This window comes from Pseudophryne corroboree, chromosome 4 (genome assembly GCF_028390025.1).
Source record: "Pseudophryne corroboree isolate aPseCor3 chromosome 4, aPseCor3.hap2, whole genome shotgun sequence".
NCBI lineage: Eukaryota > Metazoa > Chordata > Amphibia > Anura > Myobatrachidae > Pseudophryne > Pseudophryne corroboree.
Genome location: NC_086447.1, coordinates 253,267,418 through 253,411,596, shown reverse-complemented (window position 1 = coordinate 253,411,596; position 144,179 = coordinate 253,267,418). Strand labels below are relative to the sequence as shown.

At 45.8% G+C, this 144,179-nt stretch overlaps 1 protein-coding gene across 6 annotated transcripts; it reads right to left on the bottom strand.

Moving 5' to 3' along the window:
• Positions 1-23,514: 23,514 nt before the first annotated feature.
• On the bottom strand, positions 23,515-128,053 carry TSC22D2 (TSC22 domain family member 2). Of its 6 annotated transcripts, none has more exons than XM_063916032.1 (4): positions 125,689-128,047; positions 89,395-89,454; positions 33,108-33,159; positions 23,515-25,344 (listed from the first exon to the last, which is right to left on the bottom strand). In XM_063916032.1, exons 1-4 carry the CDS (start codon positions 127,392-127,394, stop codon positions 25,081-25,083), a joined length of 2,082 nt encoding a protein of 693 aa, XP_063772102.1. In that variant the 5' UTR covers positions 127,395-128,047; the 3' UTR covers positions 23,515-25,080. The 6 variants fall into 6 exon arrangements, 3 of the variants coding, with proteins under 3 accessions (XP_063772102.1, XP_063772103.1, XP_063772104.1); XR_010175883.1 differs by lacking the exon at positions 23,515-25,344 and adding an exon at positions 87,631-87,806 and having other exon boundaries at positions 33,107-33,159; positions 125,689-128,053; XR_010175884.1 differs by lacking the exons at positions 23,515-25,344; positions 33,108-33,159 and adding exons at positions 44,628-44,725; positions 87,631-87,806 and having other exon boundaries at positions 125,689-128,053.
• Positions 128,054-144,179: the final 16,126 nt, after the last annotated feature.

Sequence of the window (144,179 nt, the reverse complement as noted above, 5' to 3'; positions counted from 1 at the left end):
CGGGCTCTTAGTCCAGTCCTGGTTCCAAAAATACGGGGGACAAAAGATGTAGGGGTCCCCCCGTATTTTTAAAACCAGCACCGGGCTCCACTAGCCAGGGACATAATGCCACAGCCAGGGGACACATTTATGTAGGTCCCTGCGGCCGTGGCATTACCCCCCCAACTAGTCACCACTGGCCGGGGTTCCCTGGAGGAGTGGGGACCCCTTAAATCAAGGGGTCACCCCCCCTCCAGGCACCCAAGGGCCAGGGGTGAAGCCCGAGGCTGTCCCCCCCATCCGTGGGCTGTGGATGGGAGGCTGATAGTCATGTAAGTAAAAAAAGAATATTGTTTTTTGTTGTGGAACTACAAGGCTCAGAAAGCCTCCCCGCTTGCTGGTACTTGGAGAACCTCAAGTACCAACATGCAGGGAAATAACGGGCCCGCCGGTACCTGTAGTTCTACAACAGAAAAAATACCCAAATAAAAACACAACTCACACACCGTGACAGTAAAAATTTATTAAAGCACACTGACACACTCACACATACTTACCTATATCCCACGCCGGTCACGTCCACTTGTCCAGTAGAATCCAGTAGGGGTACCTGTAAAAATGAGAGACAGATTACTTACCTACATCCCACGCTGGTCACGTCCACTTGTCCAGTAGAATTTAATAGGGGTACCTGTAAAAATGAGAGACAGATTACTTACCTACATCCCACGCCGGTCACGTCCACTTGTCCAGTAGAATCCAATAGGGGTACCTGTGAAAATGAGAGAGAGATTACTTACCTACATCCCACGCCGATCACGTCCACTTGTCCAGTAGAATCCAATAGGGGTACCTGTAAAAATGAGAGACAGATTACTTACCTATATCCCACGCTGGTCACGTCCACTTGTCCAGTAGAATCCAGTAGGGGAATCTGTAAAAATGAGAGACAGATTACTTACCTACATCCCACGCCGGTCACGTCCACTTGTCCAGTAGAATCCAATAGGGGTACCTGTGAAAATGAGAGAGAGAGATTACTTACCTACATCCCACGCCGATCACGTCCACTTGTCCAGTAGAATCCAATAGGGGTACCTGTAAAAATTAAAATGATACTTACAAACTGCAATCCACAGGAGGAGAGAGAGAGAGAGAGAGAGAGAGAGAGAGAGAGAGAGAGAGAGAGAGAGAGAGGGGGGGGGGGGAGAGACTAACCTGCTGCTGCTGCTGGGGAGACCGGCACACACTGCAGGGCCACGACGGGAGGACGGAGCCGGCGGAGGAGGGGGAGAGCCGCACACCGCCGCTCCTGTCAGCGGCAGCGGAGGAGGATGGGGCGCACACTACAGACGCCAATAACCGCCGGGACAATTAACACACACACACACAATTAACACACGCACACTGTCCCACACACAATTAACACGCACGCACGCACACTGTCCCACACACACAAATAACACACACGCACACTGTCCCACACACAATTAACAAACACGCACTTTCCCACACACACACAATTAACACACTCACACTGTCCCACACACACACACAATTAACACACACACACTGTCACACACACACACACACAATTAACAAACACGCACTGTCCCACACACACAATTAACACACTCACACTGTCACACACACACACACAATTAACACACGCACTGTCCCACACACACACACACACACACACGCAGTCACACACACACACAATTTACACACACTCAAACTGTCCCACACACACAATTAACACTCACACTGTCCCACACACACACAATGTCCCACACACAACACACACGCACACTGTCCGACACACACACACTTAACACACACACAAAAAAAATGTCCCGCACCCCCTTCCCGCTCACCTGCACGCCACTCACTGCTGTCAGGGCTGAGGGCAGGGGCCGCACGCCCCCCCCCCCCCCCCCGAGGTCGCGCACGCGCATGCGCGCACCTCCGCGGTACACACACAGTCACTTTGCAGAGGGGAGTAGGGGGAGGCTCCTGGCTGCCGCTGCCTGTCTATTGTGACAGGCACAGCAGCCGGGGAGACAGGGAAAGCGCCGCGGGTAGCGCCGGCGGAATCCCTGAAGCATGGGGCGAGTGGGCCGTGCAGGTGCCGGTGGCGCCCCCCTCTGTTGGGGCTGCCATGGCGCCCAGGGCACGTGCCCTGCTCGCCCCGTGCTAGATACGCCTCTGTCCCTGATTGGCTGAAGAAACCCACTTAGACATCAGTCAGAGTGGGTTTCTGGCAGTCGGGAAAAGGGGATCCATGTGCAAACATGGGTCCCCTTTTAGTGCGTGGCTCGGGTGTCCGTTTTGTTATTTTTTTCAAGTACGTGGATTACACCTGGATTCCCCGAGGACCCTGGACCCCTGGATCTCGTGAGTATAATTTCTTCAACAGGTACCCCTTGGATTCTACTGGAGAAGAGGACCGACCTGCGTGGGAACATAAGGTAAGTATGTATGTATGTATGTGTGTATGTATGTAATAAAATTATACTTTCACGGTGTGTGTGTCTTGTGTTTTTTTGGGTATTTTTTTAGTAGTAGTACTACAGGTACCAGCGGGCCCGTTTTTCCGCCGCATGCTGGTACTTGTGGTTCTCCAAGTACCAGCATGCGGGGGAGGCTTGCTGGGACTTGTAGTACTGCTACTAAAAACAATATCTTTTCTTTTACAACAAAGGCTATCAGCCCCCCCATCCGCAGCCCATTGGATGGGGGGGGACAGCCTCGGGCTTCACCCCTGGCCCTTGGGTGGCTGGGGGGGGGGACCCCTTGATTGAAGGGGTCCCCACTCCCCCAGGGTACCCCGGCCAGGGGTGACTAGTTGGATTTTTGATGCCACGGCCGCAGGGCACTATATAAAAGTGACCCCCGGCTGTGGCATTATCTGTCCAGCTAGTGGAGCCCGGTGCTGGTTTTAAAAATACGGGGGACCCCTACTCTTTTTGTCCCCCGTATTTTTGGAACCAGGACCAGGCGCAGAGCCCGATGCTGGTTGCTTAAATATGGGGGAACCCCTGTCAATTTTTTCACCATATTTCTGCAACCAGGATCGGCTCAAAGAGCCCGAGGCTGGTTATGCTTAGGAGGGGGGACCCCACGCAATTTTTTTTGAAAAAATAAGCACTTTCCCACCCCTTCCCACTGATATACATGCACGGATCTCATGGATCCGTGCATGCCTATCCAATCACGAATAAAAAAAAAAGGTCTGGTTTTTTTTAGCACTTTTTTACGAGTTGTAATTTTTCACGGCAGTGTTTGTTTTTTTTTTTGCTTTGCACTTCTTAGTAAATGACCGAGATTCATACTTAAACAGCCGCGTTTTGACCGATGGTGTATTCATTCGTGATTTTTTTCCTAGGACTTCAAAATATTACGAATGCCCTCATCACTGCCGTGATTATTGCTTAGTAAATTACCGAGATGACACTTTGATGAAAAAACGGCATCTCGGTCAAAATCGGGAGCTTAGTAAATTTACCCCAATGTGTTTGAGTAGGACAGCATGGTCAGGTTTTCTGTGTAGGATTTCACAACTTTCACTGAGCAATGCAACAGGCCACCAATAACTCCCACAATTTTGCTCTGCTGTGGAACAGGAGCTCCATGCTCTTTCTATGTTGATAGTAGGTGTTTGGCCATGACCCTCCTCACCAACTTGACCAACACCCTCAGCCTCGCCAACACTCACCCGATTATGGTACCCCCAGCCATTTTTTTATGGATCCACCACTGTGAATGTACACTTACCAAGATATTTTCATTCTTCTCTCTCTTCTTCGTTCTCTTATTTCCTCTGTCACTGTTCTCTTCTCCTGCTTCTCTCCAGTTTTTCTCTGTGTCCTTTTCTTCTTTCCACTAGCTAATATGGGAGCCTCCTATTAAGAATGTAATGATTTAAATGAAGAGTGCACTGACAGGGCGGGGGAATAGAGAGTGGTTGTCATTCCACAAGTATTGCCTGATGTGGCCTTGTTAAAAAAAAATAGTTCTACAGGACTATACTGCTAAATAACCAGGGAGGTCAGTCCTAAACATTACATAGCGGTCCAGGTCGGGGGCATGCCCCTGGCCCAACCTGGCCTTGGTTATTAGTATTATTTGGGAGCTGGTCTGTCATGTGTAGTATTAATGTTATTTTTCTGTGGGGGATGGGGAGGAGCTTGTGTATATGATGTATTAATGTTACACTAAATTGCTAAAATTATATATGTATGGACAAGGAAACATCACAGCCTTATGGGCTTCTTGAACAAGGACATTAATATGGAGTAGTTACCACCATTGCTTATATAACAGCCTCCATTCTTCTGGAAATGCTAGCCACTAAATGTTGTACCACGGCTGCGGTGGGGTTGATAAGATTCGACAAACCATTTTTTGATAGACCTCACTTTGTATATGGGGCATTATCACACTGAGGGGAATATGTACTAAGCCTTGGAGAGAGATAAAGTAGAGAGAATTATCTCCTGTCATTTCTCAAACACAGCTTGTAACATGGTAGCTAGAAGCTGATTGGCTGGTACTTTATCTCTCTCCAGTTTATCACTCTCCAAGGCTTAGTACATCCCCTCCCTTAGACAGGAAAGATATTTCCCAAACCTGCCATTGTATGCTACTGCATTAAGATTGCAATGATACAACAGAGGACAGATAATCTTTTTACCAGCTATACTCAGAAGTCTCATTCTCTGAGCTTGTGTGGTCTCGTGAGGTGTCACTGCTCTTAGAAACTTCCATGTAAGAATGACAATACGTGCAGTTGATCAGGGAAGCTCTAGCAGGGTAGAAATAACCTAGTGACTTGTAGGAAAGATAGCATCCTGTGGCCCATTTTTCTGCTAATATGTGACTATGGAATTTACAAGGTTATATGCTTATTTTAGTTAGAGAAGAGCGGGTGCAGATCTCGGAGAACCGAACTTCACCATTCAAGTCCGATTCCGAGCCCTGCTCGGGTTTTCCCGCCTGACTCGGAAACCAGAATGAGGCATAACGTCATCATCCCGCTGTCAGATTCTCACGGGGTTTGGATTCCATATAAGGAGCCGCGCGTCCCCACCATTTTCACTCTGCCATTGGAGAGTGTAAAGAGAGGACGTGTCTCCGTCCTCAGTGGTAGTGTCTTGTGCTGTATTTGTCCAGTCACAGTGTTTGTGTCCTCTTGCTGCCATATGTCCATTGCTTTGCTGCTGTGTTGTGCTGCATCAGTTCCGTGGTGGTGTATTGTGCTGCATCAGTCCAGTGGTAGTGTCCCGTACATCAGCCATTGCAGTGACTAGGCAGTCACAGTGTTGGTGTCCTCTTGCTGCCATATGTCCATTGCTGCTGTGTTGTGCTGCATCAGTTCCGTGGTGGTGTATTGTGCTGCATCAGTCCAGTGGTAGTGTCCCGTACATCAGCCATTGCAGTGACTAGGCAGTCACAGTGTTGGTGTCCTCTTGCTGCCATATGTCCATTGCTGCTGTGTTGTGCTGCATCAGTTCCGTGGTGGTGTATTGTGCTGCATCAGTCCAGTGGTAGTGTCCCGTACATCAGCCATTGCAGTGACTAGGCAGTCACAGTGTTTGTGTCCTCTTGCTGCCATATGTCCATTGCTGCTGTGTTGTGCTGCATCAGTTCAGTGATGCTGTGTTGTGCTACATCAGACCAGTGGTATTGTCCTGGCCATTAGTCATTCCAGCGAACAGGCAGTCACAGTGGTATACGCTGCTGCTATATGTCCACTGCTGCGGTATAACAACAACAAGTACCTTACAGTGTTGCTGTGTTGTGCTGCATCAGACAAGTGGTAGTGTCCTGGCCATCAGTCATTCCTGTGCCGCATATTGTGTTATATAACGCCAAAATAATAATGGAGAACAAAAATTTGGAGGATAAAATAGGGAAAGATCAAGTACCCCTGCCTCCTAGTGCTGAAGCTACTGCCACTAGCCATGACATAGACGATGAAATGCCATCAACGTCGTCTGCCAAGGCCGATGCCCAATGTGATAGTAGAGGGAATGTAAAAATAAGAATTTACTCACCGGTAATTCTATTTCTCGTAGTCCGTAGTGGATGCTGGGAACTCCGTAAGGACCATGGGGAATAGACGGCTCCGCAGGAGACTGGGCACATCTAAAGAAAGATTTAGGACTATCTGGTGTGCACTGGCTCCTCCCCCTATGACCCTCCTCCAAGCCTCAGTTAGGACACTGTGCCCGGAAGAGCTGACACAATAAGGAAGGATTTTGAATCCCAGGTAAGACTCATACCAGCCACACCGTATAACTCGTGATAGGAACCCCGGTTAACAGTATGATAACAAAAGGAGCCTCTGAACAGATGGCTCGCAATAACAACCCGATTTGTGTAACAATAACTATTTACAAGTATTGCAGACAATCCGCACTTGGGATGGGCGCCCAGCATCCACTACGGACTACGAGAAATAGAATTACCGGTGAGTAAATTCTTATTTTCTCTGACGTCCTAGTTGATGCTGGGAACTCCGTAAGGACCATGGGGATTATACCAAAGCTCCCAAACAGGCGGGAGAGTGCGGATGACTCTGCAGCACCGAATGAGAGAACTCCAGGTCCTCCTCAGCCAGGGTATCAAATTTATAGAATTTTGCAAACGTGTTTGCCCCTGACCAAGTAGCAGCTCGGCAAAGTTGTAAAGCCGAGACCCCTCGGGCAGCCGCCCAAGATGAGCCCACCTTCCTTGTGGAATGGGCCTTTACAGATTTAGGCTGCGGTAGTCCCACCGCAGAATGCGCCAGCTGAATAGTGCTACAAATCCAGCGCGTGATAGTCTGCTTAGAAGCAGGAGCACCCAGTTTGTTGGGTGCATACAGGATAAACAGCGAGTCAGTTTTCCTGACTCCAGCCGTCCTGGAAACATAAATTTTCAGGGCCCTGACTACGTCCAGTAACTTGGAATCCTCCAAGTCCCTAGTACCCGCAGGCACCACAATAGGCTGGTTCAAGTGAAACGCTGATACCACCTTCGGGAGAAACTGAGGACGAGTCCTCAACTCTGCCCTATCCATATGGAAAATCAGATAAGGGCTTTTATAGGACAAAGCCGCCAATTCTGACACATGCCTGGCCAAAGCCAGGGCCAACAGCATGACCACTTTCCACGTGAGATATTTCAAATCCACAGTCTTAAGTGGTTCAAACCAATGTGATTTCAGGAACTCCAAAACCACATTGAGATCCCAAGGTGCCACTGGGGGCACAAAAGGAGGCTGAATATGCAGAACTCCTTTGTCAAAAGTCTGAACTTCAGGCAGTGAAGCCAGTTCTTTCTGGAAGAAAATCGACAGGGCCGAAATCTGGACCTTAATGGACCCCAATTTGAGGCCCAACGTCAGCCCTGCTTGCAGGAAATGCAGGAACCGACCCAGTTGAAATTCCTCCGTTGGGGCCTTCCTGGCCTCACACCAAGCAACATATTTTCGCCAAATGCGGTGATAATGTTTTGCGGTGACATCCTTCCTGGCTTTGATCAGGGTAGGGATGACTTCCTCCGGAATGCCCCTTTCCTTCAGGATCCGGTGTTCAACCGCCATGCCGTCAAACGTAGCCGCGGTAAGTCCTGGAACAGACAGGGACCCTGCTGCAGCAGGTCCTGTCTGACCGGCAGAGGCCAAGGGTCCTCTGAAAGCATCTCTTGAAGTTCCGGGTACCAAGCTCTTCTTGGCCAATCCGGAACCACGAGTATAGTTTTCACTCCTCGCCTTCGTATTATTCTCAGTACCTTGGGAATGAGAGGCAGAGGAGGAAACACATAAACCGACTGGTACACCCACGGTGTTACTAGAGCGTCCACAGCGATCGCCTGAGGGTCCCTTGACCTGGCGCAATATCTTTTTAGCTTTTTGTTGAGGCGGGACGCCATCATGTCCACCTGTGGTCTTTCCCAACGGTTTACCAGGATTTGGAAGACTTCTGGATGAAGTCCCCATTCTCCCGGGTGGAGGTCGTGCCTGCTGAGGAAGTCTGCTTCCCAGTTGTCCACTCCCGGAATGAACACTGCTGTCAGTGCTAACACATGATTTTCCGCCCATCGGAGAATCCTTGTGGCTTCTGCCAATGCCCTCCTGCTTCTTGTGCCGCCCTGTCTGTTTACATGGGCGACCGCCGTGATGTTGTCTGATTGGATCAGTACCGGCTGGTTCTGAAGCAGGGGCATTGCTTGGCTTAGGGCATTGTAAATGGCCCTTAGCTCCAGAATATTTATGTGAAGCGAAATCTCCTGATTTGACCACAGTCCTTGGAAATTTCTTCCCTGTGTGACTGCACCCCAGCCCCGAAGGCTGGCATCCGTGGTCACCAGGACCCAGTCCTGTATTCCGAATCTGCGGCCCTCTAGTAGATGAGCCCTCCGCAGCCACCACAGCAGCGACACCCTGGTCCCTGCCGACAGGGTTATCCGCTGTTGCATCTGGAGATGGGACCCCGGACCATTTGTCCAACAGGTCCCACTGGAAAGTCCTTGCGTGGAACCTTCCGAATGGAATTGCTTCGTACGAAGCTACCATTTTTCCCAGGACTCGTGTGCATTGATGTACCGACACCTGTCCCGGTTTTAGGAGGTCTCTGACTAGAGGACAACTCCTCGGCTTTTTCCACTGGAAGAAACACTTTTTTCTGGTCTGTGTCCAGAATCATTCCCAGGAACAGAAGACGTGTCGTCGGGACCAGCTGTGACTTTGGAATATTGAGAATCCAGCCGTGCTGTTGCAGCACTTCCCGAGAAAGTGCTACCCCCACTACCAACTGTTCCTTGGACCTCGCCTTTATCAGGAGATCGTCCAAGTACGGGATAATTAAAAACTCCCTTCTTGCGAAGGAGTATCATCATGTCGGCCATTACCTTGGTAAAGACCCTCGGTGCCGTGGATAACCCAAACGGCAGCGTCTGGAACTGATAGTGACAGTCCTGTACCACAAACCTGAGGTACTCCTGGTGAGGAGGGTAAATGGGGACATGCAGATAAGCATCCTTGATGTCCAGGTTCGCAATAACCGCCCTGAGCGATTCCATCTTGAACTTGAATATTTTGATATATGTGTTCAAGGATTTTAAATTTAATATGGGTCTCACCGAACCTTCCGGTTTCGGTACCACAAACATTGTGGAATAGTAACCCTTTCCTTGTTGAAGGAGGGGTACCTTGACAATCACTTGCAGTGAATACAGTTTTTAGATAACCACCACACTGCCTCCCTGGCAGAGGGAGTTGCCGGTAAGGCAGATTTTAGGAAACGGCGGGGGGGAGACGTCTCGAATTCCAGCCTGTACCCCTGAGATACTGTTTGAAGAACCCCGGGATCCGCCTGTGAGAGCTCACTGTGCGCTGAAATTTTTGAGACGGGCCCCCACCGTACCCGGGTCCGCCTGAGCAGTCCCAGCGTCATGCTGTGGACTTACCGGACGCAGGGGAGGACTTCTACTCTTGGGAACTAGCTGTGTGCTGCAGCTTTTTCCCTCTACCTTTTCCTCTTGGCAGAAAAGATGAGCCTCCAGCCCTCTTGCTTTTCTGGGGCCGAAAGGACTGTACCTGATAATACAGTGCTTTCTTTTGCTGTGGGGTAGCTTGTGGCAACCAGTTTTATTTCCCAGCAGTAGCTGTGGAAATGAGGTCTGAAAGACCATCCCCAAACAGTTCCACCCCCTTATAGGGCAAAACTTCCATGTGCCGTTTTGAATCGGCATCGCTTTTACATATCGCTTATTTGTGATGCCAGCCGGCAAATATCCCTCTGTGCATCACGCATGTATAAGACAGCGTCTTTTATATGCTCTATTGTCAGCAAAATATTGTCCCTATCCATAGTATTATCCGACAGGGAATCTGACCACGCAGCTGCCGCACTGCACCTCCATGCCGAGGCAATAGCTGGTCTCAATATAATGCCCGTGTGTGTGTGTATATAGCTTTAAGGGTAGTTTCCTGCTTTCTATCAGCAGGTTCCTTTAGGGCGGCCGTATCCGGAGACGGTAGTGCCACCTTTTTTAATAAGCGTGTCAGCGCTTTATCTACCCTAGGGGGTATTTCCCAACGTGACCTATCCTCTGACGGAAAAGGGTACGCTGCTTAGAAATTATCAATTTCTTATCGGGGGAAGTCCACGCTTCCTCACACACCTCATATTAATTTCTCAGATGTAGAAAAAACTACAGGTAGTTTTTTCTCACCAAACATAATACCCTTTTTTGTGGTACCTGGGGTATTATCAGAAATGTGTAATACATTTTTCATTGCCTCAATCATGTAACGGGTTGACCTATTGGAGGGTACACTAGTCTCATCGTCGTCGACACTGGAGTCGGTATCCGTGTCGACATCCGTGTCTGTCACCTGAGGTAGCGGGCGTTTTAAAGCCCCTGATGACATTTGAGACGCTGGAACAGGCACAAGCTGAGTAGCCGGCTGTCCTATGTCGTCAAACCTTTTGTGTAAGGAGTTGACACCTTCCATAAGTCCATCCACACAGGTGTCGACCCCGCAGGGGGTGACATCACATTCACAGGCATTTGCTCCGCCTCCACATCATTTTCCTCATCATACATGTCGACACAGCAGTACCGACACACAGCACACACACAGGGAATGTTCTGACAGAGAACAGGACCCCACAAAGCCATTTGGGGAGACAGAGGGAGAGTATGCCAGCACACACCAGAGCGCTATATATCACAGGGATATCACCTATAGAGAGTGTTTTCCCTTATAGCTGCATTATTATAATATACTGCGCCTAATTTTTGTGCCCCCCTCTCTTTTTAACCCTTTCTGTAGTGCAGGACTGCAGGGGAGAGCCAGGGAGCGATCCTTCCAGCTGAGCTGTGAGGGAAAATGGCGCCAGTGTGCTGAGGGAGATGGCTCCGCCCCTTTTTCGGCGGGCTTTCTCCCGCTATTTTAATAATTCTGGCAGGGGTTAATATACACCTATATAGCCCCTGGGGCTATATATGGTGTCAGTTTGCCAGCCAAGGTGCTATTTATTGCTGCTCAGGGCGCCCCCCCCCAGCGCCCTGCACCCATCAGTGACCGCAGTGTGTGGTGTGCATGAGGAGCAATGGCGCACAGCTGCAGTGCTGTGCGCTACCTTGGAGAAGACAGAAGTCTTCAGCAGCCGATTTTCCGGACCTTCTTGCTTCTGGCTCTGTAAGGGGGACGGCGGCGCGGCTCCGGGAACGGACGACGAGGTCGGGTCCTGTGTTCGATCCCTCTGGAGCTAATGGTGTCCAGTAGCCTAAGAAGCCCAAGCTACCACCACTTAGGCAGGTTCGCTTATTCTCCCCTTAGTCCCTCGGTGCAGTGAGCCTGTTGCCAGCAGGTCTCACTGTAAAATAAAAAACCTAAACTATACTTTCTTTCTAGGAGCTCAGGAGAGCCCCTAGTGTGCATCCAGCTCGGCCGGGCACAGAAATCTAACTGAGGCTTGGAGGAGGGTCATAGGGGGAGGAGCCAGTGCACACCAGATAGTCCTAAATCTTTCTTTAGATGTGCCCAGTCTCCTGCAGAGCAGTCTATTCCCCATGGTCCTTACGGAGTTCCCAGCATCCACTAGGACGTCAGAGAAATCCAAAGTTCAGTAAAATGACCCAAAAATCTAAATTAAAAGCGTCTGAGGAGAAGCGTAAACTTGCCAATATGCCATTTACGACACGGAGTAGCAAGGAACGGTTGAGGCCCTGGCGTATGTTCATGACTAGTGGTTCAGCTTCACATGACGATGGAAGCCCTCATAACTGAGGCCTGGACACTTATGTTGGCGTTAGACGTGCGTCAGATATCCGCCATTAGTGCAGTGGGATTTATGGAGGTATTGTGTCCCCTGTACCAAATCCCATCTAGATTCCACATCACTAGGCAGGCGGTTGAGGTACGCTACTGCCGTTGCATTGTCCGAGCGGATCTGGACTGGTTTTACTTGCAGAGTGTCCTTTGCCTGAATCAGTGCCATGTATATGGCCCGAAGTGCCAACAGATTTATTGGCAGGCAACTTTCGTCTTTGGTCCATTGTCCCTGGAACCATAATTTTCCAGACACTGCTCCCCAGCTCTGAAGACTGGCATCTGTTGTCAGGACCTCCCAATCTGATATCCAAAAGGGTCTCCCCTTGTCTAGATGGGATGTCTGTAGCCACTAGGCTAATGACCTTTTTACCTTTTCTGAAAGTATTATGGTCTGTTTCTTTATTGTCTGATGTACTCCATTCCATCTGGCCAGAATCAGACGCTGCAGAGGACTTGAGTGGAATTGTGCATACTCCACCAGGTCGAATGTTGACACCATCAAAGCCATCATTCGCATTGCTACATGAATTGATATTGTTTGACTGTGTAAACAACTCCTGAGTCCTTAACTGCACCTTGGATATCTTGTTCCGCGGTAAAAATATTCTCTGCAGACTTCAATCCAATACAGCCCCCAAGTGAATCATCCGTTGTGACGGAATCAGAGATGACTTTGCCCAATTTATGAGCCATCCGTGCTCCTGTAGACAAGCTATTGTCTGTTGGAGATGGCCCAGGAGCAATTCCTGGGATTGTGCCAGGATTAAAAGGTTGTCGAGGTATGGAAAAAATCTTATCCCCTGTTTACGGAGATAAGCTGCCATAACCACCATCATTTTGGTAAATACTCTGGGGACTGTGGCTAACCCAAAGGGTAAAGCCTGGAACTGAAAATGCTGCTGGAGGTAGGCGAACCTGAGATAACACTGATGAGACAGTGCTATAGGAACATGTAGGTAAGTATCCAGTATATCCAGGGATACCATATAATCCGCTGGTTCCATGGCCAAAACTATAGAGCGTAATGTCTCATGTGGAACCACGGTACCCAAATGTATTTGTTTAGCATTTTGAGATTGAGAATGGGCCGAACGACCCATTTGGCTTCTGAACCAAAAACAGGTTGGAGTAAAAACTCTGTCCCCGTTGTGTAGGGGGTACTGGAATAATTACTCCTGACTGAAGCAATTTCTGAACTGTTTAGCATTTTGAGATTGAGAATGGGCCGAACGACCCATTTGGCTTCTGAACCAAATACAGGTTGGAGTAAAAACTCTGTCCCCGTTGTGTAGTGGGTACTGGAATAATTACTCCTGACTGAAGCAATTTCTGAACTGCTTCTTGCAGGGCTCTGGCCTTCGCCTCTACCCGAGATGGGCTGGTGCAGAAGAACCTTCGAGGAGGCTGCTTCTTGAAAGGGAAAATATACCCCAGATACCGCTTCTTGCACCCAGGCATCTGTTGTAGACTGCTGCCATATCTGTGCAAAATGAAAAAGTCGGACCCCTACCCTGCGGTTCCCCAGGTGGAGGCCCGCACCATCAGGCTGATGGCTTATCTTCTGGTTTGGAAGCTGGCCCTCTCGTGGCCCAATGCTTCTTTGGCTTACCAAACTTATTGTATTGGGGCTGCTTACGTTCACTTTTTCCTTGCGAACGAAATGGCCGAAAAACCGGACCCTTAGGCCTGGGGTTGGCAGGAAACCTGACTTTCTAGGATTCTGCTTCTGATTCCAGAATATCCTTACCAAACAGACTATTCCCAGCAAAAGGTAAAGATTCCAGAACCTTTTTTGATTCTGAATCAGCTTTCCATGTACATAACCAAACTGCTCAACGAGCAGCTGCTGTTATGGGTACTATTGCTTCTAAAGCATCAGCCTTATCTATTGCCGCTTCGTCCAAGAATACTGCAGCCTGTTTCATGTGAGCTACAGATGTATCCACATTTATCTCGACGGTTAATAGGATTAACTGTGACTGGCCAGTCAGACATAATCCCCTGCTGTAATGACTTAATCCCCTGCTGTATTGTTCTCTGTATTGTATTGCAGTTGAGAACAATAGATGAAGGGTTTATGCTAATAAATCATGTTGTGACTAGGCGCAGCAAACTACTCAAGATAACGGTGGATACATCTGTATATGGGATTCTTGCTCCCTAGAAGGTGCTGAAAGCCCGTCTTCCAGTACCTCAGCCCATTCAGCTACTGCTTTTGCCATCCAAGCTGAAGTCATAGCCTTATGACTGCCCCCGACAGAGAAAATATGGTTTTCAAAAACCCATCCACTCTCCTGTCTGTGACATCATCTAATGACGTTGACAGCAAAGGCAATATATATTTTCGCACTAATCAAATGACATGCATATCTACTTTAGGAGGCACTTCCCTTTTTAAACAGTCCCCAGTTGGAAAAGGATAATTGGAATCCCATTTTCTGGGAATTCTGTATTTCTCTAACGTCCTAGTGGATGCTGGGGACTCCGTAAGGACCATGGGGAATAGACGGGCTCCGCAGGAGACATGGGCACTTTAAGAAAGAATTTAGATTCTGGTGTGCTCTGGCTCCTCCCTCTATGTCCCTCCTCCAGACCTCAGTTTGAATCTGTGCCCGGACGAGCTGGGTGCTTTTCAGTGAGCTCTCCTGAGCTTGCTGTAAGAAAGTATTTTGTTGTTAGGTTTTTTATTTTCAGGGAGCTCTGCTGGCAACAGACTCCCTGCATCGTGGGACAGAGGGGAGAGAAGCAGCCCTACTCTCTGAAGATAGGTCCTGCTTCTTAGGTTACTGGACACCATTAGCTCCAGAGGGATCGTACACAGGATCTCACCCTCGTCGTCCGATCCCAGAGCCGCGCCGCCGTCCCCCTCGCAGAGCCGGAAGACAGAAGCCGGGTGAGCATGAGAAGCAAGAAGACTTCGAAATCGGCGGCAGAAGACTCCGGTCTTCACTGAGGTAGCGCACAGCACTGCAGCTGTGCGCCATTGCTCCCACACACACCTCACATACTCCGGTCACTGTAGGGGCGCAGGGGGGGGGGGGCACCCTGGGCAGCAATTGGGACCTCTTTGGCAAAAGTTTAGCATATATACAGTCGGGCACTGTATATATGTATGAGCCCGCGCCAGGAAAATGTATATTTAAGCGGGACAGAAGCCCACCATCAAGGGGGCAGGGCTTCTTCCTCAGCACTCACCAGCGCCATGTTTTTTCTCCACAGCACCGCTGAGAGGAAGCTCAACAGCCTCTCCCCTGTAGAAGAGGGTAAAAAGAGAGGAGGGGGGGGGGGGGCACATAATTAGGCGCAAAAATCAATATAAACAGCAGCTACTGGGTTAACATTAAGTTACTGTGTTATTCCTGGGTTAATAGCGCTGGGGTGTGCGCTGGCACTCTCTCTCTCTGTCTCTCCAAAGGGCCTTGTGGGGGAATTGTCTTCAGACGAGCATTCCCTGAGTGTGTGGTGTGTCGGTACGTGTGTCTCGACATGTCTGAGGTAAAAGGCTCCCCTAAGGAGAAGATGGAGCAAGTGTGTGTGTGAGGGGTGTCTCCGTCGACAACGCCGACACCTGTTTGGATATGTGTAATTAAGTGCTAAGGTGAGATTATTGCACAAAAGATTAGAGAACAGACGGGAATCTACCCATATCTATCTCTATGTCACAGAGACCTTCAGAGTCTCTCAATGCTCACTATCCAAAATAATAGACACTGATATCGACACGGAGTCTGACTCCAGAGTCGACTACGATAATGCAAAGTTACAGCCAAAATGGCAGGAAAGTATTCAATATATGATTATTGTAATAAAAGATGATTTGCATATCACTGATGACTCATCTGTCCCTGACACAAGGGTACACATGTTTAAGAGGAAGAAAGCTGAGGTAAATTTCCCTCCTCTCATGATGAAAAAGAGCGCGAATCTCCAGACAAGAGACTGCAGTTTCCCACAAAGAATTCTCAGGGAGTATCCTTTCCCTACTAGGGTCAGGAGACGATGGGAATCTTCCCCTAGGGTGTCACGTTTGCCCAAAAGGTAGCCCTGACTTAACAGCTATCCTCAGGGATCCTGCAGATAGCGTGCACATTCTGGTACACTACTCAGACCGGCGATTGTGTCGGCATGGGTTTATAGCGCAGTAGCAGCGTGGACAGGTACCTTATCAGCAGAGATTGAGACCCTAGTGTACACACACACACATACATACATATACATACATACATACATACATACACATGCCCAAAGAGACATTGGGCTACTGGGTTCTAGAGTCAACGCTATGTTGATTCCTACAGCTCAGCTGCCTTTCCTAGGCATGATTCTAGACACAGACCAGAAAAGGGTTTATCTCCTGCTAGAGAGAGCTCAGGAGCTCATGACACTGGTCAGGAACCTATTAAAACCAAAACAGGTGTCAGTGCATCACTGCACTCGAGTCCTGGGAAGGATGGTGGCATCATAAGAGGCCATTCCCTTCGGCAGGTTCCATGCGAGGACCTTTTCAATGGGACTTACTGGACAAGTGGTCCGGATCACATCTTCAGATGCATCGGTTAATCACCCTATCCCCCAGGGCCAGGGTGTCTCTCCTGTGGTGGCTGCAGAGTGCTCACCTTCTCGAGGGCCGCAGATTCGGCATTCAGGACTGGGTCCTGGTGACCACGGATGCAAGCCTCCGAGGGTGGGGGGCAGTCACACAGGGAAGAAATTTCCAAGGTCTGTGGTCAAGTCAGGAGACTTGCCTTCACATCACCATCCTGGAATTAAGAGCCGTATACAACGCCCTACGTCAAGCGGAGACCCTGCTTCGCGACAAACCGGTTCTGATTCAGTCAGAAGCCACCAGAATTCTTCGCTGGGCGGAGAATCACGTAAGCGCACTGTCAGCAGTGTTCATCCCGGGAGTGAACAACTGGGAAGCAGACTTCCTCAGCAGGCACGACCTCCACCCAGGAGAGTGGGGACTTCATCAAGAAGTCATCACGCAGATTGCAAGTCGGTGGGAACTGCCACAGGTGGACGTGATGGCATCCCACCTCAACAAAAAGCTACAGCGGTATTGCGCCAGGTCATGAGACCCTCAGGCGATAGCTGTGGACGCACTGGTGTCACCGTGGGTTTTCCAGTCGGTCTATGTATTTCCTCCTCTTCCTCTCATACCCAAGGTGCTGAGAATCATAAGAAAAAGAGGAGTGAGAACAATACTCATTGTTCCAGATTGGCCAAGAAGGGCTTGGTATCCAGATCTGCAAGAAATGCTCACAGAGGACTTGTTGCAACAGGGGCCCTGTCTGTTCCAAGACTTACCGCGGCTGCGTTTGACGGCATGGCGGTTGAGCGACGGATCCTAGCAGAAAAAGGCATTCCGGATGAGGTCATGCTTACGCTGATAAAGGCTAGGAAGGACGTGACGGCTCAACATCATCAACTTATATGGCGGAAATATGTTGCTTGGTGTGAGGCCAGGAATGCCCCTACGGAGGAATTCTAGCTGGGCCGTTTCCTTCACTTCCTACAGTCGGGAGTGAATTTGGGCCTAAAGTTGGGTTCCATTAAGGTCCAGATTTCGGCCCTATCCATTTTCTTTCAAAAAGAACTGGCTTCTCTACCTGAAGTTCAGACGTTTGTAAATGGAGTTCAGCCCCTTTATGTGCCTCCAGTGGCACCTTGGGATCTTAACGTGGTGTTGAGTTTCCTGAAATCACACTGGTTTGAACCACTCAAAACGGTGGAATTTAAATATCTCACGTGGAAGGTGGTCATGCTACTAGCCTTGGCTTCGGCTAGGCGTGTGTCGGAATTGGCGGCTTTGTCACATAAAAGCCCCTATCTGGTTTTCCATGCGGATAGAGCAGAATTGCGGACCCGCCAACAGTTTCTGCCGAAAGTGGTTTCATCCTTTCATATAAACCAACCTATTGTGGTGCCTGTGCTACTACTGACTTGGAGGATTCCGAGTTACTTGATGTGGTCAGGGCTTTGAAGGTTTATGTAGCCAGAACGGCTAGGGTCAGGAAAACAGAATCTTTGTTTATCCTGTATGCTTCCAACAAGCTTGGGGCGCCTGCTTCAAAGCAAACTAATGCTCGCTGGATCTGTAACACGATTCAGCAGGCTCGTTCTGCGGCTGGATTGCCGCTGCCAAAATCAGTTAAGGCCCATTCCACTAGGAAGGTGGACTCTTCTTGGGTGGCTGCCTGAGGGGTCTCGGCATTACAGCTGTGCTGAGCGGCTACTTGGTCAGGTTCAAACACTTTTGCAAAGTTCTATAAGTTTGATACCCTGGCTGAGGAGGACCTTGTGTTTGCTCAATTGGTGCTGCAGAGTCATCCGCACTCTCCCACCCGTTTGGGAGCTTTGGTATAATCGCCATGGTCCTTACGGAGTCTAGGACGTTAGAGAAAATAAGATTTTACTTACCGGTAAATCTATTTCTCGTAGTCCGTAGTGGATGCTGGGCGCCCGTCCCAAGTGCGGACTTCTTCTGCAATACTTGTATATGGTTATTGCTGCAATAAGGGTTATGTTATAGTTGCATCAGGGTTGTACTGATGCTCTGTTGTTGTTCATACTGTTGACTGGGTAAGTTTATCACAAGTTATACGGTGTGATTGGTGTGGCTGGTATGCATCTTGCCCTGGATTACCAAAATCCTTTCCTTGTACTGTCAGCTCTTCCGGGCACAGTTTCTCTAACTGAGGTCTGGAGAAGGGACATAGAGGGTGGAGCCAGAGCACACCAGAATCTAAATTCTTTCTTAAAGTGCCCATGTCTCCTGCGGAACCAGTCTATTCCCCATGGTCCTTACGGAGTCCCCAGCATCCACTACGGACTACGAGAAATAGATTTACCGGTAAGTAAAATCTTATTTTTTTTTTTTATTGGGTGTAGCCCAAGCTTCTTCCATAATTTCCGTCAGCTGATCTGATCCTGGAAACTCTATCCTGACTGTTTTAGGACGTTTAAACACAAGTGCCTTCATTTTTAACACCGGCGCTGCTGAATCCTCTAAGGACAGAATAGCCTTCAGGGCTAATTAATTCAGCTACATCCACTGAGCTGATGCCTTCTACCTGTTCTTCGTATGCTGAAGCAGAGTAGAGCTATCATCATCTGATGTATCATCGCGTGTAGCCTGGGAATTTGATGATTTATTTACACTCGGTTTATCAGCTTGTTTCATTGGAGAAGCTGTTGGGGATATACCGTAGGACGAGAGCTGCATGTATGGGTTAATAGTGTACCCTGGCATTGAAGCTGTAGGAATTACCCATTCAGCTATACTGGACAAGATCTGTGCAAACATTGCCCAAGGTGGATCTACCTGACACTGAACAGGGATCTGCCTTGTAATCTGCTGAAAAACAAAAAATTTGCACATAAACCATCCTGTACCAGATCCTGAGAGGATAATACCGTTTTGTAGGACAAACATGATGATATGAGTGTTGGTGTTACGGTCAGTGTTACCTCATCACTTTTGCCACTCTTAGACATGATAAACCATCAGCACTTCCAGTGTGTACTACACACTTTGTGACTGTAATCACTTTACCATTTAAAGTGATATCAATCTGACCTACCCATGCCCCAGCATTAAGGCTCAGAAGAAACCACTGACAAACATATATAAAGTCAGCAATCGCACTAGCAGTCACGTTATATATTAGTCATACGAGTATATTATCAACTACAAACACATTTCAAAGTATGTAGGAGTACATACTACTGCATTCTGTTCTATACAAATCTTCACGTATTCAGACGGAATGCAAAGAAAACCACAGTAATGTGCACAGACTCATATGCAATGGGCACTAAACTTAACTATTCATACTAACCACAGTAGATAGAAATTTAGTGCTGTATAACCCATACTCAGAGTGGGATACAGGGAGACTCACCTCACTGCCAAGATCAAACAACACGTTAGCGAACGCTGAGTGGATCCAGACGCTACTAGTGTACATTGTCTGAGAAGGAAGTGAGGCAACAGTTCATGGCGGGAGACCAACAGAAACTGGTCATGAACTTGGGGGGGGGAAGCGACTAGGAAAGCGTCTGACGCCCCACAGCTATCAACCCTAAGGATCGCACTCATACTATTCCTGGTGCCTTATGATCCCTAAGGCCTAGCGCTGGAGCACCCGCGGTGGCGGCATGCCAGCCACTGTTTGGTAGTCATCTCCCAAACCAGTGCGGCTGTGTCTGTATTCCCCTTCTAAGCGGAAGCAGGACCAATGCCTTACCTTCTCCCCGTGCTCCAGCCACAGCTTGGTAACATCTGCTGGACCTGCTAGTATATCAGACACAGACACCCACCGAGACAGCACTTTACCGTAGGTAAGCATTGAAGCGACTTTTTCCAATATGGTTTAAGACGCTGTTAGGAAAGATCACTCAAAAACGTAGTAAGACTATAAAAAAATAAAATAAGAACGTTTAGGGCTGCCAAAAACAGCAGCCCTCTGACCATGGTCCGGCTCCTACCGCATAAAAAAAACAAACTGATTTGCCTGAGCCAGCGGGTGGAGATATATGGATGGGCCCGTTGCATCCTGGGAGGACTGAAAGCTTGTGATCGTTTGGTGCCAATCCGCTATCGCTCCATCATATCCCATTGTTATCCTGTGGACCCAGCCGGAGAAAGTGGATTTATATTTTTTATGTTAGTGTTTTTAAACATTTCACCCAAATCTGTGAAATGCGTTCACTTACCATACTTCCAGCTCACCCCAAGGTTACTAAGGTAATAGTTTGTGACAGGGATAGTAACTGCAGCAAAAGTTGTAAAAACATGAACAAACCTAAAAAGCATGTGTCGACCTTGTAACTGTCTATCAATCACCACCCGTCTCTCTCCAGCCCTTACCAAGCTGTTTCCCTATGCAATGTCTTGCTTACCTCTGCTGTTGACTCTATTGCTCAGCATTCACTACTCACCTGTGCAGACCCAGGACTCAACCTTGGCATTTCAAATGCACCAGATACCTATAGAAGTGTTCACGAACTGCCAAGCAACAGTGCAGGAAATTGTCCTGCAACGTGGACTTCCTCCATTTCAAATGTATGCTCTCAAACGGTAGTGCTGCCTCTATAAATACTCATTTCAAGACCATTCTCTTCTCCCAGTGCTCCAATCCACATCATCTTAGCCACTTTCAATCCCTCCATTGCCTTTAGCACCCACTTCACGTCTAACATTGAATCCATAATTCAGGACACCCCACCTGTCCCTATCCTTTATACCATGTGTCTTCAACCTGTGGCCCTCCAGCTGCTGTGAAACTACACATCCCAGCATGCCCTGCCACAGTTGTGCTAGTAAGGTATGCTAAAACTGAGGCAGGGCATGCTGGGATGTATAATTCCACAGCAGCTAGAGTACCGCAGGTTGAAGACCCATGCTTTATACCAACCCTGACTGGAGAGAAAGTCATGGCCCTAATCCAGTACCCCACCTTGATTATTTCCCCCCTGCCTCCTCCACTCCCTCCTGTTGCCCGTTCCCATCTTGCCCATATTCTCAATCAATCCCTCTCATCAGGCATTGTGCATTCAAGCGTGCCTTTGTCTTTATTTTTAAAAAAAAAGCTAAATCCCACCCTTGAACCAGGCATTAACTACTGCCCCACCTTCTTCCTGCCAAATACAAGTGCCACTACTCTGTTCACTCTCAGCCGGCTTTAGACACTGTACTCCTACCTCTGACTGTTCTTTAGCTGTGTTTTCTTTCATACTGCACTTCCAATGATTCTCCTCCCAGCTAATTACTTCCTCCCACACCCACCTCAAATTTGAGACGTGTTGCTCCCTACATTTGAAACTCTCCCTGACTATTTACAAACCCATTTCTTTATCCAAGCCTACCAGCTCTCATTCTAACCCCCTCTTCCATGCCCCTTGCTTGCCATCTATCTCTGTGACACTTGTCTGCCCCTCCCCTTTAGACTATAACTCTCACGAGCAGGGCCCGCATGGTTTTCCTTCCCTCAATTATACCATCATTTTCTCCCCTCTGCCTACAATGGCACCTCTATCCCTTGGGTTCTGCAAACCTGCTTGTTTTGAGTATTAAGACTGCTGACCCAACAATATTTATAAACCAGGGACCCCAAATATAGACGCCTTGATGCGGCTTTGGGGCTTATTCACACATTTGCGCAAATATGTGTAACCAAGATCTCTGAATTCAAATATTATGTGGGATTTATATCTGGTTACGGTTATCATTCAGGGTGCTGGGGGGAAACGGTCTCTTTTTTTCTTGCTTAGAAATACCTCTCTTTCGAGCACCTGAATGATATCATTAAGCTGATTGAGCATCTACCATTACATATGTCTAAACCATGTCTAGCAATGCCCGCCCCCTATTTTTCACAGACCTCCCTTTACCTATATTTTCTTCTTACCCTTTATATTTTTCCACCATATGTTCCTCGCTCTCCTCCTACCAATTTTTACAATTCTCTGCCTTTTTCTCCTAACTTTACTAAATTCTCCCTTTTTCACCCTCATATAGTGAAAGCTATGCTCTGTCAGTTAAACCTCAACCTTGGTTTACAGGCTGTTTTGAGTTGCATCATATTTGTTTTTTCCTTGTTAAATTGCAGGGGCAGATTTATGAAAGTAAAGTGATAGTTGGGAGCTGATTGGTTGGTACTTTAGTTCTCTCCATTTATCTCCAAGCTTTGATAAATCTGACCTTTAATTTGTGACCCTACTTTACATTTTTACTGAAATTCTCAATTTAAGTGAAGGGTATAGAAAGTAAAAATTAAACAAAAAACAATGTAGTTAAAACGATTTTCTCTATTTACTTAAAAACATATCCCAGTTATTTGTGTATTAGAACCCCTTTCTAATGCGACAATAACTGGGATTATGAATGGTCAAAGGAAGAGAAAAAAAAAAAAAAAAAAAAGACACCAAGCAATTGACTGCTTTATCCTCACAAAGATGAAGTAGAGATTGGAACATATTCTGAAACCACAATTTGAACAAAACTGCAATTTAATAATTTCAGAAAAGTGTGTTAAAATAGATATCTTTACAATAATTGGACAAATGTGTTATACACAAAAAGATGCTTTCGCAAATGTATTTATGAAATGTACATTCGTATCCTGTTTAAATTTAAATACTCCTTATACACTGCACTTAATCTGCATGTTGAATTTATTAAATACATTAAAATCTGCAATGTAACAAAACTGTTTTCTGCATTCGGAATTTTTAACACCATTTTAAAATGAACAAAAGATGGCTCACTTCAGTTTTTTTCTGTATTACAGCTAGTGTATGTTACACTACTGCGTCTCAATCCACACCAGCTGTTTGCTCTGTTTATTGGACGCAGATCACAGATTACATATTACAATAAGAGTGCTGGACAAAAACATGAGGTACGAAAGTGGTTCAGAGATTATAGGTCATGCAGATCATGCTTAAAACAAAAAAAGGGAAATAATGTGAATGAGAGAACACTGAATAAAAATACAGAAAATGTGCATAACAAAATAATAAAAAAAAAAAAAATACACAGCTTTGCTTCTTTGGTTACAAAGTAGGTTGAACAATTTCACAGTTTTTTTTTATCCCACCCTAAAAAAAAAAAAAAAATTATAATAATTCACATAAATTGTCTAAAGCATCGGAATCATGGCATTTTTCTCACAAAGAAGAGAAAAGGAACAAAGTTTTCTTCATCAAAATAGCTAATCTATCATTTATTTTAGTATCACAACTGTTGCTCTCTTGTACAGGTGCATTGTTTCCATACTTACACGCTTTACAAAATGTACATTCAAACTGGATCTTTTCTTGATTGAAAAATAAATACCAACGGTAAAATTGTTGTTAGTGTTCGATATACATATATGTCTGGGTACATATGTGCGGTTATTGCAGAAACATCTACTTAATGCAATCCTGCCTCTCTAGTTATGATACGATTTACGTTTATTCTCTAATTAAGAAAAAAAAAAAAAAGTGTCTGTGACATTGTTCATACATATTAAGAAAATAGCAGCCCTGTAATAAATAAAATACAAACATTAAATGAAACTAAGAGAGGCAAAATGTTACTTATATGTAACGTGTGGTGGCTCTCACTATGCATACAATGATTAGTTTTGCATACAAAGGACTGACAAAACATGGCTCAGAGTACAATCGAATGGTGACACTCCTGGGAGAGCCACCACGCCTCCATTAGACCCTTTGCTGAATATCAGACATCAACTATTGATTGAGGCAGCCTTTTATGTTGTAGAAAACCAAATTTGCTTTATTGGATTAAATAAAATATTTTAGGTAACTGCTGGATCAATTTAGATCGAAACAGACGAGATTGATCACTATCCGCTAAAACAAGCCGCAAAATATTGTCTGTCCCCTTGACAGCAACAAGCACTTCAGTATGACAGATGTGTGCCGTGTAGATGGGCATTGCAGTTCTGCATCTTGGGTACATGTATAATGTATTTTCATATATAGACTGGTGCAGTAGAAAGCTGTAAAACTAAACCTCAATATATAGATTTTTTTTTTCCAGCACTGAATCTGTAGATAGGGAGGGTAGCTTAGCATGGTGCTGTGATAGATACTGGGCATGTGCAGAGACTCTAGCTGAATGTATACATGCCTTAGTTTTGGCCATCACTTAACAGTCCATGGTTAACATATACAAATAGAATGCATCTTCTAAGCCTATCGTGAGAAGCATAAAAAAAAAAAAAAAAGTTACATGTGGACTTGATCCAAATGGCCAATGCTTGGTCTTGCATGCACTTCATCTCGTTTGTGAACACAATACTATATATTTATCAGTATGGTCATTAAACCGCTCTTGTAACAATATAGGCAAACTTCCTTTGTAATTTATACATGCAGGTTTTCTAGAACATAAACTGCTGCTTTTACCCCTTCCAGTGTAAGAAGGGCTAGTGACCTGCACACATTCATTGCCAGTATTCAAGGAACAAGTGTGTGTAAATATTACATACACACATACATTTTCACAATCCAATTCTGATAAAACCTGATACACAATGTAATAAGTATCACCTCTCACTCAACGAGAGATCAGGGAGTACGATTGTCTAATACTGAAAAGGCCAAACACAAATAAAGCACGGCTACTTGCTCTTTTTTTTCTCTCTCCATATTTTATCCCGTTTTTAAATGTGGAGAGAACAGCAGTGGCACACAAGGACAGACAGCTCTCAGATTGCTGAACGATGCGAGGAAGCAGTTTGTACAGTTTACGCATATGATCCATTGGGTTGCTGTGGTGGGTGTGCGGTCTGCGTAGCAGTGAGAGGAGCTGTAGTCACTGGAGGCTGTTGACAGGTGCCGGTACCTCCCTGGCCCGAGAGTTGAGACAACTGATCGCTGTTGGAAAGTGACTTTAACAGTGCATTCTCACGTTCAAGTGTAGAGTTTTTCTCTATTAATTCCTTTATTTGTTCCTTTAGGACTTCCACCTCTTCTCTTACTGCATACATCAGATGGCTTTTCACCAGGTCCTAAGAGAAAGAAAATTATTTAATTTTTTTTCAATAAACAAAATATAATAGCTTTTCTAATGTGTACCATGTTGGAAGTAATAGGATACAATGCAGTCTGAGATTTTTTCCTTTACTTTAATTACCGAATATACAATCTAAATGAAAATTTACAAATGGTTTTATGGTAAAACCAACCTAATGGCCGGATACCATCCAGCCCCTGAAGCTTTGGGGAATTTAAACACTGGTTAGTAAAATACAAAGACAAAGTGATACGTATTTGCTCTGTGGCCACTTCCATGTTTGAGCACATACACTGGTCCACACAAATACACATCCAGAGCATACAGATTAACAGGCTCTATTGACTCAAGTACCCGCCTGTTGCATATTAGCAGAACTCCTGGTTTGCCCAGTCGGGTGTGGTATAGAAGTTAGACCGTTAAACAAAACGTAACAAAACAAAAAAACAAAAACAAAGTGATTAGGTCAACCCCATACTGTCTACAGCGTCAAAAGGTTGACAATATTTTGGTGTGTGTTCTTGAGTTTTTAAAAATTTTTTACCCAAATTTGTTGAGATGCATCCCCTCACGGGCTCGCTCGATGGCTCGCCAAAAGGTCACTAGAGGTAATAGTTTGTGACATGGACAGTAAATGAGGCAATAGTTGTAAAGGTATGAAAAAAAAAAACCCCACACCTAAAAAAAAAAAAAAACCACATGTCGACCTAATTACTATTGGTTAGCTGTCTATCTATACATTGGAACCCTGCCCAGTCTACTGAAGGAAGTTCATAGATAAAGTTGGCAGCACATCATTCAGGAAAAACTATTTCCTTAAACAGTGGGTCTGTATTATGAAGGGAGTTATAGAAGTAGTAGCTTAAGTAACTAGTTTAAGCACTTTGACTTCTTCATGTTAGACAAGGAGCAAGAATGACCCATTCTTATAGACCAGCCAGCTTCAAACGCTGAGCAAAATGAAACCATTTCTGCTCTTTTCGTAGCGCAAAAGACCATGCCGAACAAATATTTTATTTAGTAGGATAAAGACAGATTAGTATCTTATTACTTTGCATAACATCAGCTCACAGGTCTGTTGTTTCAAAGTCAAATACTTGAATTCTGGGCCAGTAAGTTGGAAAAACTGCAACATTAATTCGTAATAAATGCAAATATGCAGATAAAGTAAAATCCTGTCATTGGTGCAGTTATGACCATGTTATAATGGACATTTACATAAAAACAAATACAAATGTAAAACCTATCCACTTAAAAACATGAACTGAAGAGTACAATGATGCATACATAAGAAAATCAATAAAACCCATTTTACTAACATGATTTCAATTCTCTGCATAAAGATTTTTATCTATTCAAATCGACTGGCATTCATACAGTATGTAATGGGCACCCTACAATTGTTTTGTGTATGGGGATGAGCGACCATTATTCCTGCTGGCCTGATCCAGGGGGAGTGTTTGCAGAGGGAGCAGAAATCAGGACGTCGTCAGGTTTTTGGGTGCCCAAATGCAAAGCGCCCAGTAATGTCCACATGTGTAGCAGCTTTAGGGCTATTTCACACTAGCTGGTTTTGACCGGCACGGCAAACTCCCGGACGGCCTTTAGCCGTGCCGGGATTGTAGTGAATATTTAAGCCAGATTAGTCCTTTCACACGGCACGGACACAGCCCGGTCGCCATGTAGCAGCCGGATCTATCCACTAAAGGACAGCTGCCGCGCCATCCCTGAAGCCAGTGGAGTGTATGTGTATCAATGTGCTCTTTCACACACACACAGCGTGTTTTTGTGCCGCTGCTACTGCCCATGCGCAGGTGCATTAAACACAGCTCAAAGCTGTTGTGTGTGAAAAGCACTGCCAGCTGGCAAAGAGACTTTTGCCAGCTGGTCAAAACAAGTGTGTGTGAAATTAGCCTCAAGCTTCTAAACCTAGCACGATAAGTAGGGGGCACCCGCAGCACACATGCCCAGAGGCAAAACAATTTAATATCGCAGTCGGCCGCTGCAAAAACAACTGAATTCCTCCCAATCTAGTTAGTTCAGATAACATATCAAGCTTCAAAGAAAGATCACTGTACAGGAAACAAAAAGGACAGAAAATGGGAAGGGAAAAAAAAAAAGTAAAAATAATAAAATTGTGAGGCCACACAATAAAGAGAATTCGTATGTTGCTGCAAAAATTTGGAAATACAGTAGGCCAGAACTCTGACCCATTTACAGGCACATTCTTTTGGAATGGCTTACAACAGTGGTTTTCAACTCCTATTGTCAAGTGTGCGCGATAGGTTATGTTTTCAGAGTTTGTCGCTGTAAAAAATAGGTGGGATAATTACTGACCAAACAAAACAGTTGAATTCACTTGTGCATGAACAAAAAAAAGATCCAGAAAACATGATCTGTTGGCGGTATTGGAGTTGAAAACCTTAGGTGAAGGTCCAGCTGGATAACTGGATGAAGGAAGGTCACCTAACTCGTCTTCATCTTCATTCTTGTCCATCACATAAGCAAACCACCATTTCTTGTTATAGACAACGGATACATAACTTTATCTACAGTATTCGTTCCAAAATCTCTAGACAAAATCCAGTTGACACAACTAAACTGCTAATATATATATATATATATATATATATATATATATATATATATAATATATATTTCTGCTGTGTATAACAAGAAATGGTGGCTTGCTTATGTGATGGACAAGAATGAAGACTAATGTGAAGTGACCTTCCTTCATCCAGCTGGACCTTCACCATCACTCTTCTATCCAAGGAAGCCTGATGTACTATGGATACCTCTAATAGATGTCCTATGCTATAACAACTCTATAATTTCAACTGAAAGAATTTATGTCCCGCCTCCTGATGACACTTTAAAAACCACTGAGGCATTGTCAAACGGTCTTCAGATAACATTGTTGATGACGAATACAATGTCAAGTGTTTCTGCTCAACTTGACTTATATAATTAAACTGATGAAGCCATCAAAAATCTGTTACCTATTACTACTTGTAATACATCCTGCTTTTTTGAATAAACTACCTTGCTTTAAAATAATTTTATAACTCTGAATTCATTATCCTCCCACTTTAAAATTTTGACAAACATTAACATTAGTACAGACTATTTCCTGAACTTGTGTCGACATACTTTGAGATAAAAAAGCAGGGAATGGTATTGATGAGCCTATGTGAATGCAGGCATCTCAGATTTCTCCAAACCCCCCCCCCCCCCCCCCCCCCACCCCCCCTCCCCTCCCCTCCCAGAATGTAATAGCTGCATAATGGGGAGATTGCTGCTCTTTCAGACGGGTATATGAAACTGCGGTCGAATTCCCAAAAATGTCGAAAAACGGGACATTTTTGCCCAAATTTTTTTTTCCGACAATGCAATACAGTACTTTTCGCCAAAAAAATGGCCATTCCAAATTCGACTTTTTGAAATTCGACATTTCTGCAATGGTACAAATGCGGCAATTCGACAAAAGTATATTCAATTGAAGATTGTAAATTCGACAACAGTGCTTTTAGACAGTAAATTCGTCATTTTCAATCCGCCACACTTTGCTGGCGGAATCTAATAAAAAAAATTTAAAAACATGTTTTTTTGTGTTTTTTTTATTGGTAATAGCATATCTATTTATATTAGAAGGGATTAGGTACTTGGTTTGTCTATTTAGGAGGCACAAGTATTATTTATATATTTTTAAAAATAATTTTTATTTTATTTATTTTTTATGTAATGAGGTAAAATTCAGAAAAAAAAATGCGTGGGGTCCCCCCTCCTAAGCATAACCAGCCTCGGGCTCTTTGAGCCGGTCCTGGTTGCCAAAATACGGGGGAAAAAATGACAGGGGATCCCCCGTATTTTAACAACCAGCACCGGGCTCTGCGCCTGGTCCTGGTGCAAAAAATATGGGGGACAAAAAGAGTAGGGGTCCCCCGTATTTTTTGTACCAGCACCAGGCTCCACTAGATAGACAGATAATGCCACAGCCGGGGGTCACTTTTATACAGCGCCCTGCGGCCGTGGCATTAAATATACAACTAGTCACCCCTGGCCGGGGTACCCTGGAGAAGTGGGGACCCCTTAAATCAAGGGGTCCCCCCCCCAGCCACCCAAGAGCCAGGGGTTAAGCCCGAGGCTGTCCCCCCCATCCAAGGGCTGCGGATGGGGGATGATAGCCTTGAGTAAAATGTAAGAATATTGTTTTTTGCAGAAGAACTACAAGTTCCAGCAAGCCTCCCCCGCAAGCCGGTACTTTGAGAACCACAAGTACCAGCATGCGGGGGGGAAACGGGCCCGCTGGTACCTGTAGTTCGACTGCAAAAAAAAATACCAAAATAAAAACAGGACACGCACACCTTGAAAGTATAACTATTACATACATGCAGACACACATACTTACCTATGTTGACACGCCGACTCTGGCCTCGTCTCCAATGTTGACGTCCGGGGTACCTGAAAATAAAATTATACTCACCTGATCCAGTGTCTTGGTCTTTTATTATAATCCACGTACTTTGCAAAAAAACAAACCGCATTAACCCGAACCAGACGGACTGAAAGGGGTCCCATGTTTACACATGAGACCCCTTTCCCCGAATGCAGAGACCCCCCGTGACTCCTGTCACAGAAAGGTCCCTTCAGCCAATCAGGTAGCGCCACGTCGTGGCACTCTCCCGATTGGCTGTATGCGCGTCGGAGCTGTCAGACAGCGCATCGCACAGCTCCCTCCATTAGTTTCAATGGTGAGAACTTTGCGGTCAGCGGTGGGGTCACCCGCGGTCAGCCGCTGACCGCGGGTAACCCCACCGCTGACCGCAAAGTTCCCACCATTGAAACTAATGGAGGGAGCTGCGACAGCTCCGACGTGCATACAGCCAATCAGGAGAGTGCCACGATGTGGCGCTACCTGATTGGCTGAAGAGACTCTGTGTGACAGGAGTTACGGGGGGTCTCTGCATTCGGGGAAAGGGGTCTCATGTGTAAACTAGAGATGAGCGGATTCGGTTTTACTCGGTTCTAAAAACCGAATCTTATTGGCTGTCCAAAACACGTGACATCCGTGAGCCAATAAGATTCGGTTTTGAGAACCGAGTAAAACAGAGTAAAACCGAATCCGCTCATCTCTAGTGTAAACATGGGACCCCTTTCAGTCCGTCTGGTTCGGGTTAATGCGGTTTGTTTTTTTGCCAAGTACGTGGATTATAATAAAAGACCAGGACACTGGATCAGGTGAGTATTAAGTTTATTTTCAGGTACCCCGGACGTCGACATTGGAGACGAGGCCAGAGTCGGCATGTCAACATAGGCAAGTATGTGTGTCTGCATGTATGCAATAAAGTTATACTTTCACGGTGTCTGTGTCCTGTTTTTATTTGGGTATTTTTTTTGCAGTAGAACTACAGGTACCAGCAGGCACGGTTTCCCCCCGCATGCTGGTACTTGTGGTTCTCCAAGTACCGGCTTGCGGGGACTTGTAGTTCTTCTGCAAAAAACAATATTCTTACATTTTACTCAAGGCTATCAGCCCCCCATCCGCAGCCCTTGGATGGGGGGGGGGGGGGCAGCCTCGGGCTTCACCCCTGGCCCTTGGGTGGCTGGGGGGGACGACCCCTTGATTGAAGGGGTCCCCACTCCTCCAGGGTACCCCGACCATGGGTGACTAGTTGGATATTTAATGCCACGGCCGCAGGGCGCTGTATAAAAGTGACCCCCGGCTGTGGCATTATCTGTCCAGCTAGTGGAGCCCGGTGCTGGTACAAAAAATACGGGGGACCCCTACTCTTTGTCCCCCGTATTTTTTGCACCAGGACCAGGCGCAGAGCCCGGTGCTGGTTGTTAAAATACGGGGGATCCCCTGTCATTCCCCCCCCCCGTATTTTGGCAACCAGGACCGGCTCAAAGAGCCCGAGGCTGGTTATGCTTAGGAGGGGGGACCCCACGCAATTTTTTTTTCGTTTTTTTTACCGTTTTTTGACCATTTTTAAAAATCGGATCAAAATCCGTCAAATCGGCCGTTTTTCGACAGCGGGACTGTCGAATCCGTTTTTTATTGAATATGTCGAATTCCGGCACCCACCTGCCGGAATTCGACGGTCGAATTGTGTCGAATTAAAAAACAGGTGAAAAATTGCTACAATTCGCCCGCAATTGCATATACCACTGAGAGTCTCCAGCAGAATGAGAGAGTGTAGACAACTATGAAGTAATGGTCATGAACTTTAGCATTACATGCTTTGTGCAGTTCTCTCCCTTACACAGACTGCAGAAATGGGATGATCGCTATGGGCATGCACTTGTAGAGCAGAAATTCCATCCGTCCATCCCAGAGGCACATCCATTTTGTATCCTGATTATCATTATTTATGGCTGTGCCCAATGGCTAAGTGCACCCTCTGGTAATTAATCAGTGACGTGTGGTGGGGTGAGGCAGAGCCTTTCCTGTCATACTTACGTTTGAGCCAGAGTTTTTACTGTATAAAGTATTTACAAAATACAAAGAATATATGTTAAAAATATCTTGTGTTATAATCATTTTTATAGTCAAAACACTGGAGTAAAGACTAGTGCCTCACCTGCTAATCTTTTCTACCCATCTCTGGTCAAAACCCAGCAAATTTCCTGGAGTTTATACTGCAGCACCTGTGTATAATGCCTACATGAATCATTCGGCTCATATATTGTGTGTAAATCTGGCTCTTTCACTAACCAGTGCCTCCTGAGAAATTTACCTCACGTCTCTGTAATTAATGTGCAGGGTTTCGGCAGTTCATTCAATTGGTTAGCGCAGACAAGTATAAATGGGGTTTATGGATATGCCCCCAACAGTACCACCACAGCTGACTTACATGAAAGCAGTTATTTCCTCAATGAGCTAATGTAGCAAATATACATGTAAAATGCTATGGGAACTTTCCGGCAAAACGGTTTTGAAACAGTTTTGCGGGGAAAGCAGCAAAACCGTGATTTGCACTCTAGTAACATGAGAATGTATTTATCAAAACCTTACTGTACCCCTCACCTACACACACCAGTCACAACTATTTTGGAGGCCATGTTCACATGCAAATGCAGCTTCTAAACAGACTATAAATGACCGTGATTGTGCCTTTTCCTTGTTGCCTCAAGAGGGGATGTAGTTGTGTCCGCCAGTCACTAAACAGACGCTGGGATGCCGGCCACTTCAGAACCTGACAGTCAGCATGCCGACTAACAGGGCCTATCCCACTTGTGGGTGTCAGAGTGGGAATAGAACCTGTGGTGAGCCACCGAGCCCGCATGGGGCTTCGTTGCGCTCACCTCCCCTGCAGCCGGCAATATACAGATCGGGATCCCGGTGTCGGTATAGTGAACAGCGGGATCCCAAAAGCTGGTCACACGAACCCAACCCCTTAAGAGCCGTGAGGAAAATGCTGCTGTAAAATGCACCATTGAGATTGAATGCGTGGGGAAATCAACAGATGAGGAAAACGCAAAATAACAAAATAAATTCAGCGTGAAACCCAGAGATTAACCGCACACCTAACTGAATATGCCCCTTAGATAGGGTCTCCACCTGATGGCGGTACATGGTGAAATGGCAGGACTTTCTCTGCAGAATTCAAGCTGACACTCTTAATGGACAATCCTCTCAGCTTAGCTTGAATTGCACAGTAAGCAGCAATATAAACTGCAGTTCATGAGATCATACTCGCATGAAAAACAACGGAATTACTGCAGAAATCTACAGTATTTCAGATCTCTACTCACCATTGCCTGCTCTATTTTGTTGTCGATGGCCACAACATTCGCACCAGATGTACTAGGAAAAGAAAATACAAAATATTAAAAATTACAAAATTGCTAAGAAATTGCTAAAAAAACACAAAAAAAACCCCACACTATTTCTTACTAACACAGCAGCAGAGATCAATAAAATATTTAGATGGATAGCAGTCAGAAAATTAGCCAAAAAAGCAAATTCTGCACAAAAAGTGACTTCTACAGCCACGCAGATAAAGAAATACATAAATATACACATCTAAGATGTAGCATCTTATTATACTCCTTTATATACACATGCATTGCTGTGTTTTGTAGGGGTTTTTCATTTCCCCGCAACCAGTTTTTTCCCCACATGATTTCTGTATGTAGCCATAATACAGTTCAAATGGGGAAGGATTTCATTTAGGACTTTAAAAATTGTGAAGTGAGAAACAGCAGTCTTGTAAAAAGTGTTAGATGCTGAATTAAAGTTGCAATGGGGCACTGGAAGCAGCATAAGACATCCCCCATGTTACACAAATAAATAGGTTTTCCTTCTCGGCCTAGCATCTATACGGAGCGAGATGCCTGCATGGACTGAGCCGCTCAGAGACGCAGCGAAAAGCTGCTCACAGGGGTGTAGTATGGTATGCCGGCGACTAGCATACCGGCGCCGAGAGCCCGGCCGCCGGCATACCGACAGTGTGGCGAGCGCAAAGGAGCCCCTTGCGGGCTCGCTGCGCTCGCCACGCTGCAGGCACGATGGCACGCGCCACGCTATTTATTCTCCCTCCAGGGGGGTCGTGGACCCCCACGAGGGAGAATATCTGTCGGTATGCAGAGTGTCGGGATCCCGGCGCCGGTATACTGTGCGCCGGGACCCCGACATTCAGCATACTGAAGACCACCTGCTCACAGTATACTAGAGACGCTAGGCTGCGACTTAATCAGCACAGGAAATTCGTTTTACACACGTACAAAGTCACATATGTGAAGCACAATGGAACTTGGAGTAAGAAAAAGCAGTGGCAGTGCAGCAGCACTTCAGACTCATTAGCACACAGATGTTCCAATGCCAAAATGATTAGTAATCTAGCAGATAAGTGTGGTCAACTACAGATATTTTACAGATGCAAATAAGATGCACATTTTGAGCAAATGACACTCAGAGCAGCAGAGTCACCCAAGAGGGGCAGTTTGGTGCGAATTAATCCACAGGTGTTTGAGGACACACCTATGTGCCTAAACCACCTCTTTAAAAAGAAGCAGACTCCAACACACACAAAGTTGTATGGACAGCCACCCCAGGGAAATAATTCACTTTACATTTTGCTCTTTATTGTAATGCAGCATTAACATTGGCTGTTTGTCGTCCATTATAATATGGAAGGCTAAGTCGATTGTCAAACAAAACATTTTCAATTATGGTTTCAATCCCCCACCCACACATTTTTAATAGATCCAGCTTGGTCAACTTTAGACATTACAGACATTTTCATAACGTCTTACTGTACTGCAAGTCAGTAGTATACACAAAGCACATATTAGCCTTTAGGAGGAGGCGGAATGCAGCAAGTGTGATTTCTGTGCTTGATTTCTAAGGACTACATGTTATCTTATTTATTCATGTGGATTTTATTATGCTCAAAGAAAAAGTTATACTGGTACGAGAAAGTTCCACATGTCTTACAGAACACGTGTTAGCCAACCAGTACTAGGGTCTAGGAGTTACATTAAAAGACAGAAAATAAATTTAAATGGTCTGTGTCTACAACCATATCTGTAACAGCACAGTAGTGGACAGTTAGCGCCGTAGTATATCTACAAGTTGACATACTAAAATAATTATATTATATTATATTATATGCACAAATAGACAATAAGAGGCGGCACTCAGCAGACTTGTGATGCAAAATCAAAAAAGTGTAATAGGTACGGTCAACGTTTCGGGGACCACCTCCCTGAAGACGGGGAGGTGGTCCCCGAAACGTTGACCGTACCTATTACACTTTTTTGATTTTGCATCACAAGTCTGCTGAGTGCCGCCTCGTATTGTCTATTTGTGCATGTACAAGGGTCGCTTACCCTGAGGAGGGCACCGGAGCAAGGTACACCCTATGGGGGAGGCCGAGAGTGCCGGAGCGCAGAGTATTTAGTATATTATATTATATTATATATTATATTAATATATATATATATATATATAATTACATTTTATTTATAGGACGACACAAGTGTTATTCAGCGATAGATATATAGATAGATAGATAGATAGATAGATAGATAGATAGATATATACACACACACGTATACGATATATCCGTGTGGTAATTACCATGACCCGGTGCCCTTACTTTGTGGATGAATGTAAACGAGCAGAGGTACGGCACTCAGGGCTCCGGATGAGACAAATGAAGCAACCACCATGTCAGCAAACGAGATAGAGATATAATATATACACACACATACATATATATACACACACACACACACACACACACACACACACACACACACACACACACACACACACACACAGCTCAAAAAAATAAAGGGAACACTAGTATAACACATCCTAGATCTGAATGAATGAAATAATAAGATTTTACTCACCGGTAAATCTATTTCAGTAGTCCGTAGTGGATGCTGGGGACTCCGTAAGGACCATGGGGAATAGACAGGCTCCGCAGGAGACTGGGCACTCTAAAGAAAAATTTAGGACTATCTGGTGTGCACTGGCTCCTCCCCCTAGGACCCTCCTCCAAGCCTCAGTTAGGAACTGTGCCCGGAAGAGCTGACACAATAAGGAAGGATTTTGAATCCCGGGTAAGACTCATATCAGCCACACCAATCACACCATATAACACGTGATAGGAACCCGGTTAACAGTATGATAACAATTGGAGCCTCTGAAGAGATGGCTCACAACAAAACCCGATTTTTGTAACAATAACTATGTACAAGTATTGCAGACAATCCGCACTTGAGATGGGCGCCCAGCATCCACTACGGACTACGAGAAATAGATTTACCGGTGAGTAAAATCTTATTTACTCCGACGTCCTAGTGGATGCTGGGGACTCCGTAAGGACCATGGGGATTATACCAAAGCTCCCAAACGGGCGGGAGAGTGCGGATGACTCTGCAGCACCGAATGAGAGAACTCCAGGTCCTCCTCAGCCAGGGAATCAAATTAGTAGAATTTAGCAAACGTGTTTGCCCCTGACCAAGTAGCTGCTCAGCAAAGTTGTAAAGCCGAGACCCCTCGGGCAGCCGCCCAAGATGAGCCCACCTTCCTTGTGGAATGGGCTTTTATTGAGTTAGGCTGCGGTAATCCTACCGCAGAATGCGCCGGCTGAATAGTGCTACAAATCCAGCGCGCAATAGACTGCCTAGAAGCAGGAGCACCCAGCTTGTTGGGTGCATACAGGATAAACAGCGAGTCAGTTTTTCTGACTCCAGCCGTCCTGGACACATAAATTTTCAGGGCCCGGACTACGTCCAGCAACTTGGAATCCTCCAAGTCCCTAGTAGCCGCAGGCACCACAATAGGTTGGTTCAAGTGAAAAGCCGAGACCACCTTCGGGAGAAACTGAGGACGAGTCCTCAATTCTGCCCTATCCATCTGGAAAATCAGATAAGGGCTTTTACAAGACAAAGCCGCCAATTCTGAAACCCGCCTGGCCGAAGCCAGGGCCAACAGTATGACCACTTTCCACGTGAGATATTTTAATTCCACAGTCTTAAGTGGTTCGAACCAATGTGATTTCAGGAATGCCAAAACCACATTGAGATCCCAAGGTGCCACTGGGGGCACAAAAGGAGGCTGAATATGCAGAACTCCTTTGACAAAAGTCTGAACTTCAGGCAGTGAAGCCAGTTCTTTCTGGAAGAAAATCGACAGAGCTGAAATCTGGGCCTTGATGGACCCCAATTTGAGGCCCAACGTCACCCCTGCTTGCAGGAAGTGTAGGAATCGACCCAGTTGAAATTCCTCCTTCGGGGCCTTCATGGCCTCACACCAAGCAACATATTTCCGCCAAATGCGGTAATAATGTCTTGCGGTGACATCCTTCCTGGCTTTGATCAGGGTAGGGATGACTTCCTCCGGAATACCCTTTTCCTTTAGGATCCGGTGTTCAACCGCCCTGCCGTCAAACGCAGCCGCGGTAAGTCTTGGAACAGACAGGGTCCCTGCTGCAGCAGGTCTTGTCTGAGCGGCAGAGGCCAAGGGTCCTCTGCCAGCATCTCTTGAAGTTCCGGGTACCAAGCTCTTCTTGGCCAATCCGGAACCACGAGTATGGTTCTCACTCCTCGCATTCTTATTATTCTCAGTACCTTGGGTATGAGAGGTAGAGGAGGAAACACATAAACCGACTGGTACACCCACGGTGTCACTAGAGCGTCCACAGCGATCGCCTGAGGGTCCCTTGACCTGGCGCAATATCTTTTCAACTTTTTGTTGAGGCGGGACGCCATCATGTCCACCCGTGGTCATTCCCAACGGTTTACCCGCATTTGGAACACTTCTGGAAGAAGTCCCCATTCTCCCGGGTGTAGGTCGCCCATCGGAGAATCCTTGTGGCTTCTGCCATCGCCATCCTGCTTCTTGTGCCGCCCTGTCTGTTTACATGGCGACCGCTGTGATGTTGTCTGATTGGATCAGTACCGGCTGGTTCTGAAGCAGGGGCCTTGCTTGGCTTAGGGCATTGTAAATGGCCCTTAGCTCCAGAATATTTATGTGAAGCGAAATCTCCTTGGAAATTTCTTCCCTGTGTGACTGCACCCCAGCCCCGAAGGCTGGCCTCCGTGGTCACCAGGACCCAGTCCTGTATTCCCGAATCTGCGGCCCTCTAGTAGATGAGCCCTCTGCAGCCACCACAGCAGCAAAACCCTGTTTCTTGCCGACAGGGTTATCCGCTGTTGTATCTGTAGATGGGACCCGGACCATTTGTAAAAAACAGGTCCCACTGGAACGTCCTTGCGTGGAACCTTCCGAATGGAATTATGCTTCGTACGAAGCTACCATTTTTTCCAGGACTCGTGTGCTTCCACTGGAAGAAACACTCTTTTCTGGTCTGTGTCCAGAATCATTCCCAGGAACAGAAGACGTGTCGTCGGGACCAGCTGTGACTTTGGAATATTGAGAATCCAGTCGTGCTGTTGTAGCACTTCCCAAGAGAGTGCTACCCCCACTACCAACTGTTCTTTGGACCTCGCCTTTATCAGGAGATCGTCCAAGTACGGGATAATAAAAACTTCCTTCTTGCGAAGGAGTATCATCATTTCGGCCATTACCTTGGTAAAGACCTTCGGTGCCGTGGACAACTCCAACGGCAGCGTCTGGAACCGATAGTGACAGTCCTGTACCACACATCTGAGGTACTCCTGGTGAGGAGGGTAAATGGGGACATGCAGGTACGCATCCTTGATGTCCAGGGAGACCCTGTAATCCCCCTCGTCCAGGCTCGTAATAACCGCCCTGAGCGATTCCATCTTGAACTTGAATCTTCTGATATAAAAGTTCAAGTATTTTAATTTTAAGATGGGTCTCACCGAACCGTTCTGTTTCGGTACCACAACCATTGTGGAATAGTAACCCCTTCCTTGCTGAAGGAGGGGCACCTTGACAATCACTTGTTGTGATTATAGTGTTGAATAGCCACCAACACCGCCTCCCTGGCAGAGGGAGGTGCCGGTAAGGCAGATTTTAGGAAACGGCGGGGGGAAGAACGTCTCGAACTCCAGCCTGTACCCCTGAGATACTACTTGAAGGACCCAGGGATCCATGTGAGAGCCCACTGGGCGCTGAAATTTCTGAGACGGGCCCCCACCGTACCCGGGTCCGCCTGAGCAGCCCCAGCGTCATGCTGTGGACTTACCGGACGCAGGGAGGACTTCTGCTCTTGGGAACTAGCTGTGTGCTGCAGCTTTTTCCTCTACCTTTGCCTCTCGGCAGAAAGGATGAGCCTCTAGCCCTCTTGCTTTTCTGGGGCCGAAAGGACTGTACTTTATGATACGGTGCTTTCTTTTGTTGTGGGGTAGCCTGTGGCAAAAAAGTCGATTTCCCAGCAGTAGCTGTGGAAACGAGGTCTGAAAGACCATCCCCAAACAGTTTTACCCCCTTATAGGGCAAAACTTCCATGTGCCGATTCGAGTCGGCATCGCCTGACCATTGCAGAGTCCATAACCCCCGTCTGGCGGCAATGGACCTAGCGCTTATTTTTGATGCCAGCCGGCAAATATCCCTCTGTGCATCACGCATGTATAAGACCACGTCTTTTATATGCTCTATTGTCAGCAAAATATTGTCCCTATCCATAGTTATTTTCCGACAGGGAATCTGACCACGCAGCGGGAGCACTGCACATCCATGCCGAAGCAATGGCTGGTCGCAATATAATGCCCGAGTGTGTGACTATATCTTTCAGGGTAACCCCCTGTTTTTTATCAGCAGGTTCCTTCAGGGCGGCCGTATCCGGAGACGGTAGTGCCACCTTTTCTGATAAGCGTGTAAGCGCTGTATCTACCCTATGGGGTGCTTCCCAACGTGACCTATCCTCTGGCGGGAAAGGGTACGCTGCCAATAACCGTTTAGAAATTATCAATTTCTTACCGGGGGGAAGACCACGCTTCCTCACACACGTCATTCAATTTCTCAGATACAGGAAAAACTACTGGTAGTTTTCTCTCACCAAACATAATACCCTTTTATGTGGTACCTGGGGTATTATCATAAATGTGTAATACATTATTCTTGCCTCAATCATGTAACGGGTGGACCTATTTGGAGGGTACACTAGTCTCATCGTCGTCGACACTGGAGTCGGTATCCGTGTCGACATCTGTTTCTGCCATCTGAGGTAGCGGGCGTTTTTAGAGCCCCCCATGACATTTGAGACGCTGGAACAGGCACAAGCTGAGTAGCCGGCTGTTCTGTGTCGTCGACCTTTTGTGTAAGGAGTTGACACTTTCACGTAATCCTTCCATAAGTCCAACCACACCGGTGTCGATCCCGCAGGGGGTGACATCACATTTACAGGCATTCGCTCCGCCTCCACATCATTATCCTCCTCATACATGTCGACACAGCCGTACCGACACACAGTACACACACAGGGAATGCTCTGACAGAGGACAGGACCCCACAAAGCCCTTTGGGGAGACAGAGGGAGAGTATGTCAGCACACACCAGGGCGCTATATATCACAGGGATATCACATATAAAGAGTGTTTTCCCTTATAGCTGCCTATATATATATATATTGTATACTGCGCCTAAATTGTGCCCCCCCTCTCTTTTTAACCCTTTCTGTAGTGTATTGACTGCAGGGGAGAGCCAGGGAGCTTCCCTCCAACGGAGCTGTGAGGGAAAAATGGCGCCAGTGTGCTGAAGGAGATAGCCCCGCCCCTTTTTCGCAGACTTTCTCCCGCATTTTTATGGATTCTGGCAGGGGTTAAAAAGCACCTATATAGCCTCTGGGGCTATATATGGTGCCAGTTTGCCAGCCAAGGTGTCAGTATTGCTGCTCAGGGCGCCCCCCCCCCAGCGCCCTGCACCCATCAGTGACCGGAGTGCGAGGTGTGCATGAGGCGCAATGGCGCACAGCTGCAGTGCTGTGCGCTACCTTGGAGAAGACAGAAGTCTTCATCCGCCGATTTTCCGGACCACCTTCTTGCTTCTGGCTCTGTAAGGGGGACGGCGGCGCGGCTCCGGGAACGGACGACGAGGTCGGGTCCTGTGTTTGATCCCTCTGGAGCTAATGGTGTCCAGTAGCCTAAGAAGCCCAAGCTACCACCACTTAGGTAGGTTCGCTTCTTCTCCCCTTAGTCCCTCGATGCAGTGAGCCTGTTGCCAGCAGGTCTCACTGAAAATAAACACGTTCTTCCTAGGAGCTCAGGAGAGCCCCTAGTGTGCATCCAGCTCAGCCGGGCACAGAAATCTAACTGAGGCTTGGAGGAGGGTCATAGGGGGAGGAGCCAGTGCACACCAGATAGTCCTAAATCTTTCTTTAGAGTGCCCAGTCTCCTGCGGAGCCCGTCTATTCCCCATGGTCCTTACGGAGTCCCCAGCATCCACTAGGACGTCAGAGAAATTCTTATTAAATACTTTGTTCTTTACATAGTTGAATGTGCTGACAACAAAATCACACAAAAATGATCAATGGAAATCAAATTTATTAACCCATGGAGGTCTGGATTTGGAGTCACCCTCAAAATTAAAGTGGAAAAACACACTACAGGCTGATCCAACTTTGATGTAATGTCCTTAAAACAAGTCAAAATGAGGCTCAGTAGTGTGTGTGGCCTCCGTGTGTCTGTATGACCTCCCAACAACGCCTGGGCATGCTCCTGTTGTGGTGGTGGATGGTCTCCTGAGGGATCTCCTCCCAGACCTGGACGAAAGCATCCGCCAACTCCTGGACAGTCTGTGGTGCAACGTGGCGTTGGTGGATGGAGCTAGACATGATGTCCCAGATGTGCTCAATTGGATTCAGGTCTGGGGAACGGGCGGGCCAGTCCATAGCATCAATGTCTTCGTCTTGCAGGAACTGTTGACACACTCCAGCCACATGAGGTCTAGCATTGTCTTGCATTAGGAGGAACCCAGGGCCAACCGCACCAGCATATGGTCTCACAAGGGGTCTGAGGATCTCATCTCGGTACCTAATGGCAGTCAGGCTACCTCTGGTGAGCACATGGAGGGCTGTGCAGCCCCCCAAAGAAATGCCACCCCACACCATTATTGACCCACTGCCAAACCGGTCATGCTGGAGGATGTTGCAGGCAGCAGAACGTTCTCCTTGGCGTCGCCAGACTCTCATGTCTGTCACATGTGCTCAGTGAGAACCTGCTTTCATCTGTGAAGAGCACAGTGCGCCAGTGGCGAATTTGTCAATCTTGGTGTTCTCTGGCAAATGCCAAATGTCCTGCATGGTGTTGGGCTGTAAGCACAACCCCCACCTGTGGGCGTCAGGCCCTAATACCACCCTCATGGAGTCTGTTTCTGATCGTTTGAGTAGACACATGCACATTTGTGGCTTGCTGGAGGTCATTTTGCAGGGCTCTGGCAGTGCTCCTCCTGTTCCTCCTTGCACAAAGGCAGAGGTAGCGGTCCTGCTGCTGGGTTGTTGCCCTCCTACTGCCTCTTCCACGTCTCAAGATGTACTGGCCTGTCTCCTGGTAGCGCTTCCATGCTCTGGACACTAAGCTGACAGACCCAGCAAACCTTCTTGCCACAGCTCGCATTGATGTGCCATCCTGGATGAGCTGCACTACCTGAGCCACTTGTGTGGGTTGTAGGGAGGTTATACAGGCACGTGGAGGTCACACACACTACTGAGCCTCATTTTGACTTGTTTTAAGGACATTACATCAAAGTTGGATGAGCCTGTAGTGTGTTTTTCCACTTTAATTTTGAGGGTGACTCCAAATCCAGACCTCCATGGGTTAATACATTTGATTTCCATTGATCATTTTTGTGTGAGTTTGTTGCCAGCACATTCAACTATGTAAAGAACGAAGTATTTAATAAGAATATTTCATTTATTCAGATCTAGGATGTGTTATTTTAGTGTTCCCTTTATTTGGTTGAGCAGTGTATCTATCTATCTATCTATCTAGAGATATATATATATATATATATAATTTTACACACATACATATTTATTTTATAATCCATAATGATTAAGTCTAAGCTGTACAGTGTTAGAGGCAATGTCATTTGTTTTTAGAACAATAAGCTTTTATTACAATGGTGGCAAATAATGCCATCTATGCACAGGCTTTAAAATGTTCAAACCACCAAGTGAAGCCTATCAAATAGTCTGAAAACAGAAATGATTGGAGCATTATATGCATGCTTGCATTCATTAGGGCACAGTAGAATAAAACTGGAGTTCTGTTAGCACCCAAGAAAGTGCCATCATCCACTATGATACCTGTTAAGGCCAGTACTCACGGCCCGATGCAGGAGAGATGTGTGCTGAGTGAACCGCTCATCACACATCTCTCCCGGCGCTCAGCACAGCGCGATCTGTGCTGAGCGTGCGGGGGGAGACGGGGGCGCTCATTTCACCCAGCGGGTGAAGTGAGCTACCCGCTAGATTGGCCTGCATGCAGGCCAATCTAGCACCAGCGATAGCGATACGCAGCCCCGCGTATCGCTATCGCTGTTAGGGCTACACACGGAGCGATCTTGCTGAAAATCTAAGCAATCTAGTCAGATTGCTTAGATTATCTCTCCGTGTGTACCCCCCTTTACTCACAATCTACTGCGGTACTGCAGCCTGAAGTTCTGCTGACTAAACACACACAATGGGGAAGATGTATTAAGCCTGGAGACAGCATTAAGAAGTGATAAAGCGGTGTTAAGTGCAAGGTGATAATACACCAGCCAATCAGCTCCAATACCTAAATTGACAGTTAGGAGCAGATTAGCTGGTGCGTTATCACTTTCTCCAGGCTTAATACATCTGCCCCACTGGGTTGTAACAGTTAAGGAATATCTGCAATTCAAAGACAAAATGTATATACAGGTTGAGTATTCCATATCCAAATATTCCGAAGTACGGAATATTCCGAAATACGGACTTTTTTGAGAGAGTGAGATAGTGAAACCTTTGTTTTTTGATGGGTCAATGTACACAAACTTTGTTTACTACACAAAGTTATTAAAAATATTGTATTAAATGACCTTCAGGCTCTGTATATGAGGTGTATATGAAACATAAATGAATTGTGTGAATGTACACACACTTTGTTTAATGCACAAAGTTATAAAAAATATTGGCTAAAATTACCTTCAGGCTGTGTGTATAAGGTGTATATGAAACATAAATGCATTATGTGCTTAGATTTAGGTCCCATCGCCATGATATCTCATTATGGTATGCAATTATTCCAAAATACGGAAAAATCCGATATCCAAAATACCTTTGGTCCCAAGCATTTTGGATAAGGGAGGCTCAACCTGTATTATGTCCCCCACCCTCTTTTGTAAGATGACCAAGGTCAGCAAAATGTCATTAGCCAGCAAATTAAAACTTAACCCAATTTGCAGAAGAATACAAATGCCTTTGTGATATGGCATGAAAAATACAGCCAGCATAACCCTAACGGTAGGTATTCTAGGGTTTAAAAAAACACACACATTATTGGTGACACAATATTGTACGTCATATCAATTAGTACATGGCAACTGTGTAAGTAACTAAATGGATGAATGTTTCCACTGTTAACAGCTGCCCAGAGATAACATGCACACATACAGATGCAGACAGGTGAACAGTCAATTAATTACTAGACTACACCGACTGTTTAGTCATAATTTCACCTTTATACTACAATAGTCTTTTTAAATGGGACTGGATGTGACAAATGGAACGGAGGGGAAATATAACGACTCACCAGTAAGTTCTCACACAGGAAACAGGAGAGCCCATGTAAAAGCGTCTAAATGCCATTTCCTCTTCCACATATAATGACTGTACAGAGCAATGCAAAGCTTTCCAACCTTCTCTTCCTCATAGAATAAGATGTACGATCTTGTGCAAGACTCGTGTTGTCATGTCATCTGCTAAATGATCCGTACACAAGGGCTGGTGACAACAGGGGTTGTGAACCTTTCAGAGGACGGTTACATTTTTAGTTGTTCTAAAGGAAGCCAGTCATCCTTATTAGATTACACTAAACTGATCAAGACTAAATTTACAAGACACATGTTTTGCTAAATCAGATACACAAACCTATCTGATCAAATATGCTTCACATGTTAGGGCTCATGAAGGATATAATCAACTCTTACAAAACATTGGCTTCATGAAGACTCCCTTCCTGAGCTTGGGTATAATCCACACGATTTCAGGCATGCTATAATAATAATAATAGGTATACAGTAGGATTATTATACAGGTGAAGCATGGTAGCACAATACAGCAGCCCAGATACACAGTGGAATGGAGTATTTTCCCCATCTCCATCACAAATGGCTAAATAAATCCACAATGAGTAACCTTATTAGCCAAAATGCTGTGGATATGGATAACAAACAGCAAATGATGTCAGTTATTGTAGTTACAGTCATGATGCCTTAAAACGTTCCTTTGTGCAAATATACCAGGATGCCTAGGAGACCGCAAGTCCATACAGTGGAAATTTCCACAGTCCTACAATGCAGGTATAAATGTGTGCGTAACAATTAACTACTTAACTGTCAATTTCCCCCCCAAAAAAAAAACAGCTGAGAAATTGTCTTTTTTTTTTTATATGAGTGAATTAGGGGGAACATGAACTTAACCTGATCCAAAAGGATTTTAAAGAAAAATGTTTTTTTAATAAAAAAAAAAATATATATAATTTTTTTTGCAAACATCGGTCAGGAAGACTGGAACATCGGTAACATCGTGACAGTACTTTTTATACCCTTGACAGCTGCCAGGTACACGGGGTAGGGGGTGGAGGAGGGCGGCTTGGTTTACACTTTCCCAGCTGCTGCCATTGTCAGCAGCTGCTGTGTGGGGGTCCTGCCATGCTGACCGATCAGCAATGATCGGCAGCACGGCAACAATGAGGGGAGGATGCAGGGAGGCAGAGACCTTCCAGTCCCTCTTACAGCAGCAGCGGAGGGAAGTTTCTCTTCCCTGCCACTGCTAACACTGTTTATCTGACTGGTCGCATCCTGTGCGACCATGCCAGGCAAGTGGTTACTGATCAATCGTTAACCTAGCCGGTTAAGCAGCTATGGTATACAAAGCATAATTTCATGCATTATGCATCATTTTATATTTTAAGGAAATTTTGTCCTGTGGTTCCATATGTTGAAAAAGGAATGCATATTAGATTTTCCCCAACTTATAACTATGTGGGATTGGAAAAATATATAACTTAAATTTTTTTTTGGGGGGGGGTTTAAACCAGGTTTGTTTTGCACTGAAGTTTTAATGGAAAAAAATTTTAATCAGAAAATAAGATTTTACTCACCGGTAAATCTATTTCTCGTAGTCCGTAGTGGATGCTGGGAACTCCGTAAGGACCATGGGGAATAGCGGCTCCGCAGGAGACTGGGCACAACTAAAGAAAACTTTAGGACTACCTGGTGTGCACTGGCTCCTCCCTCTATGACCCTCCTCCAGACCTCAGTTAGGATACTGTGCCCGGAAGAGCTGACACAATAAGGAAAGGATTTTGAATCCCGGGTAAGACTCATACCAGCCACACCAATCACACCGTACAACTCGTGATACTACACCCAGTTAACAGTATGAAATATAACTGAGCCTCTCAACAGATGGCTCAATAATAACCCTTTAGTTAAACAATAACTATATACAAGTATTGCAGACAATCCGCACTTGGGACAGGCGCCCAGCATCTACTACGGACTACGAGAAATAGATTTACCGGTGAGTAAAATCTTATTTTCTCTGACGTCCTAGTGGATGCTGGGAACTCCGTAAGGACCATGGGGATTATACCAAAGCTCCCAAACGGGCGGGAGAGTGCGGATGACTCTGCAGCACCGAATGAGCGAACTCTAGGTCCTCCTCAGCCAGGGTATCAAACTTGTAGAATTTAGCAAATGTGTTTGCCCCTGACCAAGTAGCTGCTCGGCAAAGTTGTAAAGCAGAGACCCCTCGGGCAGCCGCCCAAGAAGAGCCCATCTTCCTCGTGGAATGGGCCTTTACAGATTTAGGATGCGGCAGTCCAGCTGCAGAATGTGCAAGTTGAATCGTGCTACAGATCCAGCGAGCAATAGTCTGCTTTGAAGCAGGCGCACCCAACTTGTTGGGCGCATGCAGGATAAATAGCGAGTCAGTCTTTCTGACTCCAGCTGTCCTGGAAACATAGATTTTTAGGGCCCGGACTACGTCCAGCAACTTGGAGTCCTCCAAGTCACGAGTAGCCGCAGGCACCACAATAGGCTGGTTCAAAAGAAACGCTGAAACCACCTTTGGGAGAAATTGGGGACGAGTCCTCAATTCCGCCCTATCCATATGGAAAATCAGATAAGGGCTTTTACAAGACAAAGCCGCCAATTCTGACACACGCCTGGCCGAAGCCAAGGCCAACAGCATGACCACTTTCCACGTGAGATATTTTAGTTCCACGGTTTTAAGTGGTTCACCAATGCGACTTTAGGAAATCCAACACCACGTTGAGATCCCAAGGTGCCACTGGGGGCTCAGAAGGGGGCTGAATATGCAGCACTCCCTTAACAAACGTCTGAACTTCAGGTAGTGAAGCCAGTTCTTTTTGGAAGAAAATCGATAGAGCCGAAATCTGGACCTTAATGGAACCCAATTTAAGGCCCATAGTCACCCCTGACTGTAGGAAGTGCAGAAATCGACATAGCTGAAATTCCTCCGTTGGGGCCTTCCTGGCCTCACACCACGCAACATATTTACGCCATATGCGGTGATAATGGTTTGCGGTCACTTCTTTCCTAGCTTTAATTAGCGTAGGGATAACTTCCTCCGGAATGCCCTTTTCCTTCAGGATCCGGCGTTCAACCGCCATGCCGTCAAACGCAGCCGCGGTAAGTCTTGGAACAGACAGGGCCCCTGCTGCAGCAGGTCCTGTCTGAGCGGCAGAGACCATGGGTCCTCTGAGATTATTTCTTGAAGTTCTGGGTACCAAGATCTTCTTGGCCAATCCGGAACCACGAGTATAGTTCTTACTCCTCTCCTTCTTATTATTCTCAGTACCTTGGGTATGACAGGCAGAGGAAGGAACACATACACCGACTGGTACACCCACGGTGTTACCAGAGCGTCCACAGCTATCGCCTGAGGGTCCCTTGACCTGGCGCAATAACATTTTAGCTTTTTGTTGAGGCGGGACGCCATCATGTCCACCTGTGGCCTTTCCCACCGGTGTACAACCATTTGGAAGACTTCTGGATGAAGTCCCCACTCTCCCGGGTGGAGGTCGTGTCTGCTGAGAAAGTCTGCTTCCCAGTTGTCCACTCCAGGAATGAACACTGGTGACAGTGCTAACACATGATTTTCCGCTCATCGGAGAATCCTTGTGGCTTCTGCCATCGCCATCCTGCTTCTTGTGCCGCCCTGACGGTTTACATGGGCGACCGCCGTGATGTTGTCTGACTGGATCAGCACCGGCTGGCGTTGAAGCAGGGCTCTTGCCTGACTTAGGGCATTGTAAATGGCCCCTAGTTCCAGAATATTTATGTGTAGGGAAGTCTCCTGACTTGTCCATAGTCCTTGGAAGTTTCTTCCCTGTGTGACTGCCCCCCAACCTCGAAGGCTGGCATCCGTGGTCACCAGGATCCAGTCCTGTATGCCGAATCTGCGGCCCTCTAGAAGATGAGCACTCTGCAGCCACCACAGCAGCGACACCCTGGTCCTTGGAGACAGGGTTATCAGCCGATGCATCTGAAGATGCGATCCGGACCACTTGTCCAACAGACCCCACTGAAAGATCCTTGCATGGAACCTTCAGAATGGAATTGCTTCGTAAGAAGCCACCATCTTTCCCAGGACTCGCGTGCAGTGGTGCACAAACACCCGTTTTGGTTTTAGGAGGTCTCTGACTAGAGATGACAACTCCTTGGCCTTCTCCTCCGGGAGAAACACTTTTTTCTGTTCTGTATCCAGAACCATCCCCAGTAGACACGTTGTAGGAACCAGCTGCGACTTTTGGAATATTCAGGATCCAGCCGTGCTGTTGTAGCACTTCCCGAGCTAGTGCTACACCGATCAACAACTGTTCCCTGGACCTCGCCTTTATAAGGAGATCGTCCAAGTACGGGATAATTAAAACTCCCTTTCTCCGAAGAAGTATCATTTCGGCCATTACCTTGGTAAATACCTGCGGTGCCGTGGACAGACCAAACGGCAACGTCTGGAATTGGTAATGACAATCCTGTACCACAAATCTGAGGTACTCCTGGTGAGGAGGGTAAATGGGGACATGCAAGTAAGCATCCTTGATGTCCAGGGATACCATGTAATCCCCCTCGTCCAGGCTTGCAATCACCGCCCTGAGCGATTCCATCTTGAACTTGAACCTTCTTATATAAGTGTTCAAGGATTTTAAATTTAAAATGGGTCTCACCGAACCGTCCGGTTTCGGTACCACAAACATTGTGGAATAGTAACCCCGTCCTTGTTGAAGGAGGGGTACCTTGATTATCACCTGCTGAGAATACAGCTTGTGAATCGCCTCCAGCACTGCCTCCCTGTCCGGGGGAGCTGTCGGCAAGGCAAATTTGAGGAAACAGCGAGGGGGAGACGTCTCGAATTCCAGCTTGTACCCCTGAGATACTACTTGTAGAATCCAGGGATCCACCCGTGAGCGAGCCCACTGGTCGCTGAAGTTCTTGAGACGGGCCCCCACCGTACCTGGCTCCGCCTGTGGAGCCCCAGCGTCATGCGGTGGACTTAGAGGAAGCGGGGGAGGACTTTTGTTCCTGGGAACTGGCTGTATGTTGTAGCTTTTTCCCTCTACCTCTGGGCAGAAAGGACGCGCCTCTAACCCGCTTGCCTTCCTGGGGCCGAAAGGACTGTACCTGATAATACGGTGCTCTTTGGCTGTGAGGGAACATGGGGTAAAAATGCTGACTTCCCAGCTGTCGCTGTGGAAACTAGGTCCGAGAGACCATCCCCAAACAACTCCTCACCCTTGTAAGGCAAAACTTCCATGTGCCTTTTAGAATCAGCATCACCTGTCCACTGCCTGGCAGAAATGGACATTGCGTTTATTTTAGATGCCAGTCGGCAATTATCCCTCTGTGCATCTCTCATGTATAAGACTGCGTCTTTAATATGCTCTATGGTTAGCAATATAGTGTCCCTGTCTAAGGTACAGAGAATCTGACCACGCAGCTGCAGCACTGCACATTCATGCTGAAGCAATAGCTGGTCTCAGTATAATGCTTGAGTGTGTATATACAGACTTCAGGATCGCCTCCTGCATTCTATCTGCAGGCTGAGACGGTAGTGCCACCTTCTTTGACAGAGGTGTAAGCGCTTTATCCACCCTAGGGGATGTCTCCCAACGTGACCTATCCTCTGGCGGGAAAGGGTACGCCATTAGTAACCTTTTAGAAATTACCAGTTTCTTATCGGGGGAAACTCACGCTTCTTCACACATTTAGTTCATCAGATGGGGGAAAAACCACTGGAAGCTTTTTTCTCCCCAAACATATTACCCCAGGTACCACAAAAAAGGGTATTATCAGAAATGTGCAACACATTTTTTATTGCCGTAATCATGTAACGGGTGGCTCTATTGGAATGTACAGTAGTCTCATCGTCGTCGACACTGGAGTCAGTATCCGTGTCGACGTCTGTGCCTGCCATCTGAGGTAGTGGGCGTTTTAGGGGCCCTAATGGCTTTTGAGACGCCTGGGCAGGCACGGGCTGAGAAGCCGGCTGTCCCACATCTGCTATGTCGTCAAACCTTTCATGTAAGGAGTTGACACTGTCACGTAATTCCTTCCACATGTCCATCCACTCAGGTGTCGACCCCGCAGGGGGTGACATCACATTTATCGGCATCTGCTCCGCCTCCACATAAGCCTCCTCATCAAACATGTCGACACAGCCGTACCGACACACACACAGGGAATGCTCTGACTGAGGACAGGACCCCACAAAGTCCTTTGGGGAGACAGAGAGAGAGTATGCCAGCACACACCAGAGCGCTATATAATGCAGGGATTCCCACTACCCACAGTGTTTTTCCCCTTATAGCTGCTATAATACACAGATTTGCGCCTAAATTTAGTGCCCCCCTCCCCCTCTTTTTAACCCTTTGAGCCTGAAAACTACAGGGGAGAGCCTGGGGAGCTGTCTTCCAGCTGCACTGTGAAGAGAAAATGGCGCCAGTGTGCTGAGGGAGATAGCCCCGGTCCTTTTTCGGCTGACTTCTCCCGCTCTTATAATCATAATGTGGCAGGGGTATTTTACACATATATAGCTTATTAGGCTATATTATGTGTGATTTGCGACTCTTAAGGTACTCTAATTGCTGCCCAGGGCGCCCCCCCCCCCCCCAGCGCCCTGCACCCATCAGTGACCGGAGTATGTGGTGTGCACAGGGAGCAATGGCGCACAGCTGCAGTGCTGTGCGCTACCTTAATGAAGACCGGAGTCTTCTGACGCCGATTTCCTGGACGTTCTTCTTGCTTCTGGCTCTGCAAGGGGGATGGCGGCGCGGCTACGGGACCGGACGACCGAGGCTGGGCCTGTGTTCGATCCCTCTGGAGCTAATGGTGTCCAGTAGCCTAAGAAGCCCAAGCTAGCTGCAATCAGGTAGGTCCGCTTCTCTCCCCTAAGTCCCTCGTAGCAGTGAGTCTGTTGCCAGCAGATCTCACTGAAAATAAAAAACCTAAAATATACTTTCTTTTCTAGGAGCTCAGGAGAGCCCCTAGTGTGCATCCAGCTCAGCCGGGAACAAAATTCTAACTGAGGTCTGGAGGAGGGTCATAGAGGGAGGAGCCAGTGCACACCAGGTAGTCCTAAAGCTTTCTTTAGTTGTGCCCAGTCTCCTGCGGAGCCGCTATTCCCCATGGTCCTTACGGAGTTCCCAGCATCCACTAGGATGTCAGAGAAACCTTGATCAAGCATGTTTGAATGCTTGCTAACAATGATATAAGGCTTTGATTTCATTTATTTTACGTGTTTCAACAAAACCAATTTTCTACAGTTTATTATTCCCAATACATCTGAATATATGCAGACTAAACATTAATACATAGTTACTTGTGAATGATTTTATAACAAATCCTGTAAGATACATTTGTTTTCTATTTGGTCTCCTTTTGTACCTTGCAATCCATCCGCCTGTCACTCAGGGTGACTGCTTATCATGCGCTTTTCCTTCTCTTACTCAGACTATTTTCTACACCATACTCCTTACAACAGCACCTAGCACGCGGTTACAGCCATCCTGATTCTTATTTCAGTGTCTTGTCCACAGATGCAGCATTGTTTATATACCTTGTAGTTGTCCTGTATTGTCTTGCTTGTAAGTCACAGGTCTTAATTTGTTCATTTGTTTATGTACTTTGTTAGGCACTGCAGAACACTTGACTTACAATTCAAGACAATATAGGACAAGTACAGGGTATATAAACACAGCAGCATCAGGAGACTGCACTGAAATAAGTATCAGGGCAATAGAAAACCGAGGGATTAGGTTCCGTCGAAGGGAGTATTGAATAGAAGATCGATTAAGTAAAAGAAGGAAAAGCACGAGGGAAGAGAGTGCCCTGCTCGTGAAAGCTTACATTCTAAAAAGGGATGGGGTAGACAGACAGAGGTGACCCAGATGGGGTAGAAAGAAGCGTGTCAGAGGGTTTAGGATGAGAAACTGGTTTGGTATAGAAGTGGGCCTTGAGAGCCAGTTTGAAGTTTTGTAGAGAGGTGAAGAGTCTTATGAAATTGAAAAGAAGAACAAGCTAATGTTAAGCATTAGTCCTACTTATTATTAAATAATCTGCGGAGTAATGCAAAACGGAAAAACTGCAAAAGCACGTTTTAGAGAAACACAAAAAAGGAGGAGGAGTTAAGCATTAGCACTGGGCATGCCACTGGCACTCAGCATTTTGAATAAAAACACTAGTTTTTAGTATAATAGGCTTTAAGAAGTCACAGCAAAATATACAAGCAAAAAAAAAAAAAAAAACCCATTTGGTTTAATCGGCCAACCCTGCAACTATGTTAAATGTAATGTCACATTTGTGTATTATAAAATAAAAGGTTACACTTTCAAATATGCATTTTACTATTCTGAGCACTTCGTTAAAAATCCTCACAGCAAAATATACATTTGGTTTAATCGGCCAACCCTGCAACTATGTTAAATGTAATGTCACAGTTGTGTATTATAAAATAAAAGGTTACACTTTCAAATATGCATTTTACTAGTCTGAGCACTTCGTTATAAATCCTCCCCTGCATCTCCCCATTTTTTAAATAAGAGGGTATGGAACCTATTGCAGGTTTTAGACATTCTTCTGCCAATTTGACCACACTGATGATGCACTATGGAGGGGAAACTGGACTCCTGGGTGACATTTTCCATTTCTTGTGCTATAAATACTCCGTAAAACAGAACACATAAGGAACTGTGCACGGTAAACCTACCTACCTTTGCAAGTCTGCATTATTAAATGTTAGTGAATTAGAGGGCCAAATTATCCTGAAAAGGAATGATTTTAACATTCTTACCAAGCAACAACATTTGAACAAAGCATTTAGATTTACATTAATTTACTTCTTGTTTTATTTATTGCTCCTTAAAAAAACAAACAAACATGGGACCTGAGTAGTCCGTATACAATTTAACAAGGATTATCTTTACAGTAACCTATATGTGCCCCCACTAACAATATAAAATCTGCATACACCTGTGCCATATAGACCCATAATACCCCAAGTACATAGGCATGCCAAGTGTCTGGAAAATAAACTGCCACCTCAACCTACATATGCTTAAATGCAAGTCACACAGGATCATATCCATGCATTCAGGGTTATTGCTAAATGACAACTCGTATTGCATAATGCAGTGGTTCGCAAACTGTGTGCTGTGCCACAGGACACTTGCAGGGGTGCCCTGGGTTGGTGGTCAAGGACCAATTAAAATTATTTATGGTCAATGTAATAGGTAAAACTGGTGCTTGGCAATCCTAAAAAAATGTGTACAAACAGAAGCAAATCCTGTCCTTCAGCACACAACTGAGCCTGAGAATGACATATAAACACAACTTAACTTAATATTTCTTGCTGAATTTCTCAATAGACACTTTTGGCCTAGAAGTGCCGTGAAAAAAATGGATACTCTAGGGCACAGTGATTAAAAAGAGTTTGGAAACCACTGGCATAATGAATACATAAAACACGTGATCACTTACCATTACCTAATACTACACAATGGCAGGGACCTGAAAAAGTACCTTTACAGCCTCCAATTGTAGGAATCCGTGCTTTTTCCCCTCAATGGGGCCAACCTAGAGACTATGTAAACCTCAAAGCGGTCATTGTATATTTGTGTTGACTCATAACTTCATCCTTGAGTCTAAGTAAGTAAGTAAGTAAGTAAGTAAGTAAGTAAGTAAATATATACAGGTTGAGTATCCCATATCCAAATATCCGAAATACGGAATATTCCGAAATACGGACTTTTTTGAGTGAGAGTGAGATAGTGAAACCTTTGTTTTCTGATGGCTCAATGTACACAAACTTTGTTTAATACACAAAGTTATTAAAAATATTGTATTAAATGACCTTCAGGCTGTGTGTATAAGGTGTATATGAAACAAATGCATTCTGTGCTTAGACTTAGGTCCCATCACCATGATATCTCATTATGGTATGCAATTATTCCAAAATACGGAAAAATCCGATATCCAAAATACCTCTGGTCCCAAGCATTTTGGATAAGGGATACTCAACATGTATGTATGTATGTATGTATGTATGTATGTATGTATGTATGTATGTATGTATGTATGTATGTATATATACCATACACTGAGCAACACTACATTATGCCCCTTGCACCATGAGTCCCCACAGTAATGCCTGTCACAATACTACACACCCACAGTAGTGTCAGTCAATACTATTCCCCCGCAGTTATGCCTATCACCATATTATGCCCACATAGTAAAAATAATCGTTATGCCAGACTTATCGTTGATAACTCTATTTCTCCTAATTTCACAGGATCCACAGGATAACATTGGGATACGAGGTAGCGACAGCAGATTGGCACCAAACGATCAAAGCTTTAGGCCTCCCAGAATGCAACAGGCCCGTCCCTATATCCCCGCCTCCTGGCTCAGGCAAATCAGTTGTTTTCCAAAGCTCAAGGTAGGAGCATCATAGAAAGCCCTAATCAGGTGAGAAGAACACACATGCACACCCTTCCGTACAAGAAGGAAGAGGTTAGTGAGTAAAAGGATCCTCAAATCAGGTGCGTCAGGGTGGGATCCCTGTGGACTTAGGAGAAATACCGTTATCAACGGTAAGGTCTTACCATAACGTATATTTCTCCTGCAGGGTCCCCAGGATAACATTGGGATGTCGCAAAGCAAAGTTTGTGGTGGGGACGCACCTGATTGGACAGGAGAATCCTTTGCCCAATTTTCAGCATCCTGAGAGGCAAAGGTATCAAAAGGCATAATGTCTAATGAATGTGTTAATGGAAGACTGTGTAGCTGCCTTACATATCTGTTCTGCTGAACGACCACGTTGTGCTGCCAATGACGGACCTACCTTACGTATAGAGAGTGAGCAGAGACATAAGCCGTAACAGGGAAATGAGCTTGAGAATAGGCTTCTGAAATAATCAGAAGCCACCTCGCCAGTGTCTGCTTATCAGCAGGCCATCCTCTCTTGTGAAATCCGTAGAGAATGAAGAGTGTCTGTTTTTCTGATGGCACTGGTACGATCCACGTAGACCCTTAAGGCACAGACTACGTCCAACGATGCATCTCCCGCAGAAAGGTCCGGGCCTTGAAAGGCCAGTGCCACAATTTCTACATTAAGGAGGAATTTAGACACCACCTTAGGAAGATAAAAAGATCTGGTTCTGAGAAACTCTCCATCTTGATATAAAAATCAGAAAAAGGAGGGCGACATAATGCCCCTAAATCTGAAACTCTTCTAGCTGAAGCAATAGCCAGTAGAAAGTGAGCTTTAGCTGTCAACCATTTAAGATGCACTCGCTTTAGTGGTTCAAATTGGGCAACTTGAAGGGCCTTTAGGACTAAATTTAAGTCCCAAGGCACTGTAGGAGGAACAAAGGGAGGTTGGATGTGAAGCATTCCCTGGAAAAAAAAAAAAAAAAAAAAAAAAAGTGCGCACATCCTGTATGTTAGCAATTTTCTTTCGTAACCATACAGTCAACGCCGACACCTGCATTCTCAAGGAAGCCATACGTAGACCTTTGTCCATTCCTGCATGAAGGAATGCTAGGACTCTGAAAACTCAGAAACTTAGGGTCAATTTTTTTCCGGTCACTGCACCATTGAATATAGGTTTGCCATATTCTGTGATAAATGCGAGCTCCTGTTGTGAGAATCCTCTTGCTTTCAGGATGGAAGTCTCAAGAGCCACGCCGTCAAAGACAGTCGATCCAGGTGCTTGTAATAGCAAGGACCCCGAGACAGTAGATCTTGACGTTGAGGTAGTAGGAATGGAGCATCCATCGACAGCCTCTGCAGATCTGTGTACCACTGTCTTCTGGGCCAAGCCGGAGCTAATAATATCACAGTGCCCCTTCCTTGTTTTGCCTTTTGCATCACCCTGGGTAACAGGGCGATTGGTGGAAACACATAGGCCAGACGAAAGTCCCATCTCATAGACAGGGCATCCACAAAGGTCGCTCTGAGATTCTTTGTTCTTGACCCGTATGCGGGAACTTGGTTGTTCTGACGTGACGCCATGAGACTTCTCTGGTAACCCTCACTTGTCTACCAAAGTTTGGAAGACCTCTGGGTGTAAATCCCATTCGTTTGCGTGAATGGTGTGTCGACTGAGAAAATCTGCTTCCCAGTTTAGGACTCCCAGAATGAACACTGCGGACAAGGCTGGATGACTACGTTCAGCCCACTTTAATGTGTGACTTATCTTCTTCATTGTGTTTTGGCTGTGAGTTCCTCCCTGATGGAAGAGGTACGCTACTACCGTTGCATTGTCCGAGAGGATTTGAACTGGTTTTCCCTGAACAATGTCCTTTGCCTGAATAAGTGACGTATATATGGCCCGAAGTGCCAACATATTTATTGGCAGGCAACTTTCTTCCTTGGTCCACTGCCCCTGGAAGCAACTCCTTTCTGACACCGCTTCCCAGCCCTGAAGGCTGGCATCCGTTGTCAGAATTTCCCAATCGATATCCAAAAGGGTCTTCCCTTGTCCAGATGGGATGTCTGTAGCCACCAGGCTAATGACCTCTTTACTTCCAGAGGTAGAACCATAGTCATAGTCTAGAGTTTTTAGTGTCTGATTTAACCCATTCCATTTGGAAAGGATCAGATGTTGCAGAGGCCTCGAGTGGAACTGAGCGTACTCCACCATGTCGAATGACGACACCATCAATCCCATCATAAGCATTGCTTTGTGAATGGATACCCTTTGACTGTGTAGCAGCTCCTGAATTCTTGACTGAATCTTAGATATTTTGTGCAGGAGGTAAAATTACTCTGACGACCTGAATCTAACACAGCCCCCAAGCGAATCATCTGTTGTGAATGAACCAGGGATGACACTGCCTAAATTTATGAGCCAACCGTGTCCAGTCTATTGTCTGGTATCCAGTTGATAGACAGTGTCTAGTTAGACAGTCAATATATAGACACCATATGCTGGACAGACATTAAGTTGACAGGGTCAAAAAGGTCGACATGAAGATGGTTGACAATTTTTTTTATTTTTATTTAAACATGTATTTGAACTATTTCATACCTTCTCTATCCATGACGGCATAGAGTTGGTTATAAACCTTGTGGCAAGCACAGCAAACTCGGAGCGTGGCGAGTGAAGCTGCCTCGTGCGAGTATGCCAGTCTACAATTGGGGGTCTCAGAGGACAAGCTACAAAAAAGCAAAAAACATGGTGTCGACCTAATGTCTGTCTAACATATGGTGTCTATCTATTGACTGTCTAACTAGACACTGTCTATCAACCCACACCCCTATTGTCGGTTGCAGATGACACTGAAGCAAATCCTAAGACTGTGCCAGGACTAATAAATCGTTGAGGTATGGAAAAATCCTTATCCCCTGCTGACGGAGACAAGCCGCCACTACCACCATAATTTTGGTGAATATTATGGGAGCTGTGGTCAGTCCAAATGGTAGGGCCTGAAACTGAAAATTTTGCTGGAGGATAGCAAACCTGAGATAACGCGGATGGGTCAGCGCTATAGGAACATGTAGCTAAGCATCCTGGATATCCAGGGATACCATAAAATCCTCTGGCTCAATGGACAAAATAAATGGAACGTAGAGTCTCCATATGAAACAGAGGCACCCAATTGTACTTGTTCAGCACTTTAAGATTGAGTATGGGCCGGAACTATCCATTTGGCTCCTGGACTAGAAACAGGTTGGAATAAAAACCTTGTCCTCATTGTGCAGGAGGAACTGGAATTAGCACTCCTGACTGAAGCAACTTCTGAACTGCCTCTTGCAAAGCCCTGGCCTTCATTTCCACAGAGGACAGGCTGTTACAAAAAAACCTTTAAGGAGGGTGTTTCCTGAAATCAAAATACATAACGGAGATACCGCTTCTTGCAACCAGGCATCCGTGGTGGACTGCCACCAGATCTGTACATAATCAAAAAGTAGGCCTCCCACCCTGGGGTCCCCCAGGTGGAGGGCCGCACCATCAGGCTGATGGCTTATCTTCTGACTTGAAAGCAGACCGTCTGGTAGCCCAATGCTTCTTAGTCTTACTAGACTTGTTAGAGCGAGACTCTCTGCCATAACCCTTTCCTTTTGCTTTTCCTTGAGTCCAAAAAGCTGGAAACCTAGGCTTGGATTTTAATGCAGAAGGAAACTTCATCTTCTTGGAGTCTGCTTCTGATTCCAAAATACTGTTTAATTATCTGCCAAAAATAATATCTCCAGTTAATGGCAAAGACTCTTGAACCTTTTCAGATTCAGTCAGTTTTCCATGTAGGTAGCCAAACTGCTCTGCGAGCTGGTACTGCTGAAGCTGATGCTTGAGAGGCAATTGTACCCATATCCAAGGCTGCTGCTTCCATTAAAAAATAGCCACCTGTTTAATATGTGCAATAATAAGATTTTACTTACCGATAAATCTATTTCTCGTAGTCCGTAGTGGATGCTGGGACTCCGTAAGGACCAGGGGGATAGCGGCTCCGCAGGAGACAGGGCACAAGAATAAAAGCTTTAGGATCAGGTGGTGTGCACTGGCTCCTCCCCCTATGACCCTCCTCCAAGCCTCAGTTAGGATACTGTGCCCGGACGAGCGTACATAATCAGGAAGGATATTGAATCCCGGGTAAGACTCATACCAGCCACACCAATCACACCGTACAACTTGTGATCTGAACCCAGTTAACAGTATGATAACAACGAAGAAGCCTCTGAAAAGATGGCTCACAACAACAATAACCCGATTTAGTTAACAATAACTATGTACAAGTATTGCAGACAATCCGCACTTGGGATGGGCGCCCAGCATCCACTACGGACTACGAGAAATAGATTTATCGGTAAGTAAAATCTTATTTTCTGACGTCCTAGTGGATGCTGGGACTCCGTAAGGACCATGGGGATTATGCCAAAGCTCCCAAACGGGCGGGAGAGTGCGGATGACTCTGCAGCACCGAATGAGAGAACTCCAGGTCCTCCTCAGCCAGGGTATCAAATTTGTAGAATTTAGCAAACGTGTTTGCCCCTGACCAAGTAGCTGCTCGGCAAAGTTGTAAAGCCGAGACCCCTCGGGCAGCCGCCCAAGATGAGCCCACTTTCCTTGTGGAATGGGCTTATACAGATTTTGGCTGTGGCAGGCCTGCCACAGAATGTGCAAGCTGAATTGTACTACAAATCCAACGAGCAATAGTCTGCTTAGAAGCAGGAGCACCCAGCTTGTTGGGTGCATACAGGATAAACAGCGAGTCAGACTTTCTGACTCCAGCCGTCCTGGAAACATTTTCAGGGCCCTGACAACGTCAAGTAACTTGGAGTCCTCCAAGTCCCTAGTAGCCGCAGGCACCACAATAGGTTGGTTCATGTGAAAAGCCGAAACCACCTTAGGGAGAAATTGAGGACGAGTCCTCAATTCTGCCCTGTCAGAATGAAAAATTAAGTAAGGGCTTTTATATGATAAAGCCGCCAATTCTGACACACGCCTGGCTGAAGCCAGGGCTAACAGCATCGTCACCTTCCATGTGAGATATTTTAAGTCCACAGTGGTGAGTGGTTCAAACCAATGTGATTTAAGGAACCTCAAAACAACATTGAGATCCCAAGGTGCCACTGGAGGCACAAAAAGGAGGTTGTATATGCAGTACCCCTTTTACAAATGTCTGAACTTCAGGTACTGAAGCCAGTTCTTTCTGGAAGAAAATCGACAGGGCCGAAATTTGAACCTTAATGGACCCTAATTTTAGGCCCATAGACAGTCCTGTTTGCAGGAAATGGAGGAATTGACCCAGTTGAAATTCCTCTGTAGGGGCCTTCTTGGCCTCACACCACGCAACATATTTTCGCCAAATGCGGTGATAATGTTTTGCGGTTACATCCTTCCTGGCTTTGACCAGGGTAGGGATGACTTCATCTGGAATGCCTTTTTCCTTCAGGATCCGGCGTTCAACCGCCATGCCGTCAAACGCAGCCGCGGTAAGTCTTGGAACAGACAAGGCCCCTGCTGGAGCAGGTCCTTTCTTAGAGGTAGAGGCCACGGGTCTTCCGTGAGCATCTCTTGAAGTTCCGGGTACCAAGTCCTTCTTGGCCAATCCGGAACCACGAGTATCGTTCTTACTCCTCTCCTTCTTATGATTCTCAGTACTTTTGGTATGAGAGGCAGAGGAGGGAACACATACACTGACTGGTACACCCACGGTGTCACCAGAGCATCCACCGCTGTTGCCTGAGGGTCCCTTGACCTGGCGCAATATCTGTCTAGTTTTTTGTTTAGACGTGACGCCATCATGTCCACCTTTGGTTTTTCCCAACGGTTTACAATCAGGTGGAAGACTTCTGGGTGAAGTCCCCACTCTCCCGGGTGAAGGTCGTGTCTGCTGAGGAAGTCTGCTTCCCAGTTGTCCACTCCCGGAATGAATACTGCTGACAGAGCTATCACATGATTTTCCGCCCAGCGAAGAATCCTTGCAGCTTCTGAAGAGATGTTTCCATGCTTGACCACAAGCCCTGGAAATTTTTTCCCTGTGTGACTGCCCCCCAGCCTCTCAGGCTGGCGTCCGTGGTCACCAGGACCCAATCCTGAATGCCAAATCTGCGGCCCTCTAGTAGGATGAGCACTCTGCAGCCACCACAGAAGAGACACCCTTGTCCTTGTCGACAGGGTTATCCGCTGATGCATCTGAAGATGCGATCCGGACCATTTGTCCAGCAGATCCCACTGAAACGTTCTTGCATGGAATCTTCCGAATGGAATTGCTTCGTAAGAAGCCACCATTTTTCCCAGGACCCTCGTGCACTGATGCACTGACACCTGGCCTGGTTTTAGGAGGTTCCTGACTAGCTCGGATAACTCCCTGGCCTTCTCCTCCGGGAGAAACACCTTTTTCTGGACTGTGTCCAGAATCATTCCTAGGAACAGTAGACGTGTCGTTGGAATCGGCTGCGATTTTGGAATATTTAGGATCCACCCGTGCTGACGTAACACTACCTGAGATAGTGCTACTCCGACTTCTAACTGTTCCCTGGACCTTGCCCTTATCAGGAGATCGTCCAAGTAAGGGATAATTAAGACGCCTTTTCTTCGAAGAAGAATCATCATTTCGGCCATTACCTTGGTAAAGACCCGAGGTGCCGTGGACAACCCAAACGGCAGCGTCTGAAAACTGATAATGACAGTTTTGTACTACAAACCTGAGGTACCCTTGGTGAGACGGGTAGATTGGGACGTGGAGATAAGCATCCTTGATGTCCAGAGACACCATATAGTCCCCTTCTTCCAGGTTTGCTATCACCGCTCTGAGTGATTCCATCTTGAATTTGAACCTCTTTATGTAAGTGTTCAGGGATTTCAGATTTAAAATTGGTCTCACCGAGCCGTCCGTCTTCGGTACCACAAACAGCGTGGAATAATACCCCTTTCCCTGTTGTAGGAGGGGTACCTTGATTATCACCTGCTGGGAATACAGCTTGTGAATGGCTTCCAAAACTGCCTCCCTGTCGGAGGGAGACTTTGGTAGAGCAGACTTCAGGAACCGGCGAGGGGGAAACGCCTCGAATTCCAGTTTGTACCCCTGCGATACCACCTGTAGAATCCAGGGGTCCACTTGCGAGTGAGCCCACTGCGCGTTGAAATTCTTGAGACGGGCCCCCACCATGTCTGAGTCTGCTTGTAAAGCCCCAGCGTCATGCTGAAGACTTGGCAGAAGCAGGGGAGGGCTTCTGCTCCTGGGAAGCGGCTGCATGGTGCAGTCTTTTTCCCCTTCCTCTGCCCCGGGGCAGGAAGGAATGGCCTTTAGCTCGCTTGTACTTATGGGAACGAAAGGACTGAGTTTGAAAAGACGGTGTCTTTTTCTGCTGATGTGAAGTGACCTGGGGTAAAAAGGTGGATTTTCCAGCCGTTGCCGTGGCCACCAGGTCCGATAGACCAGCCCCAAATAACTCCTCCCCTTTATACGGCAATACTTCCATATGTCGTTTGGAATCCGCATCGCCTGACCACTGTCGCGTCCATAACGCTCTTCTGGCAGAAATGGACATAGCACTTACTCTTGATGCCAGGGTGCAAATATCCCTCTGTGCATCACGCATATATAGTAATGCATCCTTCAAATGCTCTATAGTTAACAGTATATTGTCCCTATCCAGGGTATCAATATTTTCAGTCAGGGAATCCGACCACGCGACGCCAGCACTGCACATCCAGGCTGAAGCGATTGCTGGTCGCAGTATAACACCAGTATGTGTGTATATACTTTTAAGAATATTTTCCAGCCTTCTATCTGCTGGTTCTTTGAGGGTGGCCGTATCAGGAGACGGTAACGCTACTTGTTTAGATAAACGTGTGAGCGCCTTATCTACCCTAGGGGGTGTTTCCCAACGTGTCCTAACCTCTAACGGGAAAGGATATAGTGCCAATAATTTTTTAGAAATTAGCAGTTTTTTGTCGGGGGAAACCCACGCTTTATCACACACCTCATTTAACTCATCTGACTCAGGGAAAACTATTGGTAGTTTTTTCACACCCCACATAATACCCTTCTTTGTGGTACTTGTAGTGTCAGAAATGTTCAATGCTTCTTTCATTGCCGTGATCATGTAACGTGTGGCCCTACTGGACATTACGTTTGTCTCCTCACCGTCGACACTAGACTCAGTATCTGTGTCTGTGTCGACCCACTGAGGTAACGGGCGTTTTAGGGCCCCTGACGGTGTCTGAGACGCCTGGACAGGCACTAATTGATTTGCCGGCTGTCTCATGTCATCAACCGTTCTTTGCAAAGTTCTGACATTATCACTTAATTCTTTAAATACGATCATCCAGTCAGGTGTCGACTCCCTAGGAGGTGACATCACTAACCCAGGCAATTGCTCCGCCTCCACATCATTTTCCTCCTCATACATGTCGACACACACGTACCGACACACAGCACACACACCGGGAATGCTCTGATAGAGGACAGGACCCCACAAGCCCTTTGGAGAGACAGAGGGAGAGAGTCTGCCAGCACACACCAAGCGCTATAATATATTATATATATATATATATATATATATATATATATATATATATATATATATATATATATACACATACATATACACATATACACACATATACACACATATATATATATATATATATATATACACACACATACAGGGATAACCTTATATAAGTGTTATTCCCTTATAGCTGCTGTTTATATAGTTTTTAGCTGCCAATAGTGCCCCCCCTTCTCTTTTTTACCCTGATTCAGTAGCAAGTCTGCAGGGGAGAGTCAGGGAGCCGTCCTTCCAGCGGAGCTGTGAGGGAAAATGGCGCTTGTGTGCTGAGGAGATAGGCTCCGCCCCTTCACGACGTCCTTATCTCCCGCTTTTTCTGTAAAAAATGGCAGGGGTTAAAATACATCCATATAGCCCAAGAGCTATAGGTGATGTATTCTTTAGCCAACCTAAGGTATTATCTGTTATATTGCGTCTCAGGGCGCTCCCCCCCAGCGCCCTGCACCCTCAGTGACCGGAGTGTGAAGTGTGCTGAGAGCAATGGCGCACAGCTGCGGTGCTGTGCGCTACCTTAGTCTGAAGACAGGATAGTCTTCTGCCGCCGATTTCACCGGACCTCTTCGCTCTTCAGGCTCTGTAAGGGGGCCGGCGGCGCGGCTCCGGGACCCATCCAGGCGGAACCTGTGATCGTCCCTCTGGAGCCAATGTCCAGTAGCCTAAGAAACCCGATCCACTCTGCACGCAGGTGAGTCCGTTTCTTCTCCCCTTAGTCCCACGATGCAGTGAGCCTGTTGCCAGCAGGACTCACTGAAAATAAAAAACCTAAAATATACTTTTATTCTAAGCAGCTCAGGAGAGCCACCTAGCCTGCACCCTTCTCGTTCGGGCACAAAAATCTGAGGCTTGGAGGAGGGTCATAGGGGGAGGAGCCAGTGCACACCACCTGATCCTAAAGCTTTTATTCTTGTGCCCTGTCTCCTGCGGAGCCGCTATCCCCCTGGTCCTTACGGAGTCCCAGCATCTACTAGGACGTCAGAGAAATGGGATTTTTGCTCTCTAGATGCCAATGAAAGATCATCTTCCAATGCATCCACCAAGGATGCCACTGCTTTTGCCATCCAACCTGAAGCCATGGCTGGTCTTAGGATTGCTCCAGACAAGGAGAAAATGGTTTTTAACTAACCATCTATTTTCCAATCTGTAACATCATTAAATGATGTTGAAGGCAGAGGTAAACGTAGATTTTGGCACCAATCAAATGACATGTGTATCTGCTTTGGGTGCCACATCACTTTTTAAACAGTCCCCAGCCAGATGAGGATAACTGGAATTCATTATTTTTGGAATTCTAAACTTCTTACTGGGTGTAACCCAAGCTTCTTGCATACTTTCAGTCAGCTGTTCTGACCCTGGAAACTCAGTCCTAACTGTTTTGGGACGTTTAAACACAGGTGCCTTAGATTTTAACAAAAGGCACTGCTGCCTCCTCTAAGGATAGAATGGCTTTCATAGCACTAATTAGCTCAGATATGTCCACTGATCCGAGACCTTCATCCACGTCTCTGTATGCAGACCCGGAGTGCAATGAGTCCTCATCTGAAACATGTGTAGACTGTGAAGATGTTGTTCCATGTCTGATTTACTTACCACTGGCCTTTCAGCCCATTTTGTTGAGAGGCTGCCGATTCCTGTACTGGATGTGATAAACCCCAGGTGGAATGTTGCATGTAAGGGTGGCATATGAGCTGGCACTATCTGCTCAGCTATACTGGATAATGTCTGTGGAAAAGTAGTCCATGGGGGGGGGGGGGTCCACTTTGAACCTGTGCCTGCCTCCTTGGATTGTTCAAGGGGCTTTGGTGAAAGCTAAAAAACAATTTGAACATTATCCATTTTGAATCAGATCCTGAGAGGTTAACCCAGCTTTGCAACACAAACATGAAATGTGTAGGTGCTGCTGTATCCTCCTCACCCTTGCATCTCAGACATAAATCACACATCTGTATAGTGTTAACTACACAGTTTGTGACTGCAATCACTTTAAAATTTGTTAAAAGTGACATACAATCTGATTCCGCGCTGCTTTGCACCAGCATCGAGGATCGGAATACACAGAACTCACAATTATAGTATAGTCAGCAATCACGGTAGCAATCAGTCACAGGTTATACATTATTATAATAAGCAATATGAACACCATCAACTACAGATACATTTCAAGTATGTAGGAGAAACATATTACTGCATTACCTTATATAGGGAGTTTAAACGTATTCAGTCGCACAGCGAAAGAAACAGCAGCAATAGTTTACAGACTCATATGCATCAGGCACTTATCCAACTATTCGTACGCAAAAAGGTAGATAGACTTAGTGCTGTATCACCCGGCTCAGGAGAGTGGGATACAGGGAGACTTCACCATGCTTCCGGGATCAATCAATACGTTAGCGTCTGGATCCACTCAGCGTTCACTATTAGTGTACACAACCCCGTGAACCTACTGTGAACAGACGCCCAAGTGCGCACCGACGCACCAGTCACAGTGTCTCAGACGGAAGCGGGAACTCAGTTCATGGCGGCAAACTCTGAGGAAACTGGTAATAAACAGGGGGGAGGGTCGACCAAGGGAGCGTCTTACTCTCCACTGCTGACATCAACCCTGGGGATCGCGGCCCCATACTACAGCCCTGGAGCCTATGATTCCCAAGGCCTAGCGCTGGTGCACTCAAGATGGCAGCGACTGTTCAGTAGTCTCCATCCCAAAACAGTGCAGCCGTGTCTCACGTATACCCTGCTAAGTGGAACCGATGCCTTACCCTCTCCCCGTGCTCCGGCTACAGCCTGGTAACATTCTGCTGGACTTTGATAGTACATCCTACACAGGGGATACGGTCATTAGGTCGACATATGTTTTTTCACTTTTTTTTATTTTTTTAAAACTTTTTCATACTTTACGATCCATGTGGACTACGATTGGGAATAGTAACCCGTGCCAAGCACAGCGAGGCACCTTGTCCTAAGCGAGGGGGACGCTGCGCACTATTTGGGGTTCTATGTCACTTTACGAAAACACACAAAAAAAACCCCCCCAAAAAATAAGAATTTACTTACCGATAATTCTATTTCTCGTAGTCCGTAGTGGATGCTGGGGACTCCGTCAGGACCATGGGGAATAGCGGCTCCGCAGGAGACAGGGCACAAAAGCAAGCTTTTAGGATCACATGGTGTGTACTGGCTCCTCCCCCTATGACCCTCCTCCAAGCCTCAGTTAGGTACTGTGCCCGGACGAGCGTACACAATAAGGAAGGATCTTGAATCCCGGGTAAGACTCATACCAGCCACACCAATCACACCGTACAACTTGTGATCTGAACCCAGTTAACAGTATGATAACAAAGAAGTAGCCTCTTAAAAAAGATGGCTCACAACAATAATAACCCGATTTTTGTAACAATAACTATGTACAAGTAATGCAGACAATCCGCACTTGGGATGGGCGCCCAGCATCCACTACGGACTACGAGAAATAGAATTATCGGTAAGTAAATTCTTATTTTCTCTAACGTCCTAGTGGATGCTGGGGACTCCGTCAGGACCATGGGGATTATACCAAAGCTCCCAAACGGGCGGGAGAGTGCGGATGACTCTGCAGCACCGAATGAGAGAACTCCAAGTCCTCTTTAGCCAGAGTATCAAATTTGTAAAATTTTACAAACGTGTTCTCCCCTGACCACGTAGCTGCTCGGCAAAGTTGTAATGCCGAGACCCCTCGGGCAGCCGCCCAAGATGAGCCCACCTTCCTTGTGGAGTGGGCTTTTACAGTTTTAGGCTGTGGCAGGCCTGCCACAGAATGTGCAAGTTGAATTGTGCTACAGATCCAACGAGCAATCGTCTGCTTAGACGCAGGAGCACCCAGCTTGTTGGGTGCATACAAGATAAACAAAGAGTCAGATTTTCTGACTCCAGCTGTCCTTGAAATATATATTTTCAATGCTCTGACAACGTCCAGTAACTTGGAGTCCTCCAAGTCGCTAGTAGCCGCAGGCACCACAATAGGCTGGTTCAAGTGAAAAGCCGAAACCACCTTAGGGAGAAAATGAGGACGTGTCCGCAGTTCTGCCCTGTCCGAATGGAAAATCAGATATGGGCTTTTGTACGATAAAGCCGCCAACTCTGAAACTCTCCTGGCTGAAGCCAGGGCCAATAGCATGGTTACTTTCCATGTAAGATACTTCAAATCTACCGATTTGAGAGGCTCAAACCAATGAGATTTGAGAAATTCCAAAACTACGTTTAGATCCCACGGTGCCACTGGAGGCACAATTGGGGGTTGTATATGTAGTACACCCTTGACAAAAGTTTGTACTTCAGGCACTGAAGCCAATTCTTTCTGGAAGAAGATTGATAAGGCCGAAATTTGAACTTTAATAGACCCCAATTTGAGGCCCCATACACAATCCTGCCTGCAGGAAATGTAGGAATCGACCCAATTGAAATTCTTCCGTTGGGGCCTTCTTGGCCTCACACCACGCAACATATTTTCTCCAAATGCGGCGATAATGTTGTGCGGTCACTTCCTTCCTAGCTTTAATCAAGGTAGGAATAACTTCCTCTGGAATGCCCTTTTCTTTTAGAATCCGGCGTTCAACCGCCATGCCGTCAAACGCAGTCGCGGTAAGTCTTGGAACATACAAGGTCCCTGCTGAAGCAGATCCCTTCATAGAGGTAGAGGCCACGGATCTTCCGTGAGCATCTCTTGAAGTTCCGGATACCAAGTTCTTCTTGGCCAATCCGGAGCCACTAGTATTGTTCTTACTCCCCTTTTCCGTATAATTCTCAGTACCTTTGGTATGAGAGGCAGAGGAGGAAACACATACACTGACTGGTACACCCACGGTGTTACCAGAGCGTCCACAGCTATTGCCTGAGGGTCTCTTGACCTGGCGCAATATCTGTCCAGTTTTTTGTTGAGGCGAGACGCCATCATGTCCACCTTTGGTTTTTCCCAATGGTTCACAATCATGTAGAAAACTTCCGGATGAAGTCCCCACTCTCCCAGGTGAAGGTCGTGTCTGCTGAGGAAGTCTGCTTCCCAGTTGTCCACTCCCGGGATGAACACTGCTGACAGTGCTATGACATGATTTTCCGCCAAGCGAAGAATCCTTGCAGCTTCTGTCATTGCTCTTCTGCTTCTCGTGCCGCCTTGTCTGTTTACGTGGGCGACTGCCGTGATGTTGTCCGACTGGATCAACACCGGCTGACCCTGAAGCAGCGGTTTCGCCAAGCTTAGAGCATTGTAGATCGCTCTTAGCTCTAGTATATTTATGTGAAGAGACGTCTCCAGGTTTGACCATACACCCTGGAAGTTTCTTCCCTGTGTGACTGCTCCCCAGCCCCGTAGGCTGGCATCCGTAGTCACCAGGACCCAGTCCTGTATGCCGAACCTGCGGCCCTCTAACAGATGGGCACTCTGCAACCACCACAGGAGAGACAACCTTGTCCTTGGTGACAGTGTTATCCGCTGATGCATGTGCAGATGCGATCCGGACCATTTGTCCAGCAGATCCCACTGAAATATTCGTGCATGGAATCTGCCGAATGGAATTGCTTCGTAAGAAGCCACCATCTTTCCCAGGACTCTTGTGCATTGATGTACTGACACATTTCCTGGTTTTAGGAGGTTCCTGACAAGTTCGGATAACTCCCTTGCTTTCTCCTCCGGGAGAAACACCTTTTTCTGAACCGTGTCCAGAATCATTCCCAGGAACAGCAGACGTGTTGTCGGGGACAATTGAGATTTTGGAAGATTCAGAATCCACCCGTGTTGTTGAAGCACTACTTGGGTTAGTGCTACACCGACTTCCAGCTGTTCTCTGGACTTTGCCCTTATCAGGAGATCGTCCAAGTAAGGGATAATTAATACGCCTTTTCTTCGTAGAAGAACCATCATTTCGGTCATTACCTTGGTAAAGACCCGAGGTGCCGTGGACAAACCAAACGGCAGCGTTTGAAACTGATAATGACAGTCTTGTATCACGAACCTGAGATACCCTTGGTGTGAGGGGTAAATTGGGACATGCAGATAAGCATCTTTTATGTCCAGGGACACCATGAAGTCCCCTTCTTCCATATTCGCTATCACTGCTCTTAGTGACTCCATCTTGAACTTGAATTTCTGTATGTACAGGTTCAAGGATTTCAGATTTAGAATAGGTCTTACCGAACCGTCCGGCTTCGGTACCACAAATAGTGTGGAATAATACCCCTTTCCCTGTTGTAGGAGGGGTACCTTGACTATCACCTGCTGAGAATACAGCTTGTGAATGGCTTCCAATACCGTCGCCCTTTCTGAGGGAGACGTTGGTAAAGCAGACTTTAGGAAACGGCGAGGGGGAGATCTTTCGAATTCCAACATGTAACCCTGAGATACTATCTGCAGGATCCACGGGTCCACCTGTGAGCGAGCCCACTGATTGCTGAAAATCTTTAGTCGACCCCCCACCGCTCCTGAGTCCGCTTGTAAAGCCCCAGCGTCATGCTGATGGCTTTGTAGAACCCGGGGCGGGCTTCTGGTCCTGGGCAGGGGCTGCTTGCTGCCCTCTCTTACCCTTTCCTCTGCCTCGTGGCAGATAAGACTGTCCTTTTGCCCGCTTGTTTTTATAGGAGCGAAAGGACTGCGGCTGAAAAGACTGTCTTTTTCTGTTGGGAGGGGGTCTGAGGTAAAAAAGTGGATTTGCCGGCAGTTGCCGTGGCCACCAGATCCGATAGACCAACCCCAAATAATTCCTCTCCTTTATATGGCAATACTTCCATATGCCTTTTGGAATCCGCATCACCTGACCACTGTCGCGTCCATAAACTTCTTCTGGCAGATATGGACATCGCACTTACTCTCGATGCCAGAGTGCAAACATCCCTCTGAGCATCTCGCATATAAAGAAACGCATCCTTTAATTGCTCTAGAGTCAATAAAATACTGTCCCTATCCAGGGTATCAATATTTTCAGTCAGGGAATCCAACCACACTACCCCAGCACTGCACATTCAGGCTGAGGCTATTGCTGGTCGGAGTAAAACACCAGTATGCGTGTATATACTCTTCAGGGTAGTTTCCAGCCTCCTATCTGCTGGATCCTTGAGGGCGGCCGTATCTGGAGACGGCAACGCCACTTGTTTTGATAAACGTGTGAGCGCTTTATCCACCCTAGGGGGTGTTTCCCAGCGCGCCCTAACCTCTGGTGGGAAAGGGTATAATGCCAATAACTTCTTAGAAATTAGCAGTTTTCTATCTGGGTTAACCCACGCTTCATCACACACGTCATTCAATTCCTCTGATTCTGGAAAAGCTACAGGTAGTTTTTTCACCCCCCACATAATACCCCTTTTTGAGGTACCTGCAGTATCAGAGATCTGCAAAGCCTCCTTCATTGCCGTGATCATATAACGTGTGGCCCTATTGGAAAATACGTTTGTTTCTTCACCGTCGACACTAGATTCATCTGTGTCGGTACCTGTGTCGACTGACTGAGGTAAGGGACGTTTTACAGCCCCTGACGGTGTCTGAGACGCCTGAGCAGGTACTAACTGGTTTTCCGGCCGTCTCATTTCGTCAACTGACTTTTGTAATGTACTAACATTATCACGTAATTCCATAATTAAAGCCATCCATTCCGGTGTCGACTCCCTAGGGGGTGACATCACCATTACCGGCAATTGCTCCGCCTCCACACCAACATCGTCCTCATACATGTCGACACACACGTACCGACACACAGCAGACACACAGGGAATGCTCTTATCGAAGACAGGACCCCACTAGCCCTTTGGGGAGACAGAGGGAGAGTTTGCCAGCACACACCAAAAGCGCTATAAAATGTATATAAACAACCCTAAAAGGTGTTGTTTTTGTTATATGCGCTTTAAATATATAAATATCGCCAAAATATGCCCCCCTTCTCTTTGTTACCCTGTTTCTGTAGTGCAGTGCAGGGGAGAGTCCTGGGAGCCTTCCTCACAGCGGAGCCGAGCAGGAAAATGGCGCTGTGTGCTGAGGAGAATAAGCCCCGCCCCCTTTTCGGCTGGCTTTTCTCCCGGGTTTTGAGATATCTGGCCTGGGTTAAATACATACATATAGCCTCAATGGCTATATGTGATGTATTCTTTGCCATCAAAGGTATTAAATATTGCTGCCCAGGGCGCCCCCAGCAGCGCCCTGCACCCTCCGTGACCGTTCAGTGTGAAGCAACAATGGCGCACAGCTGCAGTGCGCTACCTTCATGAAGGCTGAAGAGCCTTCTGCCGCCTGTTTCCGGACCCTCGATCTTCAGCATCTGTAAGGGGGATCGGCGGCGCGGCTCCGGGACGAACCCCAGGGTGACCTGTGTTCCGACTCCCTCTGAAGCTATGTCCAGTAGCCTAAGACTCCAATCCATCCTGCACGCAGGTGAGTTGAAAATCTCTCCCCTAAGTCCCTCGATGCAGTGAGCCTGTTGCCAGCAGGACTAAAAACCTAAAAACTATAAACCTAAAAACTTTTTCTAAGCAGCTCTTTAGGAGAGCCACCTAGATTTGCACCCTGCTCGGATGGGCACAAAAACCTAACTGAGGCTTGGAGGAGGGTCATAGGGGGAGGAGCCAGTACACACCATGTGATCCTAAAAGCTTGCTTTTGTGCCCTGTCTCCTGCGGAGCCGCTATTCCCCATGGTCCTGACGGAGTCCCCAGCATCCACTAGGACGTTAGAGAAACTTTATATCAATCTAAGGGGTAAAACCAATTATGCGCGAGTCTGTGAATGCAAGTATGTTTCATGAAACTGGCATACTGCACACCCGGTAAGTCAGATCCAATTAGAAATGCCAATTTGCAGTACTCGCGGTAAGGAAGTGTGAATTATCTACTAAATGCGAGCTGGGAGAAGTGCATGAGAAAGTAGGGAGACCTTCCTGGACCCCAAGTAAGGGACAACATTGTTAGCAGCCTCATAGAATACTGTTAGTGTGCATAAGGAATGTATTGTATGCTTTTAAAAGGGTGTTTTGTGCATTATTTTAGGATTTGTACACCCCCCCCCCCCCTTTAGATTGTAAGCTCTCACGAGCAGGGCCCTCTTCCCTCATGTGCTTATCCTTTGTCTTACTTTAATAATCTTCAACTGTACCACATCCAGCAGTCTTCTGCCACCTGATACTTATTTCAGTGTCATCTGCTGATGTAACCATGTTTATTTACCCTGTACTTGTCCTATACTGTCATCAACTGAAGTTGCTGTTTTCCTGTTTGATTATTTATGTACTCTGGAATTGGGCGCTGCAGAACCCTTGTGGCGCCATATAAATAGAGGATAATAAAATAATAATTCTTTTTTTAAGTAATAAAATTTGCTGTAAGAACGGCCCGCACAATGCAACCCGCACCTAACTGAATTGACCCCTAAAGTTTCAGGCTTAATTTAAACAGATGGATACACTACTGCAAATAGGTTTCCTGGATATGAATGCTGGTCACTGCAGGTCCACAGCAATATGAAATGCATGCTGGAGATTAACTAAAAAGGGAAACTTTATATGTACACTACTAGAGTTGCCATTCTCTTTTTAGTCCAGCAGATGGTGCTATTACACAGTTAAATCTACACATTGCTACAACATACAAACTTGGGATATTGAAGTCAAGCACACAGATTTTCACTTTAAGTATAATTCATGTGTGGGCACTTGCCCCAAGAGATTTAAAGATTAAAATAAAAAAAAAAGTTTTGCTAAAATGAAGAAAGCCTATATTCTTGCAAATTTACACACAAAAAAAACCAAAAACCACTAACAACTATTTCATAGTACACAGCCATTATTTGAACATGTTGATTAAATTCATTCAAGCTTGAGGAGCAGAAATACTCTAGAAAGAGAAAAGAAGACTATCTTGGGGGCACTCTTTGAAATATAAATAGGGCCAGATATACCCTTAGGTATCATTAAAATATAACCTTTAATTGTATCTTTAAAATTAATAGGAATTTGAAAAGGAAAAATATATAAACACACACACAGGTTTATTCATATACACCTTGGGATCACTTGTCTATCACAAGGAGTTCAAAGAACACTGATTGCTCACTATGGAGCTTATTGGCTCAGAGAACACTGATTGCTCACTGAGGAGCTTGTTTTAATTATTTTTATTCAGATTTTTTTATAACCAATTATGATCTCTCACTGTTTAAACAACCATATCATGAATAGGTATTGATTTACCGAACGTCAGCTCCTATATTCTCAAACACATGTATAATTATAAAAATTCAAAATTTGCCCAAATGGTATATACACAGTGTTGAGAGAAGCAGAATGCCCATCATATTTATATGGTATCTTATGCGCTCATTAGTAGCCCGACATTTATAGTTGGTATAGAGAGAAAAAAGGAAAGAGTAAAAAAAGATGATCAGTATGCCATGGTACATTGCTTCTACTGTCTCACCGTCATGAGCTCAAGGTTTTTGTTAGCTCAGCGGCCGGTGGATGAGAGGGCAGCGACCTTGAAATTTCTGACCAGAAAGAGGATAAGTGGCCGTACTGCTTTCCCTGTTAGAGCGGATGGAATGTCTCGATATCCTAGGACATTGCAGGACACTGCACCGCAATCCAGGGATGAGTGTTAACCGAAATGGAGTACAATTCCTGCCTGTTTAATTTTCAGGTAATTGCAGGGAGATGATAGGGAGTGGTTCAATGTTAAACCAGTGCCGTGCACATTCTCACATAGAAATGCATTTATCAAAAAAGCCGTTCTCCACACAGGCTATTAGCAAAGTACTTTCCCAAATTTATTTTCAGGTATACTTTATCGGTATACTAATATTGTTAGGCTCACTTAACATAATTCATTATTTTCTCTAACATTTGACCATAGGTCACTGAACAATATGTGTTGGGCTAAAAAGTAGCAGCAAACCCAGCTAGAATGAAAAGTTTTTATGACCGCAAACCCAGTCCAGCCGCTGAGATCTCTTTTCGTCATGTACTCTGGTCACTAGGACCGGTGCAGCGGACGGCAAATATGAAAATAGCAGCGCTTCGGGTATTACTGGCCGGAAAAAAGATTAGTAGCTGTGCTGCTTTCCACGTTAGAGCGGTTGCAGCGCCTTGATATCATAGGACAGAGCAAGGACGCTGCACCACAATCCGTGGATGAGAGCTAGCTGAAAATAGGAAGATTACCGTTCTAAAGGCAGCAGGACTTCTGGACGGAGCAGCGTATGTTGGTTGTAGGACCAGTGATTCTAACTTTCACAAGGCGACATTGCCATGCTGATTCCAGCTGTGCCAAAACGCGTTTTCACCCGTAGGCTTGCTCACTTCACTGCACTATCTGGCATCCTGGCATACAGAAATACTGTAATCTTAAACTTTTCGGGCACAGAATGAGCCTATGGACTTTGCACCTCAACTGCAGACATGCAACATGTATAATCATCATTTATAGGAAGCACTGCAGCATTGAGCTGAATTCCAAGTCTACAAAATACACACAAAACCAGAAAAAAAAGTACTCGAAAAAAAGGTTGACAGCCCTGATGGTAAAAGCTTACAGCGTATAGTACAGTGCGGCCATACAGCATATGTATTTAGGCATTGGCTGAAGATAAATGTTGGCCAGTGTGTGGTCAACTTCCTAATCTTATCCAATCTGGCCACCCACACAAGGAAATCTCAACTAATTGATTAAAAAAAATGTTACTCAACATAAAAAAAATAAAAAAAATAAAAATAAAAAGTGATTACATTTGGCTTTGAGACTAAAAATATACGAATGCTCACATTTATGAGCCGTTCACTTACATGTAAATATTCCCTTTTAGAGGATATTTACCTGAACATCTGTTTATAAATTTTACCTAGCATAGCGGAACATCGTATACACTAGTCATGGCTGTAACCTCTAGGCAGGCTATGACCGATGGAGTCTCCTGTAGATAACAAGAGATACCACCACCTAGGTTGTATCAAATTTTTGCCACTAGACCTGTATTGCAAAAGGATTATCCACACTCAAAGAATAAATTTATGTCACCAATGACTGCATACCATACATTCTAAGCAACCAACTTATACATAAATGAAAAAAAAAAAAAAAAAAAAGCCATTATACAGCACTTGCTGTACTACAATAGAATATAGCAACAGCTCTTGGAAGAGAAGACACAGAAGAATGTTAGCGAGATAAAAATGTGTAAGACAGGCCAGCAGATGGCTGCATTCAGCCTCAGTTTCATGGGAAGTCACACTTCCCGTTTCCTGTTCCCTAATTGGCAGATACAAATGACTTTCAGATCACAATAAAACTTTGCACAGTTATGTTAAATGAAAAGCAGACCAAAACGTAGTATGGTGTATGTACATTAGTAGTTAGACGTGGACAGGTTTGTTGGTACCCTTCTATGAAATGTGTAACTTGAAAGCGACAAAAGTAAATTTGCATCCAGCATTTTTATTGCATCCAATATAATAAAAGGCTAACTGCTCCTCATCTCCGTTATGTGCATCGGTGGGCACCACACAGACCAAATGAAAATGAAAGTGACAACGCAGGGAGACGTTACAGCCTACTGCCAATTACATAAAAACACTGATCTGATGGTTTCACACTTGCTGAATATGGAGAGAGGGTGCTGGAGAGAGACTGTGGGTAGGGGTAGCTTTTTGGTGTGGCAGTTACCATTTATAACATCCTTTCATATTCAAAATTGACTGGGTTTTCTATCCTTTTGTTTGATTTCCACTTACGGTTACATTAATCTAATGCTGCTCCTCACCAGATGGTGGGGATTAACACAACCTCAGCAAAGATAATGTCCCACTACTAAGTGCTTATCTAAGGGAGGAAGTAGTCTGTGACCAATTAAAAAAAAAAAAAAATTAAGATTAATAAAATCCCCTGGTCCTGACTGAATTCACCCAAGGGTTCTCATGGAACTACACTCCCTGCTAGCAAGACCGCTATTTTTGATTCTGAATGACTCCCTTACATCACGCACGGTTCCCAAGTACTGGCGTATACAGGTAGTAGTGCCGATATTCAAAAAGGGAAGTCAAATCTGAACCAGTAACTATAGACCAGTTAGTCTTACACCTATAGTGGGGAAAGTACTGGAAGGCATTTTAAAAAGGATAGTATACAGAAGTTCCTTGAAGCCAATAAGGTTATTAATAGGAACCAACATGGATTTGTGAAGGATAGATAATGTCAAACAAACTTAACAGGCTTTAATGAAACAGCGTGAACCTAGATCAGGGTAAGGCGGTGGATGTAATAGTTTTAGGACTTTGCTAAAGCTTTCGACAGTACCACACATGAGACTCATCTACAGTATAAAGTTACAAGAACTGGGGCTAGGGAGCATAATATGCACTTGGGTTAGAAATTGGTTAGATAATAGGGAGCAGCAAGTGGTGGTAAATGGCAAAAAAAAATATTTAATACCACCTACATACTAAATTGGGTAAAACTAGGGGATTCTGTACTGGAAAAAGACTTAGGTGTTCACATAGATAAACTTAGCAGCAGTACCTAAAGCGGGGAACTGAAGGGATAAGAGTGTTATACACCCTTTATACAAATCCCTAGTAAGGCCATATCTTGAATACTGTGCACCATACTACAAAAAGGAGATACTGGAACTAGAAAAGCTTCTGAGGCGGGTGCCCAAACTGATTAAGGGGATGGAGACGCTGGAATACGAGGAAAGGCTTGCTAGGCTAGGCATGTTTACACTGGAAATGAGGAGATTACGAGGGGACAAAAATATAAGGGGACAATACACAGAGCTTGCGGAGGATCTGTTGTTTTCAATAAGATTGACACAGAGGACACGTGGACATCCACTTAGGTTAGAGAGGCGAGAAGATTTCGCACACAGAGGCGAAAAGGTTTCTTCACAGTAAGGACAATAAGTGTCTGGAATTCCCTGCCTGAGAGAGTAGTAATGGCAGTCTCTGTCAATACTTTTAAGAATGGGCTAGATAAATTCCTAATGGATAAAAGGATATACAGGGTTATGGTGGGTAGATCAAGCATTAGAGTTAAAAAGAGAGAGAGACACACACACACACGGCCGACATTCACAACAGATAAAATTAGTTCTAAAAATACAGTGTAGGAGACCACAAATACGTTGAACTCTATGGATAAATTTGTCTTTTTTCAACTTCAGAAAATAAGATTTTACTTACCGGTAAATCTATTTCTCGTAGTCCGTAGAGGATGCTGGGACTCCGTAAGGACCATGGGGAATAGACAGGCTCCGCAGGAGATAGGGCACTTTAAGAAAGCTTTGGACTCTGGGTGTGCACTGGCTCCTCCCTCTATGCCCCTCCTCCAGACCTCAGTAAGGGAAACTGTGCCCAGAGGAGATGGACAGTACGAGGAAGGATTTTTGTAAATCTAAGGGCGAGATCCATACCAGCCACACCAATCACACCATATAACTTGTGATAAACTTACCCAGTTAACTGTATGAACAACAACATAGCCACGGTTCCACCGAAAAACTATAACATAACCCTTATGTAAGCAATAACTATATACAAGTATTGCAGAAGAAGTCCGCACTTGGGACGGGCGCCCAGCATCCTCTACGGACTATGAGAAATAGATTTACCGGTAAGTAAAATCTTATTTTCTCCAACGTCCTTGAGGATGCTGGGACCCCGTAAGGACCATGGGGATTATACCAAAGCTCCCAAACGGGCGGGAGAGTGTGGATGACTCTGCAGCACCGATTGAGAAAAACAGGAGGTCCTCCTCAGTCAGGATATCAAACTTATAGAACTTTGCAAAGGTGTTTGTCCCCGACCAAGTAGCTGCTCGGCACAACTGTAATGCCGAGACCCCTCGGGCAGCCGCCCAAGAAGAGCCCACTTTCCTAGTGGAGTGGGCCTTAACCGATTTCAGTAACGGCAATCCTGCCGTAGAATGTGCCTGCTGAATCGTGTTACAGATCCAGAGAGCAATAGTCTTTGAATCAGGAGCGCCAACCTTGTTGGCCGCATACAGAATGAACAAAGCTTCAGTCTTCCTGATTCTAGCCGTTCTGGTCACATAAATCTTCAAAGCCCTGACTACATCCAGGGACTCTGAATCCTCCAAGTCCCGTGTAGCCACAGGCACGACAATAGGTTGGTTCACATGAAAAGATGAGACCACTTTTGTCAGAAAGTGAGGGCGAGTCCTCAACTCTGCCCTATCCACGTGAAAAACCAAGTATGGGCTTTTATGTGATAAAGCCGCCAATTCGGAAACACGTCTTGCCGAAGCTAACGCCAACATGAAATACCTCACGTGGAAAGTGGTCAACTCCACAGTTTTGAGTGGTTCAAACCAAGGTGACTTGAGGAAACTTAACACCACGTTAAGATCCCAAGGCGCCACCGGAGGCACAAAAGGAGGCTGAATATGCAGCACTCCCTTCACAAAGGTCTGTACTTCAGGAATAGAGGCCAATTTTCTTTGAAAGAAAAATGGATAAGGCCGAAATCTGGACCTTTATGGACCAAAATTTTAGGCCCAAAGTCACTACTGTTTGAAGGAAGTAAAGTAGACGGCCCAAATGGAACTCCTCCGTAGGAGCAGCTCTGGCCTCACACCAAGAAACATATTTCCGCCATATACGGTGATAATGTTTTAACGTCACGTCTTTCCTAGCCTTGATCAGGGTAGGAATGACTTCCTCCGGAATCCCTTTTTCCGCTAGGATCCGGCATTCAACCGCCATGCCGTCAAACGCAGCCGCTGTAAGTCTTGGAACAGACAGGGCCCCTGCCGCAGCAGATCCTACCTTAGAGGAAGAGGCCACGGATCCCCTGCGAGCAACTCTTGCAGCTCCGGATACCAAGTCCTCCGTGGCCAATCCGGAACAATGAGTATTGTTCTGACCCTGCTTCTTCGTATTATTCTCAACACCTTGGGTATGAGAGGAAGAGGAGGAAACACATAGACCGATCTGAACACCCAAGGTGTCACCAGAGCGTCTACCGCTACCGCCTGAGGGTTCCTTGACCTGGCGCAATACCGCTTTAGCTTTTTGTTGAGACGGGATGCCATCATGTCGATTTGAGGCAGTCCCCAACGATCCGTGATCTGTGCGAAGACTTCTTGATGAAGTCCCCACTCTCCCGGATGCAGGTCGTGCCTGCTGAGGAAGTCCGCCTCCCAGTTGTCCACCCCCGGGATGAACACCGCTGATAGCGCGCTTACATGGCCTTCCGCCCAGCTTAGAATCCTGGTCGCTTATGCCATGGCCATTCTGTTCCTTGTTCCGCCTTGGCGGTTTATATGAGCCACTGCCGTGACATTGTCTGACTGAACCAGAACCGGTTTTCTCCGAAGCAATTCCTCCGCTTGACGCAGGGCGTTGTATATGGCCCTCAACTCCAGGACGTTGATGTGTAGACAAGACTCTAGGCTTGACCAGAGACCTTGGAAATTTCTTCCCAGTGTCACTGCTCCCCAGCCTCGGAGGCTTGCGTCCGTGGTCACCAGGACCAGTCCTGAATGCCGAACCTGCGACCTTCTAGTAGGTGAGCACTGTTCAGCCACCACAGGAGAGATACACTGGTCCTGGGAGAAAGGGAGATCCTTTGATGCATTTGTAAATGGGACCCGGACCACTTTTCAATGGGACCTCTTGGACAAGTCCTCGCATGGAACCTGCCGAAAGGGATGGCCTCGTAGGAAGCCACCATCTTCCCCAGGACCCGCGTGCAATGATGCACTGAAACCTTTTTTGGTTTTAATAGGTTCCTGACCATGGCTATGAGTTCCTGAACCTTTTCGATCGGAAGAAATACTTTTTCTGGTCTGTGTCTAGAATCAGCCCCAAAAAGGTCAGACGCGTTGTAGGGACTGGCTGGGAATTCGGTATATTGAGAATCCAGCCGTGTATCTGCAACGTCTTCATGGACAGAGACACGCTGTCCAGCAACCTCTCCCGAGATCTCGCCTTTATGAGGAGATCGTCCAAGTATGGGACAATTGTGACCCCCTGCCTGCGCAGGAGCACCATCATTTCCGCCATTACCTTGGTGAAAATTCTCGGGGCCGTGGAAAGCCCAAACGGCAACGTCTGAAATTGGTAGCGACAGTCCTCCACTGCAAATCTCAGGAACGCCTGATGCGGGGGGAATATTGGAACATGAAGGTAAGCATCCTTTATGTCCAGGGACACCATCCAATCCCCCCCCCCTCTCCAGGCTGGCGATGACCGCCCTGAGTGATTCCATTTTGAACTTGAACCTCTTCAAGTACAGGTTCAGAGATTTCAGGTTTAAAATGGGTCTGACCGAACCGTCCGGTTTCGGGACCACAAACAGGATTGAGTAATATCCCTCTCCTTGCTGGAGATAAGGAACTGTGACAATCACCTGTTGAATATACAATTTTTGGATTGCTGCCAACACTAGCTCCCTCTCTGACAGGGAAGCCGGCAGAGCAGATTTGAAAAATCGGCGAGGAGGCAAGTCTTCGAATTCCAGCCTGTATCCCTGAGACACAATCTCTAATGCCCAGGGATCCACCTGCGAGTGAACCCAGACGTAGCTGAAAAATCGAAGACGAGCCCCCACCAGATCTGCCTCCCCTCGGAAAGGCCCCAGCGTCATGCGGTGGACTTTGCAGACGCAGGGGAGGACTTCTGCTCTTGGGAACTAGCTGTGTGCAGCTTTTTTCCCCTGCCTTTCCCTCTGGCAACAAAGGATGATCCACGTACCTTCTTGTTTTTATTGGAACGAAAGGACTGCATTTGATAATGAGGTGCCTTTTTTGTATGCTGCGGGGGGACATAAGGTAAGAAATTTGACTTACCAGCCGTAGCGACAAGATCCGAGAGGCCGTCTCCAAACAACTCCACCCCTTTGTAAGGCAAGTACTCCATATGCCGCTTTGAATCGGCATCTCCCGTCCACTGTCGGGTCCACAAGAGCCGCCTAGCAGAAATAGACATAGCATTTATTCTGGAGCTTAATAAACAAATGTCTCTGAGCATCCTTCATATACAAGGCAGCATCTCTGATATGCTCTATGGTCATTTGAATGGCGTCCCTATCTAAGGTGTCAATTTCCGTAGATAAGAAATCTGCCCATGCCACAACCGCACTACAAACCCAGGCCGACGCCATAGCCGGTTGAGCAATAGTACCGGAATGATTTTGTAAATGTGCTTTAAGGTAAATTTCCTGCCTGCGATCAGCAGGTTCCTTGAGGGAAGCCGTATCCTGAGAAGGCAGTGCCACCTTTTTGGACAAACGTGTCAGCGCCTTGTCAACTTTTGGCGAAGATTCCCAGCGTATCCTATCAGTTTGTGGAAAAGGATACGCCATGAGAATCCTTTTGGGAACTTGTGGTCTCCTATCCGGAGATTCCCAAGCCTTTTCGCACAAGTCACTTAATTCAAATGAGGATGGAAAAGTGACTTCAGGCTTTTTCCCTTTATACATGTGTACCCTCGTGTCAGGGACAGGGGGTTCCTCAGTAATATGCAAAACCTCTTTAATGGCAATAATCATGTACCGTATAGTGTTCACTCTAGGCTGTTTTAGCAGGGCGCCGCGCCCTGCCCGTTTTTTAGCAGGCAAAACCCGCCCTGCCCATTTTGCGGCGCCCTGCTAGAACAGCCGCCTGCTTCTTGCCCTCCCGGCGTGTATAGATGCCGTGCGCATGCGCGCGGCATCCATTCACGCATTGGGAGAGGGCTGGGGGAAGCCCAGGACCGACGGAGGTGCTGGGCACGCCCCCAACAGTGACGTCGCCGGCCACAGACGCTCTCTATAGTAGCGTCTGTGGGCCGCCCCGCCCCTAAAATGACGTAGGTGTGACCACGCCCCCTAATTTTCGTGGCCGCGCACATGTGCCCCCGGAATCCGGCGCCCTGCCCCTTTTCACTCCTAGAGTGAACACTACCGTATACCCTTAGCCACCTTCGGCTGTAATTTTGCATCTTCATAGTCGACACTAGAGTCAGTATCTGTGTCATCGATCTGGGATATGGTGCGCTTCTGAGACCCCAAAGGACCTGGCGCCACAGGGACAGGCATGGACTGGCTACCTGACTGATCCCTAGCTTCTGCCTTGTCTAATCTTTTATGCAATAGATTGACATTTGCTTTCAAGACATTCAGCATATCCACCCATTCCGGTGTCGGCGTTGCTGACGGCGACCTGACATTCAAGCACTCCCCCCTCCACATTAAGCGAGCCTTCCTCGTCAAACATGTCGACACACGCGTACCGACACTTCACACACAGGGAACCCCTTTCCTGAAGACAATATCCCTGTCAAGGCCCTTCGGAGAGACAGAGAGAGTATGCCAGCACACACCCCAGCGCAATAACCCTGGAGACCAACACAAAATGTTTTTCCCCGCAGCGCTGTATAATATGTAAACCGCCAATTATGTGCCCCCCACCACCTCTCTTTTAAGCACCCTTTCACCGTGTGTAAGCAGGGGAGAGTCCGGGGAGCTTCCTCTCAGCAGTGCTGTGGAGAGAAAATGGCGCTGGTGAATGCTGAGGGAGAAGCCCCGCCCCCTCGGCGGCGGGCTTCTGTCCCGCTCAAACTTAGTAAAATATGGCGGGGGCTCTTTTATATACATGTACAGAGCCCACCTGTACATGTATATAGTCTTTTTGCCATGCAGAGGTTTATATTGCTGCCCAGGGCGCCCCCCCCTGCGCCCTTACAGTGACCGGAGTGTGTGAGGTGTATGGGAGCAATGACACACAGCTGCAGTGCTGTGCGTTACCTCAGTGAAGCTGAAGGCTTCTGCCGCCTGACGACTTCGGTCTTCTGTACTTCTAGCTCTGTGAGGAGAACGGCGGCGCGGCTCCGGGGGTGGACGCCCATTAAGAACCTGCGTTCACCCCCTCTGGAGCTAGTGGTGTCCAGTAGCCGAGGAAGCAGAGCCCATCTTTGACAAGAAGGTCTGCTCCTCTCTCCTCAGTCCCTCGATGCAGGGAGCCTGTTGCCAGCAGTGCTCCCTGTGAAAAAGTAGTTAAAAGGTAGAAAAAAAAAATCCAAATAAAAATGCTTCTAGGCAGAGAACTCTGGAGAGCTCTCTGCAGTGCACCCATCTTGCTCTGGGCACAGTGTAAAACTTAGGTCTGGAGGAGGGGCATAGAGGAAGGAGCCAGTGCACACCCAGAGTCCAAAGCTTTCTTAAAAGTGCCCCATCTCCTGCGGAGCCAGTCTATTCCCCATGGTCCTTACGGAGTCCCAGCATCCTCAAACACGTTAGAGAAGCTATGTTACCTCTGTGGTGCCGCCGGCAGCCACTGGAGGGACAAGGACACACACACACTATGTAACACTGCAACCCCACCATATACTGCCCCTATATACACACTGCACCTTCATACCCCTCCATAAAGTGCCCCTTATATACAGGGCACATCCCTCCTCCATATACTGCTTCTGCCATATACCGCACACACTGCACCTCCTCCTCCATATACTATGCTGCAACCCCAGGTTACCCGTCATTCCGGAACTCAGCGACAATTAACAGCAGTAACCAGGAAATGGATGTAGGAACCACCAGAAGGTCTCACAGTACTCAGAGTGGAGGCACCGGGGACACGTGTGGCCACTAACCGGCGGAGGGAGAAGGTAAATCAGTCTGGCAGGAAGGGGAAAGACCCTGTGTAGAGCGAGCCATGCGGTGACCGGGCAGAGGAGGGGGTCGGCGCTGGGGCTGCAGATGAGAAGGCAGATAATTAGCTCAACTGCCTTATATATACGGTGCACCGCTGGAGAAGTGGGGTCCTGTGCTTACCCCTCCCACACCGGCCATGCCCAGACCCCTCCGGCCAGCTGCTGGTGGCTACTGGTGTCCTCTACCCAGACTGGGCAAGAGCTGTTTCAAGACTGGTGAGCTTCCACGTGACAGTACTGGTGTATATAGTGCAATATCATTATAGCCTGCCCATTACAGATATACACCATTTATCTATTGCTACACCCTCAGCATGACAGAGCCCCAGTTCCCAGCAGCAGAACTTCCAGAAACCCGGACACTCCTGTGTGAGTAGTGACCTTTCTTCCTTATAATCCGGCCCTGGTGTCCGTCATTTAGACAGGCTTTTAACTAGTATTTAATAAAACGTTAGACTTTGCATTAGATTTGATTCAAAAGAATATTTTACAGTATATAAATAAAGAAATCAAAATAGAATGGGCAAATACGATGGGTCCCTTAACCTAATATATTTTGTTGCACAATCTTAAGAGGCAAACACTGCAATCAAGTGATCTATATAGCTCTCAATGGGGGGGAATTCAATTGTTTTGGGCATCTAATTCTCCAGTCTATAAAACTGGACTTTTAAGACGCCCAAACAATTGTCAGTATTCAATTGTTGTTTGGGCACACATGCATATCGCACCAGTCTACAGTCCTGCAAGGGACCTATGTTGGGACTGTGCGCAAGAACAATAGAATTGCTGCCGTTAGTCACCATCTGGTGGCAGTCACAAGAAAAACAACTGAATTCAACCCAATGAGACTTCTGTACCCATCACCAGGTAGCTTCGCCCATTTTTCCTTAATAAACTACTCCAACTTCATCAGGTTAGATGGGTGCCTTCTCCAGATGGTAGGTTTTAGCTCTTTCTATAGATGTTTGATAGGATTCAGATCAGGGCTTGTAGACAGCCACTTCGGAATAGTCCAATGTTCTGTTCTTAATCATTCGCTGGTGCAGTGTTTTGGGTCATTATCCTGTTGGAAGACCCATAACTTACGACTGAGACAGCACTTTGTCATTGGGTAGAAGGCTGCACTGCAAAATCACCTGATATTCTTGATATTTCATTGTGCCTTGCAAAGATTCAAGGCACAGTGTGCCAGACACAGCAAAGTAACCACGTATGTCACAGTAGGTATGGCATTAATAACTTCATTTTTACATCTGTGAACACAGAGCTAAGGCGACTCATCTATCCAAATTATATTCAACGAAAAGCATTGTGTCAGTAGCATTTTATCAAATTAAAGTCGGTCTTTTTTATGTTGCTTTTTCACAAGTGTAGTTATCCTGGGTCCTCTTCCATAGAGTCCATGGTTGTTCAAAAACATCGGATGAGGAGATTAGACACCAACATACTGTACCATGACCTTGGAGTACAGCTTGTATCTATTTGGAAGTTATCAATGGCTTTTTTTTCTACCATTCCCCCTATCCTTCCATTTAATCTAAGGTTGATTTCCATTTTACAGCAGTGTTCAGAGAGGTTGGCTATAGTCCCATGGGCATTAAACGTCTTAATATTTACAACTGTAGTCACAAGAACATCAATCTGCTTGGACAAGGCCTTATAGCCTTTACCTTATGTACTGGTCTATAAATTTTCTTTTTAATCTCCTCAGGCAACTTTCTCCTTTGCTTTCTCTGGTCTATGTTCAGTGTGGTGCACACAAAAATACCAAAACAGCAGAGTGACATTTCTCCATTTAAATAGGCTGAATAACACATTAGAGGATTGGAGACAAGAATGATGCTAATTCAAGAAAGTACTTTGTTTAAAATATCACTATAATCCAATGATTATCTTTATGAGGTACCAACAAATCTGTGCAGGATATTTTAGAATATATTTGGAGAATAAGCAATAATGTATCAATTTTCTTCTATTTATTCTATTGCACAGCAAAGGCATGCATATATATATATATGGCGCAAATTCATTGTTCCATTTTACTGTGCCGATTGCGCCCATACGTGTGGTGTTTAGCCACGTAAAACCGCTGAACCCGGCCAAAAGTTCTGGGCACGACAAGTGCAGTTTGGGACGTATACGGGTAATTTTTCGCACATTTCTTCTAACCAGCAAGGTGTGCTGTGAGCAGAAGTAACGTGCAGCTGCTCACACCCAAACACAGTAACAATTGAATTGCTCCATTCAGAGTGCAAACACTGAATTCCCCCTCCCCCAGAAGCATTTAACTTCAGAACTTCTCAGGAATCAAATGTATCCACATCTGTATGCAAACTACAGTAATTCGATATAATGGCTCTCCTTTTAAAATTACTGTCTTTTATACAAGCAATAGTCTGATGTAATACGATTGAGGATATAAAATTTGTACCAGTTCTCATTAAGTAGCCTTCTCATTAAACCACCTCTATGCTTGACTCTTTATTCTTTCAGATGGATTATTAAGACTATTGTGCTAATCAATCCTGCCATCAGTTCACAGACTGAAGTATAAGATAAAATGGAGTCTTCATATACAGGCTCACATCAAGCAAGTTACTTTTGGACTCATTGTGATGTGTGAAATCCACCCACTAAATAAATAGGTACTAACTTTTTAATTCCTCTCATCAAACTCTAGGGATAAGTCACATAGCAACCTTAACGTTAAAGGCTTAAAATAAAGCTTCCCAGAGGAAACAAACCCTATACAGCGGAGCTGGCCAAACCGGTCCTCAAGATCTACAAACAGTTCACATTTTCCAGGCCACCTAGTTGGTGCACAGGTAGATGTGCTGCATTCATTCCTAACTGACAATTCTACAGATCTCCAGGAGGTCTGGAAAACATGAACCGTTGGTAGATCTCGAGGACCGGTTTTGGCCAGCCCTGCTATACAGAATAGCAGATTTATCTGGCAGGAAGTTTTCTGCATTGTAACAGTCAATACACAGCACATTGGGTGTGCACAGCAATACATTCTCTATGGAATACATAACCAGAGATATTTAAACTTTACTTTTGTAAATGTGACAAATGTTTTAGGGAAAAGGATATGCAGTATACAAAAAAGTAGACAATTCAAACAGAAACATGCAATATCTAATATTACAAAACTAAAATACATAACATTTTGCACATTGTGATTACAAGCACAAACAGATCAAAGTATGCAGGACACTAAATCCAATTTCTAGAAGCAAAATCATGAAAGTATTACAAGCCCACCTGTGTGCAGCACACCGGAACATTAGTAAGGCATATTTTATGTGGGAATTAAAAAGGTTTACACAGATCGCACTGGTGACACTTTGAAACCACTGAACACCTTATGGCACTATTCAAAAGCGTTCCTTAAAGCCTGTATTAATGGACTTACAGAGGACCTTTTCAATAAGGGAAATTAATCTTACCTTTTCCATTTCTTTTTTTCTGTTTGGGATTTAGAATAAGGTGCTAAATCAGTCGGTGTTCACATACTGTTAATCCCACTTATTTTTCTTTAACGGTATCCCCTGCTCCCTTGACTGCTCTAATCCAGTTCCAAGGTCTTCCAAAGCAAAATAGAAATACTGTAGATCTAAAAAGACTAGAGAAAGAAAGTTGTACACAATTAGATTATATAGCTCCCTCAATATGTACCAAGGATCACAGGATTTGGAAATTGAGGTTTCTGGAGCAGAAGGTGGACTGTCATTGGGACACTTCAGTTTGGATGTGGGGCCAGTGTGCCATATATAGGAACACAGCTCCCTCCAGTCGGTGACATGGTGGCTTTGTGAGGATCATAACATGACCAGAATATATTCTGTCATCTCTAATAGTATGAAACGCATACATGGAATGGGATTCAGTAATATTTAAAGGAACAAGCGGTCACATTCTGAGGAACTACAGTCAGAACACATTAACATAAATTACACTGATTGACCCTATGTACAGGCAAAACCAATGCTTCCCAAAAATACCAACAACATTCACAAGACCTAAGTGATCAATTAACTTTTGTGGGCTTTACTAATAAACAGGCATTCCATTACAATAGGGAGGTCACTGCTTTAGGACTGCAAAGCTTCACAATACCTCATTACAATAAAACTCAAACTAAAAACTAAAGGAGGTTACTTTGGCATATCTGCCTAAATGCCAATTCTGTACTGGTTTTATAGTTTTATAAATAACGGCTGAGGAACAATATGAGGGAACCACCGTGAATACTAGCATCTCTCACCACAAGAGGGTTCAGCCAATGTGCATCTATCTTAGGATAGCATTAAATCCAATTTTACCAGATGGAAAGAACAGTTTCAAAGATGAACCTGCGGTTAGCAGGAAGGGGCTTAATGAATCACAGCTCTTCTCTGGTCAAAAATGTAAAGCTGTGACTATATCTTTATTCATATTTAGTTTGGTAGTTTTAGTTTATGCAAAAGTATTCATAAGTTTATAAATACTTGAAAGTCCTTGATTACCTTCTGTAAAAAAAAAAAAAAGTTACAGATGATAAAAATTAAACTGAAAAAATAATTGGCATAATACTTGTAAAATTTGCTGTGGGCTTTTCCAAGAGCAGTCATTTCACTCTGAACAAATCAAACGCATCTCCCACACTTGGGAATTTTACTTCCTTACAAATACAATAAGAAGGAGCCCCCACTTAGTGTATACACTTTCAGCACATGCTCCGATGGAGCAGTTTTTTCCTCCACATGAACGACAGATTAGATGCAGATATAATGGACTCCTGTCTGATGGGGTATTAGATAGGAGTTAAAGCAGTAACTTTTTCTCCAACTACTCCATAAAAAAAGATAAAAATAAGAATGTGAAGGAACAGAAGTGCCATACCACTTCACCAAAAACCAGGTAATACGTAGTATTTTCTGCCAATGGAAATATTTGGTAAACTGATAAATCTTGGTGATGGGGAGGAAGGGAATATCAACCTAGATAATATGTTGAAGACTAGAACTGGATTTGAGCATTGAAGGGAGCAGGTAAACCTAAGGGAAAAAAAATTAATTTAAAAACGAAATTGCACACATCCCAATTGCTACATCAGCCAGCAAAAGCTGAATCATTGTGATAGCCCCGGCCCCATATGGTTAATGCAAGAATCAAAGCTCATTGCAAGCTGTCCATGCAAACTCCTACACGTTGTCATTCAGTGGTCATACCTAGAACCCAGTTTCTTTGACTTCACTTGAAATGCTTCATAGAAAGCAGAGGAAGGATTCCTGTGAGACCCAAAAATTAAATGGAAAAAAAAAGGTTTAACAAACACTATTAAAACAGAAGGTCTACATGCCTCTCTCTCTCTACAAAATGGATAGATAGAGCGGATAACAGTATGGCTATGTTTTATTATTATTGATTTAACAAGTGAAAAAGCACACATTACATAGAAAAAGGTGGTGGTATGAATGGATTACAAAGTAAATTTTGCTAAAATTTAATTTTGACTTATTATCCACTTGTCCTTGAAAGCAGAGTAGGTGGTGTTAGGGATCCTTGCTGCCCAGAGCTACCCACTGCCACAGCTGCCATGCTTTGTGTACTGGTACAGAAAGCTTGGGCACCAGTGGCGGTGGGGAGAAGGGGGGTATTCAATTGTTCTCCCCCGCAGCTGCCACTAGATGGCATCAGACAGAGCAACTCAGTTGCTGCTCCTTTCAGGCACGAATAGCCAGGCAGGGTCAAAGGGGGCACATTTCAGATCGTAGCTTTCAGAGGTGGAGAGTTGGCCACCCAAACAGTCAACTTCGTTTAGATGGGTCTAGCCACTTTACCGGCTAAACCCTGTCTGAAAGCCAGACTCAAAAGGGAGCGAGTCTGTTGTGCCCTATAGATTGTACGCTTGCGAACAGGGCCTTCCTACCTCCAATTTCTGTCTAATCACCGTTGTACCCAATGGCAAAGCACAATGAAATTTGCTGCACTATATTAAAAAAAAAAAAATTAAAAAAAAAAACCACACCACACCTGTTAATAAATGTTTGAAAGCATTAGCTCCCATCTAAAGTGTCCAGGAGCTAATTTGTTAAGCAGTTCTTCCCGTGCCAATTGCTGGGAGAGCTAGCAACAGTCACAGACATGCTCACAGCTTTGCCAGGGGCAAATGTCAATTTAAAGCTAATAAATTGCAGTCATTTCTATGTTCATCAAAATTGGTCTTTCTATGCTAATTGTAGCAAATGATCTAACTGCACAACAATAAAAAAAATGAAATAAATAAAAATAGGAATTTAATACCTACCGGTAAATCCTTTTCTCATAGTCCGTAGTGAATACTGGGTGACATTAGTAACATGGGGTATAAATCTGGTCCAATGGAGCCTGGCACTTTACAAAAACATTAGTGTGTGCTGGCTCCTCCCCTCTATGCCTCTCCACCAGACTCAGTCTAGGAAAACTGTGCCCGAGGAGACGGACATACCTGTACCATGAGAAGGAATGACACGAAAGCAGTGAGGCAACGAACCAACACACAACAGTAATAAAGAATAGCAGCGCTAACCAGAACAGAGGAGAGCAATGTAAGCCAAACATTGAACAGGGACAGCAACAGCAGACCCAACCAAGAATACTTACAGCCAGGTAAGCAGGAACACGAAGCACTGAGGCAGGCACCCAGTATTCACTACGAGAAAAGGAATTACCGGTAGGTATTACATTCCTATTTTCTCTAACGTCCTAGTGGATCCTGGGACGACATTAGTACCATGGGGAAGTTCCAAAGCTCTCAGAATGGGTGTGAGATTGCCAAGAGCCCTGCAATACCGCCTGACCAAACTGAAAGTCATCTCTGGCCAAGGTGTCGAAACCTAGAGAACTTAACGAACATGTTTGAACCAGACCAAGTAGCTGCACGGCACAACTGTAAGGCCGAGCCGCTCAGGAAGAACCCACTGACCTTGTGGAGTGGGCCTGGATAGAACTTGTCAGTGGCAACGCTGCCGAAGAATAGGCTTGCTGGAAGCTCAATCTGAGCCAACGAGCAAAGGATTGCTTAGAAGCAGGACATCCAATTTTGGTAGCGTCAAAGGACAAACAGCGAGTCAGACTTCCTGTGACGAGCTGTCCTTTTGACATAAATCCTCAAAGCCCTCACAACGTCCAAAAACTTTGGCGCAACAGACGGATCAGAACCGCTATCAGTTGGTTAATGTGAAAGGCCGAAACTACCTTTGGCAAAAACTGCAGGTGAGTCCTGAGCTCCGCCCTATCCTCGTGAAATATCAAATACGGGCTCTTACAAGATAAGGCCTCCAATTCTGACACACGTCTAGCAGAGGCTAGAGCCAGCAACATGACAGTCTTCCAAGTAAGATATTTCAAGTCCACCCTGTTCAAGGGTTCAAACCAGTCCGACTGGAGAAAGGTCAAGACCACATTGAGATCCCATGGAGCCGTGCGAGGGACAAAGGGTGGTTGAATGTGAACACCCTTTCGGAATGTCTGTACTTGCGGAAGCACCACCAGTTGTTTCTGGAAGAAGATGGAGAAAGACGAAATCTGAACCTTGATAGAGCCTAACCTCAGCTCCATATCCACGCCGGCTTGCAGGAAGAGCAGAAAGCGGCCAAGTTAAAACTCCCCAGGAGAACATTTTTTACCCTCACACTAAAACGTATTTCTTCCAGATACGGTGGTAATATTTTGACGTAACCACTTTACGGGCCTGGACTATAGTGGAAATAACCTTGGATGGGAGACCTTTTATGGCTAGAATCTCCCTCTCAACTTCCAAGCCGTCAAACGTAGCCACAGTAAGTCTGGATAAACGAACGGTCCTTGTTGAAGAAGGTCCTTGAGAAGCAGCAGAGGCCAGCGTCCTCCAGAGACATGGTCAGGAGGTCTGCGTACCAGGCCCGTCGAGGCCAAACCGGGGCAATTAGAATTTCCTGAACGCTTTTCCCTTTGAGTCTTTTTTTAATTCTGGGAATGAGACGGATTGTAGGAAACAAGTATACAAACTGGTAAGACCACGGTGCAGTCATAGCACCCACTGGTGCAGCCTGCGGATCCGTCGTTCTGGAACAGTAATGCTGAAGCGTCCTGTTGAGATGAGAAGCCATCAGGTCTATCTGTGGACAGCCCCATCGGCGAACCAGTTGCTGAAACACCTGAGGGTGAAGGCCCCATTCCCCCAGATGGACAATTGGCTTCCCAATTGTCCATGCCTGGAATTAATATGGTGGAGATGGCCCTTGCGTTGGCTTCCGCCCAGAGAAGTTTCCGTGACTTCTCTCGCACTGCGGCCCTGCTTTTTGAGCCTCCTTGTCGGTTTATGTACGCCACCGCTTTGGCATTGTCCGACTGCACCTGGATGGCTTTATTTCGGAGAAGAGGAGGCTTGCAGAAGAGCATTGTAAATTGCCCCGAGTTCCAGAACATTTATCAGGAGTGCAGATTCCTGACTCGACCACATCCCCAGGAACTAAGCCCCCTGGGCCACAGCCCCTCCACCTCGGAGGCTGGCATCAGTTGTCAGTAGAATCCAAGATTGGGTACCGAAACTCCAACCCTCCATGAGGTGAGAGACTTGCAGCCACCATAATAGGGAGATCTGCGCTTTTGGCAACAGAGCTAAAAGCACGTGCAGGTGAGACCCGGACCATTTTTTCAGCAGATCCAGCTGGAACGGACAGGCATGAAACTGCCGTACTGGATTGCCTCGTAGGAGGCTACCACCTTGCCCAGTAGGCGAATGCAAAGGTGAATTGAGATCTTGCAGAGTCTGAGCACAGAGCGGACCATAGCCTGGATAGGCAGGGCCTTGTCCATTGGAAGGAATACCTTCTGAGACACTGTGTCCAGTATCATACCCAGGAACTGAATTCTATGAGACGGTTCCAGGTGAGATTTTTGGAAATTCAGGATCCACCCATGTTCCGTAAGAAGGCGAGTAGCCAAGCCGATGCTGTGTAGCAGATGCTCCCTGGACACGCAGGAGATCATTCAAGTAGGGGGACTAGGTTGACTCCCATCTTGCGTTACTGCAGCATTATCTCCACCATGACCTGTGTGAACACCCTTGGAGCTGTTGAGAGACCAAAGGGTAAGGCTGGTAAGCTTGACTTGAAGAATCTGGTAGGAGGTAGTGCTTGAAATTCCAATCTGTAACCTTGGGATACGAGGTCCCTCACCCAAGGATCCTGACAGGACTATGCCCAAACAAGGGCGAAGTGGTGAAGGAGAGCAGCTACCTGAAAATCGCCCTGCTGCTGGGGCCAACCTTCACACAGAGGATCTAGAGGCCTGGTCCTCTAGCAGCATTTGATGCACCTCTGGCTCTGCCTCTGAATCTGGCCACACGAACGGACTGCAGAGAGGGCCAAGGGTAGGAACGTCTAGCAGGAGGCGCAGCAGACGGCAGATAGGTAGACGTACCGGCCATCGCTCTGGAAATCCATTTGTTCAGTTCTTCCCCAAACAAGGGGGTAAATTTACTAAGATGGGAGTTCTATTTAAGATGGGATGTTGCCCATAGCAACAAATCAGATTCATTTATCTAGCACCTTCTAGAAAATACCTGGAATCTGATTGGTTGCTATAGGCAACATCCCATCTTAAATAGAACTCCCATTTTAGTAAATCTACCCCAAGGTATCCCCTGTAAAAGGAAGATACTCCACACCTTTCTTGGACTCCGCATCCATTGACCATTGTCACAGCCATAGAGCCCTACGAGCAGAGACTGCCATAGATGTGGTACGGCCATTGAGGAGACATAATTCTTTAACAGCCTCACTCATAAAATTTGCAGCATCCTGGATATGATGCAGTAGTGTCATGATATCATCCTGAGGCAGGGAGTCAAACCCCCTTATTATATTCTCAGACCATTTTACCATGGCTCTAGAAATCCAGCCGCAAGCTATAGTGGGCCTTTGTGCTACACCCACCGCAGTATTAATTGGTTTAAATGTGTAGTCTCAATTTTGGGGTCAGCTGGGTCTTCGAGAGATAGCCCCAGGTACATGCAGTACAATTTTACGTCACAGCCTGGACACTGAGGTATCCATGGACGGGGGAATTTCCCATACTTTCCTATCCTCAGGAGGGAAAGGAATTTATTAACAGTTTAGGAGTTTGGAATTTGTCAGGATTGACCCACACCTCTTTAGAAAGGGAATTAAATTCCTTTGATATAGGAAAGGAGGCAGAGTATTTTGGTTTCACATTAAAAATCAATTCCTCTTCTGGTTCTGTCTCCTTATCTGGTACGTTGAGGACTTCTCTAAAGGCCAGTACTCACGGCCCGATGCTGGAGAGATGTGTGCTGAGCGAACCGCTCAGCACATCTCTCCCGGCGCTCAGCACAGCGCGATCTGTGCTGAGCGTGCGGGGGGAGACGAGGGGGCCGCTCACTTCACCCAGCGGGTGAAGTGAGCGACCTGCTAGATTGGCCTGCAGGCAGGCCAATCTAGCAGCAGCGATAGCGATGCGCGGGGCTGCGCATCGCTATCGCTGTGAGGGCTACACACGGAGCGATCAGGCTGATATTCTAAGCAATCTAGTCAGATTGCTTAGATTATCGCTCTGTGTGTACCCCCCTTAATAGAATAAATCAGGGACCTCAACAACTGTAGACAGAATTATCTTCCACATCTAGCTCTCCCTCATCCAGCTCTGGTAGTTTAGAATCAGACTGGAGCACCTGTGGAAGTGTGCACTTATGAGAGGATAGATATGCTCCATAGTAGTTCAGAAGGCCCCCTGAAGACTCAACCGTAGTGTAAACAGCAGTGTTTTATTTCATCAACGTTTTGGGTCACCCAGTCATCAGGACACACAGTGCAAAGTGCGACATCAACCAAATACTCACTAAGAGGCCTCCCCCAGCCGCCATCCGCACGTCTCAGCCCGGTTTCCGCTACTAACACTTTCGGCCACATGACCGGAAGTGATTAAACAGCATCACAACGTGTACAAAAACAAATGTAAGGGTGTGTACACATGGTGAGATATTTTCTTTCGATTTTGACTATATAGTCAAAAATCGCAAGAAAAGTTAGTGCAGATCGCAAGGTGAACGTCACCTTGCGATCCAGATTCGATCCCGATGCACGGTCCCGCCAGGTCGGCATTGCAAGAAAAGATAGACTGTGCAGGCAAGTCAATCCTTGCTAGATCGGTGTACTATCTAGTTCATCTCACATGTCAATGACATCTCACATAAGCCAAAAATCGTAAGCACACAGTCCATATCTCAAGAAAAGTTGTTCAAATGTGAAAATGGGGCATAGCAAGGATCTCACCGTGTGTACACAACTTGACATGTTAAAAACATGATTTAACCAGTGCCAACATCTCAATGCGATATCCCCACAGGGATCCCATACATATAAAAAAATTTAGTGTTACTTATATATCATAATAGAATGGCCCTTATGAGAACTGTTCATTTTAAACAGCTACCGAAGATGTTAATATCCATTATCTGTAAACAACTACTGCGATGCTCACTATTCATATATTTAATATTCAAATATGATCGTTTGCATTACTTCGTATACCCGGAGAGAGTACATACAAACTCTCCATACAACATATTTAAAGTTACAGAAGACTAAACCTAACCAAAAGTAGTATTGAACCAATTACTGTACACACAACACATTCTTACTACTTAAATGGACAAGATGTGTTATCAAACCTAAGCAAAATAAGAATTCGAGCTCATAAAAAGTTGTTAAGACCCTACGTTTCATTAAGACCCCTGGGACTGAGGGTATCTAATAGCAAGATCCAGCATCTCCCCCTCTCAAAGATAAGAGGACTTGTTTTATGATCCTGTAGCGCAAAGTTGCCAGGCTATGTTTTGCTGCAGCAACATGCCTTGCAACCGGTTGTTCACTTGTCCCCGTGTTAACTACTATGGATATAGGTATATTAAATTGTACCTAGCGGAGAGCGGTGTGTGTGTGTGTGTACACATATATAGCAAGACAGCAGTGTCACCACCGCTTGTATGCTCCCCCCCTCCCTATAAAACCCCCTAATACCAGTACAATAGGTGATTCAGCAGGGTCTGTGGAGGAGCAGCTCCAGCATGCAGCCTGGCAGTCAGCAGCAGCAGGAAATGGCACCTTTCAGCCTCTGGTCCTGCTCTCCGGGAAGTCCAGCACCCTCAATGGCGCGCAGTCCCTCAAAGATTATACTGGCTGTATATATGGATTTTGTGTGTAAAAAAGGTGTAATATCCCCGCTTTACCTCAGCGCCAGTCTGGGGTCTGCAGCGGGCACTGCAGCTAGCAGCCCGGTGACCACCGCGCCCTAATGCCACCACTTGCCACCAGGGACCCGCTATCCGGGAACCCAGTGTTATCACTCACCGAACCTACTTCGGCATCTGTTAGGTGTGGCGGCATGCTGCCGGCGTGCGCGCACACCCTGGGGGTATATGAAACCGCGCCTCAGGAGCTTAATGTTCTGTCAGCTGGTATACGAACCATTAACTCTATAGGAAGTTGGATCGGTCTCCCCCCTAAGTCCCACGACGCAGGCAAAACTCTGGAGCTCCAGAGGAATGCACCCAGCTTCTTAGGCACATTTTTCTAAACAGAGTCTGGTGGAGGGGCATAGAGGGGAGGAGCCAGCACACGCTAATGTTTCCTTAAAGTGCCAGGCTCCAATGTACCCGATCTATACCCCATGGTACTAATGTCACCCCAGTATCCACTAGGACGTTAATTTGAAGTTCTCTATGTACAGTTAAATAAATGTGCTTGTATGCAAGATGATCTCAGAATTAGCTAGTCAGACACACGTAGGTTTACCATACTATCCCTTTAACCCGGGACACATGCATTACACAGGTTCTGTGGCTGATGAAAGCCAGGTGAAAATTCAGGCTTGAAGTCAGCTAGCCACAGAACCCGTGTAATTCATGAATGTCCTGGTGTAAGGGATAGTATGGTAAGCCAAGACATACGAATGAAAACAATTGTATACATTGTGCATAAACACTGCAATTATTCCAGACCCTTCAACATATTCCTTTCATTAAGTACAAGATGCTCTGCTCCTGGAATCTCTTCAATGCATGAATGCTGCCACCTGTGTGTCACTAGTTAACTGATAAGTGAGAAGTTTCAACACAGGTGATGGCAATCATAAATTAGCCACTTAACGGACGATTTTTTTCCTTCAAAACTGTTAACAACATTGTTTCTTAAAATTTATTTTTATTTAATAAAGTTTAAAAAGTATTTTTCTAAATATTTAAACATTATATTATGCACATCTGCAGAATGGATCTCATCAAAAACGGGGGGACAGGGTGGGACGGCAAAGTCATATGAGATCGGACCATGCCAGTTAAGTGGTTAAGAGGGAAGCCCTGAAGCAGGGCATTTTGTACCTGATGGAAGGGGTCATGTTGGAGGCTCTATAATTCATGTCACACAAACCAAACACTTTGCAAAGTATTGATAATATATTACTGGCACAATACAAATAATTAATTTCGATGAATAAAACGGTTTACACTGTTTAATGACGAAAGAACCACAGAGAATGGTTTCCCCTATGATTGCCCCTAGATCAGTGGTTCTCAAACTCAGTCCTCAGGACCCCACACAGTGCATGTTTTGCAGGTAACCCAGCAGGTGCACAGGTGTATTAATTACTCACAGACACATTTTAAAAGGTCCACAGGTGGAGTTAATTATGTCACTTGTGATTCTGTGAGGAGACCTGCAAAACATGCACCGTGTGGGGTCCTGAGGACAGAGTTTGAGAACCTGTGCCCTAGATCATAGGTCTGCAAGCTCAGTCCTCAGGACTCCACACAGTGCATGTTTTGCAGGTTTCCTCACAGAATTAACAACTGAAATAATTTGCTCCACCTGTGGACCTTTTAAAATGTGTCTGACCTGTGCACCTGCAAAACCTGCACTGTGTGGGGTAATGAGGATCGAGTTTGCAGACCTATGCACTAGATGGTACCCGATGGAGCAATTCCATTTTTGCTCTGTTTGTGCACAAGTGTCGCACCTTTCTTCTCACAGCCTTCTGAGGTGGCGACAAGAAATGTGCGAATACCCTGTGGTTAGCCATTAAACCCGGTCTAATTGTGTAAGATAATGATCGGCACTCAGAACAAGTGAATTGCTCTATCGGACGCCAATAATTATAGTGGCACACATAATAACTGAATAACCCCCAGAGTTATTCAAAGAAGCATACAACATTTAAAAGGAAAAACTTAACATGGTATTTCAATAATCAAGTAGTAACAAGAAACTAAGAGTTTATGGGGTAGAAACAAGCAAGCCTTGGAAGTGACAGACTATAAAAAAATAAAAAAAACCTACTAACACCTTCCTAGGGGGACAAATCAACTGTTTTCAGTGCCCCCTGCTGGGTGTCCATCAGCTATTAAATTGTTGCTCTGATCAGACGCCCAATACCAGTTAAGACACTTGAATGGGCATCCAAAGTACAGGTTTGAGTGCCCATACTATGTACTTTAACAATTTTTTTTCTTGCACCTCCCGAGGCTGCAAGAAAAAAATAAAAAAAAATAAAGTTTGCCTGGGGTGTCTATCAATGAAACAATTGAATAGCTCCAATAGACACCCATTCCTTCAGATGGATAGTAGGCGGCACGTACCACAATTGAATTGGCCCTAGTGTCAGACTCTGCTGAGAGTACTATTTTATATGTATGAAGGTCAGCAGCTTATAGAACAGTTCGCCATATCACGTAGGGAAAAATTCTCCACATTTGGCATGCTGTTGCATGGAATCTTTCACATTAGATTATGTACAACTTATCTACATAGAGTAACTGTGCACTGAAAAATAAATATATATATATATATATATATATATATATATATATATATATATATATATATATATATATATATATATATCTATATCAAAACGTTACAAGACAGTCCTGGTAACTGAATACAGACACTACAACATTTATGCAGTCAAAATTAATAGTTAAACATACACCAAGTTTCTGAATGAATGAATGAATGAATGAATGCCCCAATTTGTTACTTAGGACAGTGGTTCCCAAACTGTGTGCTGTGGCTCCCTGGGGTGCCTTGGGACACTTGCAGGGTTTGCCTTGAATTGGTGGTCCAGGACCAATTCAAATTATTTATGGTCAATATAAAATAGGCAAAACTAGTGTCAGTCATAAAATTTGGGGACAAACAGAAGCAAATATTGTCCCTCACCACACAATTGAGCCTAAAGGATGACATATAAATACAATTTACAGGTTGAGTATCCCATATCCAAAATGCTTGGGACCAGAGGTATTTTGGATATCGGATTTTTCCGTATTTTGGAATAATTGCATACTATAATGAGATATCATGGTGATGGGACCTAAATCTAAGCACAGAATGCATTTATGTTACATATACACCTTATACACACAGCCTGAAGGTAATTTTAGCCAATATTTTTTATAACTTTGTGCATTAAACAAAGTGTGTGTACATTCACACAATTCATTTATGTTTCATATACACCTTATACACACAGCCTGAAGGTCATTTAATACAATATTATTAATAACTTTGTGTATTAAACAAAGTTTGTGTACATTGAGCCATCAAAAAACAAAAGTTTCACTATCTCACTCAAAAAAGTCCGTATTTCGGAATATTCCGTATTTCGGAATATTTGGATATGGGATACTCAACCTGTACTTAATTTAATATTTCTTTGTAAATTTCTCAGTAAAAAGTTTTTGACCTAGGGGTGCCGTGAAAAAAATTCTGATACTCTAGGACGCCGTGATTAAAAAAAAAATTTGGAAACCGCTGACTTAGGAGATAAAAGGAAAAAGCGTGCATTTATAAAATGGGCAATTCTCCGTGATGCACGGAACACTTACACAAATTCAAACAACAACATGCTTCTCCTAAATACCAAGATTTTAGTGGGTCTTAAGTTATAGGGTAATAGGCATTGCTACTAAGCAATTAAGTTTTCATATAAAGAACACAATTCTTCACAGACCAGTTTAACAAAGGAAAAAAATAAACCGTGTGAGGAACGGGACTTTATGTTCACTTTCTAGAGAATCGCCTAAATAGGTTTTTTGACATTTTACTGCCAAGAGAATCAATAACATTGCACTTTTCTAGAAAGAAAAATGTTTAATATTAAAGTGCTTCAACCAAACTTTCAACAGTCTGAACTACTAGTCTCAGCATTCCCCGACTCCCACTGTTTTAAATATTCAGAAATGTAATAAAATTTAGACACGGCAGATAGCAATAGCTGTTACGGCAACACAAACGCTTGTCATATACTAAAAGCCACCGTTCATGGCGAATTCCTGTCACATAATATAAACGACTTAGTGGTATCAGTAAAAAGGTCGCCATGTTACTCTAAACCTCAGGATGGGGATGATGGGCATCTCACGTCATAAACAGAAAAATGGGAACTTGTGATCTACTGTATATGAAGTTACCAGCGCCTGCTACCACTAAAACTGAGCAGCACAAAGGAATAAGCACATTACAGAATGGATTTCTGGTGAATGAATCATCAGTGAAGCAAAGAGTACATTACATTGGTGGGAGTGCCTCTAGTTATTACTTTCAGAGAGCTCATGCAGAGAAGGATCATTAAGAGGTTCCAGTGAAGAAAAAATAAGAATTTACTTACCGATCATTCTATTTCTCATAGTCCGTAGTGGATGCTGGGAACTCCATAAGGACCATGGGGAATAGCGGCTCCGCAGGAGTCTGGGCACAAAAGTAAAGCTTTAGGACTACCTGGTGTGCACTGGCTCCTCCCCCTATGACCCTCCTCCAAGCCTCAGTTAGGATACTGTGCCCGGACGAGCGTACACAATAAGGAAGGATTTTGAATCCCGGGTAAGACTCATACCAGCCACACCAATCACACCGTACAACTTGTGATCTGAACCCAGTTAACAGCATGATAACAGAGGAGCCTCTGGAAAGATGGCTCACAACAACAATAACCCGATTTAGTTAACAATAACTATGTACAAGTATTGCAGACAATCCGCACTTGGGATGGGCGCCCAGCATCCACTACGGACTGCGAGAAATAGAATTATCGGTAAGTAAATTCTTATTTTCTCTGACGTCCTAGTGGATGCTGGGAACTCCGTAAGGACCATGGGGATTATACCAAAGCTCCCAAACGGGCGGGAGAGTGCGGATGACTCTGCAGCACCGAATGAGAGAACTCCAGGTCCTCCTCAGCCAGGGTATCAAATTTGTAGAATTTAGCAAACGTGTTTGCCCCCGACAAAGTAGCTGCTCGGCAAAGTTGTAAAGCAGAGACCCCTCGGGCAGCCGCCCAAGATGAGCCCACCTTCCTTGTGGAATGGGCTTTTACAGATTTTGGCTGTGGCAGACCTGCCACAGAATGTGCAAGCTGAATTGTACTACAAATCCAACGAGCAATAGTCTGCTTAGAAGCAGGAGCACCCAGCTTGTTGGGTGCATACAGGATAAACAGAGAGTCAGATTTTCTGACTCCAGCCGTCCTGGACACATATTTTCAGGGCCCTGACAACGTCCAGCAACTTGGAGTCCAAGTCCCTAGTAGCCGCAGGCACCACAATAGGCTGGTTCAGGTGAAACGCTGACACCACCTTAGGGAGAAACTGAGGATGAGTCCTCAATTCCGCCCTGTCCGAATGGAAAATCAGATAAGGGCTTTTACAGGATAAAGCCGCCAATTCTGACACGCGCCTGGCCGAAGCCAGGGCCAACGGCATGACCACTTTCCATGTGAGATATTTTAAATCCACAGATTTAAGTGGTTCAAACCAATGTGATTTGAGGAACCCCAAAACTACATTGAGATCCCAAGGTGCCACTGGAGGCACAAAAGGAGGCTGTATATGTAGCACCCCCTTGACAAACGTCTGAACTTCAGGAACTGAAGCCAGTTCTTTCTGGAAGAAAATCGACAGGGCCGAAATTTGAACCTTAATGGACCCCAATTTTAGGCCCATAGACACTCCTGTTTGCAGGAAATGCAGGAATCGCCCCAGTTGAAATTCCTCCGTTGGGGCCTTCCTGGCCTCGCACCACGCAACATATTTCCACCAAATGCGGTGATAATGCTTTGCGGTCACATCCTTCCTGGCCTTGATCAGGGTAGGGATGACTTCCTCCGGAATGCCTTTTTCCTTCAGGATCCGGCGTTCAACCGCCATGCCGTCAAACGCAGTCGCGGTAAGTCTTGGAACAGACAGGGTCCTTGCTGGAGCAGGTCCCTTCTTAGAGGTAGAGGCCACGGGTCCTCTGCGAGCATCTCTTGAAGTTCCGGGTACCAAGTCCTTCTTGGCCAATCCGGAGCCACGAGTATAGTTCTTACTCCTCTCCGTCTTATAATTCTCAGTACCTTGGGTATGAGAGGCAGAGGAGGGAACACATACACTGACTGGTACACCCACGGTGTTACCAGTGCGTCCACAGCTATTGCCTGAGGGTCCCCCGACCTGGCGCAATACCTGTCCAATTTTTTGTTGAGGCGGGACGCCATCATGTCCACCTTTGGTTTTTCCCAACGGATTACAATCATGTGGAAGACTTCTGGGTGAAGTCCCCACTCTCCCGGGTGGAGGTCGTCCACCCCCGGAATGAACACTGCTGAGTGCTATCACATGATTTTCCGCCCAGCGAAGAATCCTTGCAGCTTCTGCCATTGCCCTCCTGCTTCTTGTGCCGCCCTGTCTGTTTACGTGGGCGACTGCCGTGATGTTGTCCGACTGGATCAGCACCGGCTGACCTTGAAGCAGAGGTCTTGCTAGGCTTAGAGCATTGTAAATGGCCCTTAGCTCCAGGATATTTATGTGAAGTGATGTCTCCAGGCTTGACCACAAGCCCTGGAAATTTCTTCCTTGTGTGACTGCTCCCCAGCCTCGCAGGCTGGCATCCGTGGTCACCAGGACCCAGTCCTGAATGCCGAATCTGCGGCCCTCTAGAAGATGAGCACTCTGCAACTACCACAGGAGAGAGACCCTTGTCTTTGGTGACAGGGTTATCCGCTGATGCATCTGAAGATGCGATCCGGACCATTTGTCCAGCAGGTCCCACTGGAAAGTTCTTGCGTGGAATCTGCCGAATGGGATTGCTTCGTAGGAAGCCACCATTTTTCCCAGGACCCTTGTGCATTGATGCACTGACACTTGGCCTGGTTTTAGGAGGTTTCTGACTAGCTCGGATAACTCCCTGGCTTTCTCCTCCGGGAGAAACACCTTTTTCTGGACTGTGTCCAGGATCATCCCTAGGAATAGAAGACGTGTCGTCGGGATCAGCTGCGATTTTGGAATATTGAGAATCCAACCGTGCTGCCGCAACACTACTTGAGATAGTGCTACCCCGACTACCAACTGTTCCCTGGATCTTGCCCTTATCAGGAGATCGTCCAAGTAAGGGATAATTAAAACTCCCTTCCTTCGAAAGAGTATCATCATTTCGGCCATTACTTTGGTAAAGACCCGGGGTGCCGTGGACAATCCAAACGGCAGCGTCTGAAACTGATAGTGACAGTTCTGAGTGACTCCATCTTGAATCTGAACCTCTGTATGTAAGTGTTCAAGGATTTCAGATTTAAAATAGGTCTCACCGAGCCGTCCGGCTTCGGTACCACAAACAGCGTGGAATAATACCCCTTTCCCTGTTGCAGGAGGGGTACCTTGATTATCACCTGCTGGGAATACAGCTTATGAATGGCTTCCAATACCGCCTCCCTGTCGGAGGGAGACGTCGGTAAAGCAGACTTTAGGAAACGGCGAGGGGGAAACGTCTCGAATTCCAAATTTGTACCCCTGAGATACCACCTGAAGGATCCAGGGGTCCACTTGTGAGTGAGCCCACTGCAATTCTTGAGACGGGCCCCCACCGTGCCTGAGTCCGCTTGTAAAGCCCCAGCGTCATGCTGAGGACTTGGCAGAAGCGGGAGAGGGCTTCTGTTCCTGGGAACTGGCTGTTTGCTGCAGCCTTTTTCCTCTCCCTCTGCCACGGGGCAGAAATGAGGAGCCTTTTGCCCGCTTGCCCTTCTGGGGCCGAAAGGACTGCGCCTGATAATACGGCGTCTTCTTATGTTGAGAGGCTACCTGGGGTAAAAATGTGGATTTCCCAGCAGTTGCCGTGGCCACCAGGTCTGATAGACCTACCCCAAATAACTCCTCCCCTTTATAAGGCAATACTTCCATATGCCTTCTGGAATCCGCATCACCTGACCACTGCCGCGTCCATAACCCTCTTCCGGCAGAGATGGACAGCGCACTTACTCTTGATGCCAGTCGGCAAATATCCCTCTGTGCATCACGCGTATATAAAAATGCATCTTTTAAATGCTCTATAGTCAGTAATATACTGTCCCTATCTAGGGTATCAATATTCTCAGTCAGGAAATCCGACCAAGCCACCCCAGCACTGCACATCCAGGCTGAGGCGATTGGTGGTCGCAGTATAACACCCGTGTGAGTGTATATACATTTTAGGATATTCTCCTGCTTTCTGTCAGCAGGTTCCTTAAGGGCGGCCGTATCAGGAAACGGCAGTGCCACCTGTTTAGACAAGTGTGTGAGTGCTTTATCCACCTTAGGGGGTGTTTCCCAACGTGCCCTATCCTCTGGCGGGAAGGGGTATGATGCCAATAACCTTTTAGGAATTATCAGTTTTTTTATCGGGGGAAACCCACGCTTCATCACACACTTCATTTAATTCCTCAGATGCAGGAAAAACTACAGGCAGTTTTTTCTCACCAAACATAATACCCTTTTTCGTGGTACTTGTATTATCAGAAATATGTAAAACATTTTTCATTGCCTCAATCATGTAACGTGTGGCCCTACTGGAAGTCACATTCGTCTCTTCATCGTCGACACTGGAGTCAGTATCCGTGTCGGCATCTGCCATCTGAGGTAACGGGCGTTTTAGAGCCCCTGATGGCCTTTGAGACGCCTGGACAGGCACAAGCTGAGTAGCCGGCCGTCTCATGTCATCAACCGTCTTTTGTAAAAAGCTGACACTGTCACGTAATTCCTTCCATAAGCCCATCCACTCAGGTGTCGACTCCCTAGGGGGTGACATCTCTATTACAGGCAATTGCTCCGCCTCCACATCATTTTCCTCCTCATACATGTCGACACAATCGTACCGACACACTGCACACACACAGGGAATGCTCTGATAGAGGACAGGACCCCACTAGCCCTTTGGGGAGACAGAGGGAGAGTATGCCAGCACACACCAGAGCGCTATATATATACTGGGATAACCCTATAAAAGGTGTTTTTCCCTTATAGCTGCTGTTTTTATTATTACTGCGCAAAATTAGTGCCCCCCCCTCTTGTTTCTGTAGTGCAGGACTGCAGGGGAGAGTCAGGGAGACGTCCTTCCAGCGGAGCTGTGAGGGAAAATGGCGCCCGCGTGCTGAGATAGGCTCCGCCCCCTTCTCGGCGGACTTTTCTCCCGCGTTTTGCTGTATTCTGGCAGGGGTTAAAATACATCCATATAGCCCTGGGGGTTATATGTGGTGTATTTTCGCCAGCCAAGGTGTTTTTATTGCTGCTCAGGGCGCCCCCCCCCTAGCGCCCTGCACCCTCAGTGACCGGAATGTGAAGTGTGCCTGAGGAGCAATGGCGCACAGCTGCAGTGCTGTGCGCTACCTTGTTGAAGACTGATGTCTTCTGCCGCCGATTTTCCGGACCTCTTCTTGCTTCTGGCTCTGTAAGGGGGCCGGCGGCGCGGCTCTGGGACCGGACTCAGAGGCTGGGCCTGTGTTCGGTCCCTCTGGAGCTAATGGTGTCCAGTAGCCTAAGAAGCCCAAGCTGGCTGCAAGCAGGCAGGTTCGCTTCTTCTCCCCTTAGTCCCTCGATGCAGTGAGCCTGTTGCCAGCAGGTCTCACTGAAAATAAGAAACCTAAAACTAACTTTTTCTAAGAAGCTCAGGAGAGCCCCCGAGATTGCACCCTGCTCGGTCGGACAAAAATCTAACTGAGGCTTGGAGGAGGGTCATAGGGGGAGGAGCCAGTGCACACCAGGTAGTCCTAAAGCTTTACTTTTGTGCCCAGACTCCTGCGGAGCCGCTATTCCCCATGGTCCTTACGGAGTTCCCAGCATCCACTAGGACGTCAGGGAAATAAGGATTTTAGAATTAGGTAGGCTGATAAGAAAACTGGCAAAAACAAATAAAAGCCAAATTATACTACTATGCCAGTAAGTTCCTCATTTAAACTAAAACTACAAGGGACTGATATTTCAGGACTGGCATCTGGAAAGTACCAATCCTCCCTGACCCACAAACTGCTGGAACCCTTAATTCCAGTGCGGGTAACTTTTCTTGTGTTAAGAGCACGGATATACTGCCCGACAAGCTGTATTACATCAAAAGTTTTAAAATTACAAAACATTAAAAAAGGTGCCCATGTACACAGTAACTTTCCATGCACCACAATTATATGCTGCAAGAGTAGGCAACTTTCTTTTTGGGTGCCAGACATCATAATAATACATTTTTTATTTTTATCATCATCATCATCTGCAGTGCCACCATTACAATTTACACAAAATTACTAGGCGAGTACAAAGTGTTCATGGCATCCCTGTCCTTCCCTATGTGAAGCTAGTTTGCCCAAATTGGTTGATACTCTGGAGTTGAAGACGTGCTTCGACAGCGAGCAGGCCACATCTAAAGATTTATCTGTCCAATCTGTCTGGTGGGAACACAAATCTGGTAACGTAGGAGGAGTGAATGTCAATCAACCATTTGAAACCAAATGCTGGAAAATAGACAAACAAATGTAACAAATTTTGTCTAAACGACCATTGTCTGTTTTTCAGCATTTGGGAGAAAATGGTTAATTTACATTTGCTCCTCTAGATTACCAGATTTTTGTTCCCACAAGACAGTTTGCATGGATAGGCGTATATAGCTTAACTGTTGCAGGGCTCACTCACCAGAGGCTCAGGCTTCATTGGAAATGTAGGGCACACTTTGGTTTCTCCAGACTAGAGAGGCTCTAGCATGACAAAAAGGTCTCCCCTGAGGGAACGTACAGTAGGAGGGACTGGTCCTAAGGGAGCCCAGACTTTGAGGTATTATGCCAAAGGTTGACCAATAAGAGGATACCAGGGGGCCCGATTCAAATAGTTTTGAAGCCCAATGGCAGCAATTCAATTGTTCTGCCGCCCAGCAGCCATGGAGGACACTTTCTCACAGCCTCCTGAGGTGAAGAGAAGTGTGCAAAACCGGCACTTTGGTTGTCCAAATGGGAGATTGGATGCCCAAAACAGGAGTTTAAATGGGTTTAGCAGTTTTAGGCCACTAAACCTGGTCTGTTTGGCCTCAACATGCGTGTGCGCCCAATCAATTGAATAGTGACAATTGTTTCGGCATCTAAAAAGTACCGTTTAGATGCGAAAATTAGATGCCCAGAACAATTTAAATTCCCCCCAATTAATGGTAAGTTTTTGTTACCCAAAAATGCAATAGTACAAGGAGGATTATACACTACTGGAATTTGAGCAGAAGGATCAGAATATAATCACACATGCTCGCAATATATAGTATTTACCAAAACGACCTTTGCAACAGTCGCTGAATATAATTTAGGAGAAATATAATTAATAAAAATTTTTTTTTTTTTTATAATATATATATATATATATATATATATATATATATATATATATATATATATATATATATATTTTTTTTTTTTTTTTATTTTTTTTTTTTTACAAAAGCAGGGAAATACCAGCCTCTGTAGACTTCCTATCCAAAATGTATCTTTAATCTACAGCATTATATCCAAGGCTCTTCCTTATAAATGAGAGAGAGAGAGAGAGAGAGAGAGAGAGAGAGAGAGAGAGAGAGAGAGAGAGAGAGAGAGAGAGAGAGAGAGAGAGAGAGAGAGAGAGAGAGAGAGAGAGAGAGAGAGAGAGAGAGAGAGAGAGAGAAATTAAAAAAAATAAACACCCACACACCCGAATGAATGGTTACGCTACAGACCAGTTCTATTCATCAGCTTTTAGGAGATCACTAGAACTATTAATTGCACAAAAAAAGAAAGAGAAAAAAAACCACACCACACACACAATCTTCATTTATGTTTTGGGCACACAGGTAAGAAATAAGATTCAACTATGAAGAGACAATTTTTAAGATATCATAAAGAGGTTGAAAATAAAATGGAAACAGACTCATGCCAATCACCCCAGACAGAATGTTTTAATAAACACAAATCTCTCCCATCACTATTATGGAGAGGCATAAGACAAAACCACACCACACAAAAGCTGGATAATAGAAGTGCAGGATTCTTCATAAATATATTACAGTATGTCACATTTTGCATCAATATTGACCTATGGCAGATCAACTTACTAGTCAGCTTGTAAAGTACAAGAAGTGCTAGCATGTGTACATTCAGTTAAAAAAAGGTTAATGCTCCACCTCATATCCGTATTATAACAATACTTCATACTACTAACAATGATCGCAAGCATGGTAGACTGTTGGTGGAACACTGAGCCATAACACTGATGGAGACTAGAGGAGAGGCACCTGAAATAAAGGGATGGCTACATGGGCTGAGATCTTTAAAATCTAGGATTTTCTTTTAACTAAAAAGCTGAATCTATTAAAATGATGGCCCAGAAACTCAATAGGATTTGAAATGGCTAGATCAGTGGTTCACAAACTGTTTTTGAATCACGGCACCCTAGAGTATTGTGATTTTTTTCACGTCACCCCTAGGGCAAAAGTTGAGAAATTTAAGTGAATTCTGTTTATATGTCATTCTTAGGTTCAATTGTGCGGTGAGTGACAGATTTGCTTCTGTTTGTCCACATTTTATGATTGGCAGCCGCCAGCACTACTTTTGCCTACTACATTGACCATAAATAATTATAAGTGGTCATGGACCACCAATCCAAGGCACCCTGGGTGCCACGGCACACAGTTTGAGAACCACTGGGCTATATCATAGGTCTTGAAACTTGGCCCTCCAGCTGCTGTGGAACTACAAATCCCAGCATGATCTGCCAGTTTTGCTATTAAGGCATGCTAAAACTGAGACCGGGCATTCTGGAATGTGTAGTTCCACAGCAGCTGGAGGGCCAAGGTTGAAGACCCATGGCCTAGTTTGAGAATTTCTGCTCTAGTCAGTTACAGCTATGCAGGATGCCCAATATCTGGACAAAGGTCCACTTAAAGTCAGTACAAGTGCAGTGTGCAAGAATACTGTGACAAGGAAGATAGCTGACTATACAGCTGGAATAAACACGTAATTAGTATCCAAGTTTTTTTGGATCACTTTCCCCCCCTTTAAAAAAAAAAAAAAAAAAAAAAAAAAAAAAGGAGGACTTGTATATATGAGAGAGAGAGAGAGAGAGAGAGAGAGAGAGAGAGAGAGAGAGAGAGAGAGAGAGAGAGAGAGAGAGAGAGAGAGAGAGAGAGAGAGAGAGAGAGAGAGAGAGAGAGAGAGAGAGAACCCCAATTATATCAAATCACTGCAGAGGAATAAATCATGTACAGAGTGAAGCAAGGTCTGATGTTTAAAGTTGTAAAGTGGATATGAATACCGAATTATGAGTGTGTACAAGTAATTTTCAATGCTGCACTTTAGTACCTGTACCTAGCACGTGTTTTCCAGTACTGCCCAGTGCACACGTGCAAGTGACTGTAAAGTGGTGCATTATAATGTTAGAGTAAATATTAGCGATTATGTGAGCATACATCTGGAATAGTCTCCAGCCCTCACTCTAAAGCCAAGAGCTAAAACAATAAAGTGGAAAAGCCAGATAATGATTTGATTTTGCAAGCGCTTGCCTACAGCTCATTGACAAAGAGTATGTAAAAGAAAGGAAACATAGTCACAGCTCAATTACTCTGAGCATGTGCTAGTTGCATTTTGCCCATTTATCTAAAACTAAAAAGTTAACAAAAAAAAAAAGAAACCCCAACCAGTCCTCTTGTATAGCACTAAGAATCTGCCTCTTCCGCCCCCAGAATGGCTCATATTACAGTTGGCTTTGACAGTACCCAATGCTTGGCAGCAACTTAACAGGAAACAGTCAACCAAACTCGTGGCTTTCCCAAGCATAATAAGCAGACAGCAAATTATGTTCTCAAATTCAATCAGCCCAACACTTCTGTGAATAACAAGCATTTTAATGGTCATTTCTGATAATTGAAGCTGATAAATCATGCTATTAACAGTGCACAAGTAAGCCTTTAAGCAAATGAGGCAACCGACACCTAGAAACGAGGGGCTTACAATCAGGTTTTCAGCTGGCTAGCTGCTATAGCTGACAGTTCACAATTACATCCATTCATTACAGTTCCTGGAAAGCAGCCTGTGCAGTTCATACTGGTCAGCTATCTATGGAAAATGATCTGTACGTCGTTCTTATTCCAACAGGGTCATTTTACCTATGTGCCAAATGTGGACGACTTTTCAAGGAACAACCTCCCTTACATGAATGCATCTTCATATACACAGTAACCTAGGAACAGTATACTGGTGAAGGCTTACATACTACATGGGATCAAGCAGGTAACAGAACAGACAGATACACATCTATCTCATAGCACGACAGCTTCTCCAAACAAGATTTCACTGTAAGACACCCCTGATAACGTTTAATAAAAAACAGTCTGGTTAGAACAGCCAAATAAATGACCAACTAAGAATTGTCCACCAACTCTGTTATGTATATTTTGCTTTATTTGTCTTCTGTACCGTGTCATTTGTCAATAAACACATTTGAAAAAAATAAAAATAAAAGGACTTGTCCACCATACCCACTCCATCATGAAGCAGAAGTTCCCACCATCTACAGCTCAGAGACACAGTATTAAGCATTACTGTTAGATGGCAATGGATGCATGCGCTGTTTTAGGTGACATGTTATAACGGGTATAAAAGAAAGGCTGCATCACTGAAATACCATTCTGGGGCATCAATCCACATAGAAAAGACAAAATACTAAAGCACTCCAAATCAATTCAGGTTTCAAAATTGGTCTGAGTGGAAAACACAATAGGCTAAGGGACAAATATTCCTGATTCAGCGATTGGTGGTGGGGTGTGTGTGATGGGGCAACCACAGACAAGCTGACTGAGCCACAGGGCCTACTACATCATCCTTTTCAGTCTTGTAGCTATTAAGTTTCCTAAAAAGTACTCACAACAAATGTATATTTCAGGGCTGGTATAAAAGTTGAGGCTCATATTTGAAAAGTTAGATACTGTACCAGTAGCATTTTCTATTCTTCCATACTTTGGAATATATGCATGACTCAGGGGTCTATTTACTAAGCCTTGGATGGAGGTAAAGTGGATGGAGATAAAGTACCAGCCAATCAGCTCCTGTCATTTTTCAAACCCAGCCTATGACATGGCAATTGGGAGCTGATTGCCATGTCATAGGCTGGGTTTGAAAAATGACAGGAGCTGATTGGCTGGTACTTTATCTCTGGCCTCTTTATCTCCATCAAAGGCTTAGTAAATAGACCCCAAAATGAGATATCCTGGGAATGGGACCTAAGTCTAAACAGGAACACCTGAAGGTAATTTATATTCAATTTTATTTTTTATAATTTTGAGCATGAAACAAAAGGTTTATGTACATTTTACCATCATAAACAAAGGTGTCACTATCTCAGTCACGCTCAAGAAATGGTGTTTACGGACATGGGAGACTCATCTTGTACATCATCCATCCAGATACGTTTCAAATAACTACATTAAAACAGGTCCGGACAAAACAGAATTCAATGCATACTTAGGCAAACAAAAGGGCCTAACTCCAAAATCAGACTCACTGGCTATACAGCATTCATGAACATTACATAACTCCAAGATGGCATGCAGACAAAAAAAAAAAAAAAAAAAAAAAAAAAAAAAAAAAAAATCGACCGTGCCTCCCTTGTCACAAAACGAATTAAGCCCTTAAGACGTTATACGTGCTTCTCAAAATAAAAATAAAAATCCCAGATAAAAGCACCAGTGCTACACAAATCATGGTGCGAGATTCAAATCTCCGCCCCCTCTCCCACCCACCGGCAGTATTATAATGTTGCGAGGTGAAATACGAGCAGAGACCCATTTGGGCACCCACTGTAAAAACTCTGATCCATGCACTCATCATCTCCCGCATTGATTATTGTAATAGTCTCCTTACTGGTCTTCCCAAACATAGGCTCTCACCACTTCAATTAATTTTAAATGCAGCTGCGAGGCTAATCTTCCTCGCCAGACATTCTTCGTCTGCTGATCCGCTCTGTCAGTCCCTCCATTGGTTACCGGTATTCTACCGTGTCAAATATAAAAATAAGAATTTACTTACCGATAATTCTATTTCTCGGAGTCCGTAGTGGATGCTGGGGTTCCTGAAAGGACCATGGGGAATAGCGGCTCCGCAGGAGACAGGGCACAAAAAGTAAAGCTTTCCGATCAGGTGGTGTGCACTGGCTCCTCCCCCTATGACCCTCCTCCAGACTCCAGTTAGGTACTGTGCCCGGACGAGCGTACACAATAAGGGAGGAATTTTGAATCCCGGGTAAGACTCATACCAGCCACACCAATCACACTGTACAACCTGTGATCTGAACCCAGTTAACAGTATGATAACAGCGGAGCCTCTGAAAAGATGGCTCACAACAACAATAACCCGATTTAGTTAGCAATAACTATGTACAAGTATTGCAGATAATCCGCACTTGGGATGGGCGCCCAGCATCCACTACGGACTCCGAGAAATAGAATTATCGGTAAGTAAATTCTTATTTTCTCTATCGTCCTTGTGGATGCTGGGGTTCCTGAAAGGACCATGGGGATTATACCAAAGCTCCCAAACGGGCGGGAGAGTGCGGATGACTCTGCAGCACCGAATGAGAGAACTCCAGGTCCTCTTTTGCCAGGGTATCAAATTTGTAGAATTTTACAAACGTGTTCTCCCCCGACCACGTAGCTGCTCGGCAAAGTTGTAATGCCGAGACCCCTCGGGCAGCCGCCCAAGATGAGCCCACATTCCTTGTGGAATGGGCCTTAACAGATTTAGACTGTGGCAGGCCTGCCACAGAATGTGCAAGTTGAATTGTGCTACCAATCCCACGAGCAATCGACTGCTTAGAAGCAGAAGCACCCAGCATTGTTGGGTGCATACAGGATAAACAGCAAGTCAGATTTCCTGACTCCAGCCAACCTGGAAACTATATTTTCAGGGCCCTGATAACATCCAGCAACTTGGAGTCCTCCAAGTCCCTAGTAGCCGCAGGTACCACAATAAGCTGGTTCAGGTGAAACGCTGACACCACCTTAAGGAGAAACTGGGGACGAGTCCGCAGCTTTGCTCTGTCCGAATGGACAATCAGATATGGCTTTGTGAGATAAAGCCGCCAATTCTGACACTCGCCTGGCCGAGGCCAGGACCAACAGCATGGTCATTTTCCATGTGAGATATATCAAATCCACAGATTTGAGTTGTTTAAACCAATGTGATTTTTTAGGAATCCCAAAACTACGTTGAGATTGCCCAGTGCCACTGGAGACATCAAAGGGGCTGTATATGCAGTACTCCCTTAACAACTTCTGGACTTCAGGAACTGAAGCCAATTTCTTTCTGGAAGAAAATCAACAGGCCGAAATTTGAACCTTAATGGACCCAATTTGAGACCCATAGACACTCCTGTTTGCAGGAAATGTAGAAATTAACCTAGTTGAAATTCTTCCGTGGAGCCTTCCTGGACTCACACCCTGGCACATATTTTCACCTAAGTGGTGATAATGTTGTGCGGTCACCTCCTTCCTGGCTCTGACCAGGGTAGGGATGACCTCTTCCGGAATGCCTCTTTCCCTTAGGATCCGGCGTTCACCCGCCTTGGCGTCAACGCAGCTGCGGTAAGTCCCGGAACAGACACGGTTCTTGCCGAATCAAGACCCTTCTTAGTATCTCTTGAAGTTCCGGGAACCAAGTCCTTCTTGGCCAAACCGGAGCCACGAGTATAGTTCTTACTCCTCTCCTTCCTATCATTTTCAATACATTGGGTATGAAAAGCAGAGGATGGAACACATACACCGACTGGTACACCGACGGTGTTACCAGAGCGTCCCAGCTATTGCCTGAGTCTCTTGACCTGGCGCTTCAGGTGGGACGCCATCATAACCACCTTTGGTCTTTCCCAACGGTTTACAATCATGTGGAAACTTCCAGATTAAGTTTCCACTTTTCCGGGTGGAATTCATTTATGCTGAGGAAATCTTCCCAGTTGCCCACTCCCGGAATGAACACTGCTGACAGTGTTATCACATGATTTTCCGCCCAGCGAAGAATCCTTGCTGTCATTGCCCTCCTGCTTCTTGTGTCGCCCCGTCTGATAACGTGGGCGACCGCCATGATGATGTCCTACTGGATCAGCACCGGTTGACTTTGAAGCAGGAGTCTTCCTAGGCTCAGAGCATTGTAAATTGCCCTTAGCTCCAGTATATTCATGTGGAGAGAAGTCTCCAGACTTGACCACACTTCCTTGGAAATTTTTTCCCTGTGTGACTACTCCCCAGCCTCTCAGGCTGGTATCCGTGGTCCCCAGAACACAGTCCTGAATGCTGAGTGTGCTGCCCTCTAAAAGATGAGCACTCTGCAGCCCCCACAGAAGAGACACCCTTGTCCTTGGAGACAGGATTATCCGCTGATGCATCTGAAAATGCGATCCGGACCATTCGTCCAGCAAATCCCCTGAGATCTGCAGAATGGAATCGCTTCGTAAGAAGCCACCATTTTTCCCAGGACTCCTGTGCATTGATGCACTGATACTTGGCCTGGTTTTAGGAGGTTTCTGACTAGGTCGAATAACTCCTTGGCTTTTTCCTCCCGGAGGAACACCTTTTTCTGGACTATGCCCAGAATCATTCCTAGGAACAGCAGACGTATCGTCGGAAAACAGCTGCGATTCTTGGAATATTTAGAATCCAGTCGTGCTGTCGTAGAACTACTTTAGATAGTGCTCTTCCGACCTCCAACTGTTCTCTGGAACTTGCCCTTTTCAGGATATCGTCCAAGTAAGGGATAATTTAGATGCCTTTTTTCTTTGAAGAAACATCTTTTCGGCCATTACCGTGGTAAAAGGCCCGGGGTGCCGTGGATAATTCAAACGGCATCGTCTGAAACGGATATTGACAGTTCTGTACCACGAACCAGAGGTACCCTTGTTGAGAAGGGCAAATTTGGACATGGAGGTAATCCTTGATGTCCAGGGACACCATATAGTCCCCTTTTTTCCGGTTCGCTATCACTGCTCTGAGTGACTCCATCTCGATTTGAACCTTTTATGTAAGTGTTCAAAGATTTCAGTTTAGACTATGTCTCACCAAGCCGTCTGGCTTCAGTACCACAATATAGTGTGGAAAAATAATACCCTTTTCCTTGTTGTAGGAGGGGTACTTTGATTATCACCTGCTGGATATACAGCTTGTGAATTGTTTCCAATGCTGCCTCCCTGTCGGAGGGAGCCGTTGGTAAAGCAGACTTCAGAAACCTGCGAGGAGAAGATGTCTCGACTCTCCAATCTGTACCCCTGGGATAATACTTGTACTATCTAGGGATCAACCTGCGAGTGATCCCACTGCGCGCTGAGACTCTTGAGACTACCCCCCCACCTTGAGTCCGCTTGCACGGCCCCAGCGTCATGCTGAGGACTTGGCAGACGCGGTGGAGGGCTTCTTTTCCTGGGAAGGGGCTGCCTGCTGCAGTCTACTTCCCTTACCTCTATGTCTGGGCAGATATGACTGGCCTTTTGCCTGCATGCCCTCATGGGAAAGGAAGGATTGAGGCTGAAAAGACGGTGTCTTTTTCAGCTGAGATGTAACTTGGGGTAAAAAGGTTGGATTTCCCAGCTGTTGCCGTGGTCCCCAGGTCCGATGGACCGACCCCAACTAACTCCTTCCCTTTATACGGCAATACTTCCATGTGCCGTATGGGATCTGTATCACCTGACCACTGTCGTGTCCATGACATCTTCTGGGTGATATGGACAACGTACTTATCTTGATGCCAGAGAGCAAATATCCCTCTGTGCATCTCACGTACATATATATAGAATGCATCCTATTAAATGCTCTATATGAATAAAATATTTTCAGTCAGGGAATCCGACCAAGCCAACCCAGCACTGCATCTCCAGGCTGATGGCGATCGCTGGTCGCAGTATAACCACCGTATGTGTGTATATACTTTTTAGGATATCTTTCCAGCTTCCTATCAGCTGGCTCCTTGAGGGCGGCCGTATCTGGAGACGGTAACGCCACTTGATAAGCGTGTGAGCGCCTTATCACCCTAAGGGGTGTTTCCCAACGCGCCCTAATTTCTGGCGGGAAAGGGTATAACGCCAATATTTGCTATCGGGGTAACCCCACGCATCATCACACACTTCATTTTATTTTATCTGATTCAGGAAAAACTACAGGTAGTTTTTTCACTCCCACATAATACCCTTTTTTGTGGTACTTGTAGTATCAGAAATATGCAACACCTCCTTCATTGCCCTTAACGTGTGGCCCTAATGAGAAATACGTTTGTTTATTCACCGTCGACACTGGATTCAGTGTCCGTGTCTGTGTCTGTGTCGACCGACTGAGGTAAATGGGCGTTTTTAACGCCCCTGACGGTGTTTCTGAGACGCCTGGACCGGTACTAATAGTTTGTCGGCCGTCTCACGTCGTCAACCGACCTTGCAGCGTGTTGACATTCTCACGTAATTCCCTAAATAAGCCATCCATTCCGGTGTCGACTCCCTAGAGAGTGACATCACCATTACAGGCAATTTCTCCGCCTCCTCACCAACATCGTCCTCATACATGTCGACACACACGTACCGACACACAGCACACACACCGGGAATGCTCTGACAGAGGACAGGACCCACACTAGCCCTTTGGGGAGACAGAGGGAGAGTTTGCCAGCACACACCAAAACGCTATAATTATATAGGGACAACCTTATATAAGTGTTTTCCCTTATAGCATCTTTATATATATCTCAATATCGCCAAAATCAGTGCCCCCCCTCTCTGTTTTAACCCTGTTTCTGTAGTGCAGTGCAGGGGAGAGCCTGGGAGCCTTCTCTCCAGGCTTTCTGTGAGAGAAAATGGCGCTGTGTGCTGAGGAGATAGGCCCCGCCCCTTTTTCGGCGGGCTCGTCTCCCGCTATTTAGTGAATCTTGGCAGGGGTTAAATATCTCCATATAGCCTCTGGGGGCTATATGTGAGGTATTTTTCGCCAAAAAAGGTTTTCATTTGCCTCCCAGGGCGCCCCCCTCCCAGCGCCCTGCACCCTCAGTGACTGCCGTGTGAAGTGTGCTGAGAGGAAAATGGCGCACAGCTGCAGTGCTGTGCGCTACCTTTAGAAGACTGCAGGAGTCTTCAGCCGCCGATTCTGGACCTCTTCTTACTTCAGCATCTGCAAGGGGGCCGGCGGCGCGGCTCCGGTGACCATCCAGGCTGTACCTGTGATCGTCCCTCTGGAGCTGATGTCCAGTAGCCAAGAAGCCAATCCATCCTGCACGCAGGTGAGTTCACTCCTTCTCCCCTAAGTCCCTCGTTGCAGTGATCCTGTTGCCAGCAGGACTCACTGTAAAATAAAAAACCTAAGCTAAACTTTCTCTAAGCAGCTCTTTAGGAGAGCCACCTAGATTGCACCCTTCTCGGCCGGGCACAAAAATCTAACTGGAGTCTGGAGGAGGGTCATAGGGGGAGGAGCCAGTGCACACCACCTGATCGGAAAGCTTTACTTTTTGTGCCCTGTCTCCTGCGGAGCCGCTATTCCCCATGGTCCTTTCAGGAACCCCAGCATCCACAAGGACGATAGAGAAATACTTTTACTTACATACAAGGCTATTACCCAAAACTGCACCATCATACATCTCACTCATCTCTAGTGTTCACTCTAGGCTGTTTTAGCAGGGCACCGCGCCCTGCCCGTTTTTTAACAGGCAAAACCCGCCCTGCCCCTTTTGCGGCACCCTGCTAGAACAGCCGCCCGCTCCCTGCCCTCCCGGCGTGTATAGATGCCGTGCGCATGCGCGCGGCATCTATTCACGCATTGGGAGAGGGCTGGGGGAAGCCCAGCACCGACGGAGGTGCTGGGCACGCCCCCAACAGTGACGTCGCCGGCCACAGACGCTCTCTATAATAGCGTCTGTGGGCCGCACCGTCCCCTAAAATGACGGAGGCGTGGCCACGCCCCCTCATGTGCCGCCGGAGTCCGGCGCCCTGCCCCTTTTCACTCCTAGAGTGAACACTACATCTCAAAATATCTCCCTACCAGACCCCTCCGCTCTGCACAAGATCTGCGTCTCTCATCCAGATGTATTACCTGTTCCCACTCAAAAATACAGGACTTTACCCGGGCTTCACCCACTCTGTGGAATGCCCTACCACGCACAATAAGACTCTCCACTAGTCTCCAAACCTTTAAACGTTCCCTGAAAACTCATCTCTTCAGACAAGCCTACCAAATTCCTGACCCACACACATAACCCTCAGTGCTTCCCTATCCAGTTACATTCCCTCTGCACAGTCCCCATAACCTCACATTTTGTCTTACAACATTGCTGGGTGATCATATCATACAACCCACTAAGAACCTAGCAATCTGGGGAAACATTATGTAACAGGTAGCATCTATCCTTGTGTATCAATGCCTATTTCCCTATAGATTGTAAGCTTGCGAGCAGGGCCTTCCTACCACTAGGTCTGTCTTTGCCCTGTTTTGTTCTATAACCGTTGTTCTAATTGTAAAGCGCAACGGAATATGCTGCGCTATATAAGAAACTGCTAATAAATAAATTTTCACGCTCGTACCCATAACTTTAGTCGGGTTTAGGTGCTTTGCGCGCCTAAACCAGAGTGTCATTGGCACGATAAGCGCAATAAGTGGGGGCATTTGAATTTCACCCCTCGATCTCCCGTCACTTTAGACGGGAGATCGGGGGTGCGATAACATTTGAATTCTCCCTCCCCATATATCGCAAGACACTTACAATATAACCAGGCTGCATGTTGCCCTCGCAGTGAGATTTTTTTTTCTTTTTAATCCCCATCTCTTGCCCCAACAAGAGGTCCAATGCCCTATATTTCTGTATATGTTCCTCTGCATCAACATACAAGAATAAGGTGCAATTAGAAGTTGACATAGTAGTTATGTTTTGCCAATCTACTGACAGTTTTGCTCAACAACACTACATTGGGAGATTTAGATTAGAGGGACCTCAACAGTTCGACGTGAGCTGTAATACTTAGGTTCTAGGAATTACCCAAATGTTACTTAAATCTTGCACTGAAAATACCTCTATTAGTCTGAAAGAATGCAGTTCTTTGAAGAGAACTGCTCCTAGATACTTGTTTTTATAATTGAGACAGCCAGTGTAACAACATAACTATTACACTTCAAAAGTATATTCCAACAAATAAGATTTGGGAAAGGCAGTTAAGCCCACACTCCCTGAAGCCAACCATTGGTGTACCCTTTTCAGGATAACACGTTACACTGCCAGCTCAAAACTGGATGTAAGACTTCATACATTTGCCACCCACTCTATAATCATAGTATGGTCTCATATAAGCCAAGAGTTGCTTTTCAACCACAATGAGTTGTAGGTTAAACTTATGTAGTAAGCATCAGAGTTATTATAGCAGCTCAGAGGTACCATTCCATTCTCTACAGTAACTGCGGCTTGTTCTCTCCAATAAATTTCCCTTTATCATTCCTCCAGTCTACCAAATAGCATATACAATTGGCCCTAATTAACTTTATAGCTTGGCCAAGTTTAAAGTACATTTTTCTTTATGTTTCATGGCGCTTCAAGTGCTTAAACTGTTGCAGCCCTTTTTTATAACTAAAAAAAAAAAGTAAGATAGTGGGTGGTACATGAGACATGCCAAATATAGTGCCATGCACATATACACTTTAGTGTTTGCTTTGTGGCAATTTCAATGGAGCCTCCAGCGTCCGGTAAGGTTTGTTAAAGACAGCATGGACTAAACCCTGTCTGTTTAGGCGCAAGATGCGCAATGTGCATGGGTGCCCAAACACAACTGAATTGTGACAACTGTTTGGGCATTTAGACACCCATAACAATTGAATCTGCCCCTCAGAGTTTAATAGGTATGTTCATTTAGGGCATAGCCCACGCCTGGCAACGCTTGAGATGCCTTTTGTCTGTCTGACCCCACTGAATGCTGCTTTGAGTTGAACTTGTATTCTTTTAATATGCCCTTGTCTGACAACTCTAATATTGCAGATTTAATCAAACATTGCTCGGTTTTGTTGCCGCACGTTTTCACATTGAAGATTACTGTTGCAAGATATGTTGTTAAAAGATGTTCAGTACTTTGCTGTAAAAAAAACAAACTATTTTTCATTGCTATTTTTGTATGATTTTTTTCACCACGCTATTTAACCATTTTTCAATAACACGTCCCTTACAAAACATTTTTGTAGCCTAAGGGATCTATTCAATTACTGTCAGATTCCAGCTTTTTTAGGTCGAATTTGGATTTGACCTTTTCAATTATAGTGCAGTTTTCCAGACTTTAAAAAATAAATAAATCTGACTGTCGGAAAACACATGGATCGGCGGATTAGCCATGGATCCATGTGTTTTGTCGTATTTGCAGGTGATTCCGACAGTTTTTTGATCCGTTTTCAACAATGTCAATCCGACTTTAAAAAAAGTCGGATCGTCGTCCAAAACCTGTCGGAATTGCCCGCAAATTGAATACTGAACTAGACCCCAATGCAGCGCTTAGTACTGTGTATCTAGAGCCTTGAATTAATGGACTGCACCAAGTACGGCTTTCGAAAGATCTTTCTCCCCAGATGCTGCTGCTCAAACCAATTCCCCACTCTCAGGTTCACTTTATTCTGGCATTTATTCAAGTTGCACCTCCAGAAAAATGTTACCCCAAAAGTACAAGATGGCCACATGCAGGTTTGGACACATCCCAACAATGTTCAAAATGCTCTTCTGATGGAGAAACGCCTCAGCCTTCCTTCCCTATATGGGGCAAATCACAAATTTTATTTACGCATTCCAACAACACAAAAAGGATATACAGGGGAGTAATTATTAACAGCAAAGTACCTGCCTAATTAAACAGCTGGGGGGAGGAGGGGTCTAGGTAGCACAACAAATCAACTGTCATTTTCCAGACCCTGGAAAAAACAGAGACCATTATCCGAGTTAAAAGACCAACAACAGGTCGCGTCCATTTAACAGCAAAGTACCAGATTATGTAATGCAGGGTATACGCAGTCAGATAAAATGTCAGACCAGCAGACATTCTATCTGACAGTCCTCAGATATCATGGCTATACACAGCAAGATATCTCACAGTGTACGGCCACACGATATCTGCTTTCCTCCCGGGAGTCCTTTCCCCCTATCTTCTACTGAGAGGAACAGGGAAATACCCGTCACTCAGGCAGGGGCAGCATACACTGCCCGACGCAGCCCACAAGTTATCGGATTTGTCTGGCATGCCAAATAATTTGCCATGTCCGGCAGGTTAGATAGTGTATGGTTGTCTCTGACCACAAATTATCAGGGCAATAACTGCATAATTCATGCCTGGCATAAGATACTAAAGAACGGTAAAGCAATACTGAAATCTAGCAGTAAGTATGCCAAATACATATGGCTATAAGAGAAACTCCAAGCAGAACATGATGCATATTAACTGATTATTGTTTTGTTTACTCCTATAAGGAATATAATTCTTACTACCAATACGATCTAGGAGCAGAGAACTACACAGAAGTACTATTACGGCTCTAGAACAGTGATGGGCCACGTGGGGCCCTCCAAGCCTTTATTAAGAAGCCTCCAGCTCCTTGCTACTTTGTTGTCAGAATTGTGTTATAACTTCTAATGCTTGTTTAAAAGGCCTACTGATGTCATTACAGATAGATGTCTTTCAGAGTACACGTATTAATTTTGAGATTAAGAGTAATGTGTGGAACCTATGAAAGTAAAGGGCCCTACACATTGGCCGATCCGCCTCCGAGCTGCCCGACGGCGGATACGGCCGACCCGGCGGCGGGGGGGAGGGATGGGGGGGGGCAGTGACGGGGGAAGTGAAGTTTCTTCACTCCCCCTCCGTAGCAGTGCAGGCAAATATGGACGAGATCGTCCATATTGGCCTGCATGCACAGCCGACGGGGCACCAGCGATGAACGAGCGCGGGGCTGCGCATCGTTCATTGCTGGTGCCTCCACACTCAAAGATATGAACGGTATCTCGTTCATTAATGAACGAAATCGTTCATATCTTTGAGTGATGTCAGCCAGTGTGTGGGGCCTATTAGAGAGCCATCCAGTTCAGCACCTCCAATCTGCATTAGGTTGCCTATCACTGCTCTAGAACAGGCCTGGTCAACCTGTGGCTCTCCAGCTGTTGTGAAACTACACATCCAAGCACGATCTGCCATGCTTTTAACATTTCCCAATAACAAGATTGTAGCAGGGCATGCTGGGACTTGTAGTTCCACAACAGCTGGAGAGCCATAGATTGGCCAGGCCTGCTCTAGAAAAATACACACTATAAAAACAATGGTTTTACCCATTTTATACTGCAAAGCACCAAAAAAAATAAACCCTCTATATAAACATTTTACTCACCAGTTTAAAAGTTTGGACAGAGCAGAGGAAGCATGATATCAGTCAAACTGCTAGTATCCCACAATGGGGTAAATGTATTACCCATCGTTATGGGGGAGAAGCGGTATCAGTGCACGTTATGTGCACTATACCGCTCCCCCCCCCCCCCCCCCCCATGTATGGCGGCAGCGGTGCCGCTGTCCACCTCGGTGCTGCTATCTGTAAGATAGCAGGCCGATATGCTTGGGCAATGTATGGACGATCAGCATCGTTGACCGTTCCGACACCAGCAGCTGTCGATTTCGACAGCTGCATGGTGTCGATGCCAATATACCAAAGCAGGTATAGAGCCGTCCGTGGCGGTGGGCGACTCGGACTGCGCTGGCGAGCTTGCGCGAGTAGCGAGATCCTGTGCATGTAGAAGAGCCAGCCAGGCAGTGAGACAGAGCGTCAGCACTAAGCCAACGCGCTGTGTGCTCGGGGGACATTGCCGGAGGCGGTAGCGCACTTCGGCAGACAAGATGTTAATACATCGGTAATGAGGCAAAGCAGGAAGCGTTATAGCGGCCCGATGCATGCCACTATAATACATGTACCCAAATGGCCCAAATGTATCAGGCCTTAAGAGATAAAAGTGGAGACTGAAAGTGATGAATGACCAGCCAATCAGCTTCCTAACAGCCATGTCACAGGCTGTGTTTGGGAAAAAAAAAAAAATTTGACAGGAGCCGGTTGGCTGGTCATTTATCCCTCCTTATGCGTCTCAACTTTATCTCTTCTTAAGGCTTAATACATTTGGGACAATAAAAGCTATGTTAAGCAACTCATGTAATGCTCACTGAAATTTTATATTGAAGAAAACGATGACAATAAAATTACAGAACTGGTAATAGAGAACTACCCTCCATCTCATCCAGTAAGATACAAGGTACTGGTATGTGACCTCAATAATACAATCCAGGATGTCTTCGGAATGCTCATTACATGATGTCATACTTGTGTATACATTACTGGTACTACTAAATCCATTACATCTTTGGGACTCAATACAGAGACTTTTAAAAGCAAAAAGGGGCTAATGAAGATAAGTCAAACTGTACCCACATTCTCCACCACAGCAGTTTTAAAACAGGTACATTATAAAAACTATGTCCCTATAGATCAGGGCTGGCCAAACCAGTCCTCAAGATCTACCAACAGTTCACATTTTAAAGACCACCTAGCTAGTGCACAAGTGTAGTCAATACTAATTAAGATGTGCTGCATTCATTCCTAACTGACAATTCTACATGTCTCCAGGAGGCCTGGAAAACATGAACTGTTGGTAGATCTCGAGGACCGGTTTGGCCAGCCTTGCTATAGATAGTAAGCCTGCGAGAACAGGAACGTTTACCTCTATTACCAACTCATGCTTTATTTCAATTGGGAACAACTTGAAACTGTGCTGGCGCTATACAAGTTACTTAATAAATAAGAGTCATGTTTAAATAGGAACCCCAAAGATGATGTCCATTATCTTCTGTGTATAAACATATCGTAATAAATTCATACATGTAATGAAGCTTTGATTTTGTTTTGGATAAAATGGTGACGTTATGTTATATGGGCAAAGTATCTCTGGTAAGTGCAGCTGGACGTAAAGATCATCCCCATTTCACAGACAACAGCAAACTTGAGATTCTGATAGTCTAGATAAGACTCTGCTCAAATCTAGCACATCCTATACCTCTACATTATATTGTAGAGTTAGGTTTGTAACCTGCACTGGACACAATTACGTTATTGATATCATAAATTAAATATTCTACTCTACATTATATGCAGTCTTGTTGCTGTAGACAAGTGTTCTCTTCTAGAAGAAAACTAAAAGCAAGAAGTCTGAACCCATTATCCAATAGTGAGCACAGAATGGAAACACAGCAACAGATTACACGTTAAAAAAAAAAAAAAAAAAAAACACACTAAAATTCACAGATGAACCCTAAGGTTAGTAGATATGGTTGCCAAGAATGAACAGTTAGACAAAGGGTATCCTGTATCAGGGAAAGGAGATCAGAGTTGCGCACTGCTGTTTTGCAAATCTGCCTTATTTTCTACCAGTTTAATTTAAAAGAACTTCTGCACCTAGAAGCAGTGTTAGTAAATAAGCCCTACCAACCAGAAACCCCTATTTAACAAGGCAAATGCCATCCATAAACGGCAGTGATAGCAGTACTTCATGATAAGCCGTTGGGCAAGTGTCAGTCGGCATTTTTTTTTTTATTTTATTTTTTAAACACACACCTGTGGTGCTTGCTAGACTGCCACTACATTGAGAAGCCATGCATTCCTCCCTCAGTTGTACCATATCAGATAGTTACCCCCTAACACACAATACTGTCTGTGGCAGAAACCAGGAGAACTATAGCAAGTGCCAACATTGTGGTGTAAACTGCTGCCAGGTACACGGTGACATAGGACAAACATGTCTAAAATCAGCAATATTGTATTTAACAGTAAGCATTAACAAACATGTATACATATTCTTTACTTCCATCTGTCATTATTGCTCAAGACACGTGATGTATTATTGAGTACATTAAACAGATGGAAACAGGTTTGTGCGCGGCAGTGGAAAACATCGTCCCTCATCCTGACTAGTGTCATGTTGACCATGGTTGAACTGGAACTGTAGATATTATCACCATATTTAACAAACTCACTTTCAACACTATAAAACCTGCTGTTCAAGTGTGTCATTCAATGGTACATAAACAGAAACTGTGCTCACGTTCCTGGAAACAAGGTGAACTCATAGCATTAAGACAAATGTGAAACACTTCATACCTGTCATCCTCACCATCAACAGGGATAGGTAAACCAAATACGGGTAAGTGAAGAGGATTTGTTAGAGTGTCTGCAATAGGAACTTTCACAAAAGACTTCTCAGAAATCAGGGAAATTGGCGGCTGAGGTAGGGGTTCCGACTTTCTTCGGTCATCAATTTGACCAGCCAAAGGCTGCGTCTGAAACTGATTAATGTTAGCCTGCGGCAGACCTGTATGTGCATTTGTTGTACCTTGCACTGATGGAAGCCCAACTGTTGGAATCAGGCTGTTACTCCTGCTTACAGAAGTATGGCTACTCAATGGAGACTGTACAAAAGTAGCAGGAGAAATTGGCATAGAAATGGGAGTAGTAGAGGCACTACTCGCTAGTCCAGAAACACCAGTACTGGGTACAGCGATGGGAACAGTCTGCACTCCAGGCGTCATGGCATTGTGTCCTCCAGGAATGCCCGACACCTGACTACTCCCACTCACTTGCTGTTGACTTATAGGTTTTTGCTGCCCCATACCAACAGATGACACTGTTGACTGTGCCACACCTCCAGGCTGCTGCAGATGTGCTGGGTGGCCCTGGGCAGTTGGTGCATTCTGTAGGAGTCCTGATCCTTGGCTCACCGAGTCACTGGCCACAGAATGAAGACCCATAAGCTGCGCTCCACCAGCTTGCAGATGCTGACCCGGAAGACCGCCTGTAGGCCCAGAACCCGCAGTGACTGGGTTTGCCGGCTGTTGGGTTGCTCCTTGCGACTGTATAAGGGGTATGTGCTGCACATACTCAACCTGGCCAGAGGACTGGCTAACCATCAGGTGTCCTGGTTGCATCTGGGCCTGGCTGTAGGTAAACTGCTGGGACTGACCTCCAGAGACATTGCTCTGATGCTGACTGATGGGCATCGCTGATGGGCCATTGTGGCCTCCCTGCAGGACGCTGTGTGTGGGCATATAGGACTGTCCCTGCTGCAGCAGCTGGGAGGGGGCATACACGGGCTGCCCGGCAGCACCTGTAGGCACTGCTGCCCCGCCACCCATGGGCTGCTGCTGCTGCCCAGCGCCTGTAAAGTGCGGGGCGGGCTGGCCGCTCACAGAGTCGGCGCTGAGAGAGCTATCAGCACCGGAGTCCGCGCCGTGAGCTGCGTGCACCGTGGAGCCCCCAGTGGCGCCCAGGCCGCTGTCCGCAGAATGGTCATAGGTGCCGGTGTGGCGGATAGCGTCTCCGCTGCGGGTGATCAGGCTGCCGCTCTCAGGATCCCGATCGTAGTACTCCGTGCACGTCCAGCGGCCCCTCCGGTACGGCTCTCCAGAGCCGTGGTCTAGTTTGATCACCCGGAAGCGGGAGGTGCAGGCAGCGGCGACAGGGGGCTGGGGGGCGGCTGTTGCCGGGGGCTGGTGCTGAGGGCCGGCCGCCTGCCCGTTGCCTCTCACCCCCGGAGCCTCCTGCGGCAGGTTGGGGGAGGTGGTGCCGGAGGTCTCCGCGTCTCCCACGTTGTTGAGGGTCTCCTCGGATGAGCTCCGCTCCGGCACATCCTCAGGCCCATAGTCGGTGGCCCGGGACACGTCGAAGATCTCGGAGGAGACGTCCTCGGTGCGCGACTCGTCGGGGTCGTCCAGGCTCTCGGTGTCCTCGGTGATGCTGCTGGCCGCCTGCGCCGTGGTCACGCTGGTGATCTGGAAGCAGCTCTTCTTCTTCGCCGGCATCTTGGACATGGCGAGGGGCAGAGCCGGGGCACGTCCCCCCGGGGATGCTGGGAGAGGCGGCTCCGCCGCTCCGGGTCACTGAGGAGTTCCCGGGGTCACCGAGCTCGGCTCTAGCGCAGCGCAGACATCCCGGCTCACAGTGCGGGCCTCTCCTGTCACCGCAGCCCAGGGATACTGCAGTAGCAGGCCGCCCTGCTCAGGTGGCGGCGCTGGCTGGGGAGGGTGAGGCTGGGCCGCGGCTCCCCCGCTCTCTCCTACCACATCGCGGGGTACATGTCCGGATTAGGCTGTGGTGCTGTCCCGTCACAGAGGAAGTGAGAGGCGCTGCTGCTGCCGGGAGGTGCTGGAGGCTGGGGCAGCAGCGGGGAATAAATGTCTGTTAGTGACGGCGCCGGGCAGCTCCTCCCCCTCCCCGGGACACGCCCCCTCTCTCGCACACTGCCCGCTCTGTTACATGACCGCCAGGGGCACTGTAGGGAGCCGACGAGAGCTGGGCGTGGCCGCAGGCGTGCCATCTCCCCTTCTATTGGTCGGACTGTGATGATATCATTGGAGGATAAGGTAGTAAGTATAGCGGGAGGCGGGTGCTGCTGCTGCTACGTCTGCGTCATTGCACTGGACAATGAGGGTGCTGCTGCAGACATGCTCCAGTCCGTATAGAGAGACAAACTGGCGTCTGCATTGGCTGAGCATCGGGCGGCGGCAGTAACAGCCGTACGTACGGCGTTGTACCCTGCTGCGTACAGTGCGGTGCGGTTAGTGTACATTACAGTCAGAGCTCCCGCACACCTCCCGACGTGTACACATTAACCTTCGTGGCATAATAGGCCCGGCCTCGGCACGCCCACTTGTCGGAACTCCGTACGTTTGGTGTAAGCTCCGCCTCTTTCGAGGTTCGCGGTTCGGAATCGGCTGTGCTGGCGAAATCAGGATAGCTGGTAAAATAATAAATTGCTGTGATCGCAACTTGTATCCCTCATTCCATTGCATTCCTCTTCCTATATGCAATGGCCTGAAGCACCATGATTTAATTAGTACTGAGCTGCTGGTGTGTGGGGAGAGGGGTTATTATTTCTCAAGTTATGGGGGCTAGGTAGGGGCTATTGCACAGGATTTGGGGGTTATTGCTCAGGCTATGGGGGCTAGGTAGGGGCTATTGCACAGGATTTGGGGGTTATTGCTCAGGCTATGGGGGCTAGGTAGGGGCTATTGCACAGGATGTAGGGGATATTGCTCAGGATATGGGGGTGGTGGTAATTGCTCAGGTTATGGGGACGAGTTGGGGTTTATTGCTTAAGATGTAGGGGTGAGGGTTATTGCTGAGGTGGCATCCGGACTCTGGGTCGACACCACTTAGGTTGACACCCATTGGTCGACAGTGACTAGGTTGACACTAGAAATAGGTCAACACGACCATTAGGTTGATATGCAAAAAGGTTGACATGAGTTTTTCACCTTTTCTCTAACGTCCTAAGTGGATGCTGGGGACTCCGTAAGGACCATGGGGATTAGCGGCTCCGCAGGAGACTGGGCACAAAAGTAAAGCTTTAGAACTACCTGGTGTGCACTGGCTCCTCCCCTTATGACCCTCCTCCAAGCCTCAGTTAGATTTCTGTGCCCGAACGAGAAGGGTGCACACTAGGTGGCTTTCCTGAGCTGCTTAGTGAAAAGTTTAGTTTTAGGTTTTTTATTTTCAGTGAGACCTGCTGGCAACAGGCTCACTGCATCGAGGGACTAAGGGGAGAAGAAGCGAACTCACCTGCGTGCAGAGTGGATTGGGCTTCTTAGGCTACTGGACATTAGCTCCAGAGGGACGATCACAGGCCCAGCCATGGATGGGTCCCAGAGCCGCGCCGCCGGCCCCCTTACAGAGCCAGAAGACAGAAGAGGTCCGGAAAATCGGCGGCAGAAGACGTCCTGTCTTCAACAAGGTAGCGCACAGCACTGCAGCTGTGCGCCATTGCTCTCGGCACACTTCACACTCCGGTCACTGAGGGTGCAGGGCGCTGGGGGGGGGCGCCCTGAGACGCAATAAAAACACCTTGGATGGCAAAAAATGCATCACATATAGCTCCTGGGCTATATGGATGAATTTAACCCCTGCCAGAATACTTAGAAAAACGGGAGATAAGGCCGCCGATAAGGGGGCGGAGCCTATCTCCTCAGCACACTGGCGCCATTTTCCCTCACAGCTCCGTTGGAGGGAAGCTCCCTGACTCTCCCCTGCAGTCACTACACTACAGAAAGGGTTAAAAAAAGAGAGGGGGGGCACTAATTACGCGCAGTATAAAAGATACAGCAGCTATAAGGGGAAAAACACTTATATAAGGTTATCCCTGTATATATATATAGCGCTCTGGTGTGTGCTGGCAAACTCTCCCTCTGTCTCCCCAAAGGGCTAGTGGGGTCCTGTCCTCTATCAGAGCATTCCCTGTGTGTGTGCTGTATGTCGGTACGTTTGTGTCGACATGTATGAGGAGAAAAATGATGTGGAGACGGAGCAGATTGCCTGTAATAGTGATGTCACCCCCTAGGGGGTCGACACCTGAGTGGATGAACTGTTGGAAGAAATTACGTGACAGTGTCAGCTCTGTATAAAAGACAGTGGTTGACATGAGACAGCCGGCTACTCAGTTTGTGCCTGTCCAGACGTCTCATAGGCCGTCAGGGGCTCTAAAGCGCCCGTTACCTCAGATGGCAGATATAGACGCCGACACGGATACTGACTCCAGTGTCGACGGTGAAGAGACAAATGTGACTTCCAGTAGGGCCACACGTTACATGATGGAGGCAATGAAAAATGTTTTACACATTTCTGATAATACGAGTACCACCAAAAAGGGGTATTATGTTCGGTGAGGAAAAACTACCTGTAGTTTTCCTGAATCTGAGAAATTAAATGAGGTGTGTGATGATGCGTGGGTTTCCCCCGATAACAACTGATAATTTCTAAAATGTTATTGGCATTATATCCGGCGTTGGGAAACACCCCCTAGGGTGGATAAAGCGCTCACACGCTTGTAAGGGCTCTACCCTCTCCTGAGATGGCCGCCCTTAAGGATCCTGCTGATAGAAAGCAGGAGGGTATCCTAAAATGTATTTACACACATACTGGTGTTATACTGCGACCAGCAATCGCCTCAGCCTGGATGTGCAGTGCTGGGTTGGCGTGGTCGGATTCCCTGACTGAAAATATTGATACCCTAGTATATTTTTGCCTATAGAGCATTTAAAAGATGCATTTCTATATATGCGTGATACACAGCGGAATATTTGCCGACTGGCATCAAGTCTAAGTGCGTTGTCCATTTCTACCAGTAGAGGGTTATGGACACGACAGTGGTCAGGTGATGCGGATTTCAAACGGCATTTGGAAGTATTGCCTTATTAAGGGGAGGAGTTATTTGGGGTCGGTCTTTCAGACCTGGTGGCCACGGCAACAGCTGGGAAATCCACGTTTGTACCCCAGGTCGCCTCTCAACATGAGAAGACTCTGTATTATCAGGCGCAGTCTTTTCGTGGACAAGCGGGCAAAAGGTTCCTCATTTCTGCCCGTGACAGAGGGAGAGGAAAAAAGGCTGCAGAAATCAGCCAGTTCCCAGGAACAGAAACCCTCTCCCGCCTCTGCCAAGCCCTCAGTATGACGCTGGGGCTTTACAAGCAGAATCAGGCACGGTGGGGGGCCCGTCTCAATGAATTTCAGCGCGCAGTGGGCTCACTCGCAAGTAGACCCCTGGATCCTTCAGGTGATATCTCAGGGGTACAAATTGGAATTCGAGACGTCTCCCCCTCGCCGTTTCCTAAAGTCGGCTTTACCGATGTCTCCTTCTGACAGGGAGACAGTTTTGGAAGCCATTCACAAGCTGTATTCCCAGCAGGTGATAATCAAGGTACCCCTCCTGCAACAGGGAACGGGGTATTATTCCACACTGTTGTGGTATCGAAGCCGGACGGCTCGGTGAGACCGATTCTAAATCTAAAATCTTTGAACACTTACATACAGAGGTTCAAATTCAAGATTGAGTCACTCAGAGCAGTGATTGCGAACCTGGAAGAAAGGGACTACATGATGTCTCGGGACATCAAGGATGCTTACCTTCATGTCCAAATTTACCCTTCTCACCAAGGGTACCTCAGGTTTATGGTACAGAACTGTCACTATCAGTTCAGACGCTGCCGTATGGATGGTCCACGGCACCCCGGGTCTTTACCAAGGTAATGGCTGAAATGATGATATTCCTTCAAAGGAAGGGAATTTTAGTTATCCCTTACTTGGACGATTCCCTGATAAGGGTAAGATCCAGGGAACAGTTGGAGGTCGGTGTAGCACTATCTCAGGTAGTGTTGCGGCAGCACGATTGGATTCTCAATATTCCAAAATCGCAGCTGGTTCCGACGACTCGTCTTCTGTTCCTAGGGATGATCCTGGACACAGTCCAGAAAAAGGTGTTTCTCCCGGAGGAGAAAGCCAGGGAGTTATCCGAGCTAGTCAGGAACCTCCTAAAACCGAGCCAAGTCTCAGTGCATCAATGCACAAGGGTTCTGGGTAAAATGGTGGCTTCCTATGAAGCAATCTCATTCGGCAGATTCCACGCAAGAACTTTCCAGTGGGACCTGCTGGACAAATGGTCCGAGTCGCATCTTCAGATGCATCAGCGGATAACCCTGTCACCAAGAACAAGGGTGTCCCTCCTGTGTTGGTTGCAGAGTGCTCATCTTCTAGAGGGCCGCAGATTCGGCATTCAGGACTGGGTCCTGGTGACCACGGCTGCCAGCCTGCGAGGCTGGGGAGCAGTCACACAGGGAAGGAATTTCCAGGGCTTATGGTCAAGCCTGGAGACATCACTTCACATAAATATCCTGAAGCTAAGGGCCATTTACAATGCTCTAAGCTTAGCAAGACCTCTGCTTCAAGGTCAGCCGGTGTTGATCCAGTCGGACAACATCACGGCAGTCACCCACGTAAACAGACAGGGTGGCACTAGAAGCAGGAGGGCAATGGCAGAAGCTGCAAGGATTCTTCGCTGGGCGGAAAATCATGTGATAGCACTGTCAGCAATTCCGGGAGTGGACAACTGGGAAGCAGACTTCCTCAGCAGACACGACCTCCACCCGGGAGAGTGGGGACTTCACCCAGAAGTCTTCCACATGATTATAAACCGTTGGGAAAAACTCGACAGGTATTGCGCCAGGTCAAGGGACCCTCAGGCAATAGCTGTAGACGCTCTGGTAACACCGTGGGTGTACCAGTCAGTGTATGTGTTCCCTCATCTGCCTCTCATACCCAAGGTACTGAGATTGATAAGATGGAGAGGAATAAGCACTATATTCGTGGCTCCGGATTGGCCAAGAAGGACTTGGTAACCGGAACTTCAAGAGATGCTCACGGAGGATCCGTGGCCTCTACCTCTAAGAAGGGACTTGCTCCAGCAAGGACCCTGTCTGTTCCAAGACTTACCGCGGCTGCGTTTGACGGCATGGCGGTTGAACGCCGGATCCTGAAGGAAAAAAGGCATTCCGGATGAAGTCATCCCTATCCTGATCAAAGCCAGGAAGGATGTAACCGCAAAACATTATCACTGCATTTGGCGAAAATATGTTGCGTGGTGCGAGGCCAGTAAGGCCCGACGGAGGAAATTCAACTGGGTCGATTCCTACATTTCCTGCAAACAGGAGTGTCTATGGGCCTGAAATTGGGGTCTATTAAGGTTCAAATTTCGGCCCTGTCAATTTTCTTCCAAAAAGAACTAGCTTCAGTCCCTGAAGTTCAGACGTTGTAAAAGGGGTACTGCATATACAGCCTCCTTTTGTGCCTCCAGTGGCACCTTGGGATCTCAATGTAGTTTTTGGGTTCCAAAAGTCACATTGGTTTGAACCACTTAAATCTGTGGAGTTAAAATATCTCACATGGAAAGTGGTCATGCTGTTGGCCCTGGCCTGGGCCAGGCGCGTGTCAGAATTGGCGGCTTTATCCTGTAAAAGCCCTTATCTGATTTTCCATTCGGACAGGGCGGAATTGAGGACTCGTCCTCAGTTTCTCCCTAAGGTGGTTTCAGCGTTTCACCTGAACCAACCTATTGTGGTGCCTGCGGCTACTAGGGACTTGGAGGACTCCAAGTTGCTAGACGTTGTCAGGGCCCTGAAAATATATATTTCCAGGACGGCTGGAGTCAGAAAATCTGACTCGCTGTTTATCCTGTATGCACCCAACAAGCTGGGTGCTCCTGCTTCTAAGCAGACTATTGCTCGTTGGATTTGTAGTACAATTCAGCTTGCACATTCTGTGGCAGCCCTGCCACAGCCAAAAATCTATAAATGCCCACTCCACAAGGAAGATGGGCTCATCTTGGGCGGTTGCCCGAGGGGTCTCGGCTTTACAACTTTGCCGAGCAGCTACTTGGTCAGGAGCAAATACGTTTGTAAAATTCTACAAAATTGATACCCTGACTGAGGAGGACCTGGAGTTCTCTCATTTGGTGCTGCAGAGTCATCCGCACTCTCCCGCCCGTTTGGGAGCTTTGGTATAATCCCCATGGTCCTTACGGAGTCCCCAGCATCCACTTAGGACGTTAGAGAAAATAAGAATTTACTTACCGATAATTCTATTTCTCGTAGTCCGTAGTGGATGCTTGGCGCCCATCCCAAGTGCGGATTGTCTGCAATACTGGTACATAGTTATTGTTACCAAAAAATCGGGTTATTGCTGTAGTGAGCCATCTTTTCTAGAGGCTTCTCTGTTATCATGCTGTTAACTGGGTTCAGATCACAAGTTGTACGGTGTGATTGGTGTGGCTGGTATGAGTCTTACCCGGGATTCAAAATCCTTCCTTATTGTGTACGCTCGTCCGGGCACAGTATCCTAACTGAGGCTTGGAGGAGGGTCATAGGGGGAGGAGCCAGTGCACACCAGGTAGTTCTAAAGCTTTACTTTTGTGCCCAGTCTCCTGCGGAGCCGCTAATCCCCATGGTCCTTACGGAGTCCCCAGCATCCACTACGGACTACGAGAAATAGAATTATCGGTAAGTAAATTCTTATTTTTTTTTCCTTTTTCAAACTTTACAATCCACGTGGACTACGATTGGGAACGGTACCCTGTGCCGAGTGCAACGGTAGCAGAGCGAGGCACCTTGCCCGAAGCATGCGAGGGGACACGGTGCACTAATTGAAGTTCCCAATCACTTTCCGAAGAAAACGACACCAAAAAAACATGAAAAACTCATGTCAACCTTTTTTCATGTTGACCTTGCTCATGTCGACCTAATGGCCGTGTCAAACTATTTCTAGTGTCGATATAGCCACTGTTGACCGATAGGTGTCGACCTAGACACTATCGACCCTGAATCCCATACCCGCTGAGGTTATGGGGGTGGGGGTTATTGCTGAGGTTGTGGTGGGGTGAGGGTTATTGATCAGGTTATGGGGGTGCGCCATGTGGTTAGGTTTTTTACACAGGTACAGCAGTCTATACTGCTGGAAATTTGGGGAGTTTTGATCAGAGATGTGCGGAAAAGATAAGTGCCATTGAGTTTTGACTAAAAAAAATTAGAGATGAGCGGGTTCGGATTTACTCGGTTCTTAACGCCAGAATTATCGCAAAATCAGATTTTCCGGATTTTCCTTATTGGCTAACCAAAACAAGTGACATCCGAGAGACAAGGAGATTCAAGTAAATCTGAGTAAAACCGAACCCGCTCATCTCTAATAAAAATGATTAGAATAATACAAAGAAGATATATTTGTTGTATTTTTCATATACTTTATAAAGTCAAAACTCTGGTATATACGTTAGTATGACCGGAAAGGCTCTGCCTCACCTGTCTCACCCCACCGCACGCCACTGCGTGGCGGTGATGGTTATTGTTCAGGATATGGGGTTTGCGGTTATTGCTTAGGTTATGTTGGAGGGGGCTATTGCTTGGGATATGGGGGTAGGAGTGGGGGTTATTGCTCAGGTTCGGGGGGCGAGGTGGGGTCTATTGTTCAGGTTATCGATGTGGGGGCTAATGCTCAGGTTATGGGGGTGGGGGTTATTGCTCAGGATATGGGGGCAGGGGTGGGGTTTATTGCTCAGGTTATGAGGGTTGTTGCTCATGTTATGGGGGTGGGGTGTAGGTTATTGCTCAGTTTATGGGGGTACAGTGAGGGTTATTGCTTAGGTTATGGGGGTAGGGTGGTGGTTATTGCTTAGGTTATGGGAGAGGGGTGGTGTTTATTGCTCAGTTTATGGGGGTGGGGGTTATTGCTCAGATTATGTGGGGGAGGGTTATTGCTCAGTATATTAGGGTGCGGTGAAGGTTATTTCTCAGGATATGGGGGTGGGGTGGTGGTTATTGCCTAGGTTATTGGAATGGGAGGGGATTATTACTTAGGTTATGGGAGTGGGGGTTATTGCTCGGGTTATAAGGGTGGGTGGGGTTATTGCTCAGGTTATCAGGTAACAGTGGGGTACTGTGTATAGTTCAGGTTATGGGGTGACGTGATGGTTATTTATATAGATATGGGGGTAGGGTTGGGGTTATTGCTCAGATTATGGGGGTGAGGTGGGGGTTATTGCACAGGATGTGGAGGTTATTGCTCCAGGATATGGGGGTGGGGTGGGGTGGTTGTTTTTGGTTAGGTTGGGGGGGGGAGGGTTATTGCTTATTCCAGCAGCTCATCCCGCACATCTGGATCTATGCCCAGACCAGGGGGTGGGGGTTATTGCTCAGGTTATAAGGGTGGGTTTATTGCTCAGGGTATGGGGGTGCGGTGGTGGTTATTGCTCAGGGTATGGAGATGGGAGTTATTGCTCAGGATATGGGGGTGGGTTATTGCTCATGTTATAAGGGTGGCATGGTGTTATTGCTCAGGTTTTATGGGTGGCTCTGGGGTACTGTGTATAGTTCAGGTTATAGGGAGGGAGGGTTATGAGCTCAGGTTATGGGGGTGGGGGTTATTGCTCAGGTAAGGGGGGGGGTTATTGCTCAGGTAATAAGGGTGGGGTGGGGTTATTGCTCAGGTTATGGGGGTGGGGTGGTGGTTATTGCTTATTCCAGCAGCTCATTCCTCACATCTGGATCTGTGCCCAGTTTGGACCTGATTCCTTCTTATGCCTCCATTGTAATCCATTATATCCTGTAGTACTCTCACTGGTCAGGACGCCGCCATATCTGTTTTCTACCACTGGATTTAGAGGTTGTTAAATCACCACAAAGTTAGTAATCTGAGTAAATATTAATCATAAAAACAACTAAACTAGTGACTCCTATGGGCAGCATAAACTAACATGACTAGGAGAAGCAATGTCACCAAGGGGCATAGTATAGCCTACATTTTAGCCCAGATAAGTATAATTACTTAATGGCGTATGTTGTGGCAATAGGAAATTATTTATTGGGGCAATGTATCTGATAAGAAGAGAAGAAAGTGATCGCTTGCTAATTACACATGGTCATCTCATATTTGTTATCAACATTTGTTTAGTGGAGACAATAACATGCGAGGGGGGACCACTTAAGTCACCCGGCCCTGTCTGCCACAGAAAGTTCTATAGCCAAAAGATACCATTTAAAAACCGGCCATATTTACTTTCCAGCACACAACACAAAGAGAAAATGTTTGCTGCGTGCACACACTTACTGTACTTAACTGTTAGTTGTATGCTGCTCATTGCCGGTACCTTTATGTAGTAACCTCTGTGCAGCTAAACTGTACCAGATATGGAAAACGAAAGGCTGGGCTGAAAAAGTAACATAACCAGTTAGGAGAATGACATGACGTTTTACCCTGCAATTTCAGTCGTAGGTCTGGGAGTTGACGTATGAGTATGACCTATGAATAAGCCCTCTAGGGTGGAGGTATGATAGCATTCTCAGTAATGTTTCTGTTTGTGACCATCTTTTAATAAAAAAAAAGCATACATTTTAACTACTACATTTATAGGAAATTTACCCCAGCTGTAACCAATGTTTCACAATAAATACAGTTTATATGCAAATTGCATGATACTGTACCTTGTGAACACTTTACACAACACTGGGAGCGGTAGAGATAATTATTATTTGTATATTATTTCCTAACACTAATTACTTATGCCTACTAAATTAATGGCCCTATAAGAGGCCAACAACTCAATAATTAACAATAGAACAATAAATACAGTAGAACAGGAGTACAATAGGTTAATCAAAGCTTTTATAGATATAGAAAGACATTTTCTTCATATGGCATAAAAAAAAGCCTAATTCTAGGCCAATCCAGAGAACATGGGGCCTAATTCAAACCTGATCACAGCAGCAAAATTGTTCTCTAATGCAAAATCATGTACACTGCAGGGGCAGATATAACAGGTGTGGATCATAGGGTCGACAGTAAGCAGGTCGACATGACAGAAGGTCGACATGAGTTGTTGTTTTTTTTTTCATTAGTGTCGTTTTCTCCGTAGAGTGACCGGGAACCCCAGTTAGTGCACCGTGTACCCTTGCATGGCGAGCGAAGGTTACCATCCCCAATTGTAGTCCACGTGGATCATAAAGCATGATAAGTTACAAAAATGTGAAAAACTCATGTCGACCTAGAAACCATGTTGACCTACTTACTGTCGACCAAAAGTGGTCGACCTAGATATTGTTGACCTAAGTGTGGTCGACCTAGAGACCGGATACCGATATAACATAGTAACATAGTTTTTGAGGTTGAAAAAAGACAATTTGTCCATCGAGTTCAACCTATTAGTCTTAAAATATTGCAGTATAGGAGATCACTAATTTTAACTTGGGTGAATGTTTAACTGTTATGTCCATTCCTCTTTTTTTTTTTTTTAATAGTAATTTAATTTTATTATTAGGTGCATGATTTACCCACCATAACCCTGAATATCCTTATCCATTAGGAATTTATCTGGCCTATTCTTAAAAGTAGTGACCAAGTCCGCCATTACTACTTTCTCAGGCAGGGAATTCCAAGTATATATTGTCCTTACTGTGAAGAAACCCTTCCGTCTCAGAGTGCTAAATCTCTTCTCCTTTAACCTGAGCTAGGGTGTCCCCGTGTCCTTTGTGGTAATCTTACCAAAAACAAATCCCCCATTAGCTCTGTGTATTGACCCCTTATATATCTGTAAATATTAATCAGATCCCCTCTTAATCTCCTTTTATCCAGTGTAAACATGCCTAGCCTATCAAGCCTCGTATTCTAGTGTCTCCATCCCCTTAATCAATTTGTTTGCCCGTCTTTAAACCTTTTCTAGTTTCAGGATATCCTTTTTATATTATGGTGCCCATAGTTGTGCACAGTATTCGTGATGTGACCGCACCAGTGTTTTGTACAATGGGAGTATAACACTCTCATACCTTGCATTAATGCCACGCTTTATGCATGCTAATACCTTGTTTGCCTTTTTTGCTGCATTCCTACATACCTAACTCTTTTTCTAGTACAGAATCCCCAAGTTACTCCCCATTTAGTATGTAGGTAGTATTTCTGTTCTTGCTACCAAAGTGCATTTCCTTACATTTGTCTATGTTGAACCGCATTCTCCATTTTGCTGCCCATGTTTCTACTCTAAATAAGTCGTTCTGTAGAGACATAGCATCTCCCTCTGAATTTATAACTTTACACAGTTTAGTATCATCTGCAAAAATTTACATTGTACTCTCTAGACCCACATCTAGATCATGTCTATCAAACCCGAACAAATTTGCCCGACTGGACGAGGAATCGGAGGATGATAGTGAAGAAATGACGGTGCCGGAGGAGACTCCCTCTGGCGCGGTTGGGATAAAAGATAGTGAGGTACCTAGTCAGATGGTGGTGGTAGGGGATTCTATCATCAGGAAGGCAGATAGGGCAATCTGCTACCGGGACCGTGATCGCCGTACAGTCTGTTGTCTCCCGGGTGCTCGGGTATGGCACATCGCGGACCGGGTAGATAGATTGTTGGGAGGGGCTGGGAAAGACCCGGCGGTCTTGGTGCACGTTGGCACCAATGACAAAGTTAGCGGAAGGTGGGATGTCCTTAAGAAAGACTATAGGGACTTAGGAAAGAAACTGAAGGCAAGGACATCTAAGGTAATATTCTCGGCATTATTACCTATGCCACGCGCTAGTCCAGGGAGGCAGAGGGAGATTAGGGAGGTAAATGTGTGGTTTAGGGATTGGTGCAGGAAAGAGGGGTTTGTGTTCCTGGAACACTGGTCGGACCTCTCAGTCAGGCGCCATCTCTTTTGTCGAGACGGATTGCACCTGACAGAGGAGGGGGCAGCGGTGCTGGGGGGAAGGATGGTTAGAAGGTTGGAGGAGATTTTAAACTAGGAGCCTGGGGGGAGGGTTTAGCTAGAAACTACGGGTCATGCAGTGAGAATAGTGGGGATGGCGGTAGTAAACGAAATGGGGGAGAAGTTGGGGGGAGGGTAAGAGCAGGCGGTAAGGTTATTAACATGGGTACTAAAAGAGATTTTACCAAAGAACTAACCAATGACGATTACAGGTCATCATTGCTACATAAGGTGAAAGATGTCCCTAACGCAAGGGAAAATACTTATCTTAGTTGTATGTATGTAAACGCCAGAAGCATTACTGGTAAAAAGGGTGAACTAGAAATACTTGCAGCAAGCAAACAGTATGATATTATAGGCATTACTGAAACTTGGTGGGACGAATCTCATGATTGGACAGTCAATCTAGAGGGCTATACACTGTTTAGGAGAGACAGACTAAATAAAAAGGGTGGAGGGGTGTGTCTTTACGTAAAGCCATTTTTAAAACCTGATATACGGGAAGATATTCAGGAGGGGACTGTAGACACTGTCAAGACATTATGGGTAGAAATTGCATGCGGGGAAAAAGGAATAAAAAAGTTAGTATTGGGTGTATGCTATAGGCCGCCTGGTATCAACGCATCTGATGAGGAATTGTTACTAAAGCAAATTGAAAGAGCAGCAGGAGTAGGAGACATAGTAGTGATGGGAGATTTTAACTATCCAGAGATAAACTGGAAAAACGATTCATGTGATACTGCTAGGGGCAATATGTTTTTAAACACACTTAATGATTACTTAGTTCAACTAATTGAGGAACCAACTAGGTACAATGCAATCTTAGACCTGGTATTGACAAACAATGGGGATTTGATATCAGCTATTATAGTAGGGGAACCCATAGGATACAGCGACCACAATATGGTCACATGCAATATCAGTTTCCATAAACAGCCCTATACTGGCTCAACTAGGACTCTAAACTTTAGCAAAGCAAATTTTGATAAGATGAGGGTATTTTTCAGGGATATTGAATGGGAAGGTTTGTTTTTAGGAAAAAATACTACGGAGAAATGGGAGGTACTAAAATTCCTGCTAACTAAAAATACACTCAAATTTATTCCTACGAGCAGCAAAAAAAGGAATAAAAATCATAAACCGATGTGATTTAACAAAAAGATTAAGGAACTTATGGGCAAGAAAAGGCGAGCATTTAAAAAATACAAATCTGAAGCAGAGTCATTTCAGCACTATAAGGAATGTAACAAAATATGTAAAAAGGAAATAAGAGCGGCTAAAGTAGAAACTGAAAAACTAGTAGCAAAGGAAAGCAAAGCGAATCCCAAAAAATTCTTTAAATACATTAATAGCAAGAGATTATAGAAGGAGAGTATAGGCCCTTTAAAAGACAATTTGGGAGTCTTAAGCAAAAATGATAATGACATAGCGGACACACTAAATGAGTTTTTTTCAACAGTATTTACTAGAGAGGATCCAATTCAGGGACTAACATATAATCTCAATAATGAGAATATCCCACTGATAGGTACTTATTTAAGCGAGGAAGTAGTCTGTGACCGATTAAAACATTTAAAGATTAATAAGTCACCAGGTCCCGATGGTATTCACCTAAGGGTTCTAATGGAGCTTCATTCTGAACTTGCAAAACCGCTATTTTTGATCTTTAAGGATTCAGTAATATCAGGTATGGTTACCAAAGACTGGCGTATAGCGGAAGTAGTGCCTATATTCAAAAAGGGAAGTAAAGCTGAACCAGGTAATTAAAGACCAGTTAGTCTTACATCTATAGTGGGGAAAGTATTGAAAGGTATTCTAAGAGATAGTATTCAGAAGTTCCTTGAAGTCAATAAGGTCATTAAAAGGAATCAACATGGGTTTATGAAGGACAGATCCTGTCAAACCAACTTACTTGGCTTTTATGAAACAGTAAGCGCAAACCTAGATCAGGGTAAAGAGGTGGATGTAATCTTTTTAGATTTTGCCAAAGCGTTCGATAATGTACCACACATGAGACTTATCTACAAGCTACAAGAATCAGGGCTAGGAAGCACAATATGCACTTGGGTCAAAAACTGGTTAGATAATAGGGAGCAGCGCGTTGTGGTTAATGGATCTTTTTCAAATTGGACTGAAGTGCTAAGTGTTGTGCCGCAAGGCTCAGTATTAGGACCGCTATTGTTCAATATTTTCATTAATGACCTAACAGAAGGTCTAGAGAGCATGGTGTCAATTTTTGCAGATGATACCAAATTGTGTAAAGTTATAAATGCGGAGGGGGATGCTGAGTCGCTTCAGAATGACTTAGTTAAATTAGGAGCTTGGGCAGCGAAATGGAGAATGTGCTTCAATACAGACAAGTGTAAGGTAATGCACTGTGGTAACAAGAACAAAAATAACACCTATCTACTAAATGGGGTAAAATTAGGGGATTCTGTACTAGAAAAGGACTTAGGTGTCCTCATAGATAGCAAACTAAGCAGTAGTACCCAAAGTAGGACTGCAGCAAAGAAGGCTAATAAAATATTAGCATGCATAAAACGGAATTGATGCTAGGGACGAGAGTATTATACTCCCGTTATATAAATCACTTGTGAGGCCACACCTTGAATACTGTGTACAATTCTGGGCACCTTACTACAAAAAGGATATCCTGGAGCTAGAAAAGGTTCAAAGGCGGGCGACCAAACTAATTAAGGGTATGGAGACGCTGGAATACGAGGGAAGGCTTGCAAGACTAGGCATGTTTACACTGGAAAAGAGGAGATTAAGAGGGGACATGATCAACATTTACAAATATATAAGGGGACAATATACAGATCTTGCGCAGGACCTGTTTTTGGTTAGATCAACACAGAGAACTCGTGGACACTCGCTCAGGTTAGAGGAGAGGAGATTCCACACAATACGGCGTAAAGGCTTTTTTACGGTAAGGACGATACGTGTTTGGAATTCCCTGCCTGAGGGAGTTGTAATGGCCAACTCAGTCAACACCTTTAAGAATGGGTTAGATAAATTCCTAATGGATAAGGATATCCAGGGTTACGGGGCATAATCACGCACTATGGTTATTATAAAAAAGAGGGGTTAATCGGAACGGCAGTCAGCAACTTCAGTCAAAATTTGATACAAAATAATCGTGCATAGGAGACCACAAATAGGTTGAACCCGATGGACAATTGTCTTTTTTCAACCTTAGATACTATGTTACTATGTATGTATTTATGAAAATGATAAACAATAGTGGTCCAAGTACAGTCCCTTGTGGCACACCACTTAGTACTTCAGTCCAATTTGAAAATGTTCCATTTACCACCACTCGCTGCTCCCTTTTATCCAAATAATTTCTAACCCAAGTGCATATTGTGCTCCCTAGCCCAAGTTCTCTTAGTTTGTATATGAGTCTCGTGAGGTACTGTATTGAAAGCTTTGGCAAAGTCTAAAAAGATTACATCCACTTCTTTACCCTGATCTAGGTCCCCACTAACCATTTCATAAAAGCCTATTAAGTTAGTTTGACATGATTTATCCTTCACAAATCCGTGTTGGTTCCTATTAATAACTTTATTGGTTTTGAGGAACGCCTGTATTCTATCCCTTAAAATACCTTCCAGTACTTTCCCCACTATAGATGTAAGACTTACTGGTCTATAATTAACCGGTTCATATTTACTCCATTTTTAAATATCGGCAGTACTTCGGCATTACGCCAGTTTTTGGGGACTATGCCTGATTTAAGTGAGTCAATGAAAATCAAGTATAGGGGTCTTGCTAATTCTGAGTTTAGCTCCAGTAGAACCCTTGGGTGAATTCCATTGGGACCAGGTGACTTATTAATCTTAATTTTTTTTTTAATCGGTCTCTGAGTACTTCATCACCTAAATAAGCATTAAGCAGTGGGACATTATCATTGCTGATGTTATGCATCAATCCCGCCATCTGGTCCTCTCTTGTGAATACTGATGAGAAAAACTTGTTTAATTTTTCTCCTATGTCATTGTCGTCTTTGATTTGGAAGCCAAAATTGCCCTTTAAAGGGCCTATACTCTCTTTCTTTAATCTTTTGCCGTTGATGTTTGGGATTTGATTTACTTTCATTTGCTATTAGCTTTTCCGTTTCTATTTTAGAAACTCGGAATTCTTTTTTTGCATAAAATGTGAACACCTCTGCAATTCAATCAGGCAGAGGCGCATTCGTGGGAGGGGGGGAGCGGCAACGCTCCATTTCCTAGGCAGAGATGGAGCGTTGCAGGGGCGTGGCCTCAAAACGGGGCGTGGTGGCGTGATCGGGGCGGTTGCGTGACGTCAAGCTGCGCCGGCAGGAGGCTACCCTAATTTCTACGATGAAGCAGAAATTGCGATGCAATCGCAATTTCTGGGGAAGAGGCGGCGGTCAGCATGCTCGGCGATGGGCGGCCCCCAGCATGCATTCACAAGTATTGCAGATTCTGCTAATTAGCAGAATTTGCAGTCCTTACTGAAACATTGTGTGTCAGGGTGCCTACAGGACTGAGTTTGGGAACCACTGACATACAGCTA

What these genes read in the sequence shown, in the direction of transcription:
- TSC22D2 (XM_063916032.1), bottom strand. Translation starts at nt 127,394, where the DNA reads ATGTCCAAGATGCCGGCGAAGAAGAAGAGCTGCTTCCAGATCACCAGC. An exon ending in TCAAAGAAACTGGGTTCTAG is followed by an intron (nt 33,160 to 89,394) that starts GTATGACCACTG and finishes TTCTTTTCCTAG; the next exon opens with TACATCTGGTGCGAATGTTG. An exon ending in ACAAAATAGAGCAGGCAATG is followed by an intron (nt 25,345 to 33,107) that starts GTGAGTAGAGAT and finishes TCTTTCTCTTAG; the next exon opens with GACCTGGTGAAAAGCCATCT.